The following is a 107,543-nucleotide window of genomic DNA, read 5'->3' as shown; positions in this document are numbered from 1 at the left end:
TGGAGTACAATTTACTTCAAGGTTCTGGAGGGCTCTCTGTAAAGCTTTGAACATTGAAATCTGTTTGTCTTCTGCCTATCACCCACAGAGTAATGGCCAGACGGGGAGGACAAATCAGACGCTAGAGCAGTACCTCCGCTGTTTTTCCACCTTTTCTCAAGATAACTGGGTAACCTTGCTGCCATGTGCCGAATTCGCCTATAATAATTCGGTACACGCCTCCACCAATCAGTCTCCATTCTGGGCGAACTATGGATTCCACCCATCCTTCTTGCCTCATGTCACTGCAGAACCAGCGGTACCTGCTGTACAGGACAGATTAACTTTCATTCAAGAAAATTTACAGGTTCTTCAAGAAAACATGAAAAAATCACAGGAAGACTATAAAAAGCATTGACAGGAAGAGGAAAAGTAATCCAGTTCTGAAAGTAGAGGACAAAGTTTGGCTCTCCACATCGAATCTCAAATTGTCTTGCCCCTCCCGGAAGCTGAGCCCAAGATTCATCGGTCATTTGCGATTAAGAGAGAGATTAATCCTGTGGCTTTTGAATTGTCTCTGCCAAGCTCTTACAAGATTCACCCTGTCTTCCATGTCTCGCTGCTCAAGCCAATCAGTGCTGGCCCCTTCTCTGGAAGAGAAGATCCTCCTCCACCTTCAATCACAGTGGGTGAAGAAACGGAGTTCGAGGTGGAAGCCATCCTGGATTGTCGAAAGAGAGGTAGACAAATTCAATATTTAGTGAAGTGGAAGGGTTACCCATCAGAGGAGAGCTCTTGGGAACCCACAAGTAATGTTCATGCCCCTAGACTGCTACGTGAATACTTCCGAAGATATCCGGAGAAGCAAGCCCGCCTGGGCATCCGGAGGCTGCCCCTTGGGGGGGCACTGTCAGGGACTAACCTGCAGGAGAACTAACATCTATGGCCAGCAGAATCTTGTATCAACGAACACAAATTCTCTAGCACTAATGCGCATGCGCGCACGAGCGCGGGCGAGAGCTGTTAGGACAGTGTCTTCTTCAGTGTGCACGCGCGTGCCAAAGCGCGCACTAATGCGAACACGTGTGCGCCAAAGCGCACACACCACGTAAGAGACTCCAGGCGCCAAGCATACTATTTAAAGCATGTTGCAGCAGTCACCAACTGCTGCATGATCTTCAGCTTCCCGTGTATTCTTGAGTTCCTGTTGTCTTGGATTACCTGCTAACGACCTGGCTTGTCTTGACCTATCTGATCTGCACTTACCCCGGCTCGACCCTTGGCTCGTTCCTGTTACACCGCTCTGATCTGCTGCACTGTGTATGACCCCTGGCTTGTTTTATGGACTTTGCTACTGTTTGCTGTTCTGTGTATGAAACCCGGCCTGGCTCCTGACTCTGCTTCTGGTACTTCCTGCTGTACGATCTCATCTGGTACTTCCGAGGTACCCCTGCCTAGCAGTCTACCCTGCTTGTCAGCTGACCACCAGTGGACTTCTCTGCTTCATCTCAGCTTGCTGCAGCCAGCAACCCCTGCCGCTTTGAGTATAGTTCCCCCTGTACCACCTCCAGGGGGCGCTCTGCACTTAGTCGCAAGGGAAGCCCTCCCAGCATTTCAGCCTCCGATCAGGTATGTGATAGGGAGTGGTATAGTAAAAATATATTAATATTTTATATATATATATATATATATATATATATATATATATATATATATATAATATATATATATGTGTGTGTGTGTGTGTGTATGTATATATGTGTATGTGCAGGCATATATGCATGTTGCATGATCCATCATTTGGTGCACCCCACTTGGTATCCACACCATGAGGGGACACACACACATATAAATCCCTTGTATACCAATTAGGGGGAACACAGCACCAACTTTATCTTTACTGTTCATTATTATTATTAATTCTTATTATTTAATATAATTTATTATTAATAACACTACAGCCTGTTCCCCCTCCATCACCTCTTCATGTTTACATGCATACTAACCCCCCTTTTTTTCTATTTTACTTGCTTGGCCCTTCATACATTGTTAACCTCTTCAATAGGCCTCTATACATATAGAAGAGAATTATGCTTCAAATAAATCCATGTGTATCAGTTTAAAAAAAAATATTTTTTTTATGTATATGTGTATATACTGTATATATTGTGAGGGTATGCTAGGTGATATAGTGTTCTGTTGTATTCGTTCTGTTGTAAGGGATTGAATCGGAATGCGGCCTGGGTTTTTCCAGCCTCTGTGGCAGGCTAGGTTCCAGTCCGGATGTTCTGGTCCACTTGAGCCCACACTCAGCTGGACTTTAAATGACCAGGAAGAGAGCACAACAGGGCTCTCTGGTTTTGAGACTCAGGAAGGAACCTGAGTGAGAGGAGCCCTGGTTGTTGGACCAAAAAGGTTTGCTTTCCCGCATGTTTTGTGGGTGACGGGGGACCAGCCCCGCACTGTAGAGAGAGGAGACTATTTGTTTAGTTAGCGCCGGACGGCAATTTACTGTTTGTTTTTATTTTTCAAACCTCCTGCAAATAAACCTGGCATCCGCCAGATTTTGAAGAAAGTGCCCGTTTGCTGACTGTCATTCAGAAAAAGGTGATCCCCATGAGCTAATTCCAAACACGTGGTGGATTCAGCAGGCAATTTCTGAAGATGGAGGAAATGATAAAGGCCCTTCTACTGGCCAATGCAGCCCAGCAGGAAACCAACCGCCAAGTCGCAGAGGCCGCTGCAGCACAACAGGCGACCCAGCAGGAGATAAACCTGCAGTTCGCAGAGGCTATTGTGGAACTAAGGGGTCCTCACCGCCTGTGCTAGTGGAACCAAAGATGGTACGTGCCTCCTACCACCTACTGAAAATGAAACCTGCAGATGATGTCAAGGCATACCTTGCGACTCTTACTGTCCACGAAGGATGGCCAAAAGAACAGTGGGCGGGTCTGTTGGCCCCATTTCTGTCAGGAGAACCCCAAAAGGCCTATTTTGATCTGGAACCAAACAAGGTCCAGGACTTTGAGACGCTGAAGACAGAGATACTCGCACGCTTGGGTGTCACTATGGCGGTTCGGGCCCAGCGCGTGCATCAATGGACCTACTCCAGCAACCAGCCAGCCCGTTCTCAAATGTTCGATCTGATCCACCTCACCAGGAAGTGGTTGCAGCCGGAGACCTTGACAGGCCCTCAGATCGTGGAGCGTGTGGCAATGGACCGGTACCTGCATGCGCTCCCTGCTGCTCTGAGGAAGTGGGTCGGACAAGGGGATCCCAAAACTGCAACCTAGTTGGTGGACCTAGTAGAGAGGTATATCGCTACTGAGGACTTGGTGAACCCGTCTACGCCCCACTTCAGTGTGTCTAGGGGTACAAGATCACCGGCCGTTCTGGTAAGACTGTTCCGTGGTTCAAGAGCATGGGGAAGTTTGATGAGACTGTTGTTACAGCTGATGAGACTGTGGGTCCTAGACCTGGAGACTGGCCAAAGAAGCCAGGAAGGTCTTTGGGACCGCTAAGAGGACTGGGGGTAGCACATACGGTGTTTTCGTTGCCATGCATTAGGGCATATTGCTACAAACTGTCCTATAGATGATGAACCTATGCAGTGCGATTATGCTTATATGAAAAGACGCATGTCTCTGTTTGCACAGGTCGCATGTACTGCATCATGTCAGAGTCGCATTGAAAAACAGATGTGTGTTATTTCAGTGGATGGAAAGCCACTCACAGCCTTGCTAGACTCTGGTAGTGTGGTGATCCTAGTCAGGAATGATTGTGTGAACCCCACAAATCTACACCCCAGTACTATTGGGGTAATTTGCATCCATGGGGACACTCGGGACTACCAGACAGCGGTGGTTGAGGTTGATACCCCCTGGGGCACTGTAACCTATTCAATGGGGGTGGCACCTTCACAGCTTCATGAAGCTTTAGTGGGGAGAGATTTTCCCCATTTTTGGAAGTTATGGGAGAGCAAAGGGAGGTTGGTAGATGGAGCTCCCCCTGCTGGGGAAGCACGGGAACTCTCATCGGACCCTTTTTGCCAAAAGGAGGGGGGTGCTGTTGGGATTGAGGAAGCTGGAGATCCCCTTCTTTTCCCTGCCATGGCTCGAGAGCCGGAGGACCTGGAAGCTAGCTCCCAACCTGAGGGTAATGAACAGGAGAACACCGCTGACCTTGACAATGAGAGTAGCTAAAATGTGGTACCGGAATAGAGGTCAGGAGAGAGGATTTTTGTGTTGAGCAACTGCGAGATGCCACCCTCATGAGAGCCAGGAAAAACATTAAGATGTTGGATGGGGAACCGTAGATCCCAACTGGGGGGTGTGTTTCCCCTACATGGCCATTAAAAACGATTTATTGTATCAAGTGGTAAAACGTGGAGAGGACGAGATAGAACAGCTACTGGTTCCCAAACCCTTCCGCAGGGTGGTGCTAGACCTGGTCATTGGTCATGTAATGGGGAGACATCTTGGTATTGGAAAAACCAGGGAGAGAATCGCCCAGAGATTTTTCTAGCCTGGGGTGTATGCAGATGTCAAGGAGTACTGCGAATCGTGCCCTGAGTGCCAAATGTCGGCGCCGTCACCCCATTTTCGCAGTCCCCTTGTTCCTCTGCCAATAATCGAGGTCCCCTTTGAGAGGATTGGCATGGACCTGGTGGGGCCAGTTGTGAAATCTGCCTGGGGTTTCTAGCATATCCTAGTTATCCTGGATTATGCGACGCGCTATCCCAAGGCCATACCCTTGCACAACACCTCCGCCAAGGCTATCGCCAAGGAGTTGGTCCAGGTGTTTAGTAGAGTGGGGATCCCTAAAGAGATCTTAACTGATCAGGGTACCCCATTTATGTCCAAGGTTACCAAGGAACTGTGTGGATTATACAAAATCTCCCATCTCTGTACCTCTGTCTACCACCCCCAAACAGATGATCTAGTCGAAAGATTTAATAAAACTTTGAAAAGTATGCTTAAAAAGGTGGTCGACAAAGATGGGAGAAATTGGGATTTTTTGCTACCATATCTCATGTTTACCATACTTGAGGTTCCGCAGGCATCCACAGGCTATTCCCCCTTTGAGATTTTGTATGGTAGACATCCCAGAGGGCTGCTAGATGTCGCTAAAGAAACGTGAGAAGGAGAGGCCACACCATATAGAAGCATCATAAAGCATGTATCCTTGATGCAGGATCGAATCGCAGCTGTCCTGCCCCTGGTGCGAGAACATATGTAGTGAGCCCAGGCGGCCCAGAGGAGGGTCTATGATCGGGGTGTCAAGGTCTGTACTTTCAGCCCCGGGGACAGAGTGTTGGTACTGGTTCCCATGGTGGAAAGTAAGTTCCTAGCCAAGTGGCAGGGTCCTTTTGAGGTCAAAAGGGTGGGGGAGGTAAACTACAAAGTCCAGGAAAAGGAAACCACACCAAATCTATCATGTGAATCTCTTAAAGCCCTGGAAGGACAGAGAGACTTTACTGGCCTCTATCCCGTCTCCAACAGACCGGGTACCCATGATACCTGACGTTCCCATAACGGATTCCCTGGCACAACAAAGTGATGTTAGATCGTTTGTGCAAAAAATAGAGACTTTTTCTCCCCCCTTACTCGGACTGACCAAGGTAATCCAACATGACATAGTGACGGAACCAAGGGTTCGGGTAAATGTAAAGCCATATAGAATCCCAGAGGCCAGGCGAGAGGCAGTCGCGGAAGATATCAAAAATACGTTAGAGCTGGATGTGATAGAAGAGTCCCACAGTGAGTGGTCGAGCCCCATAGTGCTGGTTCCAAAACCTGATGGCACTATCAGGTTTTGTAATGACTTTAGGAAACTCAACAGTGTCTCTAAGTTCGATGCATACCCGATGCCCTGGGTCGACGAACTCGTGGACAAGTTGGGACAGGATCAAAACATAACAACCCTAGACTTAACAAAAGGCTATTGGCAAATACCACTACCTGAATCGGCCTTGGAGAAGACTGCCTTTTCCACTACTGAGGGCTCGTTTCAGTACAAGCGGATGCCTTTTGGTCTGCAGGGGCCCCTGCATCGTTCCAGCGAATGATGGACAAGACTTTGAGACCACATCACCCGTATGCGGCTGCTTATTTGGACGATGTGGTTGTCCACAGCCCAGATTGGGAATCTCACCTGCCCCGCGTACAAGCAGTGGTAGATTCCCTTAGGGAAGCAGGTCTTACGGCCAACCCAAAAAAAGTGCCATAGGCCTGGAGGAAGCCAAGTACCTTGGGTACATTATTGGCCGGGGACTTGTCAAGCCTCAGACCAATAAGATTGAGGCAATTCAAAAGTGGCCCCAACCAGTAAACAAGAAAAAAGTTCAGGCCTTCTTAGGCATTACGGACGGGGTATTACCGACGGTTTATACCCGACTTTGCCACCACTGCCCTCCCTCTGACCGTCCTGACGAAGGGTAGAGGGTCGGTCATGGTCAACTGGAATCCTGAAGCCGAGGAGGCTTTTCAGAAATTAAAACAGGCCCTTTTGTGTACTACCAGTACTGGTGACCCCGGACTTCACAAAGGGTTTTGTGGTACAGACGGACGCTTCTGAGGTGGGCCTAGGTGCTGTTCTATCCCAGAACAGGGATGGTGAGGAGCACCCGGTTGTATACCTGAGCCGAAAACTGAATAAGCATGAAAAAAACTATGCTATTGTCGAGAAGGAGTGTCTCGCTATTAAATGGGCCTTGGAGTCCCTGAAGTATTACTTGTTGGGTAGGTCATTTAACCACTTCAATACCAGGCACTTACGCACCTTCTTGCCCAAGCCAGTTTTCAGAGCTGTTGCAATTTCAATGACAATTGTGTGGTCATGCTACACTGTACCCAAACAAATTTTTTATCATTTTGTTTCCACAAATAGAGCTTTCTTTTGATGGTATTTGATCACCTCTGCGATTTTTACTTTTTGCTCAACAAATAAGAAAAGACCGAAAATTTAGAAAAAAATAAAGTTTTTCTTTGTTTCTGTTAAATTTTTTTGTAAATAAGTACGTTTTCTTCTTCAACGACGGGCACTGATATGGCTGCACTGATGGGCACTGATAGGAGGCACTGATGGGTACTTATGGGTGGCACTGATGGGCGGACACTGGGCATGGATGGGCACTGAGAGGTGGCACTGATGACACTGATGGCTGGCATTGCTGGGCATCACTTTTTTTAGCTGGACCATAATGTTGCCAGTCAGTTCCCATTTGTGGGCACTGATTAGCATGTATTGTGCACATTTTTTCATATGTGGTTGGCCATGGTGTACATACCTGGCCATCCACATGTTGCCCCCTTCCCTGGTGGTCCTGGGCGGCATGATGGTGGTCCTGGGTGGGCATCCATGGGGGGGGCTGCGCTGATAAACAATCAGCGCAGACCCCCCCTGTCAGGAGACCTGCTGATCGGCTATCCTCTACTCGCGTCTGTCAGACGCGAGTGAGGAAAAGCCGATCACCGGCTCTTCCTGTTTACACTGTGATCAGTCGTGATTGGACACAGCTGATCACGTGGTAAAGAGCCTCCGTTGAAGGCTCTTTACCGAGATCGGTGTAGCGGTGTGTCAGACTGACACACTGCACCACTGATCACCGTGATGCACGCCCCCATGGGCGCGCGGCGGCTGTTATCCTGAAGGACATCATATGACGCCCAGTCAGGATAACTGAACCACCGCCCGGCCATCATTCTGCTATAGGCCAGGCGGGAAGTGGTTAAGCTGGTCACCGACCGTGCTCCCCTAAAGTGGATGTGTGACAACAGGGGGAAAAATGCCCACGTGACAAGATGGTTCCTGGCTCTACAGCCCTTTGAGTTTACAGTAGTGCATAGACCGGGCTAGATCCAAAACAATGCAGATGCCCTCTCCCGCATGCACTGTATGCTTGGGTCAATTGCTCAGCCGCGGGGGCGTGAGCAGAGGGGGAGGATATGTGACGGTACGCAAGGTGATATAGTGGATAATCGCTATATTTCACCTTGCATTCGTTCTGTTGTAAGGGATTGAATCGGAATCCGGCCCGGGTTTTTCCAGCCTTTGTGGCAGGCTAGGTTCCGGTACAGATGTTCGTTTTTTTTTTTTTTTTTTTTTTTTTAAAATATACAAAAAACAAATACTTCAACAGGGTGCATTCCACTCTGTACTGCGATTCAGCGCATAAATACACTACATAACAATACAGTTCCAAGCATACAAATAAATTACATTCATCCTGCGGTATGATGCCTGATGTGTTGAGTAATAGTACCCCGAAACATCACATCATTACCCTTTGATAAAGTCACGATCGGAGGAGACTGATCGATTGATGGTGTTTCATCCACTACCTGATTGCAGGCTCGACTTGACCCTAGGGTTCTTTGCTAGAGGTGAGAGGCTGGGGAAACGTGTGGTGCACCACGGAGTACGGTTATTAAGAGGAATGTGTCACCTATCATCGTTTGCACTTGCACTTTTTTCATCTATTTTTTTACACAAAGTGTTTTATGAAGACTCACTTTGTTCACGTTGGAACTGTATTACATTAATTGGACCGACTTGTGGCTATTTTTTTAGCGTTTCTGCACTTTTTTGCACCTTATGCGATTTTTTTTGTTATTGCATGCGACTTTTTTTAATCTCATGCGATTTTTTTACAATTTTTTCTTAATTTGTGATTTTTTTTTTTTATCTTGATGCACTTTTAGACTATTTTTAGATTTATTCAGCTTCATTTGGATTTGTTTTTTTATTTGATGTCATATTTCATGAATTTTCACTGTTATTTATCCAATGTCACTTCTTATGGATTCAATGGATGTTTAGTCACTTTATTTATGTGATTTTGTTCTTTACGCATATGCACTTTACTAGAAGAGTTGGATTTTATTTTTTTTATCACATTTATGCAGTTTGAGTTAGCGCCACATATCTCTATTTACCTTATCACATCATGCATGACGCCGCATTACCATGAAAGCATTACTTCAAAAACATGTCACAAAATGTCAAGTCAAATAGCATTCCAATGGGCAACGGGTGTGATCGGGGGGGCAGGTGGGGTAGGGAGGGAAAAAGAGTTCACAGGCTCGAAGCTTTATTGAACTGCCAAAGGATACACAGGGGGAGGGGAAATCTTCAGACCTCCTCTTCCTCCTTCTTTTTTTTGATTGAAAATGTATACTTTATTTTGCAAGAAAATATACAAAAAACAAATACTTAAACAGGGTACATTCTGTACTGCGACGCAGCGCATAAATACACTTCATAACAATACATTGCCAAGCATACAAATAAATTACATTAATCCTGCGGTATGATGCCTAATGTGTTGTGCAGAGTAGTACTACCCCGAAACATCACATCATGCATGACGCCGCATTACCCTGAAAGCAGTACTTAAAAAACATTTCACAAAAAGTCCAGTCATACAGTCAAATAACATTCAAAATGGGCAACGGGTGTGATGGGGGGGGTGGGTGGAGAAGGTGGGGCAGGGGAGGGAGTAAAGAGTTCACAGGCCCGAAGCTTTATTTGAACTGCCAAAGGATACACGGGGGAGAGGGGGGAGGATGGGGAAATCTTCCTCCTTGAAGTCCATCAGGTGATAGTCTCTGAGCAGACTGTGAACCAGTCTGCGACAGTCCTCGATGGACATCCTCTCCCGCTGGTGGATGAGGCACTTTCTGGCGCACCATAAAGCGTCCTTAAAGCAACACAGCACCCGCTAGGCACCGTCAATGTCCTCCTGTGAATGAGTTCCACAGAAGAGTCCGTTCAACACACCAAAGTGTGTGATTGCAGTCTGTGGCACAAAGTCTTTGAGTTCAGGTTCCAAGGCCCTCAACAGGTCCTGTGCAAAGGGGCACTCCCAGAAAACATGCAGAGCAGTTTCCTCCTGGATGATGCAAAAGGGGCAGTGCCTGTATCTGCACAGGTTTCTGGCATGCATGAATGTCCTGAGTGGCAACCCCCCTTGGATTGCCATCCATGCCAGATCTTTGTGCCTGTTGGTGAGTCTCTTTGAAGAAACATTCCTCCAGACCACTTTACAAGTGGCTGAAGGGAGGCCTGGAACAGTCTCAACAATGTCCGATGCTCTGATCAACTTGTGGATAGTTTTTGGCTTCCACAAGTCGGGCTTCACTCCATGTAGCCCCAGCTCCTTAATAAACTTGAAGGTGTCCAGGTAGTACCAAGGGGTGTCCCAGTTGTAGGGGATGGAGCTGTCCCATTTGTCCCAGCCAAGGGTCCTCCATAGAGGCAGGAGGAAAAAACGGGACATAGAGTTACCACCAGAGTCCACAGTTCTGTCCACCAATGTCCTGCGGATGCAGTTACAAGCAAAGCACACCCTCAATAGTGTAGCGATGTCGGGCACGCCCTTACCGCCCTTGAGGGGTTCCTTGAACATAACCGCCCGCTTCACTCTGTCCATTTTGGAGCTCCAGATGAAGTGAAACACCGCCCTGGTGATGGCCTTACAGGTGTTATCCCGAGGGGGCCAGGCCTGGGCGAGGTACTGCAACACAGGGAGGATCTCGCTGCGGAGTACCAGTGTTTTTCCTTCGATGGTGAGTTCTCTGAGGCTCTAAAGTCCAAACTTCTGTCGCATCTTTTGACAGTCTTTCTTCCCAGGACTTCAGGGCTGCGCCCTCAGCTCCAAACCAGACCCCAAGAATTTTGATGAAGTCCGTCTTGATGCTGAAAGGAATTGGTGCAGAAGAAGGCAGGAACCACTTTCCGAAGAGCATGACTTCTGACTTCCCGCAGTTGACCTTTGCCCCTGAAGCTTGGCCGAAGTCCTCACAGGTCTGGGCGAGTGTGTCGATGGAGCGCCGATCAGCACAGAACACCGTCACGTCGTCCATGTAGAGTGAGCACTTGACCTCCCGTCTGTCCGGTCCTGGTGCGGTGATCCCTCTGATCTCTGGGTTCCGTCTGATGCTTCGGGCGAAGAGCTCTATACAACAAACAAAAAGCAGAGGTGAGAGAGGGCAGCCTTGTCTGACCCCAGACAAGATTGGAAAGGGGTCAGTTTTCCAGCCATTTACCAGCACCAAACTAGAAATGTCAGTGTACATTACATTTACATACAAACAAAACATTTCCCCAAGACCAAACCTGCGCAGAGCTCTGCACATAAACTCATGGGAGACACGGTCAAAGGCCTTCTCCTGGTCAAGGCTGACCAGGGCCGCGTGCACACGGCGGCCATGAATGTACTGGACCGTGTCCCGGACAAGCGCAAGGCTGTCCACAATCCTGCGACCAGGAATGCCGCAAGTCTGATCCGGGTGGATGATCTGTCCGATGACAGACTTCAGCCTGTTGGCCAGGACCTTGGAGAGGATTTTGTAGTCCACGTTCAGAAGAGAGATCGGACGCCAATTTTTACGATCCGATCTCTCCCCCTTCCGCTTATACAAAATCGTGATCATCCCCTCCCTCAGTGACGGAGGCATTCTGCCCTCCACCACCATCTCCTCGTACAGCTCGAGCAGGTCCGGGCCCACGAGATCCCACAGTGCTACATAGAGCTCGACTGGGAGACCATCGCAGCCCGGGGTCCTGCCCCGCCTAAAGGATTTAGCGGCAGAGTGCAGCTCCTCCAGCACCAAGGGGGCGTTGACGGTTGATGAACCTGCAGGATCAATTTGGTTAGAGATACCAGACAGGAACCTGTCGGCCGCCTGTGTGTCCGTTTCTTTCGGGGAGTAGAGGTTGTTGTAGTAGTCGCTGACCACTTGCATCACAGCCTTCTTCCCCTTCTGGAGTGATCTGGTCTCGTCACGCAGCTCTGACAAGGGTGTGTGTCCTGAGTGAAGTTTCCTGAAAAAGAAAGAATTACACTTCTCACCTTTCTCAAGATTCTCCACCTTGGCACGGAAGACAATGTGCCTGGATTCTTCCTCGAAGTGTCCTTTCAGGCTCTTCTTGGTGTCCTCCAGGTCCTGCCTAACGTCCCAGCTGCAGTGATGAAGGTCCTGCAGGGACTGCAACTGACGCTGCAGTCTCCTGAGTTCCCTCCTCCTGGCGCACACACACTGGCGTCCCCTTGCCTGAAAGAAGCTGCGCAGCTTAACCTTCACAAACTCCCACCAGTCACTTACCCTTCCAAAGAATCTCTTTTCCTCCGTCCAGGTGGCATAGGCCTCCCGGAGTTCCCCCATCAATTCCTCGTTTTCCAGCAGGGTGCTATTCAGCTTCCAGGAACCCGGTCCGCGGGCAAAGCCCTCGCCCAGGTCACCCCGAAAGTGAACAGCCCTGTGGTCAGAGAAAAAACAGGGGACCATGGAGAACTCACGATGCTTGACTGTTCTTGAAGTGAGCACGAAGTCAATCCTGGAACGCACAGATCCATCGGGTCGGCACCACGAATAGTTCACGGTCCCTTTCCCTATGGATCCCACGGCGTCCTGCAAGGAGGCCTCCGAGATCATCTCCTTGAGCAGCCTAGAAGTAGCATCAAGTTTTGCGTATATGCTGGAGCTGCGCCCATCCTCCTCGATCGGACAGTTAAAATCACCGCCGATCACTACTGTTCTGGTGGTGACGAGTTGGGTCCACAGGGTCTGGAAGAGTTCCAGCCGCGCATTCTTGTCTGGGGAGGCGTACACGTTGATGAGCCTAACTGGCTCTTCCACCCACGAGCCATCTATGACCAAAAGACGGCCACAGACTAGCTCATGGATAGAGTCAACCGCGAAGCGCCCACCCCTGACCAGAATGGCTACTCCTGCAGACTTGCAATCGCCACCCCCGGACCAGTAGGAGGGACCAAGGGTCCACTGGGAGGACAGATGAGTGTACCTTCTCAAGGGAGGAAGGGCGCACTCCTGAAGCATGTAGACATCACTCTGCTGACTTGAAAGAAAGGTCAGGACCGCTTGCCTTCTAGATGTATCCTTGATACTCCTCACATTAATGGAAAAGATTGAGATCTCAGCCATAATGAAAAAGGGTATGAGGGTCTAGTTAACAAGGGTCCGAACTTACCTCCCCGGAGGGGGGGGGGTGGCTCTTCCGTTGCGTCTTCTGCCTGTCCTGTGTGCTGGGCCAGGCCCAGCTCCTCAAGGACAGACTCCATCATCTGCTGGCTGATGTGGACGTTGGGGGGGAGGTCATGCTCAGGGTCGACCACGATCTCCTCCCCTTCCTCCTCCTCTCCTGCAGACTCTAGGTCCTCCACTACTTGCTCGGGTCCATCGCTGTCGCGTTGGACCCCGTTGGGCCGTTTGGTGGAGGTGGCGGGTTCCTCAGCTGTTGGGCTCTCTGGCTTACGTTTCCGGCTTCCTCTTGGGCCACTGGTGGGGGTGGGAGGGTGGGGAAGTCCTCCAGGGAGGACAGGTTGGGGGGGGAGGGGTGGGGAGGGGTTCCTCCGGCACAGAGGGGGTGGGTGGGGGTGTGCTGGAGGTAGGGGATGGGGCAGGGGTAGGGGCAGGAGGGGCGGGGGTGGACTTACCTTTGGCCTTTCGAGGTTCTTTCGGTTTTTCTGGCAGCTTCCTCCCGGATGGCTTACCCTGGCTTACAGCTCCAGCGTAGGTCCGGGTTCTCTGGGGGCAGTGTCTGAAGACATGCTCTGCCAATCCGCAAAGGTTGCAGGCTTTGGACCTCGGACAGTCCTTGGTCTCGTGGCCTGTCACCCTACAGAACTTGCAAGCAAGCTCTGTACAATCCTTACCTATGTGTCCCAGCTGCCCACACTTGTTACAGTTGTAGGGTATGCCAGGATAGAAAAGGATACCTGCGGAGGATCCCAGGGAGAAGAAAGGCTGCAGGTGCTGGATGTCCCCCGAAGGGTCTTTCCTCAGTTTGCAGAGCACAGACCACTTACCTATCCAGAAGCCGTTGGCATTGAAGATTTGGATCGGGTCCTTCACCACGGTGCAGAACCTCTGGAGGTAGGTGGCTATGTCCTTTCCACTGGTATGGGGGTTCCTCATGGCCACTGTCACCCGCTTTTCGTCCCGTGTTATGGGGCAGTTCGCAGTGAACTTCCGGAAAGGGGATTCAGGGCCACTGGTCTTCACCATCTCCCAGTATCTTCTGCAGACCTGAAACGACACAAAAGTTATAAAGAATATACCTTTTGTGAAGGCCTGCACAGAAAGCGTCTCCACTTTGCTGAACCCCTGTTCCAGGATCATCTTCTCTCCGAAGATCTCCGGGGTCATGTCTGGGACTCTTCCGTCCACCTCCTTCAGCTGCAGCACGACCGTCTGCTTCATCCATGGCTCCAAAGCTGGGAGCCCGTCTGCAGGCTGGTCTGGCTTGGCTGGTCCTGGTCGGCTGGTGCGGGCCGGGGTAGGGGCGGGGGTTGAGGCAGCGGCATTCCCGGGCTCGGAGGAAGTGGCTGGAACGGGGTTCTTCTTCTCTTTTCCGGTCTTCTTTTCGCTCTTCCCCATCGTCAAGGGGTTGGATGTCGCTTCAGGTGTTCTTAGGCGGCTTCCTTCTGGTTCCTCGACGTCTTTGCTCTTTTCGTAGCCTTTACAAAGGCTCTAGCATCTACTGCCCGGAGGTAGTAATGCGGAGTGGGGGAGGAGGGAAGACCGCAATCTCGTTCCCTGTGGGGGCTAAGCCTCTAACCCAATAGCAGCAAGTAGGTGAAGCTGAATTTAATCAACGATCCTACCAGGCCGAGCAGAGGGTACCCCACAAGGACCAATTAGCTTGGATAGATGCAAGTGGTTCTCAACGTCCTAGCTGTGAAGCAGAGACACCCCTAAGGGCTAAAGCCGATACTACACTTGATCTTAGCCCACACTCAGCTGGACTTTAAATGACCAAGAAGAGAGCACAACAGGGTTCTCTGGTTTTGAGACTCAGGAAGGAACCTGAGTGAGAGGAGCCCTGGTTGTTGGACTAAAAAGGTTTGCTGTTCCATATGTTTTGTGGGTGACGGGGACAAGCCCCACACTGTATAGAGAGGAGACTATTTGTTTAGTTAGCGCCGGATGGCAAGGATTTAATTTACTGTTTGTTTTTATTTTGCAAACCTGCAAATAAACCTGGCATCCGCCAGATTTTGAAGAAAGTGCCCGTCATTCAGAAAAAGGTGATCCCAACGAGCTAATTCCCCACAAAATATATATATATATATATATATATATATATATTCATTTTTTTTATGTGTGTGTGTGTGTGTATATGTATATGTGTGTGTATATATATATATATATATATATATATATATATATATATATATATATATTATAATTTTTATATATTTTTTTTTTTTCAATCCGAGACTGTTAACACTGCTTCACCTTGCCCCTTGCTATAATTTATTGTTTACTGATTGGTCTGCTGGAAGTTCCAGTTCCGCGGCCACACTCACATGCTCTTGATTGTGTATATATAGCTGCCCTCCTCTAGAGGGCAGCAGGCCAATATAAGTAGCAGTCAGCTCCGAGCGCGTAGCCTTTCATCACTGCAGCCCTGATTGATAAGATTCCAGCCCTGCCTAGGTCCAATCAGACACCGGTGACATCACTTCCTGTTCCACGGTCCATGCTGGTCTATGTGGAGCTTGGTTCCTTTGCTCCTGGAGAAAGACTGTGATCCATTCCAGCCAGCTGCTCAATCCTTTCCAGCTATCCGAAACAGCGGTGGGACCCGCAGAGCCATGTGGAATGCCAGGACTGCACTTTACTTTGATGAGCATGCATCTTCCATCATCTTGCAAGAGTTTTTAATCTTATCCTATTAACCACTTCAATACAGGCACTTTCACCCCTTCCTGCCCAGGACAATTTTGAGCTTTCAGCGTTGTCGCACCTTGAATGACAATTCCGCGGTTATACAACACTGTACCCAAACTAAATTTTTATCATTTTCTTCCCACAAATAGAGCTTTCTTTTGGTGGTATTTGATCACCTCTGAGATTTTTATTTTTTGCTAAACAAACTAAAAAACACTGACATTTTTGAAAAAAAAAAGTTTTTCCTCGTTTCTGTTATAAAATTTAGTTTTCTCCCTCACTGACAGGCACTGATGAGTTGGCACTGATAAGGTGACACTGATATGTAGAATTGATGGGCACCGACAGGTGGCACTAACCGGCGGCACTAACCGGCGGCATTGATGGGCACTGACCGGCGGCACTGAATGGTACTGACAGGTGGCATTGATGAACACTAATAGATGGCACTGATGTGCAGCACTGATTGGGCAGGTACTGACAGGTATTAATGCTGGGCACGGATTGGCACTGTGGTGGGCTCTGATTGGCACTGTGGTGGGCACTGGCAGACTTCATTATTTGGGCACTGGCTGCTGGGCACATCTGATGGGGCTGTGCTGATAATCAATGTGCTGATTATCAGCACAGACCCCCCCTCTCTGACAGGGAGAGACGCCGATCGGCATCTCTCCCTGTCAGCGCGAACCGAGGAATGCTGTTTACCGGCACTTCCTGGTTCTCATGATAATAAGCTATGATTGGTCACAGCTGATCACGTGGTAAGAAGCCTCTGCCAGAGGCTTCTTATCACGATTGGAGATGAGGTGTGACAGACTGACACGCCGCACTCTCGATCGCCGCGCTGCGTACCGGCATGTTATCCTGCTGGACGTCATATAACGCCCAGTCAGGATAACAGAACCACTTCCCACCCGTCATTCTGTTATAGGCCAGACTCCCTGTTTTTTCCTTTGAAGGAATGGAAATGGTGGACATCTTGAAGAGGACAGACTATGATGGGAAGCATGGGCCGTACAGAAACCCTAATGTGAGAAAGGCGAAGATCATGGCTAAAATTGTGAGAAGTCTGCACAGGACTTTTGGGGTACAAGGATCAATTGAGGAAACGCTGGTCAGACCTGAAATTGAGTGAGATCACCCCATCTGATGATGGAAAAATCAACACAGTTTTGACATACTAATGTCTCATATGGCCTTCACTTTAGGAAAGTTGAACTTTGTAAGTTCCTGAGTTGGGGATGTGTATGTTATGTTTTTAAACATGCCTGTTTAGGCCTAAAAAAGGCAAATTTATGTCAAACATACATGTTATACACCAAGATGTTGGTTTGTTCCAAAACCGTTTATAACGCACATGTGAATGTGCTTGGAGTAAATTGTTTTATACTCAACAATGTGTGGCTTTTTATTTCAATGCTCAATGCCAGTTTATTTTTTAGGTTGGCGTAGTTACAGTGACAATGGGGGTTATTTACTAAAGGCAAATCCACTTTGCACTAAAAGTGCACTTTCAGTGCACCTGTAGTGCAAAGTGGATTTGCCTTTAGTAAATAACCCCCACTGTGCTGTAAAATTTGCCAAAATCAGGCCATTTTAGGGACTACAAGAAATTAATTCATGGAGTTGAAAAGGATGATTATTTTTATCATTAATGCATTACATACATTAACAACAATAACATTTTGCCTGTGTAGCAGACCCACAGCACAACATAATAGTTAGCTGAAGAAGAGATTGTCACCTCATGTATCAAATAAGTTATGTTTGCACTATTGAAGAAAATGGCCAAAAATAAAAGGCCATTTGAGAACCTAGGAGACAGATAAGAAACATAAACAGTAATTCAAATGAAATATGAGTTTAGTTTTTATAAAAAAAATGTATTATACAGCTTCAAGATTTGCTTGTAAATCAATTGCCCCCCTACCCACAAAGTACTCTACATAGTGTTCCCTTTGGGAAGGGGGGGGCAGCCAGGGCGGCCACTATGAGCGCCGTCAGTGATGTAGGTTCTTGCGAAAAGTCAGCCTCAGTTGCAACTGAGGCCAGATAGCTGGCTGAATTCTTGCGAAGGTAATTGCGCAGAATGCAGCAGCTCAACACAATGTGATTCAGTTTGTATTCGGCCATGTTGATGGCCGTAAGGAAAAGCCGGAACCGGCTGGCCATTATGCCAAAGGCATTCTCAACCACTCTTCTGGCATGGTCCAGCTGGTAATTAAAAACCCTCTGCTCTGGGGTCAGGGTCCTCATGGGGAATGGCCTCATCAGATGTTCCCCCAAAGCAAAGGCCTCCTCCGCCACAAACACAAACTTGAGGCCCGCACCATTATCCTCCTGGAGGTGGCAACCCCAAGGTGCCATTTTAGAGACGCTGGTAAAACTCCGCCTGAGCGATCACTCCTCCATCAGACATACAGGCGTTCTTCCCTATGTCCAGGTATAGGAATTCATAATTGGCCGTCACCCACGCCAACATCACGATACTACTGAAACCCTTATAGTTAAAATAGTACGACCCCGAGTTGGGTTGTGGGACGATCCTGACGTTCTTCCCATCGATCGCACCACCAGAATTGGGAAAGTCCCACTGTTGGTGGAATTGGGAAGCCACAGTCTGCCATTCCTGTGGGTTGGAAGGAGACTGCGGAGTCAAACAAGAAAAAAAATGTTGTACTTTTGCACATAACATTGTACGCAGATTAGACACAAACATTCTTGGCCAACATAAGTATAACATTTAGTGAAATGAGTATTTAAACACAAAAGTATAAGGTCAACTTATCAGAGTCCTCACCCCGACTGGTATTGGTATTGGTTGACTTAGTGGTTGGGGGTGAGGGAGGGTTCCAAATGAGTTTGCCCCCCCCCAAAAAAAGCCTCTTGCACTCTGCCTGAATTTAAGGACAACATTAACATTTGGACAAATTTTAGGGGTGTTTAGGGTAAGCACTACAATGGAGCTGACAAAATACATTGTTAAGTGACTAGGCTAGGTGTGTATAGGTTAGTGAAGGCAAATATGCATGAAGGACAAAAAAGGAGCAGTAAAAGCTTACAGCATGCATGAGGACAAAGAGGACACAATCATGGTAATTATGGAATGATGAAATAAATACAATACATTAGCAAACATTAAATACATAGAATGTGATTGAAAGAGATAGTCTGAGTGTCTCTACGATGTAACGCACCATATCCAAATAAGCAAATTTTTGAATGTGGAGTGGAATTATAACGGTGCTATCAACAACTGAATCAGAATATATTAAAAATGTAGTTACTTGTATTAATACAAATAACATATGACAAACAGCAGACAGAGTATATCTATATTTGTTAAAATCAATAACTGAGCATAACTAGTACAATGGGTTGCTGGCAGCCCAGAAGAAAAGAGAAGAGTGGTCACAAATGAATGTTAGTTCCCAACATGTTTTGCCAGTGATGGCTTCCTCGGGGGATAAATGTGAGACCACCAAAATAGTAATCCAGCTCTAGCAAAAGAAAAAATAATAACATAAGTTAGATAACATGAAAACTAAATTGTCAAGGCCTCCAGTAAACGCACAGCACATACCTCAGAGCATGCAGAACCACAGATAGAGAAGGCTCTGTTGCTAATGCGCCTCCCCCAAATGAGGGGAGAGACAGGGGCAAAGATCAAAAAACCCTAGCAGGTAGATAAAAGGGAGACCATGCACAACCGCAGGGGGTACAAAAAGACCCAGCTAAAAGGGAGAAAAATTGAATGAATAATATATATAGATGTCATCCAACTGCAGACAAACGGGTATGGATCCAGTGAAATGACACTTAAAATAAAAAAAACTTACTATGCTCAAAAATAAAAAGCATAAGGGTTTGGGGGCGCCTTGGTATTGATGTAGATAGTTCAGAAAAGCCAGCTGCTTGTCCCACTTCATAAACGTTTCAACTTAATGAAATGCTGAGAATGCAAAAATAAACCGCCATTTAAAAAAGGGAAAATTTGTATAATATTTATAATTTTTTTGCACCTGGTAAGTATAGTTGATGGTCCATAAAAGAATTTTTAAATGGAACAGTGTATATAAATATAAGAAAATATTTATGAAAAAAGTGTCAAATAGCTCCAAATGTATATATCCATACACACTGTATTAGCTTTAACTCAAGTGCAATCATGTTTGTTAAGACATCAAAAGCATCTCAATTGAAATAGTACTCACAAGGAATACCAAAAATAATTTGCATCACAGGAACAATATTGGATAGATGACTTAGAGCTGAGTATATACATCTTTACCTATGCAGCAAAACCGACAAGATGTGGTCACCCCCAATGTACAGCCAGAAAACGATAGCCTGGCCAGTATTAGATATCCCCCGCACGCTCGGCGTCTGACGTCACCAAGCAAGCACGGACGAAAAGGTCCACTGCGCATGCGCCTGTGTCCGAGGAAGCCAGCTGCCTACAATACCCATAGGTCACAGCGAATGGCGTCAAAGGACGCCGGCCGTGTGGCAAATGGATCAGGCCGAAGGAGGGGCGTGATCCAAGATAGATGGAAGGGATAATGAGCCAATGGAAAGCCATAGGCGCACGCAAGGAGGTTAAGCCGGGAACCACAGTGATCGGGCGAGCCGAAAATTGGCACAGGGGACACAGATTGGGCATAAAGCCCTCTGAGTCCGTACGGCCATGCATATTGTCCACCAAGGTCATCCACATGTAGCAAGGGGGTATCCCTAATTGGAAACAGAACCTGTGGTTGTGGACGGAATATGCATGTGCCCAAAAAAAGAAGGGGGCAGGTCTGCAGAGGGGAAATCATGAGATTCTTCCAAGAAGGATGTGTGCTCTGTGTGTTCCGGAAGTCATAGCAAATGAATTAAGAATATGCAAAAACAAAATCAAAAACATACAAGAGTGTTGCAGAAAAACAAACATGTATAACCATAATTGACATGACAAGATAAGCCACATGTATTCACACATAGTATAATATGCTTGTATTAACACAACATAGTGCCTCTGGAAAATAAATCAGAAACAATATAAATGAATCAACACTAAAAACCCATACCACAGCTGAGTTAAATGTAGATATGGGAAGGACTTATAAAATAATTTGACCAAAAGAGGGAAAATGAAAAATAGCCACCAAAGCGGGGACACAGCGGGGAGAGATGGCTTGCCGCATGCAGGTGTCCTGCTTCGTAATATAAGGAGTCAGTAAAGCCAATAGACGGTGAAAGACGGGGTCCATCATCCGGAGATAATCCCTGAAATCATCAGGATTATTCTTCTGGAGCTCCCGCAGCATATGACAGAATTGGTCACAATTAAGCAACCAATTCTTGGTCCAAGAACTCCTCCTCCCCCTGTTCATGGACTGGACTTGGGTCAAAACAATAACTCCAACACCAAGCCCAACAACAGCACGAACTCTCCAACAAGAACGTAACCGCAACATGGCTAATAAACGAACGGCTGCTCAGAACGAACTGACAGAACGCACTGAAAATCAGAAAGAACCTGACAAGCACGCACTGAATTTCAGAAGTGAACTATAAATAGAACACACTGAAAGACAGAAACGACCTGACAAGCACGCACTGAAGTACAGATACGAACCGACAAGTACAACCTGAAAAGCAGAAACAAACTGATAAGCACAAGAATAAAAAGCGCGAATCGTCACTCACCAAACTTCTACTAACACGAGAAAAACACGAGATTAGCAGAAGGAGCCCAAAGGGTGACGCACTGGCTATTGAACATCCTTTTTATTGGCTCGTCATACATCTTGTACATCACCACGTTCGAAAGGACTTCAATCCAATAACCCAGTATCAAAGGCAGGAACCAAGGCCTGTTTGGCCAATGGGAAATTTCTGCAATAATTGCCACGCACGGTGTATAGCAGCAGACCCCCCAAAAAACTACATGGATCGGACTGGAGGGAAAGCATATAGCTTGTAAGACCTTTCCTGATCTGTCACAGCATCCGCACCCAGGGCTTGGCCCAGGTCCCTAGGGAAAAGCTTTCCACCTTGTAACGGTAAGGAGATGCTAGCACAGGGGTGCTCAACCTTTTGAGGCACAAGGGCCACTTAAGCGACTTAGTAACCAGTTACGGGCCACAATGAGCGGAGTGGGCAGATGACAGGTCCGTGTCCACTCTGCATCTGCAAAGCAGATGCAGACACAGCCCACTATACTCTATGGGCCCTCCAATCTGATGGAAGGGGAAGGGTCCACTTCTGTATTTTCAGCAGATTGGATTGGAGGTAGGTGGGTGTAAACGAACACAAGTCTGTTTACATCTGTCACTCCATAGAGGTGATTGGAGGGTCCGATTGGGTTGGACCGATTGTGTGAAAGGGGCCTAGGGTTGCTTTTACACTGATGGTCTGCGGTCTACCCACACTGCGGGTGCAGCGCAGTGTACCTGTGGCTTTCCTGTGGGTTAGCTGCACTTTGCCATATAATTCTATTTTATCTTACAGGTGTAGTGCGCTTTCTAAAAGCGCACCAAACCCAGAAGTCTATGGCTCAGTACAGGTAACCCACAGGTACACTGCACTACACCTGCAGATCAGTTTGAAAGCAGCCTTGTAACCACTGCAGAACAGATATGCTTATATATACACTGTGATTTAAGTAATAAACTTACCTTTAATAACAGTCTAACATTCAGGTATAGCCGGCTGTTGCTGTTCCAGGCAGAGTGCATTTGGTATCACTCTGCCTATGACAGGAGCCGGTGCTATACACAAAGGATTGGCTTATGCAGCTCTGCTTTGCAGCTGCTTGCTTCCTCTACTGCTGTCTTCATTGACAACACTGATACTCTGAGATGGCAGGTCAGCAACCTGCGTTCTGGGCTTGCCAACCTGCCATCCCAGGGCAGGAGTTTGTGGGCCACATCAGAGGGCTCTGCGGGCCACATGGCCCCCAGGCCACTGGTTGGGCACCCATGTGCTAGCAGATCTAACTCTGATATCTTGTCCAGAGATTAAATACACTTGGAGGAACCTGGATGTAGGAACCACTTGGGCCACAGAATATGGATTATTCCCAGAAGTTCTGAATGTAGACTGATATGATAGAGAAATTCTACTCCACCTAGATCACAGTCATCTCTACCTCTTCTTAGTCAACAGAGCCTGCAGGTTCTGACCTGCCCCCTGATGTAAGACACCACTGTGATGTTGTTCAACCTCACTGGAGACTAATAAGCCTGGTGGCAAAAAGCAAAGGGCGAATAAAAGAGGTGGACAGAAAACCAGAATTTTCAAAACGACTTCCCAACCGGGGATTCTACTAGCAAAACAACTTCCCGACAAGGGAGTTCAACTGGCAATAACTCAGCAGCACAGAAGATTTATTACTGTGCCAGCATCCAAGGCTTTATCTGCCTGTTTGCGAGACATGAATAGCTGGGTACATGATCAACATTGGAGAAAAAAAACCTTTCAGGACAGAAGGTCATTTCCGTTGAGCACACCTCCATATAGAGATGGGAAAGACCATGGTCCTGACCATCAGGTATTGAGAAGCTGACAAGTGAAGAGAGGAAAGCCAGGATTACCCAGCGTCCTACCACCAGTATGCCCTAGTGGCAAAAACAATGTATCCTGAACCATGATGAATTAAGCTCTCAGATACACAAGGATTTGCATAGGAGTCACATGACCATTTTTGAAAGACTAGCCAGCCAATCTCTTGTAGGGTTCTGAGAACTCCCTCTGTATTCTTGACAGGGACCCCTGTCTAGAAGAGGAGTGGATCAAGAACCCAACCAGCAAACATGTATGCTGCATAATGTCTTAACCCATGTAGAAACAAAGGTATGTCAGAGAAGACCGCTCTGGGAGTTGGAAATAGGTATCCCTCTGAGCAACCATAGTACTCCTCTTAATATCACATCTGCTGGAAATTTAAACGGGTTGTAAAGGTAAAAAAATTTTTCACCTTAATGCATTCTAAGCATTAAGGTAAAAACATCTGACAATACTGGCCCCCCCCGTTTTACTTACCTGAGCCCTCGAAAGTCCCGCGCTCGCCCCCAGACATCCTCTTTGTTGATCAGCCTGACCGCTGATTGGCTAGAGTGGATGGATTGAAAGCAGCGCAGCCATTGGCTCGCGCTGCTGTCAATCACATCCAATGACGTGGCGCGCGGGGGGCGGGGCCGAGTGATACATTGAGCGGCTATGGCCGCCGGCTGTATCACGGGAGCGCGCCCGCAAGAACCCACCACTCAGCTCGCATGAAGGCGATTAGTTCTTGCGGGGAGGAGCTGAAACAGCCGCCGAGGGACCCCAGAAGACCAGGTTTGGGGCCACTCTGTGCAAAACGAGCTGCACAGTGGAGGTAAGTATAACATGTTTGTTATTAAAAAAAAAAAAATTATCTTTAGTGTTCCTTTAAATTGCCATCCCTAGAGATGGTAAAATCAACGTTGGCTAGCAGAACTTGTCTTTTCTTGCTGGAGCAAAGAATTCCCCCTGCACAGTCAGAAACTTGAAGGTGACCGATTGACCAACATAGACTGAACTGCTTGTCCTGAGAGCCCAACCCTCCTACCGTGCCTCCCCGGCAGGTGACAGGTGGACCACAAACAGGTTCCTACGCCGCCGACCCCTGCCTATGTGCCAGTCCTTGTCTCCCCTTCTAGCCTCCTGCCTTCTCCACGGCTGTGCCACGCCACTATGTCCCGATGTCTCTCTCCCCCTCCCATCCTCCTCCGCTGCTGTGATCAGTGAACAGCGGAGACCGGGAGGAAGCACAGCTCAGGGCAGAGGGCGGGAGGAGGAGCTGCCCAAACAAACTTTTTATGTTAAACCGCTGGTGATTGGTTGCTAGCACACAGGGTGGTCCTAAGCAACCAATCACCAGCTTGCTAATACGAAAAGTCATTCTGCCAGCTCCCACACCTCTGTCCAGAACTGTGCTGCCTCCAGGTCTCCGCTGTGGAAACAGGGAGGACACTGTGTTATGGGAGAGGAGGGAAGGGGGGGACAGAAGACACCACTGTGTGTGTGTGTGTGTGTGGGGGTGATGTGAAGGGGGCAGAAGACAAGGTTATGAGCAGGGTCACCCCCCAAGGGGTTAACTACTGCTAAAGGAATACTGACTGCAGGTTGTCAAAGCATGATCCCAGCAGATGATTAACCACTTCAGCCCCAGAAGGATTTACCCCCTTCCTGACCAGAGCACTTTTTGCGATTCAGCACCATGTCGCTTTAACTGACAATTGCGCGGTTGTGCGATGTGGCTCCGAAACAAAATTGACGTCCTATTTTTCCCACAAATAGAGCTTTCTTTTGGTGGTATTTGATCATCACTGCGATTTTTTCATTTTTTTGCGCAATAAACAAAATAAGAGCGAAAATTTTGAAAAAAACGCATTATTTTTTACATTTTGCTATAATAAATATCCTCAAAAAATATATAAAAAAACATTTTGTTTCCTCAGTTTAGGCCGATACGTATTCTTCTACATATTTTTGGTAAAAAAAAAATCGCAATAAGCGTTTGATTTGTTTGCGCAAAAGTTATAGCGTTTACAAAATAGGGGATAGTTTTATGGCATTTTTATTAATAGTTTTTTTTTTTACTAGTAATGGTGGTGATCAGCAATTTTTATTGTGACTGCGACGTTATGGCGGACATTTTTGGGACCATTGTCATTTATACAGCAATCACTGCAATAAAAATGCATTGATTCCTGTATAAATGACACTGGCAGTGAAGGGGTTAACCACTAGGGGGTGGGGAGGGGTTAAATCAGTACTAGGGAGTGTTTTCTAACTGTAGGGGGGAGGGGCTGTGTGTGTCACTACACTGATCTCTGCTCCGATGACAGGGAGCAGGGATCCAGTGACACTGTCACTAGGCAGAACGGGGAGATGCTGTTTACATCAGCATCTCTCCGTTCGTCCTCTCCGTGAGGCGATCGCGGGCATCCCTGCGGCGGTCGAGTCTGCGGGACCCTCCTCACGGAGCTTGCAGCAGGCACGCGCACACGGCGGCAAATTCAAAGTAACGTACAGGTACGTTACTTTGCACAGCCCTGCCATTCTGCCGACGTAAATGTACAGGAGCCGGTCGGGAACCGGTTAATGAAATAGATATCTGCTCAAGACAGAAAAAAAAAAACAATGGTAGGAAACTGCATCAACGTTGATACAATGCACATCGATCACCCAGAGCATAGTCATCTCCATAAAAAAAAATAACCAAACTTAATACTTAAAATAAGTGGAGCTACTCACAGCCCGCATGGCGTCTGGTCCCTTCTGCTGACCTCAAGTCAAACATACTTATGTAACCTAGACCTCTTCCACAGGGCAACCCGGATCCCAGAGCAGGAACAGAAGCTGCAGCAACCACACTGAGCACACTTAGTCACCTGCTGATAGCAGGGCATCCGACTGGTGGAAACGCTTGTCAATGGCTAGGTCTCTGTTTTACAGGTATCGATCCTCTGCACACGTGTCATAACGCCACCCCGCTGATATTAGGGGACTCTGTGACCACTGGAGCCATCCTGGACCTGGAAGGCTTCTGGACACCACAGGACACTCCTGACATCCGCACAGCTGTCCCGCATGAGACAAAATACAAAAACTTCATATAAAATGGTCCTGAGTGAGGACAAAAAAGGAATGCGGCCTCTGGCTCAGCCTGAAAATGTATGGGGTAGGAGCGAGGGCGGGGCTACCCAAACATATGCTGCCATGAAGCCTGTCAGCAAACAGTTTTTCTATTGGATGGACAGTTAACAAGTCATGTTCTGTCCATTATAGGGATTTTTTTTTCTCTAAGATTAGAACTTTCTTTTTGTCAACCTTCATGATGTTTCTTAAACAGGATGATCGAGCTGCAAATGTTTTTATTGAAGATTGCAATTCCATTGTCAGTAGTTCACTACCATTTTTATTTCTTTTACAATATATTTTTCATTTTTTTTCAAAAGAATACCTTATTTTTACACATTGCTTCACAACAAACCTTATACACGCTTTTCTTCTCATTTTTACCATACAGCATATTTTAAAATTTCACTCATTATTTGTTTTTCCTTTTATTGTCATTACTACATTACATTTCTTTATGATCATTTAATTTTTATGCTCACTAAAAGATTTGTGGGTGGGGCGACACATGTCAGAAGACATGGCGTGTGGAGTGGTGCAAGGCTAAGATCCAGCTTATTACATGTTAACCACATAAACTGGGTGGGGTTGAGCGACGTTTTTTTAAAGTATGGTATAACTACTGGATAGTGGAATCTTTCGCCAGCACCCCATTCTTGAGTACCAGTGGAATTATATATACTTTTTTGCTTAGAGCGGCACTAAAAGTATTACCATGACCTTGGACTGTCTACTTTTCAAAAAAGGCATTCTTGGGAAAGAAAGAAGAGGCCGTCAGTACATCAGGATTGATCAGTTTTCAGATATATACTGTACCATAGTTTGTGGACTCTATAACATTCCTAAAATAATAACACTGATTTGGGTTATTTTCATCAAAGAAATGTAGCAAAATAAATTTTGGCCTAAATTTATGAAGAAAAATTATTTGCAAACTTTTATAACAAAAACAAAGAAATACGTGGTTTTCTTCAAAATGTTCGGTCTTTTTTCATTTATCTAGCAAAAATAAAAAAAACAGTGGTTTTTAAATACCACCAAAAGAAAGATCTAATTGTGTGAACAAAAAGACGAACTTAGTTTGGGTACAGTGTTGCATGACTGCGCAATTGTCATTCAAAGTGCAACAGCGCAAGTTGAAAAATTGTCCTGGGCTGGAAAGGGGTAAAAGTACCCAGTATTAAAGTGGTTAAGCGCTGCTTTGAAAGAAGGGACATCATTTGGAGGTAAAGACTTTTTGGCTTTACTTGAAGCCTTGGCATGTCAAAACATAAAGACAAAGGCCACATTGGTAAAAAGAAAAAAAGGGGGGAGAGAAAGTGAAAACCCCCTGCAGCCCTGCAAACTACTAGAGCACCCCTGAGTGGCATAACTTCAGGAGTGCAGCCACAGTCCCCCAAAACTCCATGTAAAAGTAAAAACACCCCATGTAAAGAAAAGAAAGGCACCTCCTTACCTGGAGCTGGCTTGGTGCCTGCGGCTCCTGCCACAGGGGTTAAAATGAGAAGAAATTCACCACCTTAGGACGCAGAGCGAGGGGTAGAGGTAGCGGGGGTGTCCCCAAAAGCTTGCCAGTGTATGACCAACTAAAAGTACAAGCCTATTGCCATGGTCTATGAATAATTAGCCTGTGTACGGTTAAGGCAGACAAGTTTTGCCTTTAGTTCTACTGAAAGGAGCGTGGTCTGATGGAGTAGGACGTGTGTAGTGAGAGCTCTGCTTGCCATATATCCTGTTTTATCTCTCCTGACCGTAAATCCGTCACTTTCGCTGATCTATTTGGTCCAACCGGGATCCCTGCACAGCATGGATCATGTCTCCGCCCGAAAAGGAATACCGAGGCTATTAAAGTAGAGTTCCACCCACTTTTACAACTCTTCAGCATCCCTCACTAAACTGTGCACTGTAAACAAATTGGATATTTTTTAATTTTTTTTCTCAGCACCTACTGTATATCTGCTGTATTCATTTTTCACTTCCTCCTCCCTGGCTGCGGCCCATCGCATCATTTCCTGTTTGCAATGCCTTCTGGGAAGGGGCGGCAACTTCCTCTGAAACTGCCGTTGCTATGGAAACCTGACCTGAAACCTATTACACTGCTTGTGCTGCACTGAGCATGTGCAAGATCTGCAAGGATGAGATCCAGGAAGAAATACAGTCTGGCTTCAGATGCCCACACTTAAGGTGGCCACGGCCTGCTGTAAGTTTATAAAATAACAAACTACTGCTATAAACTAACAAAACAGACCTTAGTTTACAGACTAACTTTACTAGAATACATTAAGCTTGTGTATTATAGGGGTATTTTTATTTAAAAAGTAATAATTTTGGACGGAACACCACTTTAACCAGCTTGCTAAATTCCGGAGGCAAAATAAAGACCAGCAGGCTGAAGATGGCGCCGGCGCTTCAGAGACAGACCAACCCACGGCGGATGCCGTCAAGGTACTGGACGCTATTGCCCTCTGCCACAGCTCCCTCACAGCTAAAATTGAGGAAATTAAGATAGATATCTCCCATATACGCCAAGATGTGTCCAAACTGAAGGATCGGGTTACCGAGACTGAAGCCCGTATCAGTAGGACAGAGGATATTGTGCACCCCTCTGAAAACATGCAACAGCAACTTCAACAGTTTAGTGCCAAACAGGATGATATGGAGAAACGTTTGCGTAGCTGTAATCTTCGCTTATTTGGGCTTCCAGAAAAGGCAGAAGAGGCTGATTCGGCGGAATTCCTTGAAAACCCTCTCACCACCACATATGGCAGAGAAGCATTTTCAGTTATGTTCGCGGTGGAGCGGGCCCACCGTATCTCCACCCCCAGGCACTCCACCGCATACCTTTATTGCAAAAATTCTTCAAACTTCAAGGACCGGGACAAAGTTATATGTCTCACTAGAGAGCGGGGAAACATTCCTTTTTGGAAATATTCATCTGGCTGTATTTCCTGATTTTTCCAATGAGGTGCAAAGACAACAATCATGATTTCAGGAAGTTAAGCGGCGCATGCGCGTCCAACATCTGAAATACGCCATGCTGTTCCCTGCGCGCCTGAGTGGAAGATGGTGGCTGAGTGCAGTTCTTTTAATGACCCAGGTGCCGGCAGTTCTTTTAATGACCCAGGTGCCGCTTCCATGTGGTTGGATCAGAGGGCTCATCCTGCGTAGAACATACCTTTGTTCTAGGCCATGCGAGTACATTTAGCTGTATGTGTCCCACTACTGCTCGCCTAATGGTACAGATCTGCTTCACCTATGATGCACGAGTTGGTATTCAACTTTCTCATACCTACCCTCCCCTTGTTTCATTACTCCTGGAAATGCACTGCTACCGTGCCTTACATTGGTCCTAGGTCTCTGGATTTAAGTTTAGTGACCTCTTCCCCCCCTTGCCTGCTGGACTATCCTTCACACAGACATTAAAAGGTGTCTTGGATTCTTAGTGATATTACTCATGTGAGCTACAATTTGACAGTGATTGCTACTTAGGCACTTCTTGAATAGCTGCAAGAAACCCCTACAGGCTCAATCGAGTGGGGTATAGCTCTCTGCTCACTATCTTACCTCGCACTGTTCAATGAAGAAGTCGTCCCCCTAGCAATGCTTTTCCTATTTCTGGATTTATATTGTTATTTCCTACACTCCCATCTATATGTTCTTTAAGATATATGCCTCCGGTTTGCTCCTCACGTCGGAAGACGGTTCATTTGTTTTGTTTATGGGATTGTATGCTCACACCGGGTTTGGGAGGTGTGCAGCCGGGAGGGATGGGATATGTTCCTGTTGAAAGCTTATGCTGGCCATACACTATACGAAAAATTGGCCGAACACATTTTCGAAAGACTAACATTCGACCATGACCGCAAACAATCATGCCATCATGTAATGACCGATAAATCGTTCAGTGGACATAAATAATTTTTTGTTCGTTTTTTTTACATATACCTAGTGCAGACAGTTCGGACGGGAAACACATTAACCTTGCAATTTATCATACGTTCGGCTGAAATTTTCAAAACTAGCTGTTCGTTTATTTCCCCACAAAAACGTCACAAACGATTATCAATTTGTGCCCATTAACTTGCCGAAAAACGAACAAAGTGTCTATATGAAAGTTTTTTCGGACGATTTTTCGTATAGTGTATGGCCAGAATTAGTGTTTTTTTTCTCTATTCACATTATCTGAAAATACATGGTAAACTGGATGCGTCTCCTGCTAGCTATGGTGCAATGTATAATTTTGCTGATCATTGATTACTGCTCTGCTCTCTCCCTGCTGTTCCAACTTATACATGATTCCTATAGATTATATGCCTATATCTTATGGCTCCCCTTAAATTCCTAACATGGAATGTCCGGGGTATACAAAATAACATCAAACGCACCGCTGTGCTTGCCTTTCTCAAGTCTCAAAAGACTGATATAATAGCTCTAGTGGAAACATGCTACAGGCCATCTGCAGGCTGCCCTGCGACGGCCCTGGATAGGCTGGGCGTATCACACTACTTATACCCACCTGCCTAGGGGGGTGTTTAACCTAATCACAAAAGCTGTCCCATTTGAAATAATCTCATTGCTGTCAGACCAGCAGGGCAGATATCTGTTCTTTACATGCTACCCTACGTAAATCCCAATATTGGCCTGCTATGTCGCCCCTCCATACAGCCCGGAAGTGGTCAACAAGGACTTGGCCTTCATATCTCGACATCCAACGGTTCTGGCTGTGTGAATGAGGGATTTTAATATGACCATAACTCCTGCACTAGCCCAAACTGCTAATAGTGCTCTCAATATTTTAACTGGCAATTGCGCAGTCGTGCAACGCTGCACCCAAACAAAATTGACGTCCTTTTTTCCCCCACAAAATAGAGCTTTCTTTTGGTGGTATTTGATAGTCTCTGCGGTTTTTATTTTTTGCGCTATTAAAAAAACAATTTAAGCGTATATTGATTGGTTTGCTCAAAAGTTATAGCATCTACAATATAGGGAATAGATTTGTAGCATTTTTATTAATTTTTTTTTTTACTGGTAATGGCGGCGATTTTTATCGGGACTGCGACAAGGCAGACACATCGGACACTTTTGACAATGCTATAAAAATGCACTGATTACTATAAAAATGTCACTGGCAGGGAAGGAGTTAACTCTAGGGGACGATCAAGGGGTTAACTGTTTGCAGGCGCTTTGGCAGCGGTGCCCATTAATTTCAGTGGGCAGGACACTGCCTCAAAGATGCTGCGTGCAGGACTTTAAACGTCCTGCCAGCGCAGTGCCCCAGTGTGAAAGCACTCTGGCTTTCACACTGGGACTGCAGGGGAGGTGTTTTTCAGGCGCTATTTTTAGCCCAGAAGCGCCTGCAAAATGCCCCAGTGTGAAAGGGGTCTAATTCTGAAGACTGCTACATCCCCAGTTAAAATTATTATTTCAGTTTATTTTTCAACTGAGTTGTACAGTTTATAGGTGACATTTAAAAAAAAAAGGGTGGAAAAAGTTCTGAAATGATTTATCTTTGTTTATTTTACATCACAGAAACCTGACATTTTAACAGGGGTGCGTAGACTTTTTATACCCACTGTATATACACATACAAGATAAGGTAATTAGGGCTGAAACAACAAATCGATCGACAACTAATTATGAAATGAATCAATTATTATTTTCATAAATCGATTAATCAGCCAGTAACATGATGGGGTTAAAAAAAAAAAAAAACGAGCCCTTTATAGTACAAAAAGCACAAGTAATCGCTACTGTAAATATTACTTTCAGTTCTACAGAGGAGAAAAAAAAACCCCTCTTACAGTAGTAATTATCTGCTTTTTTGTACTATAAAGGGCCAATTTTAGTTTTTTTAGCCCCATTATGTTACTAAACGTCTTAGACCTGGTTCACATCTATGTGTTTGGTGCTTTTTGCAGAAACACACTACAGTTAATTTACATGGTTTCCTATGAGACACGTTCACATCTATGCTTTTTTTCAGCCACTGCGTATTTGGAAAGGGTCAGGGACTTTTTTTTTTAAACACAAAACTGCTTTTTTGGGTCAATATACTTCAATGGAGAAGCTGCAGAAAAGGATGTAAATGTGTTTTTGCAGCAATTTGTGTTTTTTTATCTGCCCAACAACAAATTGGGCAAAAAAAAAAAAAATACAAAATACTGTGTGCAAAAATCAAAAACGCACAGCAAAAAGCACTTCAGAAACAGATCAAAACTGCATAGGTGTGTACCGAGCCTTTTGCTGGCCACACAGATCAATTTTCAGACGAGCATATTCTGAGGAAAAATGTTTTTAAAATTAATGTAATTTCTGAACAAAAACCACATACACTGTCTGAAAATTCCTTTTGACCAAGAAGTTATCCATTTCCAAATTTTCCCATCACTGTGGTTTAAAATTAACGTCAATTTGACCCCACTAATGATTAGAAAATTGAATGAACGTTCTTAACCACTTGCCGACCGCCTCACGCAGATATACGTCTGCAGAATGGCACGGGCAGGCAAAATCACGTACCTGGTACGTGATTGCCTTCCCGCGGGCGGGCCCGGTGCCTGAGGCGGTCGGCTTTGGTCTGCCAGCGATCAGAGATGAGGGGGAGGCCATCCATTCGTGCCCCCCCCCCTCGCGATCGTTCCCAGCCAATGAGAATCGTCCCCTGCCTCTGTGTAGTACACACACACACACAGAGGCAGGGGATGTGATGTCATCTCTCCTCGGCTCAGCAGTTTCTGTGCCGGCGCCGAGGAGAGAAGACATCTGAGTTGCACAATACTACACCTCACAGTAGAACATGCCAGGCACACATTACACCCCCGATCGCCCCTCCCCCACTGACACCAAGCAGTTTTTTTTTTTTTTCTGATTACTGCATGGTGTCAGTTTGTGACAGTTAGAAGTGGTAGGGCAGTTAGTGGTAGCCCCCTTTAGGTTTAGGATACCCCCCTAATAAACTTTTAACCCCTTGATCACCCCCCGTCACCAGTGTCGCTAAGCGATCATTTTTCTGATCGCTGTATTAGTGTCACTGGTGACGCTAGTTAGGGAGGTAAATATACAGGTTCGCCGTCAGCATTTTATAGCGACAGGGACCCCCATATACTATCTAATAAATGTTTTAACCCCTTGATTGCTCCCTAGTTAACCCTTTCACCACTAATCACCGTATAACCGTTACGGGTGATGCTGGTTAGTTCGTTTATTTTTTTTATAGTGTCAGGAAAGGTTTAGCCCCCTGATCGCCCGGCGGTGATATGCGTTGCCCCAGGCAGTGTCAGATTAGCGCCAGTACCGCTAACACCCACGCACGCAGCATACGCCTCCCTTAGTGGTCTAGTATCTGAACGGATCAATATCTGATCCGATCAGATCTATACTAGCGTCCCCAGCAGTTTAGGGTTCCCAAAAACGCAGTGTTAGCGGGATCAGCCCAGATACCTGCTAGCACCTGCGTTTTGCCCCTCCGCCCGGCCCAGCCTAGCCCACCCAAGTGCAGTATTGATCAATCACTGTCACTTACAAAACACTAAACGCATAACTGCAGCGTTCGCAAAGTCAGGCCTGATCCCTGCGATCGCTAACAGTTTTTTTGGTAGCGTTTTGGTGAACTGGCAAGCATTAGCGGCCTAGTACATCCCGGTCGTAGTCAAACCAGCACTGCAGTAACACTTGGTGACGTGGCGAGTCCCATAAGTGCAGTTCAAGCTGGTGAGGTGGCAAGCACAAGTAGTGTCCCGCTGCCACCAAAAAGACAAACACAGGCCCTTCCTGCTGCATTCGCCAATCCTAATTGGGAACCCACCGCTTCTGCAGCGCCTGTACTTCCCCCATTCACATCCCCAACCAAATGCAGTCGGCTGCATGAGAGGCATTTTCTTTATGTCCTCCCGAGTACCCCTACCCAGCGACACCCCCCACCCCAAAAAAAATGTGTCTGCAGCAAGCGCGGATATAGGTGTGACACCCACTATTATTGTCCCTCCTGTCCTGATAATCCTGGTCTTTGCATTGGTGAATGTTTTGAACGCTACCATACACAACTTGAGTATTAGCATAGGGTACAGCATTGCACAGACTAGGCGCACTTTCACAGGGTCTCCCAAGATGCCATCGCATTTTGAGAGACCTGAACCTGGAACCGGTTAGTTATAAAAGTTAGTTACAAAAAAAAAAGTGTAAAAAACAAAAAAAAATATATAAAAATTAAAAAAAAAATAGTTGTCATTTTATTGTTCTCTCTCTCTCTCGTTCTGCTCTTTTTTACTGTATTCTATTCTGCAATGTTTTATTGTTATTATGTTTTATCATGTTTGCTTTTCAGGTATGCAATTTTTTATACTTTACCGTTTACTGTGCTTTATTGTTAACCATTTTTTTGTCTTCAGGTACGCCATTCACGACTTTGAGTGGTTATACCAGAATGATGCCTGCATCTTGGTATCATTCTTTTCAGCCAGCGGTCGGCTTTCATGTAAAAGCAATTCTAGCGGCTAATTAGCCTTTAGACTGCTTTTACAAGCAGTGGGAGGGAATAAGCCCCCCCCACCGTCTTCCGTGTTTTTCTCTGGCTCTCCTGTCTCAACAGGGAACCTGAGAAGGCAGCCGGTGATTCAGCCAGCTGACCATAGAGCTGATCAGAGACCAGAGTGGCTCCAAACATCTCTATGGCCTAAGAAACCGGAAGCTACGAGCATTTTATGACTTAGATTTCACTGGATGTAAACAGCGCCATTGGGAAATTGGGGAAGCATTTTATCACACTGATCTTGGTGTGGTCAGATGCATTGAGGGCAGAGGAGAAATGTAGGGTCTAATAGACCCCAATTTTTTCAAAAAAAAAAAAAAAAAAAAAAAAAAAAAAAAAGGAGTACCTGTCACTACCTATTGCTATCATAGGGGATATTTACATTCCCTTAGATAACAATAAAAATGATTTTATGAGTCCCACACATGTGGTATCCCCATACTCAGGAGAAGCAGCTAAATGTATTTTGGGGTGCAATTCCACATATGCCCATAAAATAATTTGTCACTTTTATGCCATCTGGGCATTTTATGGCCTTCAAAACTGTGATGGGTAGTGAGGAGTAAAATCGAAAATTTACGCCCTTAGAAATCCTGAAGGCAGTGATTGGTTTTCGGGGCCCCGTACGCGGCTAGGCTCCCAAAAAGTCCCACACATGTTGTATCACCGTACTCAGGAGAAGCAGCTGAATATATTTTGGGGTGCAATTCCACATATGCCCATGGCCTGTGTGAGCAATATATCATTTAGTGACAACTTTTTGTAATTTTTATTTATTTATTTTTTGTCATTATTCAATCACTTGGGACAAAAAAAAAAAATGAATATTCAATGGGCTCAACATGCCTCTCAGCAATTTCTTTGGGGTGTCTACTTTCCAAAATGGGGTCATTTGTGGGGGTTTTGTACTGCCCTGCCATTTTAGCACCTCAAGAAATGATATAGGCAGTCAAATTAAAGGCTGTGTAAAATCCAGAAAATGTACCCTAGTTTGTAGGCGCTATAACTTTTGCACAAACCAATAAATATACACTTATTGACATTTTTTTTTACCAAAGACATGTGGCCGAATACATTTTGGCCTAAATGTATGACTAAAATTGAGTTTATTGGATTTTTTTTTTTATAACAAAAAGTAGAAAATATTTTTTTCCCCAAAATTTTCGGTCTTTTTCCGTGTATAGCGCAAAAAATAAAAAACAGCAGGAGGTGATCAAATACCATCAAAAGAAATCTCTATTTGTGGGAAGAAAAGGACGCAAATTTCGTTTGGGTACAGCATTGCATGACCGCGCAATTAGCAGTTAAAGCGACGCAGTGCCAAATTGTAAAAAGTGCTCTGATCAGGAAGGGGGTAAATCCTTCCGGGGCTGAAGTGGTTAAAATTACTTTTTTTTTTTTTTTTTTTTTTTTTTTTTAAAAGAGACATTGGTTTTTTTTTTTTCTTAAATAAAACATTTGATCTCCGAATCTGATATTTACCAGATTCACCCTTTAATATAGAATTAGGGATGCACCGAATGGGTTTTTTGGTGCCGAAACAGAAAAATACAGTAGGCCGAAAACCGAAACAGCACCGACACCGAAAGTTTAAAAAAAATATTTTTATACAGGAGACAGTCAGAGACTGCAGACATGGTACAGGAGATGGTCGGAGACTGCAGACATGCTACAGGAGATGGTCAGAGACTGGGGACATGCTACAGGACATCAATGCAGCCTCACTGTGCCCAGCAGCCTACCTTTGCCCATTGTGCAGCCTGCCTGTGCCTCACCAGTGCATATATATATATATATATATATATATATATATATATATATATATATAAAACCCCCCCCACACACAAACATATAAAAATCGCCTTTTTAAAAAAATTGGCAGCTGCAGCTCTGTACCTTCAATCTCCATGCCGGTACTGCACTGTAGGGGGAGGCAGAGAGCACAGCACACACCTCTCCCTTGCTTTCACTTTTTTAGTGTATACAGTATATATCCTCTATCTCTCCTCTAATAGTATATACAGTATGTCTTATTCTCAGAGTGGATTAGATATTTTGCTCCCTAACCCTATAGTTGGTTATTTATATTTACCACCGCATATAGATAATAAATTGCTTTTTTTAAATTTACATATTAAGTAAATTATACACCACACTACTTTTAAAAGGTTATTAACCGATTAATCGAAACAATAAAATCGGCCAACTAATCGATTATTTTCATAATCGTTAGTTGCAGCCCTAAAGGTAATCTAAGGTGCTTAGGTACAAGGTGTCCCTTACTCAACTTCCCCAATCCTTAGTGCTGCCCACCTCCACAAATACATATCCTCCTTCTTGATCTAGCGATCCTTGCTGTGCAGCAGGGACTTCCCAAATGGGATTTCAAAACAGAAGTTTTTTTTACATTTTTTTTTCCCCAACCTGATTAACAGATACCCCATACAATCCCATATACACAATTCTATACTACCCACAGTTGATCCAAAGGAAGGCGAAAAACCTCAGCAAAGCATGATCCAATTTGCTACAGCAGAGGGAAAAAAAATAAATAAAAAAAATAAAATTCCTTCCTGATCCCCCGAGAGGCAAATCGGATTTTCTCTTGATCAACTTTACCTATAAAAATATCAGTATCCAGTTACGTACATTAAGGAAAGAATCCAGGCCTTTTTTAAACCAATCTACTGGAGCTGGCCAGAACTACCTCTGGAAAAAGTCCATTCCACATTTTAACAGCTCTTACTGTGAAGAAACCTTTCTGTATTTGGAGATTATCTTTTTTTCCTCTAGACATAAAGAGTGCCCCTCGTCCTCTGATGACCTTAAAGTAAATAACTCAACACCAAGGTCACTACATGGACCACTTATGTATTTGTACATGTTGATCATCATCTCCTCTTCAAGAGAGAATTCAGTTCCTCTAATCTTTCCTCATAGCTGAGCTCTTATCAGTTTGGTTGCCCCTTCTCTGCACTTTCTCCATTTCCAATAACTTTTTGTGAGCTGGTGCCTAAAACTGAAATGCATACCTCTCGGAATACAAGAAAGGACTGCTTGCTTTGGAAACCTCCCATCATCCTCCCCTTCTGAAAATATGAGGTACCTGTCAATTACAATTGTCCAATAGCATTCAATACTAAAGGCAAGTGGAATCAATTTAAAAAGGACACATTCACTTTTAATAAAAGCATCCTTTATTAAAACCCCTAAAATGCAGCATGTCGTGTTGAAAACATGCCCACTTTCCTGCCCTGAGCCACACAGCCTTTCCAGCAAAAATATTCCCACCAGCTCCTTTTAGTGTCTACTTGTACAACAGCCCAAATTTGCATCTATGGGTAATCTACATTCAAGCAGAACATGGAACGAATGGGACCACACTACCTATGGGTATTAGGAAGAGAGGACAGCAAATATATATTTTTACCAGAAAAGATGTGTGGTCTCAGGCAGGGCGGCAAAATGTTTAACTGGAACCGAGTTTTTTTTTTAAATAAAAAAAAAGGGGAACTTGTTCTTTAACCCTTTCACGTATTTCTAAGTCCCTTCTATAACCATTAAGAAAAACACACACAGATATAGAAGCTTGAAAAAAAAAAAAAAAAGATAAAACTTTATTTAGAACATCGCATTTTTTTCAATTTCTATGATCTGCAACAGTGTTTAAAGCAGGGGTCTCAAACTGGTGGCCCTCCAGCTGTTGCGGAACTACAAGTCCCATGAGGCATTGTAAGGCTGACAGTTACAAGCATGACTCCCACAGGCAGAAGCACAATGGGACTTGTAGTTGCGCAACAGCTGGGGGGGTAGCCAGTTTGAGACTCTTGGTTTAAAGCTTTAGGAAACAAACTTTGAATACATGTCTCACAAACTCATTTTTTTTGGAATCAACAACAGCTGAACAAAATAAAGAGCTAGTCCATGAAGATATCAGTGGCACAATGCTAGCAAAATCCTTGATCAGTACCATGTCTAGCCCCTCGAGACATTTTTGAAGGCAAGCCAAAATGATATGCATAGTTGGCCACTGGGCAGGTTTTATTTGACAGGTTCTAAAAAGTGTAATTATCTACAGCCATGCAAACTTACATCTGCTTCCTGCAGACACACTAATCAGGACAACTCATGTTCATTGCACAAGTAATTTAGATACAAAAAAACAAAAACAAAAATAGATTTCACTTTCATGTGGACAGGATATAAAAAGACATATGCTAGCCTACCAAAGTGAGACTTAAAACAAAAAGGTGAAAAAAAATTGTGGCAGGAGCGCCATGAATTCCAAGTGGTCATTTAGCCATTCCTTTCCGGACTTATGCTCCTCCTCGGGCTTCTGGAGGGTGAACGACTGAAAAAAAAAATATATTATATATTAGAAGTTTTCAGATCCAGTTCGAAACTCATAACCAGACTTAAACCCCATACAGTGGGAAACTAGAATGGTTTAGGAGGTTTAACACTTTATAGATTCAAATTACTTGTAAACGAGTACTCTACTAAATAATTGAATCTAATGAAGTGCTTCCATGACCTGATTGCATCAGACTCTACAACATGGAAGCCCAACACAGCCTATACCCACCAAAGCTTCCTTAACTGTCCCTAAAATTAGTATACTAGAAACTTAATTTCCCCAAGTAAAACCCAAATGTAAAACAATGACACATATCAAATTTCCAAACCAATTATTCATGAGAATGTAAAGATGTAAAAATACCAGGATCTGGTAATATATACCTTGCTCCTTTTGGAGAAACAGATCTTGATTTTGACCTACAGAGAGAGAGAAAAAAAAAAAAAAAAAAAAATATATAGAAAAGTCATATGCATTCACAGCTTGTTTGGAGACCATGTTAGGTTAGCCTAGGGTTAATTCAGCTTTAACCACACCTCAGCTATGGGCATGTTAATTCAGCAGCAGTTTTAGTTATGATAATTGGTATATTTAAAAGTCATTTTAAAAAAGGTGTGAAAAAGACTTGCAGCAGTTTTTCTGCAACTTGACAGGGGTCCTGTTCATTTAGTAACAGGTTACACCCTGGATATGGGTGTTAACACAATGAAAGGTGACTTTATTCTTTAACCAGCGAGTTTACCGCCGATACAAAATGTAGGCTTTTCCTGCATTTTTAAATCAATTTAACATTATGTTCCTGGTACAAAGCTTGGTGGAAATTTCTAATCTTTACTAGTTTTTTTAATGTATAATTTAATCAAGTACTCAATTTGTTCTGCAGCAATGGATGACCACGTTCCTAAATCATAGGAACAGTATATTATGCATATTGGTTGTTGCATAAGTACATTTCCAAGACAAACAGCTGCAAAACAAAGTACAGCTATTCTTGTTTGTATCGAAGTAAAATATCTTACCTGCTTCTGGGGCGTGACACAGACCTGGACCGTGACCTAAATGGGGGGGGGGGGGGGAAGAGAAAAAAAAAAAATCTAATAAATTGTATGTGTATATAGATTTTATTTTTGGCTGATCAGCATTAGTTGGAGATGAAGGGCATCTATCTTGAGGGGAGGTCTCTAGAAATGGTTTTCCATTCATTGGAAAGGGCACACAGAGCAGTTCTATCCCCATTATCTCTATTCGCACTCACGAAAAAAGACATCAATACCAAACGGCACAGAGACTTGGAGGAGCTACACTATTGTGCAGAGCGATGGTCTCTGCCCCTTATGCAAACATAGGAGCATTGGGGGTTATTTACTAAAACTGGAGTGAGCAAAATCTGGTGCAACTATGAATCAGCTTCCAGGTTTTATGATATAGTACAAAGCTTAAGTGAACAAGCTGAAGTTAGAAGCTGATTAGCTATCATGCACAGCTGAACCAGATTCTAAGTGTGCTAGTTTTAGTAAATTAACCCCATAATGACAATTTGAAGTCAAGCGAATCTGCTTCTGCACAGTAGCTGAAAGACCTTCTGGAAAAACTATTTTTAACTTGTTACATACCGAGATCTTTTAACAGAAGGAGGAGATCGAGTTCTGCGTGGAGTTCCAGTTCTGGACCTACGTGGTGAAGCAGATCTTGATCTCCGGGGAGAAGCAGACCTGGACCTACAGAAAGAAACAGAACATGAATATATGAATGTCTTGCAGTTATGTCTGTTAGAAAATGCATTAACTATTCAGTATAACCAACACAGACGGCAAGCTCTTACAAAAGTATAAAGCCTCGTACACGGTACGATTTTTGGCCAACCACCTGATTTTTGTCAACAGGGCATGTCAGGATCTTGTCTTGCACACTAATGGTACACAATTGTCGTGTCAAACACGAATATAGTAGCGTACTACGAGATATTTCAGCTCGAGCGTCACCCTTTGGACCCCTTCTGCCAATTTCAGGTTTGGTGAGCATTGATTCCAAGCATGCATGTTTGTACTTTCAACTTGTGTGACAGATTGGTGAAAATCAAGCCGTTGTCCACCGAAAATTTACTAGCCTGTCAGCCAACATTTGTTGGCCGAAAATTGGACAATTGTCAAAAAGGAGCATACTAACGGTAAGATTTTAGGACAACAGTCCGTTAACAGACAATCCCCTGCCAACAATCGTACCGTGTGTACGAAGCTTAAGTTAAGGGACAAGCAACCAAAATGTCATTATCAAGTTAACAGTCATCCATTGGTTCCTCTTGGCTACTCCACGAAAAACAAAAGAAGAAACAAGTTTTTGCCCAGACATCCCTGGTTTTCACACGATTACTCAGATTTCAGCTAAAAATCCCATTTAGAGCAATTCAGGCACAGTATATCTATCTATAAAAGAACTCTGTACACTTTCCTGACACCTGCACTTATGGATGATGCTTTGTTGGCAAGGAATGGAAACATTACAGGAGACCATGACAGTCAGCAGGAGAAGCCAGTGAGCTGCCAGGGACTCAGGAGACAGAGTGCATCCAGGAAAGTATTCCCAGCGCTTCACTTTCCGCATTGCATTATGTTACAGCCTTATTCCAAAATTGATTAAATTCATTATGTTCCTCAAAATACTACAAACAATAACCCATAATGACAACATGAAAGAAGTTTGTTTAAAGTCTCAAAATTAAAAATAAGACACACACACACACACACACACACACACACGCCACATGTACATAAGTATTCACAGCCTTTGCTCAATACTTTGATGAAGCACCTTTGGCACCAATTACAGCCGCAAGTCTTTTTTGAATATGATGCTACAAGCTTGGCATGCCTATTTTTGGGCAGTTTCTCCCATCCTTCTTTGCAGGACCTCTTAAGCGCCATCAGGGTGGATGGGGAGTGTCGGTGCACAGCAATTTTCAGATCTCTCCAGAGAAGTTGAATCGTGTTCACGTCTGGGCCACTTAAGGACATGCAGAGTTGTCCCATAGCCACTCCTTTGTTATCTTACCTGTGTGCTTAGGGTCGTTGTCTTGTTGAAAGATGAACCTTCATCCCAGTCTGAAGTCCAGAGCGCTCTGGAGCAGGTTTTCATCAAGGATGTCTCTGTACATGGCTGCATTAATCTTTCCCTTGATCATGACTAGTCTCCCAGTTCTGCCGCTGAAAAAAAAAAATCACCATAGCATGATGCTGCCACCACCATGCATCACTATAGTATTTGGCCAGGTGATGAGCGGTGCCTGGTTTCCTCCAGACATGACACTTGCCATTCAGTTCAATCTTTGTTTCATCGGACCAGAGAATTTTGTTTCTCATGGTCTGAGAGTCTTTCAGATGCCTTTTGGCAAACTCTAGGTGGGCCGTCATGTGCCTTTTACAGAGGAGCGGCTTCTGTCTCGCCACTCTACCATACAGGCCTGATTGGTGGAGTGCTGCAGAGATGGTTGTTTTTCTGGAAGGTTCTCCTCACTCCACAGAGAAACACTGGAGCTCTGTCAGAGTGACCATCGGGTTCCTGGTCACATCCCTGACTAAGGCCCTTCTCCCCAGATTGCTCAGTTTGGCCAGGCAGCCCACTGTAGGAAGGGTCTTGATGGTTCCAAACTGCTTCAATTTACAGATGGAGGCCACTGTGCTCATTGGGACCTTCACAATGCTGCAGAATTTTTTTCTGTACCCTTCACCAGAGAGATAGATACACACACACACACACACACACACACACACACACACACACACACAGGTGTGTGCCTTTCCAATTCATGTCCAGTCAACTCAATTTACCACAGATGGACTCCAATCAAGTTGTAGAAACATCAAGGATGATCAGTGGAAACAGGATGCACATGAGCTCAATTTTGAGTGTCATGGCAAAGGCTGTAAATACTTATCTACATATATGATTTCAGTTTTTATTTTTAATAAATTTGCGAAGATTTCAAACAAACTTCTTTCACATTTTCATTATGGGTATTGTTTGTAGAATGAGAAAAAAAATGACTTTAATCCATTTTGGCTGTAAAAAAACATGTGGAAAAAGTGAAGCACTGTGAATACTTTCCAGGTGCACTATAACTCATTCTCTTTTCCAAGCTGACATGATTTCTCATTTTATAGTTACATATTACCCACGTAACTTTAGTATAAGGATGATGATAAAAGGAAAAAAGGAAAGGAAGGGGGCAAAAGCGTTTTTCTCCTTTTCTATTAAAAAAAAAAAAAAAAAAAATCGTGCCCAGAGTTGTTTATAACACCGTCTATAAACACTGGAAGACAAGAAACATAATTAAGCCCCCCCCTAGCTCCAAGTATCTACCTGCCCTAAGGGTCCTTTCACACTGGGGTGGTTTGCAGGCGCTATTGCGCTAATAATAGCGACTGCCAACCGACCAGAAAGTGCTGCTGCTTTGATTCCAGTGTGAAAGCCCCAAGGGCTTTCACACTGGAGCGGTGCGCTAGCAGGACGGTAAAAAAAAGTCCTGCTAGCAGCATCTTCGGAGCGGAGTGTATACCGCTCCTGCCCATTGAAATCAATGGGACGGTGCGGCTATACCGCCGGCAAAGCGCCTACGCATAGGCGCTTTACGGTGGTTTTTAACCCTTTCTCGACCGCTAGCGAATACCGAAGGTGAATGAATGAGTGACTTGTATAGCGCTACCGATGCGAACTGAATCGCCTCAGGGCGATTTACCGCCGACGCCGCCCCCGCCTCAGTGTAAAAGGGCCCTTAGTGAGCATTTCAAACTTTCCATCTATTTAAAGTACTGTACTGAATGAATGGGTGGTAGACATTAGATGAACTTACCTCCTACCACGGCTTCTGCTACGTGATCGGGAATATCTTCTTCCCCGAGATCTTGAGTGAGATCGGGATCTAGACCTGAATATTTTAAAAGAACAAGTTATTTAATGCCTAAATTACAAAGGACAATGCAACTTAACCAGACATTTCCAATGTCTGAAAAAAATAAATAAAATAAATAGGTAACCTATTTGCCTTGAATAGATCTACCCAGGAGAAAAAAACTTGTTAAAAAAGGAATTCCATTTTCACATTAAAAGTAAATATTCTAAAATATAAAGACTAGAAGTGGTAGTTAAAATAAACCTTGCAAGTCTGCAGGTCGACCCTCTTTGGCCCAAGGTCTAGAAGATCTATACGGTCTAGAAGGATCTACCAGCCGATCGCTTCATCTACTGTAGGTCTTCCAATCTAACGACGATCAAACTGACAGCCATATGAGCCAGATGAGGCTTGATTGACGCATGAAGGTTTTTTCTAGATGGGAATGTGGTCAATCTGCAGTTCTTTTCTAAATCGGAGGGGAGCCCCAAATGTAAGCCAATATTACTTTGATACGGCGATCACAGTAGATCTTAGATTTCATGACCTCTACAGAATCATAAAGGTGGATCTAGATGTAGATGGTTTGAGGGGATCTGGCCTCTTATGCTGATCACCTCAAGGTCTAGCAGAATCATAATGTCGGATTTGCAAGGCGCCTCAGTATGAAATCTTAAGGCTCGTGACATTCTGAATCAAGGCGACTGACTCAAACGAAGAAACCTGTAAGGTTTTGACCAGGTGATTATTAATATAATTGAACAATTCAAAAGTAAAACAAGCCAAATGTACCAGAACAGAAAAGCAGCAGTCCACCATTCTAACACAGTTTTCAGTTGTGCCACAGATTTTAGGCCGCAGCAGATACCGAGAAATACTAACCCGAAATTAAAAACTACCATTTACTAGATTATAGTTATGGCTTCCTCTGAACCTCCCGTAAGCTGCAAGAGCATGCAACAAGGCTTCCATTCAACATGTCAAACAAAGTTTTAGGGCAAGAGACAGAACTGCCAAAATTATAAACTAAGGAAATATTCCAAAAATCAGGCCATAGAATTCCAGTTGACCAGATATTTTGTTCCCTCCTAAGCATTTGCACTGGTTCAGCCAGGATAAAAAGGAACACCGAGCACATAATTTAGAGACTATAGCAGAAAATATAGTAAAGCATAGGTCTGTCAGTTCTGCCCAGCAACATGTTTGACACATTTGAATTTATTTTTCTTTTAGGCGACTGTGTAAATCTAATACTACAGCAAAAGAACTATACTCTAAAGTAATACAGCCTGCAACATCATCTAGTCTGGTCTAATGGGCAGTCAGATATTTGATTACATTTATTCACTTAAGGACTGCTGCTTTAAAACAACCACAGCAAACATTTTTACTTGTTGAGTGCCACTGATCACAGCCAGCCAAGACAAACTGTGTACCTGCTCCTTCTGCGCCTGCTGTATCTTTGACAGTCATATGCATAGTGCCCCTTTTCACCGCATTCATAACATCTGTCACTTGGATCAAAGGGCCTTCGTGCTGGTGGTCTGTCGTATCTGGAACGACGCGGCATGCCTGTTGACAGTTCTACCCTAACTCTTGAGCCACAGATTACCCTGTATTCAGAAGGGGGAAAAAAAAAAAAAAAAAAAAAAAAAAAGAGGCATTACTACAAATTACCATGGCATACATTTTATACATGACTATCAAGCCTTAACAGCATATAATATTTATGAGAGAGTGTTGAACGCTATTATAGTCCTACTGTTCTGTGGTTTCATCATCCAGCCCCTACATCACTAAAGGGCACACTAAAAACGTCAGGGCTAGCAGAAAAGTGACAGTGTAGTAACAGACCAGGCATTTGGCACTCATAAGCGTGCTGTATACTAAATATACAGCAGAACATGTCTGGAACCTGGTGAGGCCTTACTTTTAAGGACAGTCACTGTACCATCGAATTGGTTGCTATGGGCACCACTTTTATTCCTCTCTCTAGCTTTCTACACCAGCTCTGACATGCAGAGTATTCTCAAAAGAACATAAAAGCCTTTAGAAAGTTCAACATACTTTCCATCTAAACCACGCACTGCATCTTCAGCATCTCTTGTGTCTTCAAATTCAACAAAAGCAAATCCTGGAGGGTTTCTTGCAATCCAAACTGTACGCAGAGGTCCGTAGTAACTAAAAGCTCTCTCCAACTCGCCTTTGCCAGCACCAGTACCAAGATTGCCCACGTAGACTTTTGCTTCTAAGAATAAAAAATAGACAGTAAACTTAATAGCAAATAATGAGGAAAAAAAAAAAAAAAAAAAAAAAAACCAACAACACAAGAATCACCAATCTTTGTGTAATGCAGACTAAATACTAGGCAAGATTTTTCAACAATGCAATAACCCCCAACTGCGTGAAAACTCATCCCTAAGGCTCGATTCACACCTATGCATGTTGCTTTTGAGCGTTTTTGGAGGTTTTTTTTTCATGCTTGGCACGTTTTTGAGCCGCGTTTTGCGGTTTTTTTTTTTTTTTTTTCATTTTTTTTTACAGTCTTAAAAAAAATTACAAAAAAAAATAAAAAAAAAACAAAAAAAAAAAAAAACGGCAAAAACGCACCAAAAACGCTGCACTTGCGTTTTTGATGCTTGTCCATTGAAAACCATTACATGCAAAACGCTGCTTTTTGCATGAAAAAAAGTCCCCGACCCTTTCCAAAAACGCAGAGATACAAAAAAGCATTGATGTGAACATGTTCCATAGGAACCCATGTTAAAAAATTCCCGTGCATTTCTGCAAAATGCATCAAAAAAAGCGCTAGTGTGAATGGGGCCTAACAGCCCACCCAATCAAACCAAAACAGTTATTGACAAAGATGACATTTATTCCAATCCTAGACAAATAGTATAGTCTGTGCACAATTAAAATAGTTTCACTGCCAACAAATTCAAAGCAAACATCCATTCAAAGAATGGATGGGCAGGTTACCTGCATGGTTTTCCCTAGGCCCTCTTCACACTAGCAAAACCAAAGTATATAATTAATATATATATATATATATATATATATATATATATATATATATATATATATATATATATATATATATATATATATATATATATATATAGTATCACTTTAAGCTATAAAATGAAAGTGAGAAGCAGACTGGAAGCCATGCACAACTGCACCAATCTTAAGAAATTCCCCCATGTGTTGCGAATGGTGGTGCTGAGCATAAGGGCCACACAAACACCTTTTTGGATCCTGCATTCATGCCTATGGACCGGCGGGGGTTAACAAGTGTGCCTGTTTTACACCTGCCTTGATAAAAAAAAAAACAAAAAAAACAGACCGAGGGGCTCTGCATAAACTGAGTGGACACAGACCTGTCATCCACTATAAAATAGTGGTAGTTCCAATTTCTTATGGTGCACAATATTAGGGCAAAGGTCAAAGGAAATTAGAGATAGATAATCTATCTCTCTAATTCTATCCACACACAAAAGTTGGAAGTATGGGTTATACATTTTTTTTTGCCCATCATACTTACCTAGGTGGATGCAGTATCTGTCCCCCAGCGTCTCTGCACTGAGAACCGAGCCATCGAACACAGCTGATGGCTCGGTTCTCCCATCTCTCTGAGCAGAGAGCTGCTGTTAGTCAGGAGCACTGAGCTGTGGAGGGTCGGTGAGCGGCCGTCTCAGGCTCTTAGCAGCTCGCTGAGAGGCTAAGGCGTCAGTCCAGGCACCTGGCGGATCCAGACTTTGTCAGGATGACACAGTGCCTGGACCAATTCCTGTGATGTCAGCAGACTCCAGACCACTCTGCTGAAAATGGGTCACAGGAGTGCAAAACGAATTGATCCATAGGAGAACCCAGCCAAACACACTCAGGCTGGACTTCTCTTTTAATTGTAGGGCACACAAAACACAATAAAATTAGGGCTGAAACAACTAATCGAATAATCGACAACTAATCGATTACTATTTTCATAAATCGATTACTTGGCCAGTAACATAATGGGGTTAAAAAAACAAAAAAAAAAAACCTAAAAAAGGAGCCCTTTATAGTACAAAAAGAGCAAATAATCGCTACTGTAAATATTACTTTCACAGTTCTACAGTAAAAAAAAAAAATGAACCACTTACAGTAGCGATTATCTGCTTTTTTGTACTATAAAGGGCTATTTTTTTTAAACCCCATTAGGTTACTAAACATCTTAGACCTGGTTCACAATGTGTTTATTTGGTGCTTTTTGCAGAAACGCACTACAGTTCATTTACATGGTATACTTCAATGGAGAATCTGCAGAAAAGCATGTAATGTGTTTTTGCAGCAATTTGTGTTTTTAATCTACCCAACAACAAATTGGCCAAAAAAAAAAATGCAAAGACACAAATTGCAGCAAAATCATGTGTGCAAAAATCAAAACGCACAGCAAAAAGCACTGCAGAAACAGATAAAAAGCAAACTGCATAGGTGTGTACCAAGCCTTATGCTGGCCACACGGATCAATTTTCAGACGAGAATATTCAGACGAAAAATCTGTGTACATTCGCTGAATGAAAGAATGTTTGAAATTTTCACTTGTTTTTAACATGCGGTTTTTAAAACAAATGTAATTTCTGAACAAAAAACCACATACACCGTCTGAAAATTCCTTTCACCTAGAAGTTTAAATGCCAAATTTTCCCATCACTGTGGTTGAAAATGAACGTTGATTTGACCCCACTAACGATTAGAAAATCGAACGAACGTTCTTAAAATTACATTTTTTTTTTTTGAAGGAAGACATTGTTTGTTCTTTAAATAAAAAAATTTGATCCGAGTCTGATGATATATACCAGAGTCACCCTTTAATAGTATATAATCAGTATATCTCCTCTAATAGTATATCTCTTCTGTCTGTCATTCTCAGAGTGGATTAGATATTTTGTTCCCTAACCATATAGTTGGTTATTTATATTTACCACTGCTTATAGAGGTTTAAGAATAAATTGCCTTTTAAAACGTTACATATTAACTAAATTAGATACCACACTTTTTTTTTTTTAAGGTTATTAACCGATTATTGTTTCGATTAATCGGCCAACTAATCAATTATGAAAATAATTGTTAGTTGCAGCCCTAAATAAAATTACCCAATATTTTGGTAAAACAAAAAGGAGATTGCACCAAGTAAATAATTACCCAATATATTAAACCTTAAGGCTGGATTCACACCTATGCATTTTTAGTGCTTTTTTGCATTTTGCACAACAGAATGTGTTCCATAGGAAACCATGGTAAATGGATTGTAGTGCAAGTCTGAAAAATGCATAGGTGTGAATCCAGCCTCAAAATTAAGTTTGCCCAGGAAATGGCAACAAACTTCAGAATCGACCCAGGATACATGGTGTTGGGCGGGGTGGGTTTCGAAATCAATCAGGTGTGAATTCGGACAGGAATCAGATCACCCATGTGATCTGCTTCTGGTGGAGAAAAAAAATAAATAATAATTAAAAAAAAAAAAAAAAGGGGGGGGGGGGGGGGTCCTGCGCGATGTGAATTTAGCCATACAATCTGAATTTGCATGCGATCTGCACAGCAGTGTGAATCACGTGCGATGTCTGATAACAGAAATGTGAATTGGCACTCAAGGCTGCTTTCACACTGATGCATTTTTGCTGCGCTACAAACACCATCACTTTAAATCCTATGGGACTCTTCACACCACTGCGTTTTGAAAATTCCTGCATACAGCAGCTTTCAAAACTGCACCAAACACACTGGTCCCAATTGAAATGAAAAAGCAAGAATGCACCTGTGATTTTAGTCGCATGTTCAAGTTTTATGTTGCATGCTGGGTAACCGGCACCCGGAAAACATTTTATGCATTTCTACAACACAGCAGCCTAATATAGAAAACCAATTTATCCACCACATTGTATAACTGTGAAGCTGCAATATAATAAATGCATAGCGCCCAAACGTCCCTGATGTCGAGCAATGTCCCTCATTTTGCTCTGATCTATATAGTTGTATATAAAATGCACTAAACCTTTCATCTAAATTGCTGCATGTGTACATTTTAAAAGCCAATATAAAAAAATAGTAGTGGTTAAAAAAAAAAAAAAAAAAAAAAAAAAAAAAAAAAAAGCCCTTGTGGATTTCATTAACCTTTTTTTGGTTAATTCTCCTTTAAGGGGGTGTGGCGGGGGCGTGTCCCATGCCCACATACGTTTGGTAGTAGGAGACCCTCATTCCCATCTCAAAATGTTGGGAGGTATGTAAATGTGTGCTTTTGTCTTATATACTGCTCGAAGACAAAGCTCCCGCCAAACTGATAATTCATCAGGAAGAATAGAAAAAGCAATAAATCTCCGATCTATGGGAGTGCTCTCAGGTGCGGTGTATTGTGGGCCCTGGCGCCATGCTATGTGTCCGGTTATAGGAGAGATGGCGGCAGAGCCCCGGTGATCAGTGAACACGAGGTAACACGGAGCCCGCTGTACTCGGCTGGTGAGGACACAATAGGGATAACACGCCCCTCTCCATGTACGATACAAACCTCTCCAAGAGATGACTGGAGATTTCCCTCACAGCAATACATCGCCCAGCTCACTACACCGAGCACGTGACTAGCGCGCCTTACAAAATGGCCGCTGCAGGCCACACATGCCTTGGAAGCGCCTGCTAGGCAACACAGCTCCATGCACCACCTTCAACACAATGGCGTCCCGAAACCACGCTTCGTCACACAGCGACGTGTACACTTACCACCGCTATACCTCCCGTATCGCGACATAATTCCTCCCGAAGGCTCTCCTGCAACAACTCTGATTAGAGGTGGAATATGGCGGCGCGCCTGCTCGTTTCTTATAAGAGCTACAACAGCCTGCAGAGGTACCTGCCTCCCATTGGGTGAAAGTGTGTTACGTAAATCTTAGGAACGCCCACATTCAGGAAGAGCGGGCGGATAGGGCAGTAGCCTGGAGACACTCCGCCCCTTTTGTGTGTATGGAGTTCGGAGGATACACAATGAATACAGAGCTTCCCTGATACTAAGCACAGGCCATTCATAAACCGTCACATTTCATTGTACTAGTATGGAACCTAGGAGCACTGCATAGAACGTACAGCATTCTAGTTATATATAAAAGACAGGAATATTCAGGTCTAGAAGATGGAGCTATGACAATATTACATGGAAAGTGCGCTCACATGGATTCTGATCACATTAATGCATCATGCACACCAGTGTATACATATATGTTCCAAATATGATGGGTTTTCTTTCTGCGATCACTTAGCAAAAAAATAAAATTCCTCTAATGTCTAGTGTTTATGTGCATGTGGAGTTGTGCATAAATGCATTTATGTGTGTGTGTGTGTGTAAACGCTCTGAACGCGGCTTTGGTTTTATGCCTCTAAACGCTGATCTTAGGCCTCATACGCACCTGAGCTCAAAAACAACCGGTTTTACAGGCGTTTGACTTTTTTCCCTTCTACTTCTAAACACCCCTCCATGTTAACCATGCTCACCATAGACCAGTGTTTCTCAAACTTGTTTGTCTTGCGGCGCACCAAAAAGATGTACAAATTTTCGCAGCACACCTGAAAAGATTTGCCAGGCGGCCTCACCAGTGTCCATCAAAGCAACCTCACCAGTGTCCATAAATGCAGCCTGATCATTGGGGCAAATAAGTGGTATGAGGGGGGAGATGGAATGTGGGCATCAGCTGGGGGTTTCAGGGTCTCTCACCTGGCAGCTCAGCAGGTCTTTGCAGGCCACGACCTCCTAGGGGGTGATGCTCCTGGTCCTGGGGTAAAGTTGCTCCCAGCCCAAGCCAGTCACATGTCCTGACCCCCTTGCCTCCAAGACTCTGGTGTTCGGGAGTTGTAGTTTCCCCTGTGCTTGAGCACGGACTACAACACCCAGAATGCAACCGCGGCCATGCCCCCGGCCCGACTGTTACAGTGACGGCTCCCCGCAGCACACAGTTTGAGAAACACTGTTATAGACTATACAGAAAAAAAAACCCTGAAACCAAAGGGTAAAGCCCCCCAGAATGGGTGAAAAAGGTTAGGCAATGGCACACTATAGGAATAAAAAACAAACAAAAAAAAAAAACCTCGCTTGTGAGTTCAAAGGAGTGCGTTTTGGCAGAAAGAAAAATTACAAATGCATATAAATGCATTTTTTTTTTTTTTAAATTTCAAAAATTATTATTCTGGCCAATGAAATAAATAAAACTGCCAAGCGCTTGATGCTCCTAAAAGCATTTGTAAAAACGTGGCTTAGGAGCTGTTTTGAAGCTGCTTTTCTCCTGCCAAGAGAGCCCCAATGTGCCTTAAAATTCGAATCTAAATGCCCGATGTGCAGGGCCACATAGGCTAACATACGGTAGAACTGTGTTTGGAGGCATACAAAAATGCTGTACACCTGTAAAGCAGATTTTTTTTATTTTTTTATTTTTATTTTTTTATTTTTTTTAATGCCTGTGTGCATGAGGCCTTAGATACCTGTGGTAGATCTTAAGCTGGCCATACACTATACAATTTTCCTGTTCAACTTTCCTTTAGATTTACCAAAACCATATAATATGAGGTCAAACCTAAACCCTTTCAATTTGTATGCAATCAGACAGGCCCTTGCACTACATAGTTGAAGGTAAATCTAAAGGAAATTGAATCAGAAAATTGTATAGTGTATGGCCAGCCTTACTCTAAAACCCCTCATACCAGGACAGAAAAAATTGGCAGCTTCATAAACCAGCCACCATGGTGGGGTCAGAGCAGCATAGGCACGCAGGAGTTTATCCCTTAAAGTGGTAGTATACCCCAAAAACATAATTCCATTCTTGCTTGGGGTGCTGCATTCATTTTTTTTTTTTAGGCTTGGTTCACACTTGTGCGACTTGACATACAACTTGTGACACATTACAACGCATGACAAGTCAAAACCCATTTATTTCAGCAGCACCCTCTCCAATCTATGCAACTCAAGTTGCAGCATCTCCAAAAAATATTCCTGCACTACTTTGATGCAACTTAGAGTCCCATAAACTCTAATGTTGCATGAAAGTTTCAAGCAAGTTGCAATGCATAGCCACAATGGGGTCACACTAGTGTGAACTGAGCCTTAGGGTCCTTTCACACTGGGGCGGTTTGCAGGCGCTATTGCGCTAATAATAGCGCCTGCAAACCGACCCGAAAGTGCCGCTGCTTTAATTCCAGTGTGAAAGCCCCGAGGGCTTTCACACTGGAGCGATGCGCTGGCAGGACGGTAAAAAAAGCCCTGTCAGCAGCATCTTCGGAGCGGTGAAGGAGCAGATTGTATACCGCTCCTGCCCATTGAAATCAATGGGATGGCACGGCTATACCATTTGCGGTGGTTTTAACCCTTTCTCGGCCGCTAGCAGGGGGATACAACAGCGGAGCTTTACCACCGACAACGCCCCCGCCCCAGTGTGAAAGGACTCTTAGACTTTTTTCTCTTATTTTTACCTGGTGATCTGGCCAATAACACACCTCCTGCCTTAGGCTCGATTCACACCTATGCAGGTTGCAGTTTGCATATCCCAGGTGCATTTTGTGTTTTTCAATACACGTTTTTGATCCAATGAAGTCTATGGAAACCAAAAACCAGAAAAAAGTCCATGGCCCTTTCCATAAAATGCACAGATGTGAACGTGACCCATAGGGAACCATGTTAAATGGACTGTAGTGTGTTTCTGCAAAACTTAAAACACACTAAACAAATGCATAGGCATGAACCAGGCCTTAGTGTCTCCTTCTCTGGATAGAGGAGTAAGACCCCTTTCACACTGAGGCAGTTTTCAGGCGTTTTAGCGCTAGAAATAGCCTCTGAAACCTGCCTCCCATTGGAATGTGTGCTTTCACACTCGGGCGGTGCGCTTGCGGGACTTTAGGAAAAGTCCTGCAAAAGCAGCATTTTTGGGGCGGGTTGGGAGCGCTATAAATAGCGCTCCCAAAATGCCCCTGCTTTAAAAAAAAAAAAACAAAAAACACCCCGCTAGCGCCTAAAAAAAGTGCCGCTAAAACACAGCAAAAACGACCTGCGCTTTAGCACCACTTCAGTGTGAAAGGGGTCTAATGGAGACCCGCTTAGACAGCAGCTTTTTCAATCAGGGGAGAGGTTAGCGTTAGAGGCACTCACCGTTTTATCTGGACTTTACTAAAGCTGGCCATAGATGGATAGAATTTCAAACAAAAATTCATAGGAAAATTGAAGCTGAATTCCAGCTAACACTTTACAGCAAACATTTTTTTAGCCCATTTGGGACAAGTGCCCATTCACACCACAAATACGTCCTCCAGATCCATTCCGGTTGCGTTTCTGCATACACATTCCAGTACAGTGCAGGAAAAAAAAGCAGCATGTTGTGCTTTGGTTTTCTAGAATTGAAAAGCACTGCACTGGTGTGTACTATGCCTTGGGAACCCAAATAACCTACTTTCCATGCGTTTTTGATGCAGTAAAAAAAACAAAAAGCACTGCATGTGGTGTGAACAAGTCCTAAAGGTTTTACATAAATAAAATCCAACCACTGTAAGCATTCCTGTCAGCAGTAACCCTGTAACTGCCACTTTTGCTTGACAGTTTGTTCTGTTAGGAAGTTGGAGCAATAACAGACTGTGCTCTTTCACACGGGAGTTCTGTTTTTTTATCTGTCAATTTTCATATGAAAAACACACAGTAATTCATTTATATGAGCTTGTGGACGATGATCACCTATTTACATCTGTGTCCACTCAGGTCATTTGTTTTTTTAAATGGAACAAAGTTGCATCTGTTTCTATTTGGTGGATCTGAACAGACATATTTGGGGAGTACTGTCACTGAAGACAACACATTCCAGTAAATGGGACCGCATCACAACCGCCTGCAACGCAGGGGTTAAAACAGATGCAACATATTGCCCCTCGCTGCCTGTCAAAGATCATGTGAGTGCACTGACTCTGAACAAGCACGCATATCTGGAAAGTCCGGACTCCTGATTTGCATACATGCTCCACGTCTCAAAGTACAGATGCCTTTTATTCAGCTTGAAAACAGCCAACTCCTTTACTTTATTACAAGTTTTCTGTAAAAGAACAACTTCACTTTTGGTTGTCCTTTAGGGATCATTTAAAGGGGTTGTAAAGGTGTTTTTTTTTTTTTTTAAAAATAACAAACATGTCATACTTACCTTCACTGTGCAGCTCGTTCTGCACAGAGTGGCCCCGAACCTGGTCTTCTGGGGTCCCTCGGCGGCTGTCTCAGCTCCTCCCCGCAAGCATTTACCACCTTCATGCGAGCTCTCTCGCACGGTGGTGAGTGCTTGCGGGCGCGCTCCCGTGATACAGCCGGCGGCTATAGCCGCTCGCTGTATCACTCGGCCCCGCCCCCCGGCGCGCCGCGTCATCGGATGTGATTGACAGCAGCGCGAGCCAATGGCTGCGCTGCTTTCAATCCATCCACTGCAGCCAATCAGCGGCCAGGGTGAGCGGAGGAACAGATGTCGGGAACGCGAAGCTGACTTTCGAGGCGTCAGGTAAGTAAAACGGGGGTGCTGGGGGCGGCGGTTCTGTCAGAAGTTTTTTCACCTTAATGCATAGAATGCATTAAGGTGAAAAAACTTTTACCTTTACAACCCCTTTAAAGTTGCGTTGCCCTTTGAAAAACAATTGCAGTGAATCACTTTTCAGAGGGCATCTGGGAGGCGATAGGTCACCTGATTTTTTTTTTTTGCACCTGCACGCTGTTGGCTAGAAACGCAGGTGTGAATGTGGGCTAAAATTTTGTTCTGGCTGATCAATTTAGTTTCATCAAATCCAGTCAAAATAAAGGCTAAATCAACCGGAAAAAAAGTTATAGCTATTTGATAGTTTGCAGATTTAAATATTTTGACTGAATTGCACAATTTGAAGTGTGCGTTGCCACTATACAGTAAGCCCAGGTTCACACTGACTGCGGGATAGAAATTGTGCGAGTTTAGCTAAACGCAGACAATTTCATACCCGCATGTCAGTCCAACTTCGGGAGCGATTTCAGAGACATCTGTGCGGGTTCCTGCACAGATGTCTATTAAAATTGCATCCAAAATCGCCAAAAGTAGTGCAGGAACTACTTTTGGGAATCAGTGTGGCGCTGCAAAGCGGCATCGCACAGATACGGACGGCGCTATTGCTGGCAACAGCTGTCGATTTGGCATGCCAAAACGCATTCCAAATGTCTCGATGTGAACGTGGGCTAAATGTTACAATCTGATTATTCAATCTTAGTACAATCCACTTCAGAGTTACCAAAATTTTGCAATAGGAGAACCTACCTAATTTATCCTATCAACCTATATCCACTCAGGCAGGCCCTTGTGCTACATGTGGTAGGTCTAAAGAAGATCATGCAAACGGTATGTGAACAATATGATTTGTGTGATCGAGTGCAATCCAGCCAGTTAGGCTCAGTTCACACTGGTCTGATGCGGGAAACGCTGCGATTCCTGTGCAAGTTCCCGCATCGTACCCAAATCACAAGTGGTTCACACTGACATCTGCGAACCGATGCGGGTGTCAATGTAAAGTTAATGACACCTCCAAATCGGTTTGCAGATCGCAGTGAGAACTGTGAAATGGTACAGGAATCGGATCACACCCATGCGATCCGATTCCAGTGCGGACCAAAAAAGGTTCCTACACCATTTTGGTGCAAATTCAATGCGATTTCAGCCATAGTTTGCATGGCATGGCATGTATTTACATTGCATGTGATATGCACAGCAATGCAGTAGTGTGAAGCCAGCCTAAGGGGTCTATTTACACCAAGCGCCGTGCTACAACACAACAGCAGCTGCGATGCGATGGCTGATGCAATGATCGGGGCGCACCCACTATTCACTTTTCCTTTTTTTTTTTTAAAACAAACTTTATTGAAATGTCACACAGTGATACTTCATTAAAAAAGTATTGGCCGCTGCGTGATGCGGTGGATTGCTTCGCACTGCGCTGGAAAAAATGATATTTTCCTTGTCATGTGGCGGGACTGCGATGAAATGGCTGCCCAATGCAGTCCTACGGCACGTGGTGTAAATAGGCCCCAACACCTGAAAGTACAAAAGAAGCCGAGGCTGCCCGTCTGAGCTCGCCCTCAGGCAGCAAGGTATTCGCAATCTTCTCACATTTAGAATATACTTACATATAAATAGACTTACTTGTCTGAGGCGACAACTTGTGGGATCAGAAGGCCCAATCCGCACACAATCAGCTCCGTACAGGAAATGTTCTTTTACTAGGAAGCAGCACAGGAATCCCCGCCCACAATGAGAAAACTACAAACCGAGGCATTGTGGGTAAGTTCACCCGGATGTGATGTCTGCATGTGCTGTGTGATTTTCCTTTTCACAGAAAGCTGATCTCTGATGGTAGTGTATGGAGAATTATGATTTATAGAGGGGAGGTGTGTGTGTCTGCACTGAGCACATTGATTCCCATGTAGGTCAGGAGATCGCTGGGTCACAATTATGTGCACTGAAGTCCTATACATGTGATGGGAGCTTACAGAGCATGGTGGCGTTTATCAAAGCTGGAGCAGCTGCCAATGGCAACCAATCAACTGCTGTCTCCAGCTTGTCCAGTTAAGGTTGAAAATAAAAGCTATAAGCTGGTTGGTTGGCATGCATAGCTGCTCCACTTTTGATAAATTCCCCCTATGTTTTTGAATTATATGTTCACCCAGCATGTAGTAAAGATGGAAGTATTGTTTCTGCTGTATAGTGTGCCAAACAGCTTGCTCAACTCTTAAAGAGGAAGTAAACCCTGATGGGTTTTACTTCCCTGCAAAGTGAAAGCATAATGGGCTAGTATACATCACATACTAGCCCATTATGTGCCACTTGCTTGCTTCCATCTTCGCCCCTCTTCCTTCCGGGGATGCAGACTGGCTCTATGACTGGCCGGAGTCGCGTGATGTCGCTCACGGCATGCGCGGGGGAGTCGCCAGTCACGCTACTCGCTAGTAAAGGTAACGGCACGGAGGGCCGTTTCTTCACAGCGCATGTGCCGATGACATCAGCAGCGTACTACATGGTAAATATCTCCTCCATTTAGGCAATATTTACTGTACATATAGGTAAGCCTTATTATAGGCTTACCTATAGGTACAACTTCTGCATTGGGGATTTACAACCACTTTAATTCTCAGGACAAGGAACATTTTCTTTATTACTACAGTACCTCACAAAAGTGAGTACACCCCTCACAGTTTTGTAAATATTTTATTATATCTTTTCATGTGAAAACACTGAAGAAATGACACTTTGCTACAATGTAAAGTAGTGAGTGTACAGCTTGTATAACAGTGTAAATTTGCTGTCCCATCAAAATAACAACACAGCCATTAATGTCTAAACCGCTGGCAACAAAAGTGAAAATGTCCAAATTGGGCCCAAAGTGTCAATATTTTGTGTGGTCACCATTATTATCCAGCACTGCCTTAACCCTCTTGGGCATGGAGTTCACCAGAGCTTACCAGGTTGCCACTGGAGTCCTTTTCCACTCCTCCATGACGACATCACAGAGCTGGTGGATGTTAGAGACCTTGTGCTCCTGCACCTTCCATTTGAGGATGCCCCACAGATGCTCAATAGAGTTTAGGTCTGGAGACATGCTTGGCCAGTTCATCACTTTTACCCTCAGCTTCTTTAGCAAGGCAGTGGTCATCCTGGAGGTGTGTTTGGGGTCGGTATATTTGAATACTGCCCTGCGGCCCAGTCTCTGAAGGGAGGGGATCATGCTCTGCTTCAGTATGTCACAGTACATGTTGGAATTCATGGTTCCCTCAATGAACTGTAGCTCCCCAGTGCCAGCAGCACTCATGCAGCCCCAGACCATGACACTCCCACCACCATGCTGGACTGTAGGCAAGACACACTTGTCTTTGTACTCCTCACCTGGTTGCCGCCACACACACTTGACACCATCTGAACCAAATAAGTTTTTATATTGGTCTCATCAGACCACAGGGCATGGTTCCAGTAATCCATGTCCTTAGTCTGCTTGTCTTCAGCAAACTGTTTGCGGGCTTTCTTGTGCACCATCTTTAGAAGAGGCTTCCTTCTGGGACAAGAGCCATGCAGACCAACTTGATGCAGTGTGCGGTGTATGGTCTGAGCACTGACAGGCTGACCCCCCACCCCTTCAACCTCTGCAGCAATGCTGACAGCACTCATACGTCTTTTTCCCAAAGACAACCTCTGGATATGACGCTGAGCACGTGCACTCAACTCCTTTGTTCGACCATGGCGAGGCCTGTTCTGAGTGGAACCTGCCCTGTTAAGACGCTGTATGGTCTTGGCCACCGTGCTGCAGCTCAGTTTCAGGGTCTTGGCAATATCCTTATAGCCTAGGCCATCTTTATGTAGAGCAACAATTCTTTTTTTCAAATTCTCAGAGAGTTCTTTGCCATGAGGTGCCATGTTGAACTTCCAGTGACCAGTATGAGAGAGTGAGAGCGATAACACCAAATTTAACACACCTGCTCCCCATTCACACCTGAGACCTTGTAACACTAACGAGTCACATGACACAGAGGATGGAAAATGGCTAATTGGGCCCAATTTGGACATTTTGGACATTTTCCCTTAGGGGTGTACTCACTTTTGTTGCCAGTGGTTTAGACATTAATGGCTGTGTGTTGAGTTATTTTGAGGGGACAGCAAATTTGCACTGTTATACAAGCTGTACACTCACTACTTTACATTGTAGCAAAGTGTAATTTCTTCATTGTTGTCACATGAAAAGATAGCATAAAATATTTACAATAATGTGAGGGGTGTGCTCACTTTTGTGAGATACTGTATATAGGGACAGCAGTATATAGAAAAATTGACATGAGACTAGGAATGGAAATTAAAAACCTTGCAGGGAGTGTTATAGCAGGCGTTCAGGAGCTGCCACCTCCTGAATGTGCTTTTTCTTCAGCTGAAGGGTGACTTTCTATTGAAATGCCATGTTGCAACTTGAAGTACTGGCAGTACTGTGTGGCAAATGTGACGTGGTAGAGTTTTTCCTCAGCAATGTGTACTAGCATAGCCCTAGGCCATATTAACCTGCAGTTTGTCAATTTGGGAGCAGCAAAACCACAGCTCAACTGCCTATTATTACTGGCCTCCAGCCACCCGCTGCAGTTCATTGTATAGTGATTGGCTGATGTGTTTCTGCCTGGCTCCTTCAAGCTTTCATTCAAAGGATGTGGGGTGTAGTGGTACCCATAGGTCCACACACTGACTGAATTATGTCTGGTTCATTTAGGTGTTCTTGGTTTTTATTAATTATTTGTAGTTGTTACATCTTTACAGTATGTAATGCAATATAAAGTATATTAAAAAGAAGGTATCTACATTTGTTGAGAATAGTACCGGTATTAGCATTTTATTGTGTGACATCTGAAGTGTGCGCATACACTCCATTGCCATTTTGAGCTGTATTGTTCTTTTTTGTTATTTTGATTAATGCTTTTGGTTGTTTCCTCCTAGCAAAAGGAAAAACAAAACATGACTAATTGGCTTGACAAAAGTCTCCTGGAATGGCAGTCTTATGTCAACAAAGAAGTAAAAGTCACTGCTGATGAAAAGTATGAATACCAAGGATGGGTGGTAACTGTTGATCCAGTGTCTGCCAGGTAAGCAGAGGCATTGTGCTATCTGTACAAAAAAAAAACTGCTTTTGGCTAAATACAAACCATAAACAAAGCTTAAGGCTCCATGCACACTGAAGCTCAAAAAAGCTTTTTCTGGACACCAGATTGCTGGCAGAAAACTCTGGTTGAAAAACGTGCTTTTAACAGCATTTTGTACTAACGTTTATGGGCGTTTTTAATAAAAATACACAGAGGACACTCCAAAAATCCCACAATGCATTCCAAACTCCCACAATGCATTGAAAAAATAGAACGCCGAACGCTAATTAACATGCGTTTATGAGCATTTAAATGTGTTTGGCGTTTTTTTGGCAGTGAAAAACGGCACTTTGAACGCAAATTTCTGGCATTCAGAAAAAAGCCCATAAACTCCACTGCTCATTAAAGCTAAAAAACGTTCATGTGTGCATGGACACATAGGCTAACATAGAGTGGAGTTTATGGGCTTTTAAAAAAAAAACGCCCAAACTCCAATAAACTGCAGTTTATGAGCTTTAGTGTGCATGGAGCCTTAAACTTTGAAAACAGAAGTATACACTTTTACCTACTCCAGTGTGTAAAATGTGTGACACCCATGGGGGTTGATTTTACTAAAATACTAGAGAATGTTCAAGCGGTATTAACTCCCAAAACCAAAAATGTAATATATTGCAGCTTAATATTCCTGAGAGGTGATTTTATTTGTTTTTTGTTTTTCTAGGCTTTTTTTCCCCCCTATGTTTTCACCTGGTGATCTGGCCAGTAAAACCATTCCAACGCCACGACTAAGCTCTGGGGGGGGGGGGGGGGTGTATGGCCTGGTTGGAATCCAGGCTGAGCTTGCCACTCTACTCATCACTCCAGAACACCTGGATGTGCGACTTTTAGGGGCCACCCCATTGTTCTTTAAAACCCTTCCAATACTAGGATGCCTACACCCTAGGAGCAACAGATGAAGGAGCAACAGAGATCCCTTTGGACAGCAGCATTATTAATAGGGGGGGGGGGGGGGTTAAATGTGCTAGCATATTTATATACACCAACAAATTGAACTTCAGCTCACGCTTTTTAAGCAGTAAAAACATTTTTTTTTCCTTTTGGGATAAAGGTTTTTCTTAAAAGCTGATCATTGTAAGCACCCCTGTCAGTGGTAAATGGCTGTGCTCTGTTACATCTGTAGGACGGCTTGTTCCATTGAAAAATAGACATGGCTGGCCAGATCAGGTAAAAATAAAGAACCTAAAAAAGAAAACAAATGCAGCCACCATATCTTAAGAATTTGTACGCTGAAATATTACAAATGTTTGATTATGGGTTTAAAAGAAAAAAGTGTGGTCAAAGCATTTTTTGGTCATACTTCTATTTTGGGTCAGAGGAGTGCATTTTTGCACTCTTGTGGCCTAGAATCAGCCATTAGTGGGCTAACATCACAGAGCTGCTCCAGGTTCTGGAAGGATCCTGACAATATTGTCAGGATCCACCCAGATGTCTGACTGACAGAGCCCTCTCCAGCCTGGCGTTCCAGTGAGCAGAGAGTAGGTGACTGACAGTAACTGCTGTGAACTGAGCGATCAGTGATCATTTGATTGCTTAGTTTTCAGTCTTAGAGCGCTGGAGGGCTGCTGCGGTCATAGAGGTGGGTATGTATCTTTTTTTTTTTTCCCCAAACTTCTCAAGTAAGACCACTTTAACTTGGGTTATTAAATAACGTGAAGCTACGTTTATTTTGAATACCCTGTCATGTGCAAGGGAAACTAGAACAATAAAAAATGCTTGGATGACTGTAGTGATGGGTGATTATTTCTACTCCTTTAGTAAATAAACCCCATGGAGTAATGCACGTACTAAACAACCTGTGTGTTTAGATGAGAGAATATGCAGTTGCAGCTCATTCTGTGTGCTGTGATTGGTCAGGATTTAACTCTTACACTGCCCGATTGTTACAAGTGAGACTCGAATCGGTCACTTTCTTGATATTGGGTGTTGAATGTCTGGACTCACAGAATTTTTTATTTTTTACTGATGCTCCAAAAGTAGGTCTCGTTCATGCTGGCACTGACAAACGTGCTTATATGGTTTATAGGACATTTCTGAATGCATATATCATCGGGCAGCACAGTGGCTAAGTGGATAGCACTTCTACCTAGCAGCACTAGGGTTGTCGGTTCGAATCTCAACCAGAGCCTGGAGTTTGCATGTTCTCCTGTGCCTGTGTAGGGTACACTGGTTTCCTCCCACACTCCAAAAACATGCAATTTTTTCAATGGTGGCATCATCGGATCACAAAAGAAAACGAATTTTCTGATTTTGAAAAGAAAATTTGTTCGAAATTCGACCATGTATGGCCTGCTTTAGGGACCTTAGATTGTAAGCTCCCTGAGGGCAGGAACTGATGTATGTACAATATAAATAAGCACTGCATAAATTGACAGCGCTATATAAGTACTTGTTATAAAAAAAAGTGTTTTTTTTTTTTTTTTTTAGCGGTATAATTCTTTGTCCAGGTTATATACCCTGTAAGCGTCTAAGCACATGCAAACACAGATATATTTAAACACAGGAGAACTTGACCTGGGAACTGTAAAAAATGAATATATATTTCCCAGATCATTTCTCCTGTTTTTAGCTGAACCAAATATTGGAGACTATTGTGAATTTAAGCTGAACAAGAGCAAATCAATCTCCACTGCCCACTGTTGTATTCTGGTACCTGAATGGCTGAATAGGGAAAGATGTAGTTACTGTTCAGCTGGCTATAGCAGCCGCTAGCGATAATTGCAAGAGAATCCAGCAGGCTGGTTGTACCCAAGTTGTTTGATCAACTTGGTATATTTAGCCTCCCCATTAACTGTTCGAATCTCAGCCATCTCCTGCTGAACTGGCCACGTTTCGAACCATGTATGGCTGGGCCTTAGACTCCTTTTTAACCACCTGACTGTTGTCATTCAGTTCATAGTGGATGAGCATTATCCACAGATGGCAATGAAGACTTTTCTTTGACAGATTGTACACTGTCAGACTGTCACAAGACTATAACAATTTTTATTTTTTCATTTTGTGAAACAAAAAAAAAAAAACAATTTTTATTTTTATTGTGCAAAGATTTAAAAGGTACCAAATTTGGTTATCCTTTAACCACTTCAGGTCTACCCTATAGCAGTTTTACTGCTAGAGGGCAGCACCTGTGCACCAGATCACGTAGCTATAGGCTAGGCACACAGTTAACCCCTTCCCAGCCAATGTCATTAGTACAGTGACAGTGCATTTTTTTTTTAACACTGATCACTGTATTACTGGTCCCCAAAAAGTGTCAGAATGTCTGCCGCAATATCGCAGTCCCGCTATAAGTCACTGATCGCTGCCATTACTAGAAAAAAAAAAAAAAATATCATAGTATGCTGTAACTTTTGCGCAAACCAATCAATATACGATTATTGGGATTTTTAACCAGAAATATGTAGCAGGATACATACTGACCAATTCATTAAAAAATTTGATTTTTTTTTTTCAATTTTTTTTCCGGATGTTTTATAGCAGAAAGTAAAAAAAAAAAAAAAAAGATATATATCTATATCGCAAAAAATAAATGCAGAGGTAATCAAATACCACAAAAATAAAGCTCTATTTGTGGGAAAAAAAAGGACATACATTTTATTTGGGGGATTGGGGTAATTCTTTTGGAAGTCAAGTGATAAATTGAAATATTGATATTTTTCTTTTCCATGTTTTGTTACTAAGCAAGAGTAAACAGAGGAAAACATTTTATTCTTTTCATTCTCATCTCATCTGCATTGTACTCGATAATAGTTGTAACTCTAAGTTAATTTCTTTCCAAACAACTTACTTCTCTGGAATAACATAAAAAAAAAAAAAAAAATCAACTGTGCTAAACATTTCTTCCTTAATGCAGTAGAAGACTTGAGACCCTAACCTCCAATTTTACATATGTAAAGTTCATTGCATACCAACAATGCATTGCCACTCCACCCAATGTATAGCACTTAAATAATAGATGCAACATTCTTCAGTTACATGCCACACCTAGTCATTTCAGTTGAATGGAGCGTTGTACAGGAAGAACATTTTCCTGTGGGCTGTTGCTGGTCTGTAGGTTAGGTAAATATGAATGGCTCCTCAATCTCCATATTTTATTTGGTTTCTGTAGAGTGAATGGATGATACTAACTGTGGCTGTATTCAATATCTGAGAAATTGTTGGTCACTGTGAAGGTGGTAGTGTTCAAACTTAATCTATACCAAATTACACTGCACCTGTATATTATTATTATTCAGGATTTATATAGTGCCAACAGTTTATGCAGCACTTTACAACATGGATATCTGTATAACAAAGCTGCTGCCTTCAAATAACCACACAAATACAGATCAAAGATAAAGAAGCACTTGCTAAATATCCTATAACATAAATAACAATAACAAACTCATAACAAATCTTCCTAACAAAATCTGCAATGAAAAATGATGTGATATAAATTACATTTGTAAGAATGCATACAGATTGATACTTTGTATGTATATACAAGTACATTAAATAAATGTGACAGATTCATATATAATGAAAAAACCCCACTAGTCCATATATGTGACTGTACAAAAAAACACTTTCTTTTTCCTCTACCAAGAACGTATCAAATATTATAATACCACCTGATGACAACACATTTTTCCTGACACAAGCATGACAGTATACACCAGGCATATCCAAAGTCCGGCCCGCGGGCCAATCGCGGCCCGCTTTCCGGTTTTGAACAGCCCGCCTAGTTATTTGGACATGTATATCTTTTCTGGCCCCCGACGATCTCCCAGTGCCAGGGCTACAAAAGATGGATATGCCTTGGAGGGGACAGAGAGGAGGCGGGACGAGCACCGTACACACACAGGAGAATTTCCTGTTTATGGGCGGCCTCTGTAATAGGAAGTCCTGTTTCCGGTGCTGCCATTGGACGACTGTTCTGTCCATCAAAGGAGGCGGGACTTTCTATTAAAGAGGCCGCCGTGTAAACAGGAGACTCTCCTGTAGGTAATCTTTGGCACTCGTGAGTGCATTCCTGGCAATGGTGGGTACTGCATTCCTAGCAATGGTGGGTGCTGCATTCCTAGCAATAGTGAGGCTACATTCATGGCAATGGTGAGTCTGCAGATGGACACTTGTGAGGCTGCAGATGGGCACTGACCCTTATTTTGCTTCACAGTTGTTTAATTTTTTTTTTTATTTCCCTGAAACTTAACCACTTGCCGACCGCCTAACGCAGATATACTGCAGCAGAATGGCACGGGCAGGCAAAATCACATACCTGGTACGTGATCTGCCTCCCGTGGGCACCCGAGGTGGTCGGCATCGTTAGGGGAGCGATCAATGCTGAGGGGGAGGCCACTTATTCGTGGCCACCCCCTCGCGATCTAATGAAAATCTTCCTCTGCTGCTGTAATGTAAACAGCGGCAGAGGAAGTGATGTCATCTCTCCACGGGAAGCCTTTTCGTTACGGCGCCGAGGAGAGAAGACATCCAAGTAAGTCTGCACCAACACAACACTGACAGTAGAACATGCAGGCACACTTTTCATCACCCCCCTGCATCCCCCGATCACCCCCCTGCACCCCCTGTCATGGTGACACCAATAGCAGTTTTTTTTTTTTTAACTGATTACTGCATTGGTGTCATTTTGTGACAGTTATAAGTGGTAGGGCAGTTAGTGTTAGGCCCCTTTAGGTCTAGGGTACCCCCCTAACCCCCCCTAATAAAGTTTTAACCCCTTGATCACCCCGTCGCCAGTGTCACTAAGCGATCGTTTTTCTGATCGCTGTATTAGTGTCACAGGTGACGCTAGTTAGGGAGTTAAGTATTTATGTTCGCCGTCAGCGTTTTATAGCGTCGGGGACCCCCATATACTACCTAATAAAAGGTTTTAACCCCCTGATTGCCCCCTAGTTAACCCTTTCACCAGTGATCTCCGTATAACTGTTACGGGTGACGCTGGTTAGTTAGTTTGTTTTTTATAGTGTCAGGGCACCCGCCGTTTATTACCTAATAAAGGTTTAACCCCCCCGATCACCCGGCGGGTGATACAAGTTAGGTTTTAGGGTCTGCGTCGCCCCAGGCAGCGTCAGGTTAGTGTCAGTACCGCTAACACCCTCGCACGCAGCATACACCTCCCTTAGTGGTATAGTATCTGATCAGATCTATACTAGCGTCCCCAGCAGTTTAGGGTTCCCAAAGATGCAGTGATAGCGGGAGCAGCCCAGATACCTGCTAGCACCTGCGTTTTGCCCCTCCGCCCGGCCCGGCCCAGCCTAGCCCACCCAAGTGCAGTATCGATCGATCACTGTCACTTACAAAACACTAAACACATAACTGCAGCGTTCACAGAGTCAGGCTTGATCCCTGCGATCGCTAACAGTTTTTTTGGTAGCGTTTGAATCAGTCTCTAACAGTCAGGAACTTTTTTTACCTGTGAGTCTCACTACTGTACCACTAAATTTAGAGCCCAAAATGGCAAATCAAAGGTACAGTAGTGAAGAGGCCTACACGTTTCTGCGCATGACAGATATTGAAGAGGAAGTCACTCATCTGTCAGATTCAGGCTCAGAATACGATCCTGTAGACGACAGCAGCTCCATGACGGATAGCTCTGACGACAGAGTTGTGGTCCCTGCCAAGGTCAGGCGTACCCAAACCCAATCTTCTTCTGCTGTTGTTGAGGTGCAGGAACCGCAGGTCCCTCGTATGGAGCAGAGCAGTGCTAGCGCCGCTATTCCTTCTGGTGAACTGGCAAGCACCAGCGGCCTAGTACACCCCGGTCGTAGTCAAACCAGCACTGCAGTAACACTTGGTGACGTGGCGAGTCCTATAAGTGCAGTTCAAGCTGGTGAGGTGGCAAGCACAAGCAGTGTCCCGCTGCCACCAAGAAGAAGACAAACACAGGCCCGTCATGCCCATAGTGGCCTTCCTGCTGCATTCGCCAATCCTAATTGGGAACCCACCACTTCTGCAGCACCCGTGCGGCTAATTAGCCTCAAGACTGCTTTTACAAGCAGTGGGAGGAAATGTTTAGAGAGTTTAAAAATAAGATAAAAAAGAAAAAGAAAAAAAAAAAAAGCACCTCTGCCCCCCCCCCCCCTGCTCTTGCGCAAAGGCGAACTCAACTTTTGGTTTTGCGTCAAATGTAAACAGAAATTGCACCATGCATGTGAGGTAACACCGCAAAGGTCAGATCGAGGGCAGTAATTTTAGCAGTAGACCTCCTCTGTAAATCTAAAGTGGTAACCTGTAAAGGCTTTTAAAAATGTATGTAGTTTGTCGCCACTGCACGTTTGTGCGCAATTTTAAAGCATGTCGTATTTGGTATCCATGTACTCGGCCTAAGATCATCTTTTTTATTTTTCATCAAACATTTGAGCAATATAGTGTGTTTTAAAATTTAAAAAAGTGTGTTTTTTCCCCAAAAAATGCATTTGAAAAATCGCTGCGCAAATACTGTGTGGGAAAAAAAAAATGAAACACCCACCATTTTAATCTGTAGGGCCTTTGCTTTAAAAAAATATATAATGTTTGGGGGTTCAAAGTAATTTTCTTTCAAAAAAAATTATTTGTTCATGTAAACAAATAGTGTCAAAAAGGACTTTGTCTTCAAGTGGTTAGAAGGGTGAGTGATGTGTGACATAAGCTTCTAAATTTTTTTTTTTTTTTGCACAAAGTTGTCACTAAATGATATATTGCTCAAACATGCCATGGGCATATGTGAAATTATACCCCAAAATACATTCTGTTGCTCCTCCTGAGTACGGGGATACCACGTGTGAGACTTTTTGGGAGCCTAGCCGCGTACGGGACCCCGAAAACCAACCACCGCCTTCAGGCTTTCTAAGGGTGTACAATTTTGATTTCACTCCTCACTGCCTATCACAGTTTTGGTGGCCATGGAATGCCCAGATGGCACAAATGACCCCATTTTGGAAACTAGACACCCCAAGCTATTTGCTGAGAGGTATGGTGAGTATTTTATTTTTTTGTCATTATTCAATCACTTGGGACAAATAAAATGAATATTCAATGGGCTTAACATGCCTCTCAGCAATTTCCTTGGGGTGTCTACTTTCCAAAATGGGGTCATTTGGGGGGGGGGGGGTGTTGTACTGCCCTGCCATTTTAGCACCTCAAGAAATGAGATAGACCGTCATAAACTAAAAGCTGTGTAAATTCCAAAAAATGTACCCTAGTTTGTAGACACTGTAACTTTTGCGCAAACCAATAAATATATGCTTATTGACATTTTTTTACCAAAGACATGTGGCTGAATACATTTTGGCCTAACTGTATGACTAAAATTGAGTTTATTGGATTTTTTTTATAACAAAAAGTAGAAAATATCATTTTTTTTCTCAAGTCGTCTTCCAGGACGGCACCCTGAGAGACGACTGGTCCACCTGACAGGAAACACAATCAATCAAAGAGGTTAAAAGCCCCCGCCTCTCCCCGTGCAGTGTTTGATTGTGTTTCCCGACAGCGAAACCGTTTATTTTATCTATAGACCCGAGCCTGGGGCTGGTGGTCTCCCCCCTGGGAGCTGGACCAAATGCCTGGGTGGCACTGGGTCCAGCCGGATATTTTTATCCTTCCTGGGTGGCGTTCCCCTATATTTTCCTCAGGGGGGCAACGCAAGCTAAAGAAACCCCCCCTGAGAGCTGAAGGCCCCTGGGTACAGTGGTGTACCCAGAACTTCAGGGGCCTATCTTCCTGCCTCCTCTCCTTACCTGCACGGTTGCCATGCAAAAAAGGAGCCTGGTTCTCCTCCCTTCTTGGGCGGGGAGTTTGTCTTACCTTTTCTCCTAAGTGCAGAGGTGCTGGTCAGGGTGTGCAGACAGCTGCCTTGGTCGGCAGGGGGATGAGGAGGATGGCTGACTTCATGCCCTACGGCATCGGCACCCCCTGCGCTCGCGCGGTTCTTATCCCCCCTAGCTGTGGGTGTCAGCAGAGGGGGAAGGTGCCTGCACTTCTCAGTGTCCTGTGGGCGCTCGGCGCCATTTTGTGGAGGATAGGGGAGGAGTGGTGTGGTGTTACATCACTTTCTCCACTACACAGGAAGTGAGCTCAGCACGGCCCGTGTCACTTCCGGTCTACGGCAAGATGGCGACGGCATCAGCGTGGTGAAAGGGGGAAAAGGCACAGCTGCTCATCATAACAAGGAGATATAAATTCAGCTGGAGCAGGCGCCCATTTCTCCTACAGACCAGGCTATTTGTGCAGCATAGAACATGAGGAGCGACCTACAGGGTCCACGGCTATAGAGGAGACCACGGGGGGGGGCGAGTCTGACCTGCCGCCAGAGGTTTAGATGGGGGAGGGTACCCCAATTCTCCTCTGAGTATTACAGTGCTATATTTATGCCTGTGTATTTTGTTTCAGGGGACGATGCCATTGCCCGTGAGGTTGCCAGCCGTCCCGTTAAGACTACCCGTTCTAAAAGATGCGGGAATTGTAACGATAGGTTACCCCCAAGTCACCCTAAACCTTTCTGTTTTAAATGTATACAGAAGCTAACAGGGAAGGAGACATCCCAGATCATGAAGGATTTCCTCATGGTTCAAACTGAGATGCTCTCCACCCTAAAGGCGATTCCTTTAAGGCGAGGGAGTCAGAGGCCCATACCAGTAAGGACGCCTCCTCCCAGGAGGGCTCAGCTTCCCCTAGAGGATCTAAACGTGTCAGGGATATTCCAAAGTACTCCTTTTCCCAGGATTCGGAAGAGGAACTAGAATCTGAATCTCTTGAGCAGAAATCTTCAGATGAGGGGGTAGCAGACAGCCAGGAGGAGGAGGAGGGTGAGGACTCCAGGTCTAGTAGGCATATTTTTTCAGGCGACGACATGGGGGGCCTCCTGAGGGCCATTTATGCTTCCGAGGAGATTCAGGTGCCCACTGAGCAGGTCTCTGCCCAGGACAGGATGTACAGAGGCTTAATTAAGCCACAAGCTCGGGTTCTTCCGGTACATTCAGCCCTCAAAGATGTTATCTTGAGGGAATGGAAGGAACCAGAGAAGAGGCTCCTGAAATACAAAACGTGGAAGCGTAGATGTCCCTTTTCGGAAGAAAATGAGGAGAAGTTTTTTTAAGACCCCTAGATTAGACACCTCCTTAGCTCAAGTGTCTAAACAGTCCGATCTCTCCTTTGAGGACACGGACAACATAAAGGATCAGATGGATCGGAAGGCAGAAACCAATTTACACAGGGCCTGGGAAGCTAACGCTGTGGCTATGAGCCCCGCATTGGCCTCAGCTTGCATTGCAAGAAATGCGGACATGTAGGTATGTAAACTCATAGACCATGTGTCCCGAACCACGAAGTCTAAAGAGGTCTTAGATTCATTGGAAGTCATAGGTAGTGCAGTTGCATACCTAGCGAATGCTGCGGTTGAGACAGTGCGGGCCACCGCTAAATCTGGTGCCTTATTGAACTCAGCCAGGCGGGCCCTCTGGGTTAAAACCTGGGATGGGGATAGTTCATCAGACTCGGCTTTGTGGCCTCCCCTTTGAGGGTTCACTCCTTTTTGGTACTGGGTTAGATCAAGCTTTGGCTAGATCTACAGAAAAAGGGAAAAAGTTCCCTGTTAAACCAAGAAGAGACAGGAAGAGGTTTTTTTTCGTGGCCCCCAAGCAAAGAACCACTCCTCAGATAAAAAGGTCTCCCCTAATAGGCATTGGGGAGCTGGAAAGGACAAGCAGAAATCAGGTATTCTCTTTTCCAGCCAGAAGGCGTTTGACAAGTCCGCCAAATGACTTCCCAGTAGGGGGAAGGCTTTCCCACTTTATCCCTCAGTGGGAAAGAGTCACGCAGAGCCTCCACATTCTCCAGATAATAAAAGAGGGTTACAAGTTAGAATTTCTCTCCCCTCCTCCCCAGAAGTTTCTTTTGACCCACCTTCCCAAGGATCCCTGCAAGGCACTAGGCATCCTACGGAACATAGAAGAGCTGGCCAGTCAGGAGGTCATAGTACCGATCCCAGTAGACCAACAGGGTCGGGGGTTTTACTCCCACATTTTTGTGGTGCCCAAGCCCTCAGGAAAATATTGTCTTATAATAAATCTAAGGAACCTCAATGTTTTCTTGCGGTACAAGAAGTTCCACATGGAGAGTGTGTACTCCCTCAGAAGACACCTCCTCAAGGATGCCTTCATGGTAACCTTAGATTTAAAAGACGCTTACCTCCACATCCCTATGTGTCTGAGGTTCGCAATTGCCTCCCCACAGGGAATTCAGCATTGGCAGTTTGTGGCCCTCCCCTTTGGACTGGCATCCAGTCCAAGGGTCTTCACGAAGGTCCTGGCAGAGGTAGTGGCCTTTCTACATCTCCAGGAAATAACGTTGATCCCCTATTTAGACGACATTCTGATTTACAATCAGAATCGGGACCAGCTGCTTCTGAACCTAGCCAAGGTGATGGAGACCTTAGAATCTTTGGGATGGATCATCAGCAGGGAAAAATCCTAGCTGGTTCCGGCCCAAGTGAAGATGTACCTGGGATTCCTGGTGGATTCAGCGGAACAAAGGTTAATTCTTCCTCAGAGCAAGGTAGAGGCCTTAATTTCAGCCGCCACTTTTCTGCTAGAAGCAGGAACAGCCTCATACAGGGGTATTATGAGAGTTTTGGGCCTAATGACTGCGTCTATACCTGCAGTCCCTTGGGCACAACTACATTCCAGGATCCTCCAGCATTTCCTCTTATCCTCCTGGGACAAGAAAAGAAGCTCTCTAGACCTAAAGGTCGTCGTTCCGGTCGAAGTGAAAGAATCTCTTCACTGGTGGCGTCTTCCTCAGAGGCTTCAGGGGGGTCTCCTTTGGGGTCAGCTTCAGCCTCTCAGAATAACGACAGACGCAAGTTCCTGGGGGTGGGGGGCACACCTAGAGGATTTTAAAGCTCAGGGGTCCTGGGACTCGAGTCAGAGAGGATCTCCTCAAATTTTCAAGAGCTTTTGGCCGTCGGAAAAGCGTTAAAAGCGTTCGAGGGGAGAATCAAGAACCAAGAAGTTCAGATCCTTTCAGACAATGCCACAGCTGTGGCTTTTCTGAATCATCAAGGGGGCACCAGATCCACGTCCCTCCTGGCTCTGTCTCTAGAGATCCTGGGTTGGGCAGAGCACAGGATTCTCTCTATTTCCACAGTTCACATAAAGGGAACTCTGAATATAGAGGCCGATTTATCTCCGTCGCCAGCCGATTCTGCAGGGAGAATGGATGTTGAATCCAGAGGTTTTCTCCTTTGGTATGCCAGCAATTCGGCGTTCCAGAGGTAGATCTCTTAGCCCGCAGGGAGAACAGAAGGGTAAAGAGGTTCTTTTCCCTTTGCTCGAGAAATGGGCGCGGAGGGGATAGATGCATTGGCCCAGGTTTGGAAGTTCCTGTTGGCTTATGCTTTTCCCCCCCTGGGGCTTATCCCGAGAGCTGCAAAAGGTATTTCTCTCGGAGGGCAATCTAATTCTGATAGCCCCGTGGTGGCCCAAGAGAGCTTGGTTTCCAACCTTACAGCGTTGGTCCATAGCCCCGCCTCTTCACCTTCCTGTTCAGCGCGACCTTCTCCTTCAGGGTCCAGTCTGCCACCCAGACCCCAGCTTCTTCAAGCTGATGGCCTGGCTCTTGAAAGGCGGAACCTGCAGGAAAAGGGCCTGTTGGACAGAGTAGTGGATACTCTTCTTAGCAGGAAGCAGGTCACAAGGCGTATTTATGCTAAGACTTGGGGAGTTTTCTCTCGCTGGTGTCAAGCGAGAGGAACTTCTCAACAAGAGATCCCCGCCATTCTGGAATTTCTCCAGGATGGAGCAGATCAGGGTTTAGCAACCAAGATGCTTAAAGAACAAGTCGCAGCCCTATCCTGTTTTTTGGAAAGACGCTTGGCATTGGACCCCCTGATCAAGAGATTCCTTTTGGTCAGAGAGAGGTTGTCCCCTGTCAAGATGTCTAGCTTTCCACCTTGGGATCTTACCTTGGTGTTGGAAAGTCTAACTAAGGCTCCCTTTGAACCTATAGACCAAATTCCCCTTAGGTTCCTCACCTTTAAGTTGACTTTTCTACTAGCAATCACATCTGCCAGGAGAGTAGGTGAGATTCAGGCCTTCTAAATTAAGGAGCCATTTTTTCGTTTATTAGAGGACAGGGTGATACTTAGGCAGGACCCCCTGTACCTCCCCAAGGTAGCATCTAAGTTCCACAGAACTCAGGATGTAGTGCTGCCTTCCTTTTGCAACAATCCCAAGAATGAAAGGGAAGTTTCTTTTCACTGTCTGGACGTCAGACGTTCTTTATTATCCTACTTAGATAAAGTTAAGGAGTTTAGAAGGTCCAGCCATCTTTTAGTTAACTTTTCCGGCCAAAAGAAAGGCCAACAAGCAAGTAAAGCATCCATAGCTAGATGGATTAAGCACACTATTTCTTTGGCCTATGAGCATTCCAGTAAGGCAGCCCTTAGGAACCTCAAGGCACATTCCACGCGATCTCTGGCAACCTCTTGGGCGGAAAGGGCCGAAGCTTCGGTGGAGCAGATATGTAAAGCCGCTACTTGGACAAGCCAGAACACCTTCCTGAAGCATTACAGGGTGGAGTTACTGTCTTTTCAAGATCTGGTTTTTGGCAGGAAAGTCCTGCAAGCGGTTGTCCTGCCCTAAGGTAGGCATGAGCTACTTGCTCCTCTCTCAGGGTGCCGTCCTGGAAGATGACTTGAGAAAATGACCAGTAACTGTGTTTCTTGGAAGTCTTCCAGGATGGCAGGCCTACTTCCCACCCGTTCTGTTTAGGTATGTCTAATATATAGAGTGTGGTGGTCTTTTTTTTCTTCACTCTCGTGCACTGGTGTGGGTCAATACTTTGTCACAACTGAGGAGCACGGGGAGGGGCAGGGGCTTGTAACCTCTTTGATTGATTGTGTTTCCTGTCAGGTGGACCAGTCATCTCTCAGGGTGCCGTCCTGGAAGACTTCACAGAAACACAGTTACCGGTAAGTAACTGGTCATTTTTTTTTTTTTTTTTTTCAAAATTTTCGGTCTTTTTCCGTTTATAGCGCAAAAAATAAAGACCGCAGAGGTGATCAACAAAAGGAAGCTCTATTTGTGGGAACAAAAGGACGCAAATTTTGTTTGGGTACAGCATTGCATGACCGTGCAATTAGCAGTTAAAGCGACGCAGTGCCAAATTGTAAAAAGTGCTCTGGTTAGGAAGGGGGTAAATCCTTCCGGGGCTGAAGTGGTTAAAGTGTAGGTGCGTGTTATACGCCAATAAATACGGTATATCCAAATAATACACCCAAGCTCATCTCTTAACTCACACATAGCCACAAAGGCAAGGGAATTCTTGTTGGGCAGTGTATTAGTGCTCGAACGAACACACTTAGACCAAATTTTAATGGTTCAAAGAATGTCAGGCAAAATGGTCGGCCCTCACACATGTTCACTTCATCAAATCTGGCCCTCTTTAAAAAAAGTTTGCACACCCCTGGCAAACAGGAATGGAATAGGCTCCGCCTCTCGCCCAATCAGGACTGGTTATACTACCCTGTTTCCCCGAAAATAAGACCTAGCGTGATTGTTGGTGATGGCTGCAATATAAGCCCTACCCCCCAAATAAGCCCTAGTTAAAGTCCTTGTAGGTCTTATTTTCAGGGTAGGGCTTATTTTCGGGGAAACAGGGTAGGGCTTATATTGCAGCCATCACTGACAATCACGCTAGGTCTTATTTTGGGGGAAACAGGGTATATATAAATGAGTCGCCTCCCCCTAGGTTTTTTTTTTTTTTTTTCCTCAAATGCTCAATTGGTTATAAGCTATGATTTAAAGGAGCGTTTTATTTTTGCCCTCACCTTGCCGGGTTCATCTGGCCAGCCGTACAGGTTCAGCCTCTTTCCTCTGACAAAGCCCCTCTGTTCAGTTGTAAAACTTCCGGGGCGAGGGAGACCCTCGCGCCCCCCCCCCCCCCCCCCCCCCCCCAGGTCCAGATACTGGGGGACTGGGATACTGGTCTCTGAATGTAGGTAAAAACATTCTGCCTTGTGGTTGAGTTTGGACTGATCCAGTTTCTCCTCGCTGGTGAGTTGTGGCCCCACACACACATTTTTATTAGTCTGGCTTTGGGTATGTTGGTTTCCCTTGCAAAGATGTTGGAATGTTGTCAGGGCTGCCCCCTTCCAAGATGGCTCCTTGTCTGCTTCTTATGGCTAGACTGCGCTTTTAGTCAGCAGGGAGCAGCAAGAAGATGTTGGGGTAACTGCTGGCTTGCTGTAGTAGCGGCCAGGAGCCACAGGCGTCTGCCTGGGAATGGATTGGTGGCCACCTGTTCAGGAATTGAGCCTCTCCCATCCCCCCTTAGAGCCAGTCAGGGAGAGGTGCTGCACAGAGCAGGTAAGCTTTCCATGGGCTGTCATGGTGTGTCTGAATTATTATGCTGTTAATATACAAGCTGCCAAAGTAGGTTAAACGACTGTGTATAGTTCTGTCTCATTTGCTTCACAGGTTTTGTTTGTCTGTCTGTAGGACTACTAATGCATGAACTGATATACAGGTGTTTGCTGCAAAGTTGAGTCTTTCCTATTAACTCAGCAATGCCTGGCTTTACAGATTTGAGAGCACTGTCTCAATGCTCGGATTTGCTGTTTTTTTAACCTTTTACAGGGCAGTCGCCTACCTCGGTGATCCTGCCAGGTATATTAACCCTTCATTGTGCTGCTTATGACAGAGTGATGCTTCAGTATGGATGCCACTGCTATGCATTTATGTTGCTGCTATGCGTTTAAGGTTTGCTTTTGGGTGCAATGTGCTTAACCGCTAAGCCACCGCCCACCGTCATATGACGGCTGGACGAGGCTTCTGTTGTTCTGGGAGGACGTCATATGACGTCCTCGCCCTCCCGAGCCACTAGGGGGCGTGCGCGCGCCGCCGGCGGTGCGCGCGCGTGCCCGCTGCGTCACTCGGGACCCGGTGCGCGTGCCCGGCGGCCACGATGTCCGCCGGGCACCCGCGATTGCCGGGTAACAGAGCAGGAGCGTGGATCTGTGCATGTAAACACAGATCCACGTCCTGTCAGAGAGGAGAGGAGACCGATGGCGTGTCCCTTGTACATAGGGACAGCGATCGGTCACCTCCCCCAGTCAGTCCCCTCCCCCCACAGTTAGAATCACCTCCTTAGGTCATACATTAACCCCTCGAGCGCCCCCTAGTGTTAACCCCTTCCCTGCCAGTCACATTTACACAGTAATCAATGCAATTTTATAGCATTGATCGCTGTATAAATGTGAATGGTCCCAAAAATGTGTCAAAAGTGTCCAATGTGTCCGCCGCAATATCGTAGTCACAATAAAAATTGCAGATCGCCGCCATTACTAGTAAAAAATAAATAAATAATAAAAATGCTATAAATCTATCCCCTATTTTGTAGACGCTATAACTTTTGCGCAAACCAATCAATATACGCTTATCGCAATTTTTTTTTACCAAAAATATGTAGAAGAATACGTATCGGCCTAAACTGAGGAAAAAATTTGTTAAAAAAAAAAAAAAAAAAATTGGATATTTATTATAGCAAAAAGTAAAAAATATTGTGTTTTTTCAAAATTGTCGCTCTTCTTTTGTTTATAGCGCAATAAATAAAAACCGCAGAGGTGATCAAATACCACCAAAAGAAAGCTCTATTTGTGGGGAAAAAAATGATAAAAATTTAATTAAGGTGCAGTGTAACATGACCGCGCAATTGTCATTCAAAATGCGACAGCGCTGAAAACTGAAAAATGGCTTGGGCAGGAAGGGGGTGTAAGTGCCCTGTATTGAGGTGGTTAATGATTGCTATGCATTAACCTATTATGTCTAAATGCCAACATGAAAAAATTCAGTGTTCTGCTTAAATTACAGTGCTTTAAGTAATCGGTTTATTACACTACTATCTGTAATTGCGCCCGTCTAAGGGTTTAAACCTTGCTCACAAGAATACAGGTTCATTTGCGGCTTCAATGTCTGCAAATGGGTGTGTGGATGTATTAAGGCTATGTCCTAGCCAGTACTTCCAGGTATTTATTATGACCACAAACCTGCAGCTCATATCTTGAGCCATAAGCTTACCCAGAGACTAGCCATGATCAATAAGGTGAGGGTCAGGTAGGTATGCCATCATAAAAATACATACAGTGCATGGGCAGTATGGTTGTAAAACTCTCCCAACCCTTAAATACCAGCACCACTCCCCAAAGGATAAGTGGCAACTTGTTCTTCTAACGGTGACAGGTCCTGTTTGGCTCTTAGAATCCCATACATTCAAAGTGCTGCCAGAAGGGGCAGACTAAAGGACCATCCTGGGCAGAATGGGGAGTGTGGTTAACTGACATGCCTGCCAATATACTATACCAAGTTGCATATCAGGCTGCAGTAAACACAAAGGCAGATGTGTTAACTCAAGTGCAAACTGACCGGGTTGATCTCTAGTCGCTAACGCTCAGGTACTAAGCTAATCAAACAGCTAACTTTGTTTAAAGGGTACCTCCTGCCTCGAAAACAGCAGGCCAATGAGCATTCATCAAATTGGCCAGATGTGCCTTCATGCTAACAGAGGATGCAAGATCCCCTCTGTAAAGCCCAACTTTTACTGCAGAGGCAGTTAGCCAAGCAATCTTTATCAGACTAGCCAGAAGTGGCAGTCTGCCAGCGGATGATGCAATAGTCTTCACAGAGGCATGGTAACGGCTATATGGCTTAAAGCGGGGTTCCACTCAAATTTTTAACTTAATCTTACCCCCTTCAGTTAATTGCATGGATGTTCAAATACCGCACGAAAACATTTTTCATCGCTGTAATTACCTTTATATTGTACTTTATTGTGGCACTTCCTGTCTCTCCTCCCATGGGAGTAGGTGTGTTTATTGCCTTTCCCCGGCGCCGCACTGTCTCCTGGGAGCTTAGTGTCAGGCTTCCCAAGATTCAGTGCGGAAATAATGATTATGTGCGTGAACAAGCTGTGAATGAACAGCATTCACCGCATCCCGAAAATCAATGCTTGTGGGCTTCACATGCCCACAAGCAAGATGGAAACAGCCAGCATCACATTTTTTAAGTTATTCTTCAGTACAAAAACAGACAGAGGCGGAAATATTACACCCAAACTGGTGAGTATTATTTTGGGATTAGCAAAGTGTCTTAATGACCTAAAAAAAAAAAGGATTGGTCGCCGGACTCCCGCTTTAACTCACTGACTGCGTATACCTATAAGTCAAATGGAATGTGATTTAGGATGTAATCAGTGATGTCTAGATCAGGGACTAATCCCTTAGGCTAGTCACCTAGGCCCAGAACAAAGAGTGGTGACAGGGCCTGAGAAGAGATTGGAAGATCCATAGTCGTCTTTGATTGCCTAAGCCCGAGTCTGCTCCTCTCGAGGAGCAGCAAAGTTCCTTTTCACTCAAATGTGCCCAGTAGATGTTATATTGCAGAAACTAATGCAAATTTGGACATGAGGCTCAGGATCAGTGGGGCCTGTGTAGCACTTGCCTTTGTGATGTGATCTGTCTGCAACAAAGCCCTAGGACAACAACGGAAGATTCCTGGTGTGCTGGCGAGTTGTGCTTTGTGCAGTAAAAAAGTCAATAGAATTTCTTTTCTTTCCACTCTTCCAACTCCTGATTACCACTGTGGTTCTTTAGAGATATCAAGGCTTTAAGCAAATGTTACCAAATCTTGTCCAACAGGAGCCATTGGTCCATTGTTCTTGGTCGGAAAGCAGATTTAGGCAAGATATGGAACGAAGGATCAAGATCCAAAAAAAAAAAAAAGTCATATGTAGTCATTGAGAACAATCACTCAAACCATCAGATAAAGCAGCTACAGTTTCTCTAGATCTAGCTAATGTGTACATACGCACTTCGGTACACCCAGGCTTCTGAGAGTTTCACTTTGGGTTCGTTCAACTTTTTGACCTTTCCACATACTCAAGACTTTTTTCCAGAACATTGCTTCAAGTAGTGGCCATCTTGCAGAAGCAAGGGCTGCTGCAGATCCCTTATGTGAATAGCTGTGGGTGGCTCAACATCCTCCAGGTCCTGGCAAACCCTGATTCAGAGGGAAGACCAACTAATCTCATTATAATAATGACCATTTAGACATTCAGGAGAATACTGTAGAGTTGCCCCCACGGAGGTGACAGTATTGAGTCTTATGTAGAGGCAAGTCCTAGCTCTATCCCATGGTCTCAAATGGTCGAAGTAATTCTGCAGTAATCCATGCAGTCGGTTGGATGCACTGGAAGATTGAGAACATCATAAACTGGCCTTCTAAGGTAGCAAAAGATTTTCTTCCTATTCCAGGGAAGATTACCCCACATAGGGGACTAGTCCCATTGATGGTGGCTAAGGATAGTTAATCTTATTAACTTCCAGGCATACCAATCATCAAAGTCTATTCACTTTCTTGGTATTCACCTCATTGACCTCCTAGCTCAAGGTCAATGACATAGGCCAACGAAGGACGAAGTGTCTAACATCAGGGGTACAGTGATTCCCAAGTGGGGAAGTCGTTTGGGCAACACAGCCTAGGAGGCCTCAGTTTTGCCCCAAACAGATAGGTAATCTCCTATCAACATGACAAGAGGTATCTCCCATTCAGGTTTGCCAACAGTAAAACCTGTCTCATCTCATCGCTCTGTGTTCTGGCTTCCCAGAACTTCCTGTCAGATACGGTAAAATACGAAGCCTTGGATGTCAAGGGTGAGTCCCTAGACCAACAAGGGGTTCAATGAATCTCAACTTGGCAGTAAACTCAATGGTCAGGAAGGGCAGTTATTTCTGCAAGAGGAGCTTTCCAGAAGTGGAAGCAGTGGATCTACTAACATCCAGCCGGGTCGGCAGGTTAGCCTATATAGCCACCAGACTCTGTGATCTCCAAGCTCCCCATCAGGATCATAGTACATAGTTAGGCAGGTTGAAAAGACACAAGTCCATCTAGTTCAACCAGGATCTGTAGTCTTACAGCTGGGATAAGGGTAATAATGATCTGGTGGCCTTACAGGCCATGGTGTCCTCAAAGTACAGTCTTTGGCCCAAGAACCTCCTATTCTATTCTTCCTGAGATCTCAGACCTTACACAGCGCAGCCAAATGTATCCAAATTCAGCCACGTTGGATCTAGCAACTGGGAAACCACGTTAGGAAGGCTCATCGAGGGGTCTCACCACTATTATTTGAAACATTGTGGAAACCAGGGGAACCTACGGGAAACATGGGAAATCATCATGGGAAATCTCACACAATTTAAGGATAGAATCCTCGGCTCCCGGCTGCAAAGCCTAAGATGGCTGCAGGTAATATAAGATAAGGGATTGAGCAGTAGTCAAGTCTTGGTCAGGTCCTCAATTCCTGAGATCCAGTGACCGCCGCACATCTGGGGGAACCAATTCCGAAAGGCTGGTACAGATCGTTCTTTTCCCTTAGAACTTGCAGTGCAACTAGTGTTGGGAAGGTTGTCCCACTCCTCCATTCTTCTGAACAAGACTACTTTAATAGGCTCAGTGACACTAAAGCAGTATTTTTTAAGGATATCACGGTAAACTACCTCATTGCTACCATAATCAAACAAAATAGCTCTGGTTTCTTCCTCTCCAGCACCAGACGAGGGTCTGCACCCTTGCTTCTGGGTCAAGACCTCACCCTTCCGGCATGTCCAAACTGAAATGTCTGTGTCACCACAAGCTGGAGTAATAGACTCTATGTGGAAGTAATACATGGAAGTGGCCCTTCTCTAGAAGGTCAGACAGTGGCCACTTCAGGCCTGGCAGTATCAGAAGACTTTTCACTGTCCACTAGGACAATGGCGTTATCTCGGGTCAGAGAAGCCTAATGCCCTGTACAACAAAATCCGTGGTTTTTTTTTTCCGACGGATGTTGGCTCAAACTTGTCTTGCATACACACGGTCACACAAATCTTGTCGGAAATTCCGAACGTCAAGAATGCGGTGACGTACAACACGTAAGACGAGCCGAGAAAAATTAAGTTCAATAGCCAGTGCGGCTCTTCTGCTTGATTCCGAGCATGCGTGGAAGTTTTGTGCATCGGAATTGTGTACACACGATCCGAAATTCCAATGGAAAATGTCCGATGGAGCTTACACACGGTCGGAATTTCCGACAACAAGCTCCCATCGAACATTTTTCCGTTGGAAAATCCTATCGTGTGTACGGGCATAAGGGGCTTAAAGGACAAAAATAAATTCATCAATCTAGTGCAGAGTTCACTTTATCAGATGGGTGACGTGCTCATGGGCAGAATTCAGTGGTCCAGAATTTTACAGGATACCAACCAGATTTATATACTACAAACCATTTTTTTTGCCTATTGCAAAGTCAGTTAAGCAACATTGGAAGCAGGGGAGTTGACTTCAGTTCTAAATGCATCTACTATGTTGATTCAAATGCTTCAGCATGGCCCTCCCTTATAGGTTTTGTTGGCGCGCTACATCCCATTCATGTATGCTGTCATGCTTGTGTGAGGAAAACGAAAAATTGTATATTTACCTGACGGTAATTTTCCCTCCCTTGTGCGTTCCGCATTTGAGTATAGTTACGAGAATGCCGCCTGGGGGGAGGTGACTCATTTATATATAGTGCCATCAGTCCTGATTGGGCGAGAGGCAGAGCCTATCCCATCCATGTATGCTGTCATGCTTTGCATCAGGAAAGGAAAATTACAGTAAGGTAAGTATACAATTTTCCGTTTTTTTGACCCCCAAACACAGAAGGTAAGGCTGGCCATAGACGGAGTGATTTTTCTTCCTTGCAACCATGGGAGCCATTGTGTTCACAGCAATAACAGCTGCTAGTAATAATCCATTCCAATTGATCAACTTGGGTACATTCAGCCTGCACATACATGGTTCAAATATCAGGCAGATTCCTGCTGAACTGGCCGAGATTCAGTCTATGGTCAGCTTAAAACCATGCTCAGAGATCCACCCATGGGACAACTGCTCCACTCTTATATGAATCTGTGCAGGTGAGACCAAATCTTGCAGACTAGATTCCACATGAATGCAAGAAGAGTATTAAACTAATAATAATTAAGAATTACTAAATATCTTTTATTAAAACTATGAACTTGCATGATTGGCGTATTAATGGGTATCGATACATGTGTGGAAAAAAGCCATCCAGCATGTAGGCAAACAGACAACCCAGCGCCTCCTGGAGTTTTTAAAATGTATTTATGGATATATATATATATATATATATATATATATATATATATATATATATATGGAGATATATATATATATATATATATATATGAATTTAGCACATTTTATATATAAATATTTTTATTATGTTATATATAAGTGCAATTACATAGTATTCTAGTTACATAGTTAATCAGGTTGAAAAAGACACAAGTCCATCTAGTTCAACCAAAAAAAATAATACACTTGATTCAGAGAACCCACAGTTGATTCAGAGGAATGCAGTAAACCCCAGCAAAGCATGCTCCAATTTGCTACAGCAGGCGAAAAAAATTCCTTCCTGATCCCCCGAGAGGTAATCAGATTTTATTTGGATCAACTTTACCTATAAATGTTAGTACCCAGTTATATTATGTACATTTTAGGAAATAATCCAGGCCTTTTTTAAAGCACTCTACTGAGCTTGCCAGAACCACCTCTGGAGGGAGTCTATTCCACATTTTCACAGCTCTAAGGCCCCTTTCACACGGGACGGATCCGCTGCTCAGCGGGGATTGCTCCGTTTTCCCCAGCTGAGCCGGCGGATGACAGGGCAGGACCTGCACACTGTGCAGGGACCACCCCGTCATATCTCCGCTTTCCCCTATGGGGGATCGGAGGAACACGGACCGTCTGTCCGTGTTCCTCCGATCCGCTCTGCAGGCGGATAGAAAAATAGGATTTTCTTCCGTCCGCAGAATCGGATGACACCGGGTGTTTGCGGATGTACATCCGCTGACAACCGCTATCCCATAGGGATGCCTGTATGTCCGTATTTCATCCGAAAACGGATGGATGAAATACGGACATACGGTCCGCATGTGTTAAAGGGGCCTTACTGTGAAGAAACCTTTTCGTATTTGGAGATGAAATCTTTTATCTTCTAGATGTAAAGAGTGCCCCCTTTTCCTCTGTGATGACCTTAAAGTGAATAACTCAACACCAAGTTCATTATATGGACCACTTATGTATTTGTACATGTTGATCACATTCCACCCTCCTAATCACTTCAGCCCTGGACCATTTAGCTGGCCAAAGACCAGAGGACTTTTTACAATTTGGCACTGCGCTGCTTTAACTGGTAATTGCGCGGTCATGCAATGTTGTACCCAAACAAAATTTGCGTCCTTTTCTTCCCACAAATAGAGCTTTCTTTTGATGGTATTTGATTTTCTCTGCGATTTTTATTTGTTGCAATATAAACGGAAAAAGAACGAAAATTTTGAAAAAGAATTATATTTTCTAATTTTTGTTATAAGAAAAATCCAATAAACTCAATTTTGGTCATACATTTAGGCCAAAATGTATTCAGCCACATGTCTTTGGTAAAAAAAAAATGGCATGGCCTGACGCAGCATGGAGTAGGACGTGCAAGCCCTGAGCTCCGTCTATTACTCCTGTTATAACCCATCCTGCACTCCAAAATACTTCCCACCCGCTGGACAGACCTTCCTGGGGACATCCATTATCCCCTTCACTGACCCTGCAGGCGATCGGAACAGCGGAGGCCCGAGCGCAGCGGCGATCCTCCACACGGCGGCCGCATTTATGCAAGTCCGCGGCTTCAGCCTAGTCACGGAGGTCCGCGGCCATCTTGGTACACCCAGCCTATGCTGCATCTTCACCCTGCTGTCTCCTGAATTCACCTGGGCAACCTTCTTGGGGACCCTCAGCATACCCCACCCAACCCTCACAGGCCCTCAGACACACGTCGTCCCAGATGGAGCGGCGGTCACATCCAGGCAAGTCTGAGGCTTCGGCCTACTCACGGAGGTCTGTGGCCATCTTGGTCCACCACAACACCCAGACTGTATTGCAAATTCACCCTCCTGTCTGCTGGATTTAACTGGGAAACCTCCTCGGGGTCCTTCTATACACCCTACCCCACCTATACAGATCTCCAGATATCCTGTAACCCAAACGGAGCGACAGTCGCATCTGGGTAGATTCTATTCCTGGAGATCCGTGGTCATCCTGGAGGTACATAGGCCAAGGCCAGCGCTGTCTTCTGTCCAGAATTCTGCTACCAGATTTACCTATACAGGATTGGAGACCTGCTAAGTGACACCCTGGACTCCCTTGGTATGTCGCCAACAAAATCGCAGAAAGCAGCGGCGGCGAAACTCGAGCAGTACCGCCGACAAGACAAGGATGATATGGAGGAAGATGGCGTCCCTGAGAAAGCAGGAGGGGGGGAACGAACGGCAGGCGATACTGACAGATTACTTGAAGCAATCACTTTCTGCAGAACTTCCCTCATGGCACAAATTGAGGAGGTAAAGATGGACATTTCCCTCATCAGACAAGACTTCCAAAAACTCAGGGATCGGGTGAAGGGAGCTGAGACCAGGCTGAGCACAGTGGAGGACGCCATTCCACCCTTACAAGCCTCCTCAGACCACGTGCAACAACAAATACGCCAACTCCTCATCAAACAAGATGATATGGAGAATAGGCTGAGAGGGTGTAATTTGCACCTTATAGGCCTACCAGAGGGGACTGAAGGCAAGGACACTACCACGTTCTTGGAACAACTCCTAATCAACACCTATGGGAGAGAAGCCTTTTCCCCCATGTTTGCAGTGGAGCGGGCACATCGCATGCCAGCCAGACCCCCACAGGGAGCCCCCCCCCGCACATTCATAGCCAAACTCCTCAACTACAAAGACCGAGACGCAGCCCTGCGGATGGCGAGGGAGAAAGGAAACATCCCAGTAGGGAATGTTAAAGTCGCTATTTTCCCAGATTTTTCAGCGGAGGTACAACGCCTTTGTCAGAGCTTTATGGAGGCCAAGTGCAGGCTGAGGAACCTACATTACAAGTACTCCATGCTCTTTCCTGCCCGCCTCAGAATAGAACATGATGGCCGTGCAGTCTTCTTTGAGGATCCGGAAGAAGTGATTACCTGGCTGGAGGGCCGTGCTAACCCTGAAAGAGCTGAATGACCAAGTTCCAGTTATAAAGTTATAACTAATTTTGCCCAACCTCAACTTTTCTCCAGAGTCGCATTGTCCCCTGCAGTCGCATGGAACCTCATTTGAAACCACCCATTTCTGGACGTGGAACGTTTTGTACCACACATAGTAAGATCCTGAATGTGTTCCGGGTCCGTCTACACACCAGCGTGGGTACAAGACACAAACCCTAGATATTTACTATACAGGAGTCCAATTACTATGCGGCACTCCGGGGAAGCAGAAGTCCTACAAGTTACATGCATCGTCCAGCGAGACTTTACCCCACACACCACTGGGAAGCAGTATCATGTTCACTGGAGTTTGCTCTGGAGCACGTTAGCTGCCTTCAACGGGAAACAAAGGGATCGAATAACTATAACATACCTTGTATTACTGATATGGGTGATATCCCTTGACTTACTCAAACCCCAGAGACTCAGCCAGATACACCACATTTTCTATACAACCTGGAAGATTAAATGTTTCCCAGTTGGACACAAGTTAAGGGAATACGCCAGCACCACTTTGGGAAAGGGCAGGGAGGGGGGGAGGGAGTTAATTTGTTTACAGTTTTGTTGAAATTGTTTGTGCATACTAACCACAGAAAACAAGTAAAATTTCGAAGGTCATGTTCATGTGAGTGTTCATATATGTTGTGTGATACAGTATTGATGCAACCATGTCTGAATATTAGGAACCTAAGTGCCTCACGCACAAGAGAAAATCCCCTAACATCACTGTGTCATTAGATTTCAAAAAGTTCTACCCATGGCATCTCTAAAATTTCTTACGTGGAATGTGAGGGGCATGCGCGAGAAAATTAAGCGTGCAGCAGTCTTCACATTCCTCAAGAAACAGCGTGCCGATGTGATAGCCTTGGTTGAAACACATGTTGAGGGGAGCATCCAGATGGCACTCCGCCGCCCATGGGTTGGGTGGGCGTATCATTCTACCCACACATCTCATGCCAGGGGAGTCTCAATCTTGATAGCTAAATCTGTACATTTCGAGTTATGTGAACTATCTACTGACCCACAAGGCCAATACGTATTTTTCCTGGCTAAATTACATGGGGAACCCTTACTCATACTAGCCTTTTATGTGCCATCCCCATTTAACATCACCATAATTAAAGAGGGACTGTCGTTCATGGCTCACCACCCTGCAATATCTGCAGTCTGGTTGGGTGACTTTAATACCACACTAAATCCAACCTTGGACAGGCTACAACCGACTTTACCGACCTTGACTGCTCCCAACGAAACTAGGTTCTACAAGATCCTTTCCACCTTTCATTTAACAGACACATGGCGCCACAAGTTCCCACAAACGAGATCGTACTCATGTTTCTCATCCTCTCATAACTCCATGTCCCGCATAGACTTCATACTCATTTCCCACAGACTGACACCGCGACTAATAGAGGCTGCGTTCTGCCCCAGAATACTGTCGGATCATAGTCCCTACTGGATCACATTAAGCATCCCCATAGCCAAACCACCACGATCCTGGCGTTTGAACCCATTTTGGCTATCTCTCCTGCCGGAGGATGATGAGTTTGCGAGTAAGTGGAGATTATACTTTGCGGAGAATGACAAGTCAGCATCACCCTCCGTAGTATGGGACTCCTTTAAGCTTTTCGCTCGCTCAACGTTAATCACTGATATCAATAAAATTAAGGCAGATTCCGCCAGTGCCCTCGGTAAGGCGATGGCGGACCTGTCCTCCTCTGAGAGAGACTTTGCCACCACCCCGACCCCCGCAAATGCAGACCTGCTCAAACTACAAACTAGAGTAGTCACCCAGCTACAATTTCAAAAAGCAAGACAAAAACTCTTTTTCTCTAAACAAAAAATGTTTGAATATGGGGAAAAAGCGGGCAAGTTATTGGCGTACTTAGTACACAGTGAAGATAGACCCCCGGTGGTTATCACACTACATGGCCCTGGAGGACAATAAATAACAGACCCACCCATGGTAACCTCCATGTTTAGAGACTTCTTTGCCGACTTGTACAAAATGACAGTTCCCACTGAGACGCAATCAATGTCCCTCTTCATTGAGAAGCTGACCGTCCCACAACTGACGAAAGAACAGGTAGACCTACTAGAGGCACCCCTCACCACAGATGAAATCACAACCGCCATTGCTAGTTTCGCCAGGTCTAAATCCCCAGACGGGCTCCCAATTGAGTTTTATTCCCAATTTAGTGAAACACTCCCCCCCCAAATTACTGGCTTTATACAACCATCTCTTTGAGACTGGGACTCTACCCCCGTCCATGACAGAGGCAATCATAATCCTTATCCCCAAACCAGGAAAAGACCTGGGATACCCAGTATCTTACCGCCCCATATCCCTATTACAGGTTGACATCAAGATATTGGCCAAAGTACTATCCATCAGGCTCAATCAGGTCATCTTGTCCCTAATACATACAGACCAGGCAGGTTTCATGCCTGGTCGCAATACCTCGTTTAATCTTCGGAAATTATACATAAATCTACAGGCCATACATGAGGAGGTTGGTTCACGAGTTGTAGTAACTTTGGATACAGCAAAAGCCTTCGACTCGGTGGAGTGGAGGTGTCTCTGGAGATGTTTGGAGGGCTATGGCTTCGGTCCCAAATATATTAAGTGGGTTCAACTGTTATACCAGGCACCCAAAGCCAAGGTGGTAGCCAATGGGTGGCTGTCTCAGACGTTTGACCTTAGCAGAGGTACGAGACAGGGCTGTCCTTTGTCCCCACTATTGTATGCCCTTGCGGCGGAACCCCTTGCGATATCTATCCGAGCAAACCCAGAGATTAAAGGACTGAGAATGGACTCCTTAATTGAAAAAATCAGTATGTATGCAGATGACACGCTGTTATATTTAGCAGACTCAGGCCCATCTTTACACACCGCACTTCACACGATCGAACAATTCAGAACATTTTCAGGATTGAAAATAAATTGGGATAAGTCCCAAATTCTACCAATCGATAGCTTCCCACTCCCAGAATCTCAAGCCAGACTACCACTACAGAGAGTTGCTATCATTAAATACCTGGGGATCCATAGATCCAGATCCTCTACGGACTACATATCCCTTAATATGGACCCTCTCCTTTCCCTGGTTAAAACTAAAGTACGAATATGGTCCCGACTCCCACTTGGAACCTGGGGCCGCATAAATTTAATTAAAATTATCCTACTCCCTAAAATACTGCATGTCCTATGGCATACTCCAGTTTACTTACCACTGAAACATTTCAAGTCTCTGGAGTCCCTTCTCAAGCCCTTTGTGTGGGGAACTAACAGACACAAACTGGCATGGCAAACCCTCAAGAACCCAACTGACCTTGGTGGCACAGCTCTCCCTGACTTTAACCTATATTACATCGCATCACAATTGTCACAGCTCTTCCACATAGATAAAACGGATAGTGAGAGATTTCTCACACTCCTATGTCCAAAATGGGCACAAACACACCAAGGACTCGATATACGCAATAGCATCGGGTTCGGGAGGGTCGGAACCAGGGGAAAATAGACAAACCATGCTATACCACTATAGGAAAATATGGGACTTAGCCGCTTCCAAACTTGAAATCCCACAATTTAATGACTACACGCTGATATGGCACAACAAGAACCTTCCCGAATTCAACAAAATTCATGACAAAAGTATACGGTCCAGGCAGGGAATATTCTACCTACATCACATACTAAAAGATGGGCACCTTAAGACTTTCAATTCACTTAAAGAAGAATTTACAATTCAAAATCGAATGTTCTTTAGATTTCTACAACTTCGCCATGCGACACAATCACAATTTTCTGACTCCGTCCCAAACCCTACACCCAATGTCATTATGGCAGTAATTAAGAACACGGATCCCCATAAACTGATTTCAGCATTTTACAACATGCTCTCAACCCCCATCTCTACTAAAATAGCATACGACCTGAAACCCAGATGGGAAAGAGAGGTGGGACCAATGGGGGATGAGGAGTGGGAGGAGGCACTGGAGTCTTGTAAGGCCCTATCCCCCAAACCAGTGATGGCGAACCTATGGCACTCATGCCACAGCTGGCACACAGAGCCCTCTCTGTGGGCACGCCAGCTATACTGGGAGACCATTATCTGTGGCTGTTACTAATTGCATTGTTGGCACTTTGAAAAAAAAAAGGTGGCTTTGTGTTGCAGTTTGGGCACTCAGGCTCAAAAAGGTTTGCCATCACTGCCCCAAACTATCGGATCGACTGTCGCAACTCTACATTCTACACAGGGCATACCTCACACCCCTTAGAGTGGCAAGATACAAACGCGCCCAATCTACCACAAGCCTGATGTGTGGAAGAGAGACAGGCACTTTCTTCCACTTGATCTGGACATGTCCCAAGATTCAAGGCTTGTGGAAACAAATCGTGACATTCCTACACGATACAATGGTACCCCTAATGATACCCCTAGCATTAGACCCAAAACAATGCCTTCTTGGCATAATACCAGATACAATTGATAAGTATACAAAAATATTTCTTCATGAGACGCTGTTTGCAGCAAGAAAAATCATAGCTAAAAAATGGATGAGACAAACGCCTCCCAAAATATCAGAATGGAAAATAGAAGTGAATAATACCCTGCCGTATAAGAAATGCATATATATCAATAGAGGCTGCCCCAACAAATACAACAAGATATGGGATCGCTGGCTCCAGGAATCTGATACATGTGTCTAATAAAACCAAATTAGCTTGAAATTAATAATTGAACACACGCCTCAATATGTAGTCTCTATGTACTAAATGTATGCTGTACTTGTAGAATATAATCACATGACGGAAAAAATGTACCAGATATCTTAATTACAGACTGTATAACACTCAATGTATCTGTTACTAAGTTTATATGTAAAAGCAAACATAACATGTATGCACCAGTTGATTAATAAAAACCTTTGTTCAACGTAAAAAAAAAAAAAAAAAGTGCCAATAAGCGTATATTTATTGGTTTTGCGCAAAAGTTATAGCGTCTACAAACTAGGGTACATTTTCTGGAATTTACGTAGCTTTTAGTTTATGACTGCCTATCTCCTTTCTTGAGGTGCTAAATGGCAGGGCAGTACAAAATCCCCCCAAATGACCCCAATTTTGGAAAGTAGACACCCTAAGGAAATTGCTAAGAGGCATGTTGAGCCCATTGAATATTTTATTTTTTTGTCCCAAGTGATTGAATAATGACAAAAAAAAAAAAATTTTTACAAAAAGTTGTCACTAAATGATATATTGCTCACACATGCCATGGTTATATGTGGAATTGCACCCCAAAATACATTTTGCTGCTTCACATGTGTGGGACTTTTTGGGAGCCTAGCCGCATACGGGGCCCCAAAAACCAATCACCACCTTCAGCATTTCTAAGGGTGTAGATTTTTGATTTCACTCCTCACTACTTATCACAGTTTTGAAGGCCATAAAATGCGAAGATGGCACAAACCCCCCCAAATGACCCCATTTTGGAAAGTAGACACCCCAAGCTATTTGATGAGAGGCATGTTGAGTACATGAAATATTTTATTATTATTATTATATTATTATTATTTTATTTTGCCACAAGTTGTGGGGAAATGACAAACTTTTTTATTTTTTTGCACAAAGTTGTCACTAAATGATATATTGCTCAAACATTCCATGGGTATATGTGGAATTAAACCCCAAAATACATTCTGCCGCTTCTCCTGAGTACGGGGATACCACATGTGTGGGAATTTTTGGGAGCGTAGCCGCGTACGGGGCCCTGAAATCCAAGCACCACCTTCAGGATTTCTAAGGGCGTAAATTTTTGATTTCTCTCCTCACTACCTATCACAGTTTCGAAGGCCATAAAATGCCAAAATGCTCACCATACCTCTCAGCAAATAGCTTGGGGTGTCTACTTTCCAAAATGGGGTCATTTGGGGGGGGGGAGTTTGTGCCATCTGGGCATTCCATGGCCTCCGAAACTGTGATAGGCAGTGAGGAGTAAAATCAAAAATTTACACCCTTAGAAAGCCTGAAGGCGGTGATTGGTTTTCGGAGTCCCGTACACGGCTAGGCTCCCAAAAAGTCTCACACATGTGGTATCCCTGTACTCAGGAGAAGCAACAGAATGTATTTTGGGGTGTGATTTCACATATTTCCATGGCATGTTTGAGCAATATATCATTTAGTGACAACTTTGTGCAAAAAAAAAATTGGTCTTTTTTCCGCAACTTGTGTCAAAATATAAAATATTCCATGGACTCAACATGCCTCTCAGAAAATAGCTTGGGGTGTCTACTTTCCAAAATGGGATCATTTGGGGGGGAGGGGGTGGGGGTTTAAACTGTCCTGGCATTTTATGCACAACATTTAGAAGCTTATGTCACACATCACCCACTCTTCTAACCACTTGAAGACAAAGCCCTTTCTGACACTTTTTGTTTACATGAAAAATTTTTTTTTTTTTTTTTGCAAGAAAATTACTTTGAACCCCTAAACATTATATATTTTTTTAAAGCAAAGGACCTACAGATTAAAATGGTGGGTGTTTAATTTTTTTTTTTTTCACACAGTATTTGCGCAGCGATTTTTCAAACGCATTTTTTTTTTGTGGAAAAAACACTTTTTTTAATTTTAATGCACTAAAACACACTATATTGCCCAAATGTTTGATATAATAAAAAAGATGATCTTAGGCCGAGTACATGGATACCAAACACAACATGCTTTAAAATTGTGCACAAACGCGCAGCGACGACAAACTACATACATTTTTAAAAGCCTTTAAATGCCTTTACAGGTTACCACTTTAGATTTACGGAGGAGGTCTACTGCTAAAATTACTGCCCTCATCCTGACCTTCGCGGTGATACCTCACATGCATGGTGCAATTGCTGTTTACATATGACGCCAGACCGATGCTTGCATTCGCCTTTGCGCGAGAGCAGGGGGGGACAGGGATGTTTTATTTATTTTGCTTTTTTATTTTATTTTTAAACTGTTCCTTTCATTTATTTTTTTTTATCATTTTTATTGTTATCTCAGGGAATGTAAATATCCCCTATGATAGCAATAGGTAGTGACAGGTATTCTTTTTTGAAAAAATTGGGGTCTATTAGACCCTAGATCTCTCCTCTGCCCTCAAAGCATCTGACCACACCAAGATCGGTGTGATAAAATGCTTTCTCAGTTTCCCAATGTATCCGGCGAAATCTAAGTCATGAAATACTCGTAGCTTCCGGTTTCTTAGGCCATAGAGATGATTGGAGCCGTTCTGGTCTCTGATCAGCTCTATGGTCAGCTGGCGGAACCACCGGCTGCATTCTCAGGTTCCCTGTTAAGACAGGAGAGCCAGAGAAAACCATGGAAGGTGGTGGTGGTGGGGGGGACATTCCCTCCCACTGCTTGTAAAAGCAGTCTAGAGGCTAATTAGCCACTAGGATTGCTTTTACATGAAAGCCGACCGCTGGCTGAAAAGAATGATACCAAGATGATACCTAAACCTGCAGGCATCATTCTGGTATAACCACTCAAAGTCCAGCAACATACCAGTACGTTGCTGGTCCTTGGGCATATATTGTAATCTTTTTTTTTCATGCAGCCTGTGGGCTGAACGAAAAAAAGAGATTGATCGTCGGGGGGTATGCCCACCATTAGAATACCTCCCTTTATCCACCCACTTCTAATGGGCATACATGCACTGTCTATATATGCCAAAGCATGGGGGCATCCGCCCCAAAAGGTAGGAGCAAATCGCTCCTCTGCCCCTGCTGCCCCCATGCTTCGGCATATATGCTCTTTTTTTAAGCTGAAGTATGTAACTGTGGTGGTGAAATCACCTCCGACAGCGCTGGAGTCAAGGCTATCGTGGGAGCAAACGCTGTTGCTGTCAAGATAAATAAATCTGCGCTGCAGCTGAATGGCGTACCTGAAAACAAAAAAACGGTTAACAAGAAAACACAGTAACCAGTAAAGTATAAAAAAATTACATACCTGAAAAGCAAACAGGATAAAACTTAACAATAAAACATTGCAGAATAGAATACAGTAAAAAAAAAGACTAGGACAATATCGATAACGATAAAACGACAACTATTTTTTTTTTATTTTTTTTTTTTTGGTTTTTTTTTTTTTTTTTTTTTTAACACTTTTTTTTTGTAACTAACTTTTGTAACTGTAACCGGTTCCAGGTTCGGGTCTCTCAAAATGCGATGGCATCTTGGGAGACCCTGTGAAAGTGTGCCTAGTCTGTGCAATGCTGTACCCTACGCTAAAACTCCACTAGTGTATGGTAGCATTCAAAACATTCACCAATGCAAAGACCAGGATTGTCAGGACAGGAGGGACAATAATAGCGGGTGTCATGCCTATATCCGCGCTTTCTGCAGACACATTTTCTTTGGGGGGCTCGTTGGGTAGGGGTACGCGGGAGGACATAAGGAAAATGCCTCTCATGCAGCCGGCTTACGGTGGAGCACCGTCTGGAAACAGAAGGGCTCCGACGATCTCTTCCTGGAATTTAAGGAAGGATCCAGTCCGTCCTGAAGCTCTGTATAGCACATGAGCGTTCAGCACTTTTTTATACCAGCGTCTGGCCTTACGGGCAACTAGGTACGGCGCCAACAACTGGTCATTGAGATCCACCCCTCCCATATTTTGGTTATATTCGTGGACACAGAGGGGTTTCTCCACAACACCAGTTGCCATAGTAATTTGGACTGTCGTATCTGCATGAAGGGAGGTAAGAACGAAAACATTCTTATTATCCCTCCACTTCATAGTGAGCAAGTTATTACACTTCAAGCAGGGTCTCTCCCCCAGCCTAAGACGGGAATCTACAAGCCGCTGGGGAAAGCCCCGGCGATTAGATCGCACGGTGCCACATGCTTCAATCTGATGATCTAAAAAGTGGCACGCTCGTGTAATAATTGTCCACATATAAGTGGTACCCCTTTCCGAGGGTGACACCAAGTCCCACACAATTTTGCCAGCGCTTCCTATGTAGTCAGGGTAGTTTGTCGGCTCTACGTGGCTATCTCTTCCCTCGTAAACCAAAAAACTACACGTATAGTCTGTGGCCCTGTCACAGAGCTTATACATCTTGACCCCGTATCTGGCACGCTTGCTGAGAAGGTACTGTTTGAATGACAAGCGGCCAGAAAACTTAATCAGGGACTCATCAACGCAGACAACTTGATGGGGAGTAAACAAGTCTGCAAAACATTGGTTGAAGTGGTTTACGAGGGGCCAAATTTTGTAGAGCCGATCGTATCCAGGGTCTCCACGAGGATGACAGAGTTCATTGTTGTTGAAGTGCATGAACCGCAAAATCTGCTCGTATCGTGCCCTGGCCATGGAAGCAGAGAACACGGGCATATGGTACATTGGGTCAGTGGACCAATATGACCGCAACGTACTCATTTTAACTATGCCCATGTTGAGGGATAGGCCCAGAAAGGTCTTAAATTCGGAGACCGTAATTTGTCTCCATTCTCTGGCAAGGGAGGACTGTGGAATAGTGGCGATGTGTTGACCAGCGTACAAATTGCTTTGGTCCACAATAGATCTATAGAGATCTTCGGTGAAAAACAGCGAATAGAAATCAAGTGACGTAAAATCAACTGTTTCCACCTGAATACCAGGTTAGCCAGTGAATGGGGGAAGTACGGGTGCTGCAGAAGTGGTGGGTTCCCAATTAGGATTGGCGAATTCTGCAGGAAGGACACTATGGGCACGACGGGCCTGTCTGTCTTCTTGGTGGCAGCGGGACACTACTTGTGCTTGCCACCTCACCAGCTTGAACTGCACTTATGGGACTCGCCACGTCACCACGTGTTACTGCAGTAATGGATGTACGACCAGGGTGTACTAGGCCGCTGGTGCTTGCCAGTTCACCAGAATAGCGGCGCTAGTACTTCTCTGCTCCATACGAGAGCCCTGCGGTTCTTGCACCTCAACAGCAGAAGAAGAAGATTGGGGTCTGGTATGCCTGACCTTGGCAGGGACCACAACTCCATCATCAGAGCTATCTGTCATGGAGCCGCTGCTGTCTACAGGTTCGAATTCTGAGCCTGAATCTGACAGATGAGTGACTTCCTCTTCACTATCTGTCATGCTCAGAAACGTGTAGGCCTCTTCACCAGTGTACCTTTGATTTGCCATTTTGGGCTCTAAAAGCTCCTAGACTGTTAGCGACTGTTAAAAACGCTACCAAAAAAACTTGGCGATCTCAGGGATCAGGCCTGACTCTGCGAACACTGCAGTTATGTGTTTAGTAAGTGACAGTGATCAATCGATACTGCACTTGGGTGGGCTGGGCTGGGTGGAGGGGCAAAACGCAGATGCTGGCAGGTATCTGGGCTGATCCCGCTAACACTGCATTTTTGGGGACCCTAAACTGCTGGGGAGGCTAGTATAGATCTGATCCGATCAGATATTGATCCGTTCAGATACTATACCACTAAGGTAGGTGTATGCTGCGTGCGTGGGTGTTAGCGGTACTGGCACTAACCTGACGCTGCCTGGGGAGACGCAGACCCTATCTGACCCTAAGTGTTGTGTTGGTGCAGACTTACTTGATGTCTTCTCTCCTCGGATGCCGGAACGAAAAGGCTTCACGAGGAGAGATGACATCACTTCCTCTGCCGCTGTTTACATTACAGAGGCAGAGGAAGCATTTCGTCAGGAGCGATCGCGAGGGGGTGCCCACGAATAGATGGCCTCCCCCTCAGCACGGATTGCTCCTGTAATGAAGCCGGCCGCCGCAGGCACCGGGGGGGGGGGGGGGTCCGACCGCAGGCAGGCAGGGGTGTACAGGTAAGCCCTTATGCCTGCCCGTGCCATTCTGCCGACGTACATCGTTGTACGGTGGTTGGTAAGTGGTTAATCTCCTCTGAATAGATTCAGTTCCTCTAATTTTTCCTCATAGCTGAGCTACTCCATGCCTCTGATCAGTTTGGTTGCCCTTCTCTGCACTTTCTCCAGTTCCCCGATTATCCTGTTTGAGAACTGGTGCCCAAAACTGAACTGCATATTCCAGATGAGGTCTTGCTAATGATTTGTACAGGGGCAAAATGATATCTCTCTCTCTCTGGAGTAAATACCTCTCTTAATACAAGAAAGGACTTTGCTCACTTTGGAAACTGCAGCTTGGCATTGCGTGCAATTATTAAGCTTATGATCTACCAAAACCCCCAGATCTTTCTCAACTATAGACTCCCCCTAGTATATATGATGCATACATATTCTTAGCCCCCAAGTGCAAAACTTTACATTTATCAACATTAAAACTCACTTGCCACTTAATTGCCCAATTAGACAGTGCATTGAGGTCGGCTTGTAAATTAGAGACATCCTGAAAGGACGTTATTCCACTGCATAGCTTAGTGTCATCTGCAATGTTTAATCCCAGACCCTATATAATTTATAAAGATATTAAAAAATAGGGGTCCCAGCACTGAACCTTGAGGTACACCACTGATAACCTTAGACCATTCAGAGTATGAATCATTAACCACTCCTCTCTGAATTCTGTATTTTAGTCAGTTTTCTATCCATTTACAAATTGATCTTTCCAAGCCTGTAGACTTTACCTTACACATGAGCTGTGTGTGGGGAACTATGTTAAACGCTTTTGCAAAATCCAAGTATACCACGTCCACAGCCACCCCTCTGTCCAAGGTTTTACTTACCTCCTCATAAAAAGAAATCAGATTTGTTTGACTTCTGTCTTTCGTGAATCCATGCTGTCTGTTGCTTAAAATATTTTTTTCCAGCACAAACTTGTCTATGGAGACTTTTATTAAACTCTCTAGAATCTTCCAGACTATAGAAGTTAAACTAACAGGTCTATAGTTACTTGGTAAAGACTTTGATCCTTTTTAAATATGGGCACCACATTGGCCCTGCACCAATCCAGTTGTACCATTCCAGTCATTAATGACTCCCTAAATATTAAAAACAATGGCCTTGAAATGACAGAGCTCAATTCTTTTAGGATCCGTGGGTGGATGCCATCTGGTCCAGGTGCTTTATCCACCTTTATTGTGTCTAAATATTTCTGGACCATATCACTTTTGAGCCATTGTGGATCATTTGGGGCTGTGTCACTACCACCCCCATTATGGACATGAGCTCCGCCATGCTCCTTTGTATACACAGAGCTGAAGAAAGTATTTTGCGATCTGTCCGTTTTTGCATCTTTGATTTCCTTTTTACATATTCTGTTATATTCTATAATTTTTAAAAGCTCTTTTTTTATCATTTATAGCCATTTTAACTTTGTCCATGAGCCACATGGGTTTTATTTTTAGCCTTTTTGCCCATGGGATTATACTTTGCAATAAGTTTACATACAGTCACTTTGAAGAATTCCCATTTCTGTTCTGTGTCCGTTGATGCCAATTTTTCTTCCCAGTCTAAGCCCTGGAGAGCAGACCTCATCCTTGGAAAATTGGCTCTCTTAAAGTTAGTGTTTTTATCTTACCCGTATGTGTTTGTTGCTTACAGATAACATTAACTTAAATCATGTTATGGTCACTGCTACCCAGATGTACTTTTATATGAATATTGGTAATAAGCGCTGCATGGTTTGAGATTACCAGGTCCAGCAGAGCTTCATTCCTAGTCGAGGCCTCAAACTGGACCATAAAATTTGTCTTGTAATAGTTTTATACATTTTTGTCCTTTTTAACTGCAGTGCCATTACTTCAGTCAATTTCTGGGTAGTTAAAATCCCCCATTATTATCACTGTCCCAGCCTTTTCTATCTGTGCAAGGAGCTGAGTCTCTACCTCCTCATTAATACTGGGAGGGCTATAACAAACTTCAATGATAACCTTTTGTAGTACGCACACCCATGTACAGTTCCACCCATAATGCTGCAGACTCATCACACTCTCCATCAACTAGGTCCTCTTTCACACTCGCTTTGAGATCACTTCTCACATAGAGACAGACTCCACCACCCCTCCGTTTTACCCTGTCTTTCTGAAAGAGAGCATAGCCAGGAATATTACTAGCCCAGTCATGAGAAGAATGAAGCCAAGATTCAGCAATACCAATTAGATCATAGTTCTCCTTGTGCACCAGACCTTCCAACTCCTGTATTTTGCTAGGCAGACTTCTGGCATTGGTGAACAAACACTTTAATTCATTGTCACATTTTGCAAACATATGTTGCATATTTTTTATTTTAGTACAAATAGTACCATTTCCAATGGTTGTTTGTAACTAGAGATGAGCCCAATAATGGAGTTGAACGTAAGTTCGACTCAAACATCGGGTGTTCGCCGAATAGCGAACAATTGGGGGTGTTCGCGACAAATTTGAAAGCCGCGAAACACCCTTGAAAAGTCTATGGGAGAAATCAAAAGTGCTAATTTGAAAGGCTTATATGCATGGTATTGTCATAAAAAGCCCTCATAAAATTGGCGTTATGGGCGCGCTCCTGCACGTGCACACAGTCCGCCGCGCATTGATGCGCACAGGCATCTGCAGACGTCCGTGTGCGCACCGAACGGGCACTAATAGTTCTCTTACACCCCGTATGAAATGGTAACGGGGTACATATGTACCCCTACCATTTCACAAAAAGTGTAAAAATTACATGACATGGCTAGGGGACAAGTCCTTTATTAAAAAATAAAAATGTCCCACGAAGTCCGTTCATCTTCTTCTCTCGCTCCGACGGACCGAAAAAGAGAAAAAAAAAAAACCTGCACGCCGCCACCAATCCGCCTCCATGGGAGGCACCCGCCGTAATGACCGTCCTCTCAGGTGACAGTTCTTTTATAACTGAGGGCGGGGCCACACGGTGACGTCACCGGGTGACCCCGCCCCGACACACGGGGACATCCCTATAACGCTTCGGGGAAGCCATATTGATGTCCTTGTGCGTCAGAGGGGGTGGGGTCACCCGGCGACGTCACCGTGTGGCCCCGCCCTCAGTTACAAAAGAACTGTAACCTGAGAGGACGGTCATTACAGCGGGTGCCTCCCATGGAGGCGGATCAGTGGCGGCGTGCAGGGTTTTTTTTTTTTTTCTTTTTCGGTCCATCGGAGCGAGAGAAGAAGATGAATGGACTTCGTGGGACATTTTTATTTTTTAATAAAGGACTTGTCCCCAAGCCGTGTCATGTCATTTTTACCATTTTCACACTTTTTTTGTGAAATGGTAGGGGTGCATTTGTACCCCGTCACCATTTCACACAGGAGGCTGTGATCTGGGGGTCCCCTTGATTCCGATAAGCCCCCCGCCTGCAGACCCCCACAACCACCGGGCAAAGGTTGTGGGGATAAGGCTCTTGTCCCCATCAACGTGGGGACACGGTGCTTTGGAGGGCTACCCCAAAGCACCCTCCCCATGTTGAGAGCATGTGGCCTGGTACGGTTCAGAGGGGGGGTGCTCTCTCGTCCCCTCTTTTCCTGCGGCCTGCCAGGTTGCGTGCTCGGATAAGTGTCTGGTATGGATTTTTGTGGGGACCCCCATGACATTTTTTTAAGTTTTGGTGCGGGGTTCCCCTTAATATTCATACCAGACCCAAAGGGCCTGGTAATGGACTGTGGGGGAATCCCATGCCATTTTTTTTTAACGACTTTTATGTGTATTGCCTGGACCGACAATTCATTATAGCCGCAAGTACTTTTAAATTACTTTTTTCCTTTAGAAATGTCATTTTGTGCAGGGACTGTTGTAAACACGGGAAATATGCGCCACTTTACAGGCATGCTATAGACACCCCCCAGGTACGAAATTTAAAGTGGATGTAAACCTGAAATTTTTTTTTTTTTTTTTTTTTTAATATCGTACTGTAGAGTATAAGATTTCCTATCATTTGAGCCCAGTCTTGCCACACAGAGTTAATCCATCTCTGAGCAATCCTCTTTTATTGTTCAGTGAGAAAAACTTTGTCAAATACTCCCCCTTGCTGTGAGTGACAGGTAATTTACATCTCGTGCACTTGCCTAAGACACAGGCATTATTTTTTAATTCCCTCCCACTCCTTTCTTCAGCAGCTCTGCAAGGATTGGCTGTTCCATACCTCAGCATGATTTGGCATGCTGAAGTCATGTGGTTACTTTCCTGTCTTTTCACTGGATGTTAGAGAGCATAGCAGAAGTTCAGCAATAGTTCAGTATTAAAAATACAGAGGAGAAAATGCATATTGACAAGGGGAGTGTAGTGGTGGGCGGGGAGTCTACTGACATCACGACTCCACTCACCGAGCTCCAGACAACAGACCCACCCACAGAATATGCAGTTTTTCGGGTCTCATAACAGACAGAGGGGAGACATTTGACAGGTAAAGATATATGCAGGAGGCATGTATATCCTTATAGATAACCCCTATGGCAGTAGTTTAGAAAGGATGACATTGGGTTTACATCCACTTTAAAGGAATATTTCACTTTTATTGTTTTACTTTAAGCATTATTAAAATCACTGCTCCCGAAAAAACGGCCGTTTTTAAAACTTTTTTTTTGCATTGACACATGTCCCCTGGGGCAGGACCCAGGTCCCCAAACACTTTTTATGACAACTTGCATATAAGCCTTTAAAATTAGCACTTTTGATTTCTCCCATAGACTTTTAAAGGGTGTTCCGCGGCTTTCGAATTTGCCGCGAACACCCCAAATTGTTCGCTGTTCGGTGAACTGGCGAACAGCCGATGTTCGAGTCGAACTCGAAGCTCATCCCTAATCCTGACTTACCCCTCCACCCTCCCCATTAACCCTACTAGCCACCTGCTCAGTGAGCAGAGGACCCCTTTCAAGGTTGTCAGTTCTGCCCAGTGTTGCAATTTGCTCTTCCAGATCCCTAATGCGAGCTTCCACAAGGGCAACCTGCTCACATCGATCTGTTGCAGCGGTATCCATTCTGGAGCTGTTGCTCCATTGTTGTATACATGTGGCACACTGTGCACTGCACAAAACCTTACATTTTGCTAACCCTCATTTTTCCCAGTTACAATAATATTACTAACAGGAAATTTCAGATGTTACTTACAGGTTTGAAGACTCCTTTTATAATCGCCTGATTTAAACTCTGGTTGTTAATTCACCACTTAGGTCCGAGTTCCAGAAAGCAAAAAGGTGGTAAGCTCAAGGATGAGCAGGCTCAGAAATTAGTTCTGCAGAAAGTTATATAGGACCTCAAGCACCTGTGACCAATTAACCACTCCCCTTAATTAGCAGTTTGAAGGAAGGAAGGGAAAAAAAAAGGCTGTTTAAAAAGTGGCAGAAAAGGTGTTAAAAAAAGCTGCAAGGAAAAACCCCAAAAAGAACCTAAAAATGCAAACACAGCAATCACCAGCAGCAATTCCACTCTATTTTTTTGATAATTTGTGTTAAAATTTAAGTTGGCCACCTTTCGTGGCTAATTGAGATCGATTCCCCCATCACCACTAAACAGTTGGATAGAGGAATGTTAGCTGCCGGTTATTGTATTTATCCGCATCAGCCACGGCTGAATACTTGAACAGTGCTGTTCAGCTGGAATAAAAATCAACTTTTATTCCAGTGGGGAGGTACTAATAGGGCCACCCACTGCTTGAATTGCAGCCAGTTCAGTAGGAATCGGCCAAACTTTTAGCAGTGTATAGCCAGCTTTGGAATGAAATACAAATCATTAGGACATGGTCTGCTTTTTTTTTTTACAATATGTATGAAACTAAATGCCCTTGCACACTGACAAGTGAGCAAATAGAACTTACAGCTTATCTAAACTCAAAAACAAATTAATATGTAATGTTAATTTGTTTTCAGGTTTTCCCTTCCTTTTATTTTGACCTGCCATTCCTGTCAGTAATACTCCCTGTCCAGGGGTGACAACTCTCGCCCCCCCCCATACAGTATCTATGGTGGGGCAGCGTTGTCACCCTAGGCTGCTCTCCTGGTTTGGACTACAAACGTCTCCTCCTCTTCTCATCTCTATTACTTAGAAGGAAGGGGTTGTGTAGTTGACAGAAGATAGTTTGGAAAGCTGATGACATTGATGTTTCGGTTCAGAACACATTTCTGACAAGATCATGAGAAATTTTTCTGTACTTGTATAAAGTGCATGAAAACAGAAATGTAATGTAGCCACCACATCTAAGGACTGCAAGCAGGGCCGTCTTTAAGGCACGGCAAAAGGGGCAGCTGCCCTGGGCCCTGTCATTGTTGTGGGGCCCAAAGCAGCTGCCTCATACTTGCCAACTATCCCAGTTTAAATTCCCTTGAGGTTTTAGTCCCATGCTGTGTCCTGATATCTCAGTGTGAAGTTCTGTTACTAATGCCGCCTAGCTCTCCCCTAATGTTGTGTACAGATGACTCACCTGCAAGCCCTGTATTTACATGTAAATGCCGGCATTCATATGTTAAATAGCCGCGGACTGGCAGCATTCATACGTAAATAGAGGCAGCATTCAAATGTATATCATGCCCTCCTGAGGTCATATCCATCATCACCTATACTGAATGCTGCCCACTGGGGAGATAAAGGGCCATGCTTGAAAGTCCTGCCTACAACTGTGGTCATTAAGCCTACCATCAGCCCGTTCTGGTAACAAATTAGTAGGGGGGGGGGGTAGTGTGGGGTGTTGTGCAGAGAAGGAATTAGTTTAGGGTGCACAGGTGAGCAATAAGGGGATATATAGAGGTAAGGAAGGTGGGTGCAAAGGTGAGCAGAGGAGGCAGGTAGAGTTAAAGGGGAGGGGGGAGGTTTGGGGTGCAGAGGTATACTGACAGGGTGGATAAAGATGTAGGGCAGCCCATTCATTTCAATGGGCTGCTCTATGTGCTACAAATGCGGAAGAAAGTCCCAAACCCTTTTCCAAAATCACACGGTGCCAAGGCACATGTCAGCAGATGCGTGAGGGTGCCATTAGCAATTAATGGCACTGCTGTGTACCTGCTAAAGGGCAGCTCGTTTCTTAGGTGTCAGGAAAGCGATTTTGCATGCGTTCCCGACACACACAAATGTCTCAGTTACAGTGGTCAGTGTAAATCTTCGTGTAAATCCTTTCTTACATTGGTGGTTACTGTGAATGCTTCTATTACATTAGTGATCAGTGTAAACCCCTATTACATTGGTGGCCAGTGTTGAAATTCCTCTTTATATGGGTAGTCGGTAAAAAAAAAAAATCAGCATTGCCATTGGTCACACCCTCCCCTCAGAATCCTAGTTATCCACTTATTCTTGCCACACACAAATACACAACTTTGGATCATTTTCATCAAATAAATAAGAGGGTAACTGGGTGAAAACCACTTTAGGTATTTCCTATGCAGAAATTTTGAAAATTCAAAAGTATTTGTACATTTTAAAGCTTTAGAGTGTCTGTCTTTTAACATCTATTAACAGCTGCTTTCTTTTAAACTTTTTTTTTTTTTAGTGTTGTCCTGGCTAATTTTGAAGAAGCCCAGAAAACACTGGTTCGGGTGGTAATGGGGCATGCCATACAAAACGTAGAGGCAATCAATGAAGCAGATGACATCATTAAAAAGAGACTTTCAAATATGTTCAGCCTTTACGAAACCAGTTTACACTCCAGTGAAGATTTGGAGACCAGAAAACAGAGCTTGAAAAGTTGGCTGGAGCAAAACAATATTCCTGTTACTGTACAAGGAGACTCACTGAGCACATTGCGTGTGGCCGGAGTATTAAGCATTGACCCTCCCTATGGACCAGACAACTGCAGTAGCACTAATGAAATTATATTGTCTCGCATACAAGGACTGTTGCAAGGCTATCTGACAAGCCAGTGAGAGACTCGCACACTTTTCTGTTCATTTAAATAAAAAGAATGAAACAAAGTGATCCATATGTGTTTTAGATAATTTTTATTTTTTTTTAGGACACTTACCACAAAGTAATATCTAAACAATTTATAACATAGCAATAGGGTAACCACTGACAGTGGCAATAGCAAGAAATGCTTCTTCTTTTGAACATCACTTGTGATAACTATACCATTCCAACCTTCGGGGCAGTGATAATGAGTGATTTTTGTCATGGCTAGCTAGATTTTCTTCACTTAAACCATGCCACTAATTCAAATTGCAGGTAAAAACACACAGAAAATCAAGTATTTAAAATGATTATATCTTGTTTCCATGACCATTTACCTACGTGCTCCATGCAGGGCCATGTTTTTCTAGCACAGGTGTTGCATACGTCCCTTTGCAGGCATAGATGTGTATTGGGACACATGGCTGCACAGCTGTGAAGAAGTCTTTCCGTTAAAAAAAAAAAAAAGTGAAGGTTAAATCTCTTTTCCTCCAGATGTAAAGAGTGCCCCCTTGTCCACTGTAATAACCTGAAAGTGAATAACTCTTCACCAAGAACACTATATGGACCACTTATTGTATGTATTTATACATGTTGATCATACACCCCCCCCCCCCTTAATTGCCTCTCAAGAGAGAATAAATTTAATTCAGCTATTTTTTCCCCTCATAGCGGAGATCCTCCATGCCTCTTTTTGTTTGGTTGCTCTTCTTTACACTTTGTCCAGTTTCCCTTATTTCCTGTTTGTAAACTGGTGCCCAAAACTGAACTGCATATTCTAGATGAGGTCTTACTAATGATTTATACAGGGGCAAAATTTTGCCCCTCTCTCTGGAGTCTATAGCTCTTAATACAAAAATATTTTGCTAGCTTTAGAGACTGCAGCTTGGCATGGCATGCTATTATTAAAGTGGTTGTAAAGGCACATGGTTAGGTAAAAATAAACATCTGTGTGCAGCCCCATCTCAATCTAGCGATGTCCATGAGAGCCTTGCCACTCTAGGGACTCGCACTCCTGATTGGCTTTTGGCAGCGGCGGGAGCCATTGTCTCCTGCTGTTGTCAATCACAACCAGTGAGCCAATCAGGAGACGGAGGGGCAGGGCGGGGCTGAGCCACAGCCCCATGGGTGAATGGACACAGAGCCATGGCTTGGGAGCATGCCTGCTTGGGTGCCCCAGAGCAAGTTCCCTGGCGTGGGAACCAAGAAGAGGAGGATCTGGACTGCTCTGTGCAAACCACAGAGCAGGTAAGTATAACATGTTTGTTATTTAAAAAAAAAAAAAGAAAAAAGGCTTTAATATCTCTTTAAGTCTATGATCTACCAGAACATCCAGATCCTTCTCCACCATAGGCTTTCCCAGCTATACTCCTTCCAGTAAATATGATGCATGCATATTTTAGCCCCCAAATGCATAACTTTACATTTATCAACATTAAACCTGATTTGCTACATAGTTTCCCAATTAAACAGTGCATTGAGATCAGCTTGTAAATTGCAGACATCCTGTAAGGACATTATTCTACTGCATAGCTTCGTGTCATCTGCAAACACTGAAATGGTACTTTATCCCAGACCCTATATTAGTGATGGTGAACCTTGGCATCCCAGATGTTTTGGAACTACATTTCCCATGATGCTCAACTACACTGCAGAGTGCCAGAGCATCATGGGAAATGTAGTTCCAAAACATCTGGGGTGCCAAGGTTTACCATCACTGCCCTATATCATTTATAAATGTTGAAAATGAGGGCTCCAACACTGAACTTTGGGGTACACCACTAATAACCTTAGACGTTTCAGAGTATGAATCATTACTACTGTCTAAATACAGTATTTTATTCCAGTTTTTTATCCATTTACAAACTAAAGCCGCACACTTTAATTTACACATTAGCCACGAGTGGGGAACAAATGTGTTAAACGCTTGGCAAAATCCAAGTTTACTATATTCACAGCCACTCTTTTAGTCTTAAGTTTTTGCTTAATTCTCCATAAAAATAAATCCAATTTTGTTTGGCATTTTTTGAATCCATGCTGACCTGACATTTTATTTCCTAGCAAAAACTCTTCTATATGCTTTTATTTAACTTCTATAGTCAGGAAGATACTGGAGAGTTTAACTAACCAGACTGCAGTTACTTGGTAAAGACTTTGATCTTTTTAAATATAAGCATCACATTGGCCTTACTCCAATCCAGTGGTACCATGCCAGTCATTAAAGAGTCTCTAAAAATTAGAAAAAAATGGCTTAGATATAATAGAGCTCAGCTCTTTGAGGACCCTTGGATATAAGCTGTCTGGTCCTGGTGTTTTATTCACATTTATTTTGTCTAAATGTTTCTGGACTATAAAAAGGTTTAGGCATTGTAAATTATTAAGGACCCAAGCTTCCCTATTTTCTTTTGTATACATAAGGGCACAGTATTTTTCACTTTCCATAAATTATTTTTCACTTGAAATGTGCCTCTGAACTTGCTAAATAAAAATAAAAAAAATTAAAAAAAAAGCTGACTGGTCAACAACCTATTACAGCCTCCAAATTCCTCTTCTAGGAGTGTCTAATTATGCTCTGTGCTGGATCGACTCAATCAGTCTGCCCATACATGGATTGAATCTCGGTCGGTCCCTGCTGAACCGAGATTTGAACCATTTATGGCCGGCTTTAATTCCAAACTCTAAATCATTTATAAATAGGTTAAAAGTAAGGGTCCCACTGAACCTCTAGGGTACACCACCAATACCTTAGACCATTCTGAATATGAATAATTACTACTCTCTGAATACAATCTTTTAACTGGTTTTCTACTCCTT

The 107,543-nt window shown here is 44.3% G+C and overlaps 2 protein-coding genes across 6 annotated transcripts; one reads left to right on the top strand and one right to left on the bottom strand.

Moving 5' to 3' along the window:
* Positions 1 to 38,464: 38,464 nt before the first annotated feature.
* Positions 38,465 to 51,012, bottom strand: SRSF7 (serine and arginine rich splicing factor 7). The gene is made up of 8 exons (XM_073627675.1): positions 50,856 to 51,012; positions 46,170 to 46,350; positions 45,539 to 45,715; positions 44,064 to 44,138; positions 40,831 to 40,935; positions 40,237 to 40,272; positions 39,601 to 39,636; positions 38,465 to 39,211 (listed from the first exon to the last, which is right to left on the bottom strand). Exons 1-8 carry the CDS (start codon positions 50,881 to 50,883, stop codon positions 39,157 to 39,159), a joined length of 693 nt encoding a protein of 230 aa, XP_073483776.1. The 5' UTR covers positions 50,884 to 51,012; the 3' UTR covers positions 38,465 to 39,156.
* Positions 50,286 to 104,759, top strand: GEMIN6 (gem nuclear organelle associated protein 6). 5 transcript variants are annotated; one of them, XM_073627680.1, is made up of 3 exons: positions 50,286 to 50,361; positions 60,614 to 60,759; positions 104,335 to 104,759. In XM_073627680.1, exons 2-3 carry the CDS (start codon positions 60,632 to 60,634, stop codon positions 104,705 to 104,707), a joined length of 501 nt encoding a protein of 166 aa, XP_073483781.1. In that variant the 5' UTR covers positions 50,286 to 50,361; positions 60,614 to 60,631; the 3' UTR covers positions 104,708 to 104,759. The 5 variants fall into 5 exon arrangements, with proteins under 5 accessions (XP_073483781.1, XP_073483779.1, XP_073483777.1 ...); XM_073627678.1 differs by lacking the exon at positions 50,286 to 50,361 and adding an exon at positions 50,511 to 50,569; XM_073627676.1 differs by lacking the exon at positions 50,286 to 50,361 and adding an exon at positions 56,996 to 57,430.
* Positions 104,760 to 107,543: the final 2,784 nt, after the last annotated feature.

The sequence above is a fragment of the Aquarana catesbeiana genome, linkage group LG04 (assembly GCF_042186555.1).
Source record: "Aquarana catesbeiana isolate 2022-GZ linkage group LG04, ASM4218655v1, whole genome shotgun sequence".
Lineage (NCBI taxonomy): Eukaryota > Metazoa > Chordata > Amphibia > Anura > Ranidae > Aquarana > Aquarana catesbeiana.
This window is presented reverse-complemented; position numbering and strand designations above follow the sequence as displayed.

What these genes read in the sequence shown, in the direction of transcription:
- SRSF7 (XM_073627675.1), bottom strand. Translation starts at nt 50,883, where the DNA reads ATGTCGCGATACGGGAGGTATAGCGGTG. An exon ending in ATACGGGAGGTATAGCGGTG is followed by an intron (nt 46,351 to 50,855) that starts GTAAGTGTACAC and finishes TTTTATTCTTAG; the next exon opens with AAGCAAAAGTCTACGTGGGC. An exon ending in GTGCGTGGTTTAGATGGAAA is followed by an intron (nt 45,716 to 46,169) that starts GTATGTTGAACT and finishes TTCTGAATACAG; the next exon opens with GGTAATCTGTGGCTCAAGAG.
- GEMIN6 (XM_073627676.1), top strand. Translation starts at nt 57,401, where the DNA reads ATGAGAAAACTACAAACCGAGGCATTGTGG. An exon ending in TACAAACCGAGGCATTGTGG is followed by an intron (nt 57,431 to 60,613) that starts GTAAGTTCACCC and finishes GTTTCCTCCTAG; the next exon opens with CAAAAGGAAAAACAAAACAT. An exon ending in GTTGATCCAGTGTCTGCCAG is followed by an intron (nt 60,760 to 104,334) that starts GTAAGCAGAGGC and finishes TTTTTTTTTTAG; the next exon opens with TGTTGTCCTGGCTAATTTTG.